Source organism: Lygodium microphyllum, chromosome 2, assembly GCF_053477565.2.
Source record: "Lygodium microphyllum isolate KBCC chromosome 2, Lygodium_microphyllum_v1.1.10, whole genome shotgun sequence".
Lineage (NCBI taxonomy): Eukaryota > Viridiplantae > Streptophyta > Polypodiopsida > Schizaeales > Lygodiaceae > Lygodium > Lygodium microphyllum.
The window spans coordinates 160,125,036-160,269,214 of record NC_141136.1 but is presented as its reverse complement, the minus strand read 5'-3'; the positions used below and the strand labels follow the sequence as shown (position 1 = coordinate 160,269,214).

The following is a 144,179-nucleotide window of genomic DNA, read 5'->3' as shown; positions in this document are numbered from 1 at the left end:
AGTGCGGAGGAAAGCATTGGAGTCTAGCGGGTTTTCGACCTTTGGACTATATTTTGATAGGCGCCACGCCTATATTTTGTTATGTCTATAGAGACATTGATTATTTATTATTATTTTGTATGCGCCTATGCGCCTGGATGTGTTATTTCTATTTGGACATTGAGATTGGGCGTGCCAGACACTATGGGCACCGTCCATTAGCTTTATTTTCCTATTTTTGGTAGAAAGCAAACTCAAAAGCTAAAAGCTTGTCATATTTTTGTAATTGGGCTATTTTTGAGCATAAAGATTGGAAATATACATTAAATACATGCTTTTGTGAAGCGCTTACATAAGGCATGGGGGAGATTGAACCCAATTTGTCTCTTGTCTCATGTCGTGCTTGCTTTTACATGGGTTTTTGTGCTAAAAAGTAGAGTACTTTGTTCTTGGGGACCTTCCGGGATTCACCACGTGAGCTATCTGCGACCGATCTGTGCACCAGGATGATCATCCTCTTGCAAGCACCATCAAGGCAATTGATGCCACTATGGAAGAGATCTTCTTTTGCTCCTCCTACTTCAGATGTCAAGATGTAGTCTAGAAAAATTGCACTTGCATGAAACATGCACTTGTTTTTCATAGTAGTCATCGTAGGTTACATCATCCACCCACAGCATTCCATGCTTGCAATTGTTGCTCCTATCCACTTCTTCATATGCTCTTCCTGCAAAGTTGATGCCTTATTCATGTTTGAGAGATCTTCACGAAGTGGATCGCAATTGAAATTTGAAGTAGCTTTTCCTTTTCACTAATGATTGAATTCAGTACCATGCATCATTATGCCATAGGACTTTCTTGCTAGTATTTACATTTAGTCATTTATTGTTAATATTGATAAATGATATACTGATCTCTCTGGACTTTTGGATGTTGCAAGTGATTGGAGCATGGGTGTAACATGGCATCAAATTTCTATTCCTTGCACCAGAAGGGATTCTTTGTGCTTTCTCATGCTTTTAACAATTAGCAAAGCACCTTCCCTTGTTCCAAGCATCATATGATTTTTTTTTGCGAAGTATTGGTATTGATGACACACTCATTTGTGCTTCCTTTGATTGTTTTGTTGTGCAGGTGCTACTTGTTGCCTTGGATGAGACGTCGTAGTAGCAGATTAGACTAGTACTTCATTGAGATATTGTGTTGGCATGCCACAACCATGTGATAATTTGTTTGTGTATGCTTATTTGTTTTGTTGCACTGATTAAGGACATATAATATTTTATAATTCTACTGTGACCAATGAGCTATGATGTGTATGCTCAATGAAATGATGAATGATTGGTTTATTTTGCTTATGCAATGCTTTTTAATTTTGGAAAATATTTTGTGCATCAAACAGATGTAGGCACTCATAATTACAACGCATAGTTCAATTAGGTAGACTCAAGTTGTTATACTCAACATAGAAAAATGGGTTATTTGGTAGGCTTAAGTTGTTATGCTCAAGGCTATGAAAAATGTATTGTATACACACCCATACAATATAAGTTGTTGCCTCTGAATATAAGTCCAAAAATATATCTCAACCTTGTTTATGCAATCTTGGCATGTCAAGTTGATGCAATTAGTAGATTTTGGAGATTAATTTTGCTTGATAATCACAAATTTATAGGTAAAGGTATATGGATCCATATCCTATAATATTTCTCAAATGATGAAGTTATTGAATGCTAGGAATATCTATAACTACTTTCTCCCTGCCGGGGAATGAAATTCAATGTCTTAAATCATTTGAAAATGATGCACCTCCATAATATAATCATTAATGTCCCCCCCTCTCTTTCATATATGACAATGAATTATTTATGCTATATGTCACCTTGATTTTGATCACATTATAGTTATTTTGTCTTGGTTTGCCAAGCAGTCTGTGAGATCAAGATCTAAACTATACTGGGGGTATAAATACAACCACGAATTGCAATTTTTTGCTACTAATTATTAGGGCACACAAGATTAGTAAAAACTCATCATAGGATTACATGACCTATTAGATATGATGGATATTTTGTTGTACATGGTGGTTTGTTACTCTAGCAATATGTAATTGAAGAGGATTCTTGTGTGCTATGTGGTGAATAATATTGCCATTCATTGCATGTGAGCTTCAATTGTTTTTGTAGGTTTGAAAGTCTAGTTTTATGGTTCTTTGTGGGCAATCATGGATTCTAGTGAGCCTTATTTATTTGGTATTTGGTGCTTCATGAGTTCGTTTATGTTTGGTGCTTCATGAGCTCGTTAATAGTTGTCGCATGCATGAGCTCGTTTATAATTGTTGATCTCTTGTGATACCATTGCAACACATGCTTTGACCACTATGCAAAATTTATTGATTATTGTACCCTCCACATGATAAACATGGATAAAACATTGAAGTTGTCATTCTTAACCACTTCTTTAATGCCAATTTTCTAACTATATAAAACTAGGTTATCACAAGTTCACATTTGACATTGCAATCATTCTATATTTGCAGAGGTGGATGAGTTTAATAATATGCCCTCTTATATTCTTAGCGCACCACTATCACCCAAGAGTGTGGGCCACAACATTAACAATGACATAGTGGCCTATGTCCCCTCTACCTAGTATAATGTACTGCCACCCAACATGTCCTTCACATCCATGCTTCACGCTCCATGGAGCTTTTCAATAGAACGCCCATCACCCCACCCTCCACAGACACTTCACACATATCCAATAATGTCCCTTGTTTATGACCACATCATTTGTCAAAGCATTGGCATGCCCAACACAACGGGCCTTGAAAAGCTTACATATAACCTCTCCATCTTCAGATTCCATGCATGTAGCATCCTTAGGGATGCAACCAACTAAAAAAAGGGGCAATAAGTGGCTAGGTCTGCCAAGTCCAACTATAGATGTTGAGATAAAACCACCACTCCCATCAGCCCCATCATAACATGTTGAGATGTCTTCCTCTTTGCCAAATTGATGACAACGCCAACAAGAAAAAATGCAAATTTTGGGAAGATATAGAGATAGCAATACTATTGAAGCACTACGAGCAGTGTTGGGCACACATCTACAAAGGAAAATTTAGACCAAATGATTGGGATGTTGTAAAATGGACAATGTGAACAAGGAGATAGGTGACACTTTCATGGTGGACCAAGTCAACAACATGCATGCAAAGAGAAGGATACGTTCCAGCCAAGTGAGGGCATGAAGGGACAAAAAGTAAAAGACAATAAGAAGGGTTCATTGACCTCGATCTTGAAGGCATTGGTCGAGGCTTGGGTGGCATGTGAACAAGAATTGAAAGAGCGACGTGAACAACATGACAAAAGGATGCACCAAATGTAATAGGATGAAGAGACAAGGCACATGGAGATGTATATGAAGATGCAATTGGATCTCACAAAGATTGTCGCCAAACAAGAGGTGACATTGTAATATATTGTACACAACTCTGTGTGTGTGTGTGTGTGTGTGTGTGTGTGTGTGTGTGTGTGTGTGTGTGTGTGTGTGTGTGTGTGTGTGTGTGTGTGTGTGTGTGTGTGTGTGTGTGTGTGTGTGTGTGTGTGTGTGTGTGTGTGTGTGTGTGTGTGTGTGTGTGTGTGTGTGTGTGTGTGTGTGTGTGTGTGTGTGTGTGTGTGTGTGTGTGTGTGTGTGTGTGTGTGTGTGTGTGTGTGTGTGTGTGTGTGTGTGAGAATACATTGGTAAGTTATGTGCTTGTTTTTGTATATCTAGGATAAAAAATGTTGCAGCACTGTTACTCTTAGGCTCCATGCTTTACGCATGCAATCAAGGTGTGCATGGTAGAATGAGTTGGGAGGCCACCGTAGACGAGGTAGGTGATGACATCTTATTGATGATGTGCTTTATTTATCATTGGGCCTCATTGTTTGCATTGGTGGAGGATGGTGTCATAAAGTACTCCTTGCTCTTATGTTGATGCTTTCCAAGGTAGGTTTACCTTCTAGAATGCAATCCATTCTCAAATATGGTCCAATGCATGGTTAGAGAATCAACATCAGCATGTGGCCTACTACTGCATGTTGTATGAAGCATTCCATGAGTTGAAAAGTTGGATTCAATCACATTTGCCATGTTCAAAGCAAAAGACCCCTATTAGAGACCCTATAGTAGTGGATCTAGCTTTGGCATGTCTTATGACATCTAGCACATGGATCATCCATGAAGACCATGGCAAAACTATTTGGGATAGCCAATTCAACAAAATTTAGGAAGCATGTGGAGCTAATAGTCAACTATTGTGCAGCCCATCTATGCTTGCTAGGAACTTGATAACCATACCCGACTGGTCAATGCTTGAGGACTATAATGGTGGAGTTTGAGGAGCTGACTTATCTTCTAAACATGTGTGGATCCATTGATAGCACCCCCATTCATCTACAAAGAAAACCCGAGGAAAAACACTTCCCAACACAATATGTTTGTAGGCATGGATTTCACTCATTGTTATTGCAAGGAGTGGTATGTTTTAGAAAGCCACTTTGGAATGTTGTCTGTGCTACCCTTGGCGGGACACACGACTCCACCAACTTCAAGGGCTCAAAAGTGTTTTTGCAAATGAAGTCTTGTGAAGTCATTAGTGAACCAATCATACAAGTGCGAAAACATGAAATCAGACCATACCTTGTGGGAGACTCGGCATATAAGCCCACTTGTTTTTTGTTGAAGGCATTTAAGTCGAAAGTAGGCCACAACCTTAAACAAAAATACAAGTTTGACAAGCAAATTGCTAGGGGTAGTGTGAAGGTTGAATGTGGTTTTGGCATTTTGAAAAATCATTGGAAGATTCTCAAGGAAATGAATGTGTTATTGCCATTCGCTCCAAAGGTGGTTACTATGCTTTGGGTGTTGCACAAGTACGTGTAAATCGGAGGGGAGGCCAAGCCTTTTGAGCAAGAAGATCCACACTTAAATGGAGAGACTACAATAAGGTGGTAGACAATGCATATGCAGAGGGCTATTGGCCTCTGAATGAGGATGGAATTGTATGTATGAGGGAACAATTGTCTTGGCACGCGTGTTTATTTGGCATGTAAATAATATTTGCATTGTAATTGTAACTTTGACAAGCACATGTGGATTAAGATAGGTTTGCTTATTTTGTTGCAGGATGATTGATGCGGAGGGCATGCTATCATAGATATGCACTATCAAAGGTATGTGCTCATAGATTCTTATCTTGCATGGCACATATCTCGGCGCTATAGCAGGAGGTTGGATAGTAGCGAGGTGAGATCGGTGGGTAGCAGGAGCTTGGGAGAGAGGTCGTGGTGACGGCGGGCGGAACTGCAACAAATGTTCTCTCTCTCTCTCTCTCTCTCTCTCTCTCTCTCTCTCTCTCTCTCTCTCTCTCTCTCTCTCTCTCTCTCTCTCTCTCTCTCTCGCTCTTTCTGTCTTTAGCGCTACACTGGTGGACGGGGGCTGGAGTTGGGGCAACGGGAGGTCAGGTAGCAGCGCTGGGAGGTTGGGCAGAGGTGGTGGGAGCTCGGGACGATAGGTATCAATGCCAATGCCTCTCTCTCTCTCTCTCTCTCTCTCTCTCTCAGTAGAGCTATCGTCTTGTCCCGCCAGGCTCCCACTTCTATTGATTGAACTCCCGCTGCCATTGCTCAAGCTCCCGCTTGCTTTGGCAGAGTTGCCTGGTCTGCTGCTCCCAACCTGGGCAAATGCCCTGTTTCGTTCTGATTGGGATCGAAAAGCTACCGGAACCTACTTGACAGAATCAAGGGCATATGACAAACTGAACTCTGACAGACCCTACGTGACGAAATCAAGGGCATATGACAGATTGAACTCTGAAAGGCCCTACTTGATGAGGGGTGAGAGCTGCGGGCACACGTTACATAAATGTCCGTTACATTGCAAAGGGGAAGAAGACAATGATGTGGCAAAATATCAATGGCTGCTAGAGCTTACCTGGAAAAAGATGATGATGTGGCAAAAGACCAATGGCTGCCGGAGCTTGCCCGGTACAGTCTTCTATGTTCTGTCAGACTCCGATTTCTTCTTCGGTTAGCACAAAAGTTATGTTGCAAAGGGGAAGAAGACGATGGTGTGGCAAAAGATCAACGGCTGCTAGAGCTTACTTAGGAAAAAGACTCGAGCTTGCGTGGCAAAAGACTCGAGCTTGCGTGTGACTTGCTTGCCGGTACAATCTCCTCCCTTATGTCCGCAAAGAGAGAGAGAGATTAGGGGAGTTTTGAGGTCTCAAAAATGCTTTTTAGAATGTGGAGAGAGAGTGTTCTAAACCAATAAGAGCAAAGCTTTCGTAACGGAATGTTTATTTTTAAAAAATTAAAAAATTATTTTATAAAAACATATAATATAATAATAATACGAATTTGTATTTTTATTATCTATTTTTAGTCTCTTATATTCGTGATTATGACATCTTTTTAATCTAAGGAATGCTATTACAATTACCTAAAATCTCCACAACATTAAGAAAAAAGTTCGAAGGATTGCCTAAAATCTCCACAACATTAATGAATGCTCACACTAGGAAAAAAGTTCGTTTATAGTACTCATAAGCTCATAATAATATAAAAAATTAAGGAAAATTATCAAAAAAATGCATTGAATGGATGCTTGGGCATTGAGAAGGACGGATGTAAAAAACCATACCTTCTTTGGCGCTTTGTTGGGAAAAATCCGTTTAGAATCAATTTTGTCAATAGCTCTGGTGAAATGCGAATACGTTCTTCACAACCACAGCATGACCACGAAAATGTGCTCCATGACCATAAAAATATGAAACGAATTTGGCCGTTGCTTCCCTTTATTGGGGGATTTTTTTAAAATCGATGATACATGCATTACTTGGCGAAGTGTTAAGTAAAACACGTGCGACGTATTCTCGAAAAAAGGGAGTGCACACGTTTTTTGAGAAATTTGGTACGGTGTGTTAAGTGAGGCACGTGCGCACGTATTTTGAGGTATTTTGTGTGTGCAAAAATATTGAAAATTTCGTCCAAATTTGCGATTGCGTTTATTTTTCCATCATTACGCAAACTTTTTCATTGGAACTATCAACACACATTTGACAATCAATATAAAAGCTTTTCGAAGCCATTCTCTCCGATATTGTCTTTCTTTCTCCCGAAATTTTGTTTCGATTTCCCTTCAAGGTCCTTGCTTCCTGTTTGAAGAGCAGTTCAACAATTTCTAATAGGTAACAAAATTTTGTTATTACAAGTATTTGAACAAAATCTCGTTGATTAGTATAGAAAGAATTTTTAATAACACTTGAAAAATTACAGATGTCTTGTGCTTTGTGTCTTTTAAAAGGAGCATGGTACTTCCATAAAGGATTTTATCATAAATTTATGTGTTTTAATAGAATTAATTTATAGTTCATGTTTCTCTTCTTATTTTGCATCTTTTGACCGGTGAAACGCGAAATAATGTCTCTAGTTAGTGGTATTTTGCTAACTATCGCGTTTCACCGGTGAAATCTTCAAATAACTTTCGTTTTCAAGTAGTGTCTGATGAAACGCGATTTCTTCACCGGCTTTTACCTTGGACACCTTGTTTTCGCATTTCACCGGTCACTTAAAAAATTTTCTCATTTTTTTATTTTTTGTCTTGAAAAATGTAATTTTAGGGCCTCTTTCCATGGTTCCATCTTGTTTTATTGGACATTGTTGCCATTCTGCTTTGTTTTCAAGGATAAATCTTTTGTTGGTCAAGATGACAAAGAGAAAACTATCTCTGGAAGGAATGGATGAGGAGGAGCTAATGGAGACTTCTGATGATAAGCTCTTTGATTTCTTACACATAACTGGAATTTCTTCCAACTTTAGCTATATCAAGGAAATTGTCAATGTTCATTTTGATTTGAAGGAGTTATTGGAGGATCTTGAAGATAAAATTAAGGAGTACATATATTTTTATGATAGACATGTGCAAGGTTTAGAAGTCAATGGATTTGTTCATTATAGTGATGTCATGGGAGCCACCAGTACATCCAGGTCAACTTTGCTAGGCAGGTTCAACCTCATTGATGAGGAATTCAGGAAGAGAGAAACATGTTGCCCTTTCCACAGGTATCAACACCAATGCCTTCTGATCCACAAGGACATTGGATGTATTGTGTATCTTTAGTACATGGAAAACTCTTCTCCAGATATAGACCAACAGGGAAAGCTAGAGGATATTGCAAGTATGGATAAGGAGGTCGAAGAGAAGGAGGAGATATTCCAAGAAGATATTGAGAATCAACTTGTCCAAGGTTTTGATGTAGGTTTGTTCAAGAGTGACAATATCACAATGGTGGAAGAAAAGAAGATCGAGCCAAGTGCACAGGTTGATGAAGAAGGTCCTCTTGCATGTGTTCCAACATTTTCCACTTATCTTATCAACAAGAAGAAATATGTGTTGCTAAATGATATTCAACATCTTTTTGATCTTAGAGAAGATTATTGCTTAGCAATCCTTGTAAGTTGGTGCAAAAACGACATGAATTTTATAGGTTATGAACAAGAACCACTAGCAAGTCTTGATGTTGAGGGAGAGAATTTCCAAGACAGCTCTATAGCCTTACATACATGTATTAATCAAATCGTAGAATACGAAAAGGGGGGGGCTACCTACAGAAGAAGAGTTCTTGCAGGTCCAGAAGAAACTTCATATTGATAATGTAGGGTATGAAGAGAGATTGAAGTCTCCATCAGATGAGAAACCCAAGAGTTCAATAAATCTTTATGATGATAGTCTTCTTGAAGAAGATGAACACCCTAAGGTATGAAATATAATTCAAAGTTACCCATTGAGTTTATGTTAAACTTTATAATGCATTATAGATAATTATATTATATCTTATACTGTTGTGGTTTGTTGTGTAGATTGAGATTGAAGATCTGGACAACTTTCTTGGAAGGGCCAAGGGCTCTAGGCTAATGAAGCTTGGGAAAAATCAAAGCCTTGGCCATTATATTGGAAACTTAAACAATCAAACAATTGTAATATATCATAGTAGATTGTCAAGCTCTCCAAGTCTACCAATGATGGCTTTGAGAGCTATCTCAAAGGTAATTGGATCTCAAGTTTTCAGCAGAGATTTGGACAAGATCATTTTAGTGGAGAAGGAAGAAGCCATAAGGATTTTTGGCTTCATGCCTGGATACATGGATCTAGAGCTGGATATTTTGGAGTTCTTGGCTCCTATTTGCTCTCTTATGTAGGAGATAGTAAGAATTTGAAGCTTCTTCCAGGCTATCGGAAACATGAGTTTTTGAAATACAGAGGTCTTACTGAGTGGGATGAAACAAAAGATTCCTCTAGAGGCCCTATCGAGCTACATGAAACCAAGGACTCCTCTGAAGGCCCTGTTGAGGTACCTGAAACTAAGGACTCCTCTGGAGGCCCTGTCGAGGTGCTGAAACTAAGGACTCTTTTGCAACACAATCAGACTAGAAGATACCAAAGATCAAGGGTTTCTTGAAACCCATCTTTTCCCAACTCTTTGTTTGGTTTGTAACCATTCTGTAAATCTTTGCTTTGCGCAATAATTTAAATATCTATCTTTTTTTCTTTGGATAACAATTTGTATAGTCCTTGCTAAAGATGATGTATTGCTTGATGTGGTTGTATCTTTAAGCTTGAATTTATGCCAGATTTGTCGATAGAACCATTGAAAGACCTCTAATAAACTATTGGCTTTGTGTCTTCCACCTCCATGTCTTGTGTGAAATATTTTGTTCTTGCTTGATAATGTGATTTTTCCATACCTTGGGTTGACCAGATAGATAGAGATCCATATTGTTTAATAAAGTATGGAGCATGGTTGTATAGAATATGCTGCATAGTCAACAAATAAAGAAAGTTATTAAAAAACATTATATGAGTTCGACAATGAAGAAACAAACATATACAAACTTATTACCATATAGTGAGTAAAGTGTTGATCACCCCAAGCTTCTGTCATCGCCTTTTTGAAAAGGTTCAATTGCTTTTTAAAGTTTTTGAGATCATCATCATTACATTCAGTCTTATCACAATAAAAAAACACTTTGTCTAGTGTTTCCCAAACTTTAGCCTTTCTATTCCGAGCTTGTCCATTATCAGTGTGATCCTTAATTGCATTATGTAGGGATTTCCACTGATTAAATTTAATAGTTGAGCCATCATTTCTCGAGTTTATCTTGCCAAGTTTCCCATGAAAGCCTAGAAACCTTCTAGCCTTCACTCCACCAATAGATGGTTTTTTTAGGACACAATTATCATCCTTAGACTTCTGAAGTTCTGGTTCAATAACAACATTGCCACCATGCAAACCAATTGCAGAAAGAACTTTTTCAACCTTTGTTATAGCATTTGTTCTAGTTGATAATGGCTCCAGCTTCCATGCAAATCCTATATAGAGATGAACAAGCTTTTCAATTATCCTGCAAAGTGCATGAAGTGTACAAATATGGGCATTCGCTAAAGGAATGTCCAAGTCTGGTTTAAACTGTGGATCCTTATTGTGCCTAGAGAGGGAGCTCTATTTCAATTACTTGAGTTTAACTCTGCAGTTGGTGACATGCAGTATAAGCAAGGAGATCTTGAGTTGGCTCCCTTTGATACATTATACATACATTTGAGTGTCTTTAGGTCACCAGCTATGTGCCACTCAATCCTGTAGTTCCCAAATCCTTCAACAAATAGCTCTTCTCCTGCTTGTTGCCTTTGAATAACATTAGGTATTGATGTTTGATGAAAAATCCAATATAATATATCAAAATTCTCAGTATCTACCTCAAATGCTCCTAGCCACCAGATGTTATATTCAGATTGAACACTAAATGATGTTGAGTGATTGCAATGACCTGACGAAAGTGCTCTATTCATCAAGGTGATAGAGATTCTCTCCAATTTTTTACATTTCATAATCTCACTTTCATCAAGTTTTATCACAAATCTAGCCACTCCCTGTGCCTTTGCCTACTGACAAGTCATAAAATTTTATCATTAAACATTGTAGGGTGGGCAAGTCAAGGAAAATATTGTTAAATTCATTGAATGTAACCTCCTTTTTCTTGCCCTTGAAGGTAGCCTTGATATGAAAAGGCTCACCTAGAATCCCCATCACTTTGTTATTAACTCTCTGTCTGATAGTCCTAACCACAAATGGCTTCGGAAGTATGCAATTGCGTACTTGTCCTTGCTTCATATTTGATTGTAAAAGCTAGAAAAGTTGCATATAAGCATCTCGACTGATACCAATACTATCTAGTGTCTTCTGTACTAACTCAGAATCCAAAGAATGATCCTTTGCAAATGACTCCAAGCATTGTTTCTTTGCCTTTTTAAAAATTTTCTTCTCCAAAATACCCTTTGAAACTACTAAAGGAAGAAGATGATAATAAAACTGAGCTGCTTTTAAAGAATCTCTTTCACTTGCATTTGGTTGTAGAAGAGATCTAAGCAAAATTAACATCACAAATCAATGCAAGTAATTTAAATAAAGCTATATTTAAGATTTTTCAAGTGAAAAAAAATATACCTTGCTGCTTGGATTATTTTACCACAGCCTCCTCCTCATCGTTTGAGATTCTCAATATTTTTAAGAGCTCTTTGTCGATTTCGAAGGTCTAATAAAGTTGCTTTCGTTGATAAGCTTTGATACGCTTTTTCAATGAATGAAATTTTTATTGACAATCCTCTAGCTTCTGCAACAACTCTATATTGTGTTTCATCAAAAGATGATTCTCTAGTCTAAGGATATCCTTTTCTGCAAACAAGGTTAAGTATATAACCTAAAAATCCATTGTAACCATCACCAATAAACCTCATTATTGATGAGCTATTATAGAAAGGAGGAGTGCTCTTTCTACTAGGATCTTTGGGATATAGCTTTCAATCTAACCAAAGTTCAATATTCTTCTTTCCTTCAAACCCTAGTATATGTTTCATAGACTCTGTAACCATGATAGATTTTGTTTTCTTTCTTATTGGTTCATACTCACTATCCAACTCAATATGAAGATGATAGAGAGGTCTTTTATGAGAGCTACAGAGATCATTGGATGATTGATCCATAGCTGAGTTATAGAGATCATTGGGTGATTGATCCATAGCTAAGGATATGATTAGAAGCAAGAACGAAAACAAAGAAGAGACTACTAAGAAGTGAGAAACGATGGAGGGAGACAATCGAGTATCCACCAAAATTCAAATTGAATATTACTTTTCGCTTTAATGAGGAGAGGTAAGATCTTCATTATGACAACCTTGCCAACTTTATGGCGACCTAGATTTCTAGGTTTGATGTGACCACAAGAATATCACGACAATGACTTATTAATGAATTTTGTTATTTTAACTTACCAAAATATAAGCCTTTTAAAAATTCTATAAAATAATTTTATTTCTTAACTTATTTTCTCTCTCTAGGATCTCTTACAGGGCATTTTCGAGACCTCAAAACTCCCCTAATGGAGAGAGAGAGAGAGAGAGAGGATATTAAGAAAAAAGAAAGAAAGAATCGTGATAATGAAAATAATCATAAAGAAAACAAAAGCGCTTAACACATAGAGAGAGAAGAAAAATAGAAATTTAGAGGGTGAGAGAGAGAAGAAAATTTTAGAAATTTAGAGAGAGAAAAAATTGTAAAAAATGAGAAAATTAAAATAGAGATAGAGAGAGAGAGAGAAGAAGAAGAAATATAGAGAAAAAATAGGAGGAAGAAACTTAAAAATGAAGGGAGAGAGAGCGAGCAAGGAAAATTTGAGTGAGAGAGAGAGAGAGAGAGAGAGAGAGAGAGAGAGGGGACACTACAAGATATAGGTCTCATATCAACGTTCAAAGCGATGAAAATGTTTATTAAAAAATTACATCAATCATCACTAAATGTGTCGGTATTAGCGTCTCTATGAAACCGTTGCAATTTGCGTTGATATTTGTGTTACTATTAGTATTGCAATTTTTGTCGGTTTTGTGATGTTAATAGTGACACAAATATCGATGTAAATTGCAACGGTTTGCAACATGTATTGCGACACTAATAGCGACGTGTGCAGTAAATTTGCGATGCTAATAACGACAGTTACTTTTTTTTTTGTGATAGGATAGTAAGCTGCCCTACCACATATAGCACTATATGTTGTATTTATATTCTACAAATGAATTACATGTTAAGTGTGCAATGGTCGTCAAGATGAGCGCAAAATATACTTGAACCCACAAGATTAATACATATAATAAGTACAAGACCACTGATGAAAACTTATGGAATTATGACAAGATATAAATGATGATAACAATATAGTACATAGAAGATGTTTGCATAAATCACAGGACTAAAAATGAAGAGGATGTGCGCTCCACGAATCCAAGTGCGAGCTATAGATCGCCGCCATTCGAAAGCTTCGTCCCGACATAAAGGAGCATCGAACAGAGTCTACAAAATGAATAACTACACATCAGCCCACCATACATAATGCATTTTAATAAAAATAGTAACTACGAACAAGAAAGACGAGTGACTTACTAGGCCGCCATGTGCATACAGTTTATCGATCAATGCAGTGAGACTATGTCTCTCTACATATCGAGTCTCCAAGCCGGTGGGATTGCAATTTGCAATGGAGTGCTACAAAGAAAATAAAATACAATTGTTAGAAACAAGATTGTAAGTACAAGTGATATTGCAAATAAGAAAGTGAGAAGAACAAAAGAAAAACTTACATAGTCCTCTAGATAATTCATATGGCCGCCCATGATGATGGACTACCCCTGCCTCTAGTCGTGCCCTCGCTACCTCGCTGCTATCACCAAAGTCCTAGAGAATTTGTAGCCTTCTCTTTGAGTCTCTGTCAATCATTTGTGTCTAGCCACTCGGGCTTTGAGGCACCACTCTTGAGTGCCTTGTGTCCATTCGATCGTCTGTGTGACATGTACGCACGCATGCACTCCATCATCCACCTAGTGGAAAACCTCTCTATAGCGATGGATACCAAAAACTCCTCGTGCAAGGATACTAATATGTAGTTCTTGCTCCCCTCGGGTATGTTCTTCCAATGGTCCAAGACGTGCCAAAAAACTTATTGGAATAACTCTCTCATTCGAGACATCACCATCCTTCCATTATCACTTATGATCATGGCTCCTATCCTGTCATTTACAAGGTATCCATACCCCTCTGGGATATATCTAAGGTGTGTCCTCTCCCACCTACGATCGTGCTCCTGGGCATAACCAGGAGAACCCCATACATTTGGTGTATCCATGGGGGTGGTATCTCTCGAAGTAGCACCCATAAGGGTGTCACTTGTGGGACAATTGAGCAAAAGCTGGAGTCATTGGAGTAGATGTCCCCACACGTTGAAAAATCCTGCAAGTGATATGTCTTCACCAGAATGACGAGACGGTGACACTATATCAGTACCTCCACAACGACCACTTGAGTTACCCTCTCTCAAACCTACACAAGAGCGAGGAGTAGCACCTGTATCTTGAGTTGACCACGGGCTTACAACATCCACATCCCCACAGTACCCCTTAGAACCACTTGTGTTTTAGAAATTGAAGCATTAGAGTGTGCCAAAGTAGATCTAACAAAACGGCATGATGATGTCCGAGGCAACTCCTGGTTTGCCATATCTCTAAATTGGGCCATTTGACCTAGAGACCATGATGTGAGTATCTCTTACAATCCTTGTCGCTGATCCCTCGATTCATCATGCTCTCTAAATATCGTCAAAGGTCACTTGTGCAGATAGAAAATGATGTTAGCATAATCAATATAAAGATTTAAGCAAAGCACGGTAATATAACTCTTAAAAAATGATGTTACTAAAAATTTATATTTTAGAGTATCCTTATAAGCGATTCATCAACGAATTGAGTAGGCGGATGCTACAAGTATAATGTAGCCTATGGTTCCATGTCAATCTCCTGACATAACTCCACATACACTAAAAGGTCAATAGACAAGTCACCACAAAAGGATGAGTCCACCTCGTTCTCAAAGAATTCCTAGCCTCTTGTCTTTCTGCCATTGTTACCAATTTTGCCTTCTCTACACGCTCCAAGCTATCTTCGATCTCCACCCCTTGCAATATCGACCTCTCCACCTACATATTCTCCTTATCTACACTGGGAATATTACTTTCATCACACACTCTCACACTCCGAGGAGCTGAAGGCATAACATACCACCATTGAGGTTGTCAGGGATTTGGATAGAAAATTACATGTTCAAAATCACATATAAGAGAGATTCAACATTTGTGACATATTTATGTCGTGTAATTTTTTTTAAAGAAAATGCATGCATCTACTCACAATGGGATGGTAAGACAATGTGTCATGCAAATCCATCCATCTTTTCTTGGAATCTATTTCGAGAAATCCAGATGGGCCTTGTCGAACGCCCTGGCTCCTTCCAATATCACTTTGAATCACTGCACATCGGATATGATCATGGAGAAGCTACGGTAATCCACTGAGATAATACTTTGTAAGTTTCCAAAATACTCAATCTCATCTATAACCGTGTTTGGATCCATGGCTCACCGTCAGCTCTCTTGCTCGAACTTTACCATGATACCACAATCCGTTATGGAGCTCATTTTGTCGATGCACTCGACACGAAAATGTTGCTCGTGCAAGCATGGTGTATTGTATATTTTGTAATGTACATTGAAACAGTTAGGTTAGTTGTCACATATAAAATCTAGATATGCCAGTTTATAAAACATGTGGTTAGCTTTGGACTACATCCCCTTAAGAATTCCCACTCCTCAGTAGAGACCTCCACCCCTCGTGAGAGTCTGCGATCAAAACCGCGACATCTTCTCCATGCCCTTAGGATATCGAATTAGTCAATGGCGCGTGCTGTGTCGAAATTTTTATTGTGCTTCTTCCCGATCTTTCCTGGCTTGCTCGTATCTAGCGAGCCATGTCTCCATGGATGCATGATGCAATATAAAAAAACAATTCACTTTCTCCTCCATTGCAACATCCATAAATTTTTCTACCCCATTTCCAACCACCACATCTCCGATCAGTCTATCATCATGCTTCAGCGACCATAGCAGACAGTTGTTTAAATCCACCATTGGTAGCTACTGCGAAATATGCACTAACGCCTCCGACACTAGCCAAACCTTCAGCCATGCTACCTTTTGGCCGAGCTCGTTATCACACAAAGTCTTTCAGGGTTTTCATGAAGCGCTTCAAGAAGAACATCCATCACATATGGACGGGTCATACAATCTCCACTTTATCTACAAGATACACCAAGAGGTGGGTTTGTATCATGAGGATTGGTGGGCGAATACTTCTCAAAGAGATAGACTGTCTCCATTGCTCTCCACCTTGTAGATTCAATAAAGAATATCTTGATCTTCTTTTGTGAGATCCATTGCACTCATTTTGACAACTTGTAAATCGCCCCGCGTATTTCTAGAGTGAGGCATCCTGCGATCTTGATCAGTAGTACAAACTACCACCAATGAAGGTGTATTATGAACACTGACTAGACACTAAATACCAAAATAGGTAGGTCACTTACAATCAAGGCCAGAAGGTACCTATCATATCTTATACCAATCATGGGATTTTAGCCCTGATAGTTGGTCATCTTTAGAAAACACAGATTTGAGAGAACACATCATACCCATCGGGTGCGGATAGACCTGATAATTTGTTTCATAATGTGTTCTTCTTTAGTGGACAAAAGAACCCAAGGAGTGTGAGATAGTTGCAAGCGACCATCAACACTTGACTGTGTGGCCAAAGTGCCTCCATCTTGCCTATTTCCTTTAAATCTATTTGTGTCCCTGTAGTGCTCTCTTTAAAATATGCATGGGATCCAATAAGTGGTTGATCTATAAGTGGGTAAAATACGACAACTTGTAGAAAACCAAGAATCGTCACATTCCATTTGGATGTGACTCCGTGTGGACCATTTTCAAATCGTACCAGCTCTTTGGGCATTCATTCATGTTGGAGGTCATCCAAGAAAACCTTCCCTCAATTCATGACCCTCCGGTAAGAAAGCAACGTGTCCTTGATATACCATATTCTTGATGGTTTGTAACCTTCTGGAATCTAATTGTGGCCCATATAATGGACATGCATGATAACCTGAGGTAACCAAACTTGTCCCAACACCCCTATTTATTGAACACAAACTTGAACAACCTATGATAGATATTACCAAGAGAACGGAAGCCTACTTACATGAGCACTCCTCGAATCTCGAAAAATTATGCATAGTCCACATGAGAATGGCTCGTATATTGGCGGCCCGTCGACCATTGCGCTTGCTCATATCTTCCACGATGATCCCCTCCTCCCACAAAATCTTAAGCTCATCGACAAAGATAGATGTTCATATTCTTGACTTTATAGTGGCTAGAAATGAGTAAGCTAAGGATCAAGTGTCCTTTCTTCGTAAAAATCCATGGCGAGATGTTGTAGTTAATAAGGACTACATGCCACACATTGTAAGAAATTGAGTGGAGACCAAGTGAGTTCATAGCATCCATAGCAAGACCAAGCCAAAGATTCCCTGGCTCTTGTGCAAAGCCTGGAAAGGTGGAGTCAATGTGGCTACATGTGCGTCAATCCACTAATATTCTTTGGACTCCATCTGTGGATCTATTTACGCATGTCACATTGTGAAGCTCGCTATGCTCGATGTATGAAACATGTGACGTATATGGGGGATAAGTGGAAAGTGTCTTAGAACTTTTCGATGGATTGTTTGCCCTTGCAAGTCTTGTTGTCGATACCTATGAGCACCACACTTTGGACATAACTCTTGTTGTGCATTATCATAGGACTTAGGCAGTATGAAAGGTGAGAAGGATTAAAGCTTGCACGAGAGAGCTATGGCGGGCGTGCAAGAGCAAGAGAGAGAGAGACTCACAATGTGAGAACTCCAATAGTCACAATGTGTGATCAGGCCTTCCTTTATTCAAACTTTCACTAAAAGAATAAAGAATAAAGTGACAGTGACATGCGATCACTACTTGCAGTGTGCAGTGTAGTAATATAGGCGGCTAGTCAGAGGTGCCTTTACCCCCAACAATCTCCCACTTAAAAGCAAATTTTCCCCAATGAGGAGTAAAAAAGAAAAAGAAAAGATAGTACAATATACACATGTACAACAGGATGAGGAAAAATGTCGTCTCATCCAATGCCCATCAATCTTCTAGGAAGGCAAAGCTCTCAGTAGTGAGGCTTTTCGTGAGTAGATCGGCATGATTTTTGTTAATGGAGATCTTGACAAGGTCAACAAATTTTTCCTCCACAACCCATGTATGAAGTGATACCTCACCTAAATGTGTTTCGTCTTCGCAAGGAAGACCAGATTCTTGGCTAGCTAAATAGCACTAATAGAATTTGAATATAGGATAGATATAGAATCAATCCCAAGGCCATGAACCAAACGGCCCAACCATATGGCCTCATTACAAGCCTCATTGGCTATAACATATTCGGCCTCAATGATAGACATAGCCGTATACTTTTGAACCCTGGACATCCAAGAGATAGCACCTCCAGCATAGGTGAATACATAGCCAAAAGTGGACTTTCTACTATTTACATGTCTTGCATAATCGGAGTATGTGTACCCCACAACTCCTGTATCCTGGCTGCCATAGCAAATACACATATCTGATGTGCCTTTCAGGTATCTCATGATACCCTTCACGACATCCCAATGTTTCTTGTCAAGTGTAGCGATATAGCGTGTCACAACACCAAGACAAAGGCAATATCTGGACAAGTGGCTCGCATGGCATACATTAAACTACTCACGACTAATGCATAAGTGATCTTGACCATCTCGGCCCTTTACTCATCTATTTGTGGACAATTGACCTATGAAACCTTCACATAAGAAGGTAATGGATAACCAATAGGCTTCACATCCTGCATGCGAAAATGCTCAAGGACTTTATGAATGTAGTCTCTTTGTGAGAGGTAGAGTAGTCCCTAATGCTTGTCGCGCTTAATGTGCATACCAAGAATGTGAGAGGCCTATCCCAAATCCTTCATCTCAAAAATCTTCTTCAACTGAGATTTAAGAGCATCCAACTCATCGTGAGCTTTTCCTACTATCAGCATATCATCCACATAAAGTACCAAAATAAGCAATGAGCCATCATGGGCTTTCTTCGTGTAAAGTCACGGATCCATAACACTCCTGCTGTAGCCTTGTAACTACATACTTATGATACCACTCCCTAGGTGCCTGCTTCAAGCCATAAAGACTTTTTTTCAATTGGCCACTAGGTGCTCCCTGCCCGGTTCTGCAAAGCGCTGCTCCATGTATATCTCATCATGCAAATCCCCATGCAAGAATGCAGTCTTGATATCCATCTGATACATGTCTAAATCAAGCTACACGACTAAGGCCAAAACCAAGTGTAGGGTGATCATCTTGACCACAATGGAAAAGACTTCATCAAAGTCAACTCCATGCTCTTGTTTAAAATCCTTAGCAACAAGTCTTGCCTTGTAAGCCGACTTAGGGTGCCCAGGGGTACTTTTCAACTTGTACACCCATTTGCATGGCAAAGCCTTCTTGCCGTTAGGTAATGGAACCAAATTCCAAGTCATATTTTTACGTAGGGAGTCCATCTCAAACTGCATAGCCCTAGTCCACTCGTCCTTAAACACATAGTAGAATGCCTTACATCCAAAGACACGTAGATGCGCATAAGATAGAGGTTTCCCAATCCATACCTCCTCTACAACCTAGAAATCCAAACCATTGGAAGGTGTTCTATTGATGACATGCACAGATGTACTAACTGTCTCAGCCCAAAAGCTCTGTGGTAGGCTTGCATGGCTAAGCATACTCTGTACACACTTCTGGATGGTTCTATTCATCCTCTCAATCAAACCATTCTGGGGTGGGTTATAGGGGGCAGTCAACAGACGCTTAATACCCCTCTTTTCACATAACTGCTCAAAGGCACGTGACGCATATTCTCCCCCATTGTCAGTCCTAAGGTATTTCAGCCTATGCCTAGTCTGGTTCTCAACCAATGCAAGCCATCTTTGAAACACATCCAAGACATCTGACTTAAGCTTAATGAGATAAGCGTAGACTTTACGTGAAAAATCATCAATAAATGTCAAAAAATACTTTGATCTCTTCCTATAGAAGAGCACTCTCCACATCAGGCAAGTTCAAAATAGTAGCAGGAGCACATAAGGCAGTGCAGAATACATCCCATGACTCACTCAGAGTCCTAAGAAAAAACAATGGAGTAATCTCATCAGTAAAGGTAATGCCCTACGAAGTCAAGTTCTTGAGAATAGCATGGAACTGGCTCAAGTGAGTAGATATTGCCATATTTTCCTTCATGTGCAGGTCAATAAGCTGCTTCAGCCACCAATACATTTGACTTGATAGACTTTTCTTGTCATAGAGGTTCTTAAATTTATCTCAAAGTTGCCAAGCACTTTGTGCTTCCTCAACCACATAGTAATGCACCTGTTCAGTGAGAGACAAGATGAGGGTGGACTTGCATAACTCATCAAGCTCATCCATTTGTCATCAATCATAGTTTTAGACTGCTCGCCATGCATTCTTAGTGGCTTTATCTGTGATTTCTGCATCAATACCTGCCAAACTTGACTCTTCAGTAGGCATAATTGATACCATCAAACTTAATGATGTTGAAGATAGCATTGTCAGTAGAGGAAGATGCCATACTGCAGTCCAAAACGATGCAGACAGCTCAAAACTACTTGCTTTTTTTAGCCAAAATACCACCAAAACCAAGGCAAAATGACCATGAATTGATAGCTAATGATGTTGTCCACCAAGTATCATCAAAAGTACATAAAATCAAGATATTTCAGCATAAGAATTCTACGTGAGTCCATGCATAATTGATTGTTCTAATAAATTACAGCCAAGTACAATGAGAGCAAATTGTAGGCAAAATGAATGCACTAAGTCAACCACTGACTGCCAAAGCATAACTAGCATCAAGCGGGCATAAATTAGCATTTGACAATCATACGAACATCGAGCAAACACCCAAGCATGTCAAATGAATCCGTCAGTAAGTCGGCACACCGCCATGTAATAGGGCAAAGTGTACACAACACTGGCAAGACCTGACACAAAGAGGTGTATGCTTAGGGAGTGCAAAGCCCAAATCGGTAGCCCAAGTACATTTGTGAGGACCAAGCCATATCAACCATGCAACATCCAAGTGAAGATCTTAGTCTCAAGTATCCGAATTCTCAAGTAGCATATCAAGATACTCCCACTAGCACAAAAGCCATAAATACCAAGCAAAGAAGCTCAATAAGGGCATATGATAGCACCAGTGCCAGAAGATCCAAGATCAAGCATCAATAAGACCTCATGAGTATATAGACCGTGAGCATCCATACATAGCATCCATAGATATCAAATACATCCAAACTGTAACTCTAGCAAGCCGAGAAATAGCCAAAGTAAGCTCCGAGCAATCAAATGTTAAACCAAAGCAAGGTTTAGTAGCATCCAATTCCAAACAATGTAACGGGCATGTAGTAGTGGCATAGGCTAAGCATGTCAAGATCGATCAGACATAAGCAAAGTACATGCCATAAGTACATCAGAGATTAAGATCCCAATGCTATGCGAAGAAAGCTCAAGCTGAACCAATGATTCGAGAGCAAATCCAAGCTCTATGTTGATCTCTGAGAGTCACTACATCAATGTATACATCCAAGACATAGCCCGAATTCAACATGCATATGCAAACATAAGAAAATTAGCTTCAATCTTGAATGTTCCAGCAACAAATAAATGTCCAAAACAGAGCAAAAAATGGCTCAATCTAAGCTCAAAACCATAGACAAACCATAGGCATACTTTCCTATATGTATAGGTACCAACCGGGCATAATCGGACATCAAATGACTCTGTAGGATGAGCATAAAGTGTAATTATAGGGGGCTGCCCTATTTTGTGGATTGTGTAAAATAGTCAATGACTGAGTAAATTCAGCCCCAAAAGCATCTCACATCATAGGCATACATTCCCTTAGCATTTGGGGCGCATTCAGGACCAATGTCAATGCCAACCAAGCATAAACATAAAGTGTTGATGTAACATTTTTTGTGGCTGCCTATGGATTGTGGAAAACAATCTTGGACTGAGGTAAATTAGTCCACAAATCAATGCCAATGATAACCACCAATGTCGAGCATCAAGGGGGTGTCTCCAAGTGCACAATGAAGTGTTTTCAAGCTGCCAATGAGTGCCAAGAGAGGGCTAAAGTAAAAAATGAATTTTTTGCTACGTCTTCAAGCTGACCCAAACTAATCTGGAACATATGGAAGGGTTGGACAAGGTCAAGGCAAGATTGGGGGAGTAGTCAAGGACCCCTAGGAGCTCCCTCTTGAAGGGCAAATTCACTAGTAGAGAGTAGGCATCACAAGAAGCAAGAGGACATGGCTACCCTACTTCACAAAACCTATGGACTGAAGTAAAATAACAAAAGAGAGTTCCAATACCTCTGAAGGAATACCCTAAGGGTACCCAAATGGGCCGGGTAGGTGCTCTTGGGAAGCTGAGAAGTGACAAGAGCTCAGGAAAGTCGGCTATGGTTGCCGAGAAGGAGACCCAACGGTGGAGAGATTCGAATGAATGCTAAAGGAGTCACGGACCAAGCTTGAATGCTCAAGCAACCATACTCTAATACTAGTTGAAAGGTGAGAAGGATCAAAGCTTGCATGGGAGAGCTATGGCGAGAGAGCAAGAGCAAGAGAGAAAGAGACTCACATTGTGGGAACTCCAATAGTCACAATATGTGACTGGGCTTTCCTTTATTCAAACTATCACAAAAAGAATAAAGAATAAAGTGACGGTGACGGGCGCTCATCACTTGTAGTGTGCAATGGCAGGTACTGTTAGTATAGTAATACACAGGCGGCTAGGTAGAGGCGCCTTTACCCCCAACAAGACATGGTATTTTCAAGTGGTAATATACGATACTTTAGCAACTTGAAAAAAAAATCATAAAACACCTTGAAAAAACACAATTGTTTTTTATAGTGGCACTGAGAAAAAATCAACAGAGCATACGTAGAATGTACTTAAACAACTCGGTCACACTCGCATTGCTCCACCTGTATTTTGCTTGCACACTTGGGAGTGCAAGTAGCGTCTTCAGGTGAGATACTCGGCACCCATTATATAATGGTATGGATGCTTCCTCTCTTAGCGGATTAGATGTCTTGGCATCCATGGGCATCAATGCATCAATCATTGCCTCCATCTCAAGCTCCAAGATTGGAGGAAGGTCCGAAAGGCCACTTGCCTCCTCTGATATTGATGGTATAGACTGAGTCATGCCTTCCAAATGGTGGATTGGCTCAGCCATTCCATCCATTGCACGCCCACGAACTCTTCTAATTGGCCACAATAGATGCATTCCTCCTTGGGATAAGATATCACCTCCGTGTATTTTACGGCCACATCTAATGTTTTTGTATATGATATTCAATTAGTTTGCGAATGTAAGGCATGATTGATACACACTTTTCTTACCGTCTGCTCAAAGTCTAAGATCGCATGATCAATGATCCCCAATTAGAAAACTCGCCGAAGCATCGTACGTGTTCTATAGACAAGCAGCGCTTTCGTTTGATTGCCAACTTGCATTGAGAGCAAGGATAGGGGACATGCTAATTAAGATACATCTTGTGATCTTGAACATCACGACCATCATCATTTTCCATTTTTTCTATGTTAGGACAAACAATAGGTTTTTATTCTCATTCTCTTTTTCTTTTTTAATTTGTTTGAGAAGGAATTTCTTCTCTTGTAACTCAATAGAATTAATGTCAACTGAAATGTCTTAGTAGTTTACAGCACATAATGAACTAGTTTAATATACATTATAAAGATTCTATATAAACCTTCTTACATTTTAACATAAATTTTTAGGAGCTATTGAGCTTATACAAGTAGAAGGCAAATAGTCATCTTTTATTTAAGTTTTTCTAATAGCTAAGAGACATTACATCATGATAAGAATCCTATTATAAAGATTTACCCATGGAAATTAGATACATTAATAGTATGGTTAATCCTAGATTCCTTCAAAATAAATATTAAACAGCTTTTAGATTTTCCATCCACTATATCTACTTAAGGTTGGTTCTAATATAGAGAAGATGATCGGCGTTGATAAAGCAATACATGCCATTCCATATCCAACACCTTTCATAATGTAGACAGATCATCATAAAGTCAATCTAAGGTGTGCACAAATTGATCCATTTTCATCCAAATTCTAGAGAGTGCATGGCCTTGCAAATCTAGAGACTATAATCATATCTAGGTGCATATCTATATTTGTAACATGTCTATCCACTAAATCCTAATGGCATAAATTTCTCAAGAGGTAATCAATGTAACTTCCACTCAAAACTCTCTTGTAATAATCAAGCTGCATTACCTCAAACTACTCAAGTCTACCTCGTAAGGAAAGTTCCACCTCAACCCCACAAGGATAAACCTAAAGCAAGTCTAAATTGTGACTATAGTCTCCTACTATGGTTATCTAACATGAGCTTAAGATAACTACTTTGCTCTCATCTCTCAAACTTAAGTAGAACATTGCATTGGTTTAAAGAGAGTGAGAAATGAGGGGGAGTAATATGCATCAACCACTTTATTAATAACGTATGGTCTCAACTCAAGCCCCCTAAAATAACATTGCTTTGGATCTAGGATGACACACTAGGATAATTGACATAAGATCATTCTTAACTTGACCTAATCTAGCATTTCAGATTTTTAATGGAATTTTCTTGGCTAACCAAGACCACTTTGCTGTATAAAAAATCCATGGGCAATTTAAACACCCCCTTCCCTCGAAGAGTAGCTTTAGTTTTCTAACTAACCTAACACAATTTATCCACCTCTCTTTGCACTCTTCTCATGTTCTCTTCCCCTCTCTCTCTCTCTCTCTCTCTCTCTCTCTCTCTCTCTCTCTCTCTCTCTCTCTATGTGTTCCCTCTCTCTTTGTTTCTCTCTGCCCCCTCATGTTTTCTCACTCATTCTCCTCTCCCTCCCTTTCTCTCTCTCTTTCTCTCTTTCTTTGTTATCTTTCATGTTTATTCTCTCTCTCTCTCTCTCTCTCTCTCTCTCTCTCTCTCTCTCTCTCTCTCTCTCTCTCTCTCTCTCTCTCTCTCTCTCTCTCTCTTTTCCTTTCTTCTTCTCGCTCTCTCATTTCCTCTCTTTCACCCTCAATGCACCTCATTCTCAAGAAAAACAAACAAAAGAAAAGAAGAAAGAACAAGAACAAACCAAGAGGAGGCAATGTACTTACCGCAAAGGCCCGAGGATGGATTCTTCGTCTCCTCTTCATCGCGACAGACCCTCTTCTTCCTTCGTGCACTTCCTCCTCTTCTTCGTGAATAGCGGTGGCGGCAGCAGGAGAAGCTCTCCTCTCTCTTTCTCTCTTCCTCTCCCTCTCCCTCCCAAAGACACGATCTCTTTCTCTCTCTCTCAAACTCTTTGAGGCAAAATGTCGTGCTTGGGTTTCGCTTGCTTTTTTTTCTCAGAGTAGAGTCGCTATCTAGATTTAGAACACAAATAGCGGCACTACTAATTTGCATCGAAAACTTCCATCGCGATACCCCTATTTCCTTGTAGTGGGATATTCTATCTCTCTCTCTCTCTCTCTCTCTCTCTCTCTCTCTCTCTCTCTCTCTCTCTCTCTCTCTCTCAAATTAGCATGAGAGTTTCTCTTCACACACACACCCCTCTATCTCATAAAGCAAAATAAGGTAGGCTTATCTAACAGGATATGAAGTCTAGATTAGCAAGTGTGGTGAATAGGCAGGAGAGAGAGAGAGAGAGAGAGAGAGAGAGAGAGAGAGAGAGAGAGAGAAATGAGAGAAGAAGAGGAAAACGAGTGAGGAGAAGAAGAAGAAGAAGGGAATAGACTACATCATAAGGTAGGCTTATCTATAGTGAGATATGAAGTCTAGACTAGCAAGTGTGGTGAATAGAGAGAGAGAGAGAGAGAGAGAGAGAGAGAGAGAGAGAGAGAGAGAGAGAGAGAGAGAGAGAGAGAGAGAGAGAGAGAGAGAGAGAGAGAGAGAGAGAGAAGAGAATAAAGAAAATAAGAGAAAACATAGGAGAGAGAAAAGTTTAAAATGGGGAGAAGAGGAGAAGAAGAAGAAAATGAGAGAAAAATAGGAGAGGGAAAAGAAAAAGAAAAGGGAGAGAGGAAGTGAGGAAATGAGGGGAGAGAGAAAGAGGAGAAAATAAGAGGAAAATAGGAGAAAGAAAAGAAAAACAAAAGGGGAGAGAGAGAGAAGAAAAAGGGAGGAACAAACTCTCTCTCTCTCTCTCTCTCTCTCTCTCTCTCTCTCTCTCTCTCTCTCTCTCTCTCTCTCTCTCTCTCTGATTACCATTAGAGCAACTTATCATAGCAAGACATGGTAGGCTTATCTAGCAAGGTATGAAGGCTTGGTTGGCTTTCACTCTCTTTCTCATAAAGTAGCACATGGTAGACTTATCTAACATGGTACAAAGGCTAGGTTAGCAAGTGCATTGGATAGGCAGGCGGCCATGAAAGGTAGATGGAAACAATGGTAAGAGATGGGGACTAGAGGGGGGAGGGAAAAATGAAAATACAATATATGGGGAGGAAATGAGGGAAGCAAAGTTACCGTGTGATAGCATGACAACTTTGCTTCCATTATAAAAGAGCGTGATGCTATTGAGAAGTGGCCTAGCATTCCTTGTGCACGAATCACAATTTAGTGTGTGAGGAAAAAGTGAGAGAAGTGAAGCTGCCATGCGATAGGGAAGCAAAGTTGCTATGCTATATTGTAGGTTTACCTAGTAAGGATATAAAGCATATATGCTATATAGAGATTGGATGTGGTCAACTTACAATAAGAACCTAACCAAAAATATGTCTTTGACCATTTCTTTAGGCCAATAGATCACAAGTTGAGAAGTAGAATGCAAGGGGGAGGGACTCCAATGGTGGTAAGGTTGAGAAAGGTCATTGTTCCACATAGTAGGCTTCTTTGGATTGGTTATGGACCAAGGGGCCTCTTCTTCATCCTGAGCTTATCCAGCTAAAAGTAGTAGGATGGAAATTGCAAAGTAGTGAAAATGTGGCACTTGTCCTCTCCATTTCTATTTGGTCTAATTTTGTAAGTGGTTCTTGGTTTTCCCTTACGAATGGTTGCCATATTGTAGGTTTATGTAGTAAGGGTCCATAAAGCATACTTATAATGTAGAGGTTGGCTATAGTCAAAGAACCCAACCAAAAATATTTGTCTTTGATATCATTGCTTTAGGCCGATAGATCACGTTGCAAGTGGCATGCAAGGGACTTCAATGGTAATGTTGAGAATGATTGGTGTCCCACATAATAGACTTCTTCGGATTGGTTATGGACATAGGGGCCTCTTCTTCATCTTGAGCTTATCCAATCAAAGAAGTGGGATGGAAATTGCAAATTAGTGAAAATGTGGCACTCGGCCTCTCCATTTCTATTTGGTCTAATTTAGAGAATTAGAAAGATTTGAAGCTTTGACAATTGGACACCACGATTATGATTGATTTCGGAAGAGAAGAGAGGTTGTAAGGGATACACAAGTTTCATGGATGTTCATGATGGATGTTCATGGTAGAGTAGAACACCGTCACCTCCACGACACACTAACACACACACCCAAGTTAACAAGAACCCAACTATGTACCAGCAGCAAATCAAGGTTCACATCAAGGCAGGATCATAGTCACCATCATCATCAATTAAATTCTCAATATCATCACACCGAAACTAAACAAAGCCTTCCTACACCCTTAAGAATATCTTTGGCCCTTGCCTCATTTTTGGTGGATGAGTAACATTGTGCTTTTGTGATATGGTGCCTTGTGCATTGTTGTTGGTGATCAAAGGATGCCTAATAGATAGCATGTGGGACATCCGTATTGATTGGGATCACTAGCAAGGTATGAATAATCACCATTCAAATTAATTGTAGCACATGCTTATTCAAGAGTAATTGATAGGTGCCCTTGGTTAGGTGGATCACATATAAAGAAATAGGCATGCGCTTCATTCCACAACAAATATTGGAGGGTATTGAGCTTATTTTAATGGAGAGGAAAATTTCAACATCCTTCTTGGGCATCTACATCCATTTGCTTATTCATATGTGTAATAGAGCCTCCAATATTTGTTGAAATAGACATGATTTGCAACTCAATATTTTAGTTCAATACGTTTTAATGGGTGTAATAGACCCTCCAATATTTTAGTGGATGTAATAGACCTTATGATTTGCAAATCAAAGTGTACAAAACCATTTGCACATGATTATAATGACCAATGTCAAGATAACAAATGAAGAGCAGGGAAAGATAGAAGGAAATTCTTGCCTTCCATATTGACATGGATTATAGAGTGGGTTCAACAACACAACAAGAGGGAGAACAAGTGACCTAAGAGATGTTTGAGCTAAGCCTTGGATATGATAAGGAGGTCCTCATACTTTTGCTTCAAGGTGAATTCTTTACAATTTAAGGTCTTTAGTATTGTAGAAGCTTATATTCCTTTTGTTTTTTCTATATACGTGTGCTGACATTTCAATATTCAATTCATGCACATGCTAACATATATGCATATGGTCAACATTTTCAAGTACAAGAGTGACCCAATATTTCCATATTGCTGCTGGATCCTTTAAGCAAGAATTTGGTGCACGTGTTAGGGATACAAACCTCTTTGATGACAAGCTTAGTTACATTATTGTTACATGGCGGTCCTAGAATGAATTTATGAGGTCAAGTACCATGTTTTGAAAGAGATGAAGATAAAAAACTTAAAGTAACCATACTCCACAAATTGATTGAGATTTGTTGTTCTATTTGTTGGAGAGCTTCTTGAGATAGGGGTGTAACATAGTGAGTGATAAAGTGGCTTCATAATGCCTTCTAATCAATCAACTTTGCAAGGCATTGGTAGACATGTTTGGTCTAATGGATGGGATCCAATAGATCATGTGATTGATGCTATGGGAAAGAGAGCAATGTAATCATCATCTTACAAGGGGCCAAAGGCATATAACCCATGTACATCAAGATGAAATGGTCCTAGTTCAAAGCAAGGAAGAACTAGATCTTTTTAACCATGGCTTACAATCCTGAGTAAAACCCAAGTGGAAAAGAAGTTAATCACACTCTTTTGTGAAGAAAGTGCTCATGGTTTCCCCCAGTCTTAATTCTTAAACCTTCCATAAGAATATAGTTGCTACGAAGAAAGATAAACTATTTGATTAGATTTTGCATCCAATTAACCTCAATTGAGTTCCATAAAAAGAAGATTTTCTTCATTACACACTCTTATGATCTCAAAGCATTCTTTCAAACCTAGTGAAGTTTCTAACTATGATAGATTGATTGTGTTGAGTTATGGGGTAATATAATATTGTAAGAAATTACTCATTTGTGCCTTACAGTCCTTACTTATTGCATACCATGCTCATACAAATTTGTTGTAACAATCGTGGTTGAAAATTTGTACAAGTACACTATCAAGGGATATGATTGTGATAATATCAAAGCTTTTAAGCATTGATGGCTCCATAATAATATAATTTCTATGCACAATATAACTAATGCAGTCCTTACATATACGAAGTAGCTAATGCAAATCCTCTACATGAAGTCAATTAGATAAAGAGCTCATTGGATGCATAATTTGTGTAAGCTTTCAAAGCATATTGATAATGAATATTTTTTAATTTCACCTATAAGAAGAGAAATCTGACACTTGATGCTTGCAACTACACTTATTTTTTTTAATAGTATGGATTTGCAAAATGATTTTAGAAAAACAACTCATATTGGATGGTTTGTTTGAAACCATTGCCTTTCAAGACTCAATTAGTGTTATAACAAGAGTTTTTGACACATTGGATACGGAATGCAAAAAGGAAAAAATGGACTACATAGGAACATGGAAATATATGCTACCCAAATGTACACTATGTTGCTTACATGTGATGCCCTATCATTTGTTATTGCGTTAAACTCTACATAAAGGGAGGATACTTATTTTGAGGACTAATATATTGTTGGCAACTTATGCACTCCCCTTTTAGACATTGGAATGATAAAGTTAGATACTGAGTGGGGCATGCCTTTGCAAGAACAATATCAATGTAATAAATGTTGCAATTCATTTGGGAGAGATCCAAGACCCACTTTCTACATATAGACATAATGAGCGTTAAGGGCCAAACATGTCAAAATAACATGTTTGTTAATCATTGGATTAAGGAAAGGGCCAGTGAGAGTTTGCCACATGTGTAAGAATCTCATAAGAATATGGTATTATTGTCTCTACTTTGGAGATAGTAGCGCTCATTTTGTAGATTTATCCTCCGTTGTAATCAAAATCTTTGAAATTTGACATCTTTTGATAGTCCTAAAGTTCATAAAGCTGATAAAAGTTGAAAATAGATGTAATAGAAATGTGGTCCAGTTAATAATATATGTTTTGTAGCTTTCTAGAGGCATTTGAATATTCTTTTTGTTGCCCATTATGTTTTCATTAGTCTTGTTGACATTCATTTTGAGTTCATCAACCTTTTCTCTCTAAGTTTCTTTCTTTGCACCTTACATGTGCTCCCATCTTTACATGACATCCATAAGGTGTCTTTCTCATTCGATAAACTATTGCAACAAAAGTGAAAATGGAAAGTGGGAGCCCAAAATATTTAGTATAAATTATTATATTACTATGCTACCATATCTTACAAGGGCTCTCATAAGGTGAAGAAAACAAAATGAGAGAATATTAAATATCATTGGAAGGGATGTATCATTGGTGCAACATGTTTACATGGCGAAGGAGATATACTTGTCTCAAGATAAACAATTTTCTCAACAAAGCCATTGTAAGTTTAGTTTTGAGTTAAATATTGTATGCGAATATTTTTTCTTTTTTGTTAAAGCACATACGAGACAATGAATTATCGGTATTAGATACATGTCAATCAATAATTTTTGAATGGTAGCTTGTGGAGAGCTTTAGTGACATTCTATGCAATTCACAAAGAATTTGCTATCATTATCTATCCTAATCAAACCGTAGGTTTTTTTAGTGAAGGTAGGATTTTTGTATATTATGCATTATATATGGTTTTGTTAAGAGAATGTATATATGGATATTGAGGATTTACAAGCCTTATATCCTTGAATTGGAAGACTCTTGATGAAGTAACGGTAAAGAGCTACAAACTCAAAAGAGTCGAAGTCATTCAAAATGCCATGACTCCTAGAAGGATCTTGAGAAGAATATACTGTAATGATTTGTACAACCCTTATAGATCTTTGTAGCTTGTTTTAAAATAGCAGACTTATAGAAAACAAAGGTTTTATGGCTAAGTAGAAAGTTTTCAGAGGAGGGTTGGACAACATTATAGGACTATCTTGGAAATTTAAGGAATGTGACCACAAGGTCGATTTTATATGATGCAATACATGTCGTCAACAACCTTTTGCTATATTTTACAATATCTCTCAAAGACAATCTCTTGTTATGGGTTTTGATTATAGGGAATACACACTTAGATACGATACTTGGGTTCCTTTAGATTTTGATGTTGATTGTGCTCCATTACAACTGGAGATGCAAGTAATTAGATAAGAAGTAAAGGAGGTTAATGTAACTTCTAATTGGAGTCTAAAGGATGTAAGCGACACCTTAGGGTTTTTAGACAATACAACTCCTAGATATAAGTTCAAGATCAATGGCACTATAATTGAAAGAAGAGCTAAATGCTCTTTCTCTTATATGAGATGTTTTCCTCTTGGGATTTTGAGTTTTGAACTATGAATATATAAACAATTTCAAATTTATTCTTGCTCACAAACATTGTTACCAAATTTATTCTTGCTCACAAACATTGTTACCAAATTTATTCTTCAATAGAAACTCATAAGTATTGCAAAGAATTAACGTGATCAAGATCCAAAAATCTCATTATATTTGGGTTACAAAATTGAAGTACAAATATACAAAGGCAATGTAATTGTAGTATAAATGTACAAAGGGATAAACACATGGCTAGTATTTAGTTTCTAATCTTCACTTTCTCATTCCTTTGAACTTGTCTTGCTCTTTGACATAGTTTCTTCTTCATCCCTTTCATTCATCATCACTACTTTCCTTATAGTAGGCTATTTATTTCATTACTAGAAGAATTTGAATTTCAACGGGCATCTCTTCTCTTGAGGCTTTAGAGGAGATGGATCAAACTTCAAAGGAAAGAGCTTGGGTATAAATCTCTTTGTAGAGGTAATAGATGGCTCGAGAGTAATGCCTCACATTTATTGATGGACTCATCTGACAAGGACATTGGCTTAATTGAATATGCATAGTCAAGATGCAATCTGAGATGCTTGTCAATTATTATAATCTTTGCATGCAAAATATAAATATAAACATTTCTAAAAGAGATCAAAAGAATAGGATCCCATATGTCCTCCTTATTTTTAAATTTTTTTAAATCTATAGATTCTCTTGTTGGGACTCTTTTGGTTGCTCACAAATTATTCCAATCTTTAGACCCTATGCTTTCTATGCAATATATACAAGGGTATTTTGCATTAGCCCCATTGCATATTCCAAACATACATTTGATAGTCTTTAAGTCAATACTAATATGGCATTCTACATTAAAACTACTAGCTCCATTAACTATTAATGTTTCTCCTTCACCTTGAGACTTAATAATATAAGGAATACATGTATGAGAGAACAACTAGTTCAAGGATTGATGAATTTCAAATCATACTTTAGTTGCACCAATCCACGAGATCTCCATCTCAAACTAAATCTTAGGATGCTATTTGTGTCCCTTGCCATTATTGTATTCTAGTGCCCAGTTCATGATATAAATGTTGACTCTTTCCATGTTTTGTCCTTTTTAAATTTGCACTTAGTCTAGATTTAGCAAAAATATTAAAATACCATCACATTCTTGTATAGTAAATTTATACATATGGACCATTGCAATTGGCTATCACTCACAAGGCTATTGTTACACAAAATGTGGCCTAATTGGCCTTATAGGTATCTTCTAAGTTTACATGTGTAGGCCCATTAGTATGTAATGAAATTATATATTCCATTACAATTTACATAATTATCATATCATCACTTCAATATGCCTTTTAAAGTCTCCATCTCTTCCTCCAATGTATGAGAGACGCACCAAGAAAGAGAGGGGTCGAGTATATCAACCTATAGAGAAGTTGCTTAATTAACCCTACAATTAACCATCAATTGCCATTTGATTAGTCTATGCATGCTATGTATGCATGGAAATGACCCACAAGAAATTTAATGTATGAATGATTTGAAGTAGCTATTTGAGGCTTACTAGTACCTCTAGAATGTATATGTCATTCATGTCATAGATATTTTGTAGATTTATATACATTGCATCTCCTTTAATAATTGAAGCCTTTATATAAAAAAATTATTATACTTTACATGAACCTCAATTCTCATGAAAATTGGAATTTATGGTTGCTATGTACATGCAAATTTAGAGTTAATCAAGAAATTTCTCTGCTTGTGAGTCCACCTAAGATATCACTATTCTAGTGGCATAACATCTAGTAATTTGGCCAAAGAAAGATCAATGCTTAAAAATCTTGTATGCACATGGTTTCTCCCCAAATAGGACCCCTATAAACAAAAGTACTTACATTCATTAATACATTTCTATAGAAGTGTTGCATAGCTACAATAATATTTCATTAACCACAAAAGGTCAATCATAGTCCCCCCTTGTTCTTTGTGACAACAGTAATCAAAGCATGCATTGTGACAAAGGCATGTTTTAATGCATGCACCACCAAGATCATACAATAACATGCCATGTGTAGTAAGACTTATTCAACAATGAGCTCAAGTATTGAAACGAAAATAATGGTGTATAGAAAGAAGTTGAAACATAATAGATGCATTAATTCTTTTCTTTGGGGCATGTGAAGCACAAAGTTAATGACATTTGGATAATAGTCTAATGTATACTTCAAGGATGTTATGTAAGCAAGGGGACAGATAGGTAGATATAAGAGCACATACCCACTAATGAGGGCATTGCATACCCTCATACAAAAGCACCAAGTCCCAAAGGTGATGGCCTAGTAGTCAACACTTAGGCTCATAATCATGGATTCTAGTCTCATAAGGTGCACTACAATATATTGTGGGGATACTGACTAGAGTTTTTGACAAAGATGAAAAAAAAAAAATGCTTAGTACAGTGGTTTATGTTAAGATTGTTGGAATAACCATGATATATGCATCAATGATACATAATTGAATATTCCAACACATAATTCGATCAAGATACAGGCACATATTCTAGGCAAAGACTGGCATGCATTACAATGTAAATTCTAACAGAATTACCAACATAATTTGAAAATACCCTATAAGTGAAACTTTCCTTTTCTTTGTACAATTCACACGAATATGCGTATCGAGAGCGAGTGAGAGCAAAAGTGGCAGCAACACTATGGTAAGAACTCATTCCTCCATACTTTTCAAGTTTTTTTTGTCTCTTTGCCTACTTCTCTCCTAAATACCGTCTCTTCTATATTGTCATTGAAAAAATCCATAGCTTTAAGGTAAAGTTTGTTGTTTTTGCATATATGCAAGAAAAACCTACATTTTGAGCTTTCTTGTTGAGACAAATACGAGTGAGTTTAAAATAGAGAAAATGACAATGTACTTTGTTATTGTCAATTATTAGTTACTTAATCATGAATTTGTATGCAAAGCAAGAGATAGAAGAAAAAGAGATAAGATTTATGGTTTGATTGCTTTAGGAAAATAGAGAAAGAGATGAAATATTATAGTTTGGTTGCTTTGGTTGAATTATTTGTTTTCTTTAGGAGAGAAAGAGAGAGATATGGAGTTTAGAGGTAAAAAAAAGTTTAGATAGAGAAATCAAGAGAGATAGAGAGACACTAATAGAGAGAGGTGTGAGGTCTTTTAAACCCAAATATCAATTGTCCTATAAGGCATATACGATTTAAGGCAAGTTTCCTATGAGTAGAGGTAGTTGAAGCAAAATGTATTCACTATCAATGTCCTCATTGAGTATCCATCGAGTATGCTCATTAATATTATTGATATAGAAAATATAATTTAGTACAATTGCTAGTTTGTTATAAAGAACATGACAAGTTAATCTTACTTTCTTTTTATGTTGCATAGATTGGTATCTAATATTAAAAACTCATTTATAATTAGAGATTATGTTTATGTTTTAGAGGTCTTAAGTATGTATAATGTTAAAGTTTCCTAAAGTTCACTTATGGTTTGATTAAAAGTATGGACCAATCATGCTAAAGTACAACCCCATTAGGAGAAATATGGACCAATAAATGACAATTTAGATTAAAAGTTAGCAACTTCCCTAAATGACAATATATTTCAGAAGGAATTAACTTTAGTTAACGTTGTGACATGTGGCCATATGGCCCATCCTCCATAATAGCAACTGGTAGCTTTCTTCTGTAGTAACAAAAGTGACTAATAGCCACACAAGCAAACATTGAACTTAAGATCTCACGATTATGGGCTCTGGTAGTTATCACTAAGGAAATGGCCAATTGTTATAAGCTATCTCAAATTGCGGCTCTTATTCTTAACATAATCAAAACCACTCTCTCTTGAAAGGAAAACCTATATTTTTCTCATCATAGTACTAAGGCTCCATCCTTTTGATTGAGGAAAATGTTTTTTTAAAGCTCTATTCAAAATCTTTATGAGGTGCTTTTTGAGTTTATAATCCACCTAATGGCTTATGTATTAGAGCCAAGTTATTTTTATTACTTTCAAAAAATCAATTACTTAGACTTGGATATATTATCACACGGGTAAAGTTTATATAAAAAAGTCTAGTTGTGGCTAGTCTGGATACACTATTGGGCTATAGTCTTGAACAAATAGAGATATAACACTTGAGCAAGGGAAAGGAAGAGAGTCTTAGGCTAGTCTAAGCAAGGGATAGATAAGATGCTGAGGATTGGAAGAATGAAAGAGGGAGTATAGAAGTAAAGAGACAAAGATGAAAAAAACTAACTATTTTATTTTTTTTGTTTGTATAGGTTATTGCTCCAATTATGAACATGAGGCATCACATGATAGATAAGAAGATACATCGTTTCATGATTGGCATGAACCCTAAGACCACACAACAAATCCTTGACATAGAATGACAATCCTTAGCACAATCAACATTGCGTGCAGAGTCACCACAATCCTTTTCTAGTGTATACAATCAGCACATTTATCCTAATTGCCTCTCAAGTTCTCATAGCTTTAGTGATTCTACCCCTTGTGTGGAGACCACAAGCCAAATTGCCACCAATCTCTCATTCAACCCATTTGTCCATTGGGTTATCAAGGCCTCCTTCACCCATTCTTGCACTAAGGGGAGCAACATTCAACTTGCCTTCAAGGTTTAGCACCTACCACCTTGGATCAAGCTCTTACTCTCCCACCACCATCCAGAACCTTCTTTCATTGATCCTACCCCTCATCAAGACAACCTTGTTGCAAGTGATCAACACTCCCTGTCTTTCATACCTCAAAAGCGCAAGATACCAATGACTCCTCCGAGCTTCTCATACTTGATTGACTACCATGGAGGTTAGCTTCTCATGAATGATGAAGGAGAGTCATTGCCAACAGGCTATACAAGCTTTTTGTGTAGGTGTACAAGCATAGCATAGTAAAGAAATGTAGAGAGATCAAGACCCCAAGAAAATGGGCTATATTTACCAAAGCCCTTTGTCACATATAGATTTTTCAAAACGATTACATGCAAACACATAATGTGAAACACCTCTCCCACCTTTGTTCAAGAGTATGTGATTACTCATAATAATGGGTTAAGAAAGACTAGGTGGCTGAACTAGGTGCAGTGGGAGAAGATAAAGGAAACAAGGGGAGATCCAAATAGGTGGAGACAATAAAAGATGTCACGTGTGCACATTGCAACTGGCTCATCATTGCATCTTAGAAGTGGTGATTGAGCCTCCTTCGAGACAAACTTTGTAAATGTATGTCTCCAACTTATATTTGTTCTACATTTAGATTCTATAGTTTTTTATAAAAAATCTATCAATTTCATCTAATATTTATTGTGTGTATATTGTTTTTCTAGCATAGAAAAACTCGTTGTATGTTGATTACATTAGACAAAGAGTATGCGATATGCCATGAGATCATGGTACTATTGGAGATCTACAAGCATATGGAAGAGAGGTAGTCGATTTTGGAGAGGCTACAAGCACGTGGAGGAAAGGTAATCGATTTTTGTATATGCTTTGCATTTTTATATTCCCTTCAAGATTACATATAATCTATGTCTCTTTCTTGTTGCAACATTTGACAAATGAGAGATTACGTAAGGATGAGATCTTTAATTAGAGATATTATCACTTTTTACTTTATATGCAAATCCCTGACCCCCACAATGTCAAGTCGAGTTGGATGCGTGTTGATACCTCCACTCTTGCCCATGAACCAAGTCCCTCTCGCCCTTTGACTTCCTTGTAATGCTCTTTGTGATTTCGTGTCTACTTCCAATATAAACTCGAAACTCAAGAGGGGCCCTTTGTTTTCGCCCCCTACTCAATTGTTGCATCCTTGTGCCGTGTTGTGTTACGCTTTTGCACGCTTGTGGGATCGTCGAGTGGTGAATAATACCTCATGAGGCGTGTTCGACGAGACATGTCACCCCTACCCCAAGATGGACCATGGCAAGTTACATTCAATTATACCATGAATTAGAATTGGTAGTTCCAATTCATACCTATTCATTTACATTGTTGTATCATTGCTATTTTCAAAATGCTATCCTTGGAGGCTTGGTACTATGTTCATTGCTTTCTATAAAGCCTTAGTACTTCATTTGTTATGATAAGTTTCAGATTTGTTTATATATTTTGATAGGTTTTGTACATGGTTATAGAATATACTATATTTGACAGGATAGTAGACATGAATAGTAGGGATGTGGCCCTCCCTACAATTGTCTTTTTCATTAGTGTCTGCAAATGCTCCGATATAAAAACCTTGCATTTGTTGAAATACATGCTAAAATTTCCTTTGTACACCTCGATAAATTTTGTATTGGCATAATATTCCAATGCGTATCTCAATGGCCATACTTGACATGCTAACATTAATGCTTTTATTTATTGGCGATTAATTATTTCTAGGATAAGGCTTTATGACATTGAAAAAAAAATCATGTGTGTGTTTCGTCGTATCGTGGGTATTTCCCTCATTCCTTGTAGTGAATTAGACCCGCAACAACCAATTGCATATCTATGGGGTTCAACTTGTAGGGTTTTTTTCAAAGGGTTACAGAGCCCTTCTAGAGGCATTTTGACCTTCAAGAGAAGGTAAATATTTTTAAAACCTTATTATCGAAGGGCAAGGAAATAAATTTGCCCTTCCTAAAGAAGGGCATGATTTTACAAACCTTACTATAGAAGGGTAGTTATGGCGTGCATGCTTGGTCATTGTTGCAAGCTCGGTTGATTGTGAGAGAGGTTTCTCCAAAATGAATCATATCAAGTCCAATAATCGCAATAAATTGTCACTCGAGAGCTTGAATCAACTCATGCTCCTTTCATACGATGGTGCGAAGGACCCTACAAATGTTGATTGGGATGCCATCTATGCTATATGGGATGGATTAAAAGCTCATTGCAATGTTAATGTTGTAACAACAAAGTTGACATAAGAAAGTCTTAAGTAATGGTGTGCTTTGATTGTATTGCTATTTCATTTGAGACTATGGATGACTGCAAAGCTATCTTATTGCTTTTCTAGACTATCTTAATCGATTGAGCAATAGCCTCAACATGGCATTGCAATTTTATTTTTGGTGATAACATTATAAATGTTTAATGCTTAAATAATTACTCATATGTTGTACTAAGTTTTAAATATTCCATCATCATATCATGTCGGTATTAGAATTTTGAAAATTAATGGACACGAAAAACCAGCAAAATAGCTTATATTAATGTTAGTTATTATTATTTTTTCTCAAATACTATTCTATAGCTAGAAATGCAAATTTTAGAATACATGTCTATGGAAGGTCAAGATTTTGAAAAAGCCCTTCCGCACTTCATGAGCCTTTCAATGGAAAAAACCTAGGGGACTTTCAAAAATGAACCCAAGTGCGTCACGTATGGTCACCGTTCGTGTAAGTCTGGACTACAGCACTCAGCTCATCGGTCCTCCTTGGTAGGGGGGGCCTCAACGTGATCAAGCTCCATTCTTCGTTCGGCTTGCAAGCCATCCTGTCTGCCCATAAGAAAAATGCCATGTGACTCTTGCTCGCTCTCTCTTGGTGTTCCATTGGTAGTCTTCGTGGAAGAGGATCTGACCTTCTTGGGAGTTGCCTCCCTTTCATTACATGGTTTTTGCCCTTTTCGGTCATTTATGTCTCCTGGTTACATGGATATCTACACCCACAGTTCATCTTCAATGGTACCTTGGAGAACTTGCGACATTTGTGAGAGTAGCAAGGACTAATAAATACACTGACTGGAGAAGGATTCATTTTGTCTGGCATTTTTCCACCCCCTGCGAGAAGACTTTGACAGGGTCTTGGCTCTTGCAAGGGGAAATTTCTTCTATTCTTGTGTTGTCCATCAAAGGAAAGTGTTATGTGTATCACCGATATTTCTTGCCTGGAATGATACCACATAAGTAATGGCTGTATTTGGAGACCACCAAAGATGTGGAAGACCCATACTGTTTTACCAAGGTAGAATAATTATTATGGGCTGATTTATAGATTTCAGATAATTTCTTTTTGGCACTGAGGTTTTTTACACAATTCCAAGTTGGTAGAGATAACTTCTCCAAATTCAGAGAACATTTTATCTACAAAAATACAATTTACAGGTGAATTTGCATTCGTACTTCTGTACAGAAATGATTTGTAAGTACATAAAAAAATGTGTCTGGTCAATGTTACAGTACATTACTTTCAAGAATATAGGGAAGACCTTTACTACAATGCTGTATCATGGATACATAGAGTTTAAAAGCTGCATGCAGATAGCAGATAAGCTATTGAAGCTTCAGAATATCTGATCTTTGAAAGTAGAAGCTACCTCTTTAACTACTCAGCTGAGGAAATGTACAGCATCAAGATCTGCAGATTGTCGTTCTTCATGAATTCGTTGCTTGAAGGGGTGAGGCAAAAACTTTTTGGGCTTTATAAGCCTGGACAGTTATTTTAAACATCGAGTGAGTGTTCCTTCCAGTTCTTTACATTAATGTAGGACACCCTATTTGTTTCTATAGATCTTGTTTGTATTTCTTTAGTTCTACCTTGGATGCAAAGAAATATCAAGACCAAATTTTCCAGAGAGCACCAAAATACAGGGTGAATTTCCAAAGCATCATGCAAGATGAAAGTGCATTCATTGCTGTGTCATCATGTTTAGCATGTTTTCCAAGTTTTTTCTGCAAACCTTGGAAATGAAATCTTCCAAATATCATCAGCAGCTTTAGGAATGTGTTGTCTGAAAATATTTAAAGTTGGTTTAACTTTAGTCTTTGTTGACTGGTTCACACTATGCTTTGAATTCTCATCCTGTGCAAAATATCAATAATAACCCCTGAAGAATAGTTTTACAAACTAGAAACTGACAATAAACCTATAAACAGTCTGATATTATACCTGTGAATCTTTAATATTTGTAGATTTAGGCCCAAGTGGTACTGCACCAGAAAGATGCTGTTCTTGAGAATTATCCAAGTTGACATCCGGATGTTCTTGAGAAACTGCATCTGCTTTTTGGCTCACCATACAGTGTTCAGACGATTCTGCAGCTTTTGAAGGACTTGTAGATTTTGAAGCTGATACAAAATTGATGTTCCTCATGGGAGGTAGCTTTAAGTGCTGAGGTAGTTGAATTAATGAACTTGGAAAACCTTTTTGATGCTTTAGCTTACTAAGTGCAGCAGCTTGTTCTGCATAGCTGAATCCAAACAACTCAGACTAACTATGGGAAATACTGATTATCTTTCAGATATTTAAGAAGTTAGTCAAGAACTCAGCATATTACCATTTTAAGTAAAACCACTGTTCCATATACTTCATTAGTTTATATAATATGAGGCTATCCATGGGAACTTATCTCGATACATGTACAAATTATGATATTATGAGGGGACGTCGGGACGAAAGGAACTTCACTCACACACAGACATAGGGAAATCACTAACTGCCATCAGCTACATCACGAGCAAATCCCAGAGGTGCCTAAATGGCTGAGTGATACTATCTATTTCAAAGTCAGATTATCATACACCAGGAACATGTTTTGCAAATCCAAAAATGTGTGTAAAAGAAAACGCACAAAAGAAACCCCCAAAAAACAAAACAAACAAACAACAAACGAACAAAACAAAGAACCAAAAGATCTCCAAGGAGCGTTTCATCCAAAACTCAAGCAAGATTCAAGGAATGCCTCTCTTGCTCTAGTGTGATAGAGCATTACGATGGACAGTATTGTTCATAATGAATTGATGCACTGCTATAATCTTTGATTGGAAAATTATCAGACTTCACCAAATAAGCACACCCCCCTCCGTATATGCCGTGTATTTTGCCATGAGTGCGTTGCATGATGCAGTATGTGCATACTTTTGAGATAAAAAGAGCAGCTAATTGTAATAGTTAAATTAAAGTAAGAAGCAATTAAGGTGAAGGACAAGACTGCCATGCAAAGAACTTAGAAGATACAAAGGCCTTGCAACAATGTTGGAGCAACAAGTGGGCTATGGAACCTATCTTCTCGAAAGGGCATCCAAAACGACAATGGTGTAGGAACCCTCTCTGTATAATGAAGATGGTGTCATGCAACACTCACAGAAAGCTGGCATATGCATTCAAGGATCAAACCCATCAAAAGAATCTTGCAAGCCTAGGGTTGCTAAGCTTCTACAGATTTTCTTATGTAGGCATATCTTTGCTCACTTGCACTGTAGGTGAACTTCAGAGGGATCTGAGAAATCAATGATCTCCTACCAGCCAGGTTCCCACTCAAGATCATCCAGTGCACAGCATTCACACATCCCAACGTGCCACTCATGCAACTCCTCTCAAAGTTGGAAGGAACAAGCTCCTAGACTTGGCTCTCAGCCTAATCACTCGGATCCTCCTCCAAAGCACTCCTGTGAGCAACTTGCTGTGTGACCTCTCTCAAGACAAAGTCTAGAACATGAGGCTTACGAAACCATCAGTAATGATAGCCCACCAGAGAGAATTGTGAACAGTAAGTTCCTCTAAGCTGCCTCAGGTTCTTGCGAGGTGGCTGCAGCCACTCCCAGAGCATCAATTGTCTTAGACCAGCACACCAGAATCCCCTTGTTCAACCCGATTAAGTGCTTCAGGCCTGATTTTTGGCAAAGCAGTAGAAGTTCCTTTACACTCCACCTGGTCTTGTTGGGCCCAACTTCTACATGCTCATCCCAAGTATAGCACCATTGGAACTTCAGAGATGGACTAAGAACTTTACCTGCAATGATTAGAGACAACCATGCCTAATGCATCTAGCTGAAGTTCAGAGACTTTGCCTATTTGTAGGTGATTATAAAGCAAACAAAGGAACTGTTGCTTGTCACTCTGCTTTTTCTCGACATACTTGTACAAATGAAGATGAATTTGGAAGAAGGCAACAACTATGTACAGTGGGTTTATTTAACCTTGTACTAAATGTGGCTTCAGAATTGTCCAGATGCATGAATCCAATCCAGCAAAAAAGGAGCAGAGTCACTTCAGACTGTGACCGGACAAATACAGAAAGAGTCTACATGTTTTACGAAGTCTCTAATTGGTGAGTTGGTTATAGGGTGAATATTTCTAACCAATGGTGGGATTTCAAATCTTGGCTAGCTCAAAACATGCAACTTTCTTATATGGGTGCACGGGTCATGGTGGTCAAAAGTTTCTTCCTGCGGACAACTTTTTAAGCTTTCAGAGTGTGGCATGCCAGCAACACGACCCTGTCCTGCAGTAGTGTCTGAACCATTCTGAAATCACGCATGTGAATCCCTCCTAAAGTCTGGCTTGAGCAGCCTAGCCACTATTGAGCCCCAGCTGCTTGTCTTGAGCTCAGTGAAGTCTCACATGCAGTTAGATTCTTTGGAATAACAGTACATCAAAATCAAGAGTTCAAAAGTTACCTGAAATAAGAAGGCCCTCTGATTGGAATTGAAGATGAAATTCCCTTGGCAGGCTCACCAGTGAATAGGTTGTAGACCATGTATCCATCAAAGCCTTCACTGCAAAGTTCACAAAGCTAGAACTTGACTTATCTAACTAGAAGAAATCAACACTCAATCATGAAAACAGTAACAGGGTTATTTTGATGGTGTGAAAATGGCATAGTTTGTCTTGACCCACCATGGTGTTCTTCTGGTCTTTGGCTTAGATTCAACAAGAACTTGCAAACCTTGACCCAAATTGGAGTTAATCATTGGGCATCCAAGGTCTGCACCAAGTCTTTTTGGCATTTTTCTTTCCCAACTACAGAATGAAGACAAGCAAATTCAAACTTAAACTGAGAATCACAAACAAAAATGCGAGCAAGTCTCCTCAAAGATAATCATAAAAAGTCTCTTCAAAGGCAACTTGATAAGAAACCCAAGTTATTACTCTTCATCAACCTTTTTTGGTGCATGCACTCACTGGATCTAGAGTACTACATACATGTTGCTAGTATTATAAAGAATCAATGTGACCTACACTATTCTGTTTGAGACACAAAAAATCTGGCCAACAAAAGGCATGTCCCATTTATTGTTGCTCATGTCACTGAACAGAAGACTGATGCAATCTCTTTACATATGGCCTTGGATGGTGTAAAATGGCCTATTCAATTAGATATCTATGTCCCATCAACATTGTGCTTGATGCAAGCATCTCAATGATAGACGCTGTTTGGTTCTTTTATCAAGGCCATGGCCAAATCCATGCAGTTTCTGTTTTGGATCAATTAGGTCATCCACATGGGCAAAACATTACTCAACAAGCCATATTGATTGTTGAACCAGCAATAGTCATATCTGTTATGGCAATACTAGCCTGTTTCAAAAGTTCTGTGGTACACATTGAGAATATGCTACAGGAAAATAAGGCAAATATAGGTTTCATGCAAGAGATTCTTTCTAGATGTAGGCAGAAGATAAAGTTACTCGGGACTTCTTTCACATGATGGGCCACTGGCACTAAAGCATGGTGACATCACAAGGTCAGATGGGTCTCTAGCATAACTACCCCAGGAATTGGGACAGGTGGCCAGAGTGTACGATACTACCTTGTTGGACTTCATGATTAGATCCCCTAGATTTGTGGAGGCTAGGCACACAGTATGATAGAATGCCCAGACGTAATCACACCGATTCACATGTAGCATTGGAGCAGCACTATTGGCATTCTTTTGTGAGCAGATCTTGGGATCACTTGCAGCCCTTCCAGGGGGGAACTGTTCTCAAGAGGATAGACTAGATGCAACATTCATTCAGGCATACTAGGAGACCATGAGAAGAGGAATGTTGAGGGTTCTTCAAAAGGTTTTCCTTTGAAGTACTCCAATGCATCCAAGAGGAGGATTCAAATGAGCAGGATCAAGGTGACTGCACAACATTTGTCCAGAAAGGGCATTTCTTAGCCCTTTCTAACAGAATTTAGCAGAAGAAGACAAGAGCTTTAGGCTGAGAAAAGTTACACTATCTTTAGCTATTGGTGCATTAGGAGTTTAGTAGTAGGGACCTGACTTGATTATGGCAGAGCTCTAGTTGCATGCTTGAGATGTCATGTAAATGAGGAGACTCAGAGAAGAAACTGTTCCAGAGCTTAGGAGGTCCAGAGAAGAACACTCAAATTGGTTTTAGAAGGCACTCAAGAAGAGATGATAGTGACTTAGGGAGCAATACTTGGGTCACATACATGTGCAAATATAAAGACTTCCAAGGGAGCTATATATCACATCAGTAGAAGAGAGCTATACTCAGTTCGTACATTTATTTACAGTGGACTGTAAGATGCTATCATAAATGGATGCTCAATGCTATCATCATTGCCTTAAATCAGTTGGACAAGAAGCTATAGCAAGGCTTTACACCAGCAGTGCACATCCACTTTAAGAGCCGGGCTGCACCCGTGGTTCTAGCGGGGGGAAGGGAGCCCCACAAACCTTGCTTTGCACCGAGAGGGATAAAGGTGAGTGGGGTTTTGCCAGCCCTGCTCCACAAACCCTTGCAAAAAGGGGAGGTTTAGCACAGGGCTAGCAGGGTTAACAGGCCATATCGATTCCCATTAGTTCGGTGGGAGGTAGGTGTCATCGTCTACCAATTGTGTGCTGAAGTCTGACAAAATGTCAGATGCTTTCTCCAAATGACCTTCGCTTTAGTCCTGCAAACCCTGTGGCGCAACCACATTGTTGTGAAATGTGGTAAACACTCCTCCAAGCACTACTAGCCTGGGTGTGTGACCCGGCCCTAAGACTCGCACCAATACCTTCATAGAGCTCATTCATACTCTTAGAGGGAGATGAGATTGGAGAGATTGCAAGAGAATTCTAAGTGTGCGAGGAGGACACTATCGAGCTGTTCACGCAAGGGTTTTTGGGGGGAGGTTTTCCAACACTTTTCATAGAAAAACAAAACTCTAGGCCAAATGGGCGGAGGGTGGGGACCGGGGGGGGAGGTATGTGCGGCATCACGAGGGTGTAGGCCTGGGATGTGCCTATGTTGTACCGTTTCTTTCATTGAGTAATACAAGAGCATCCAATAGTGGAACAGACTAATGAGCTCCCTACCATCGCGTTGTTGCCCGCCATCGTGCCTCCCCCCTCCCTCTTGCTGCCATCACGCCTTCCCCCCCCTCCTATCTGCCATTGCGCCCCCCCTTCCTGGCCGCCATTGCACCTCTCTCCTCCTGCCATTGTGCCTTCCCCCCTTCCCTTCGTCGCGCTGCATGCCATCACCTTCTTGACGTGCTGTCCCTCCCCTTCTCGTCAGCTCCTTCTCATACTCCCCCCCCCCCCCCCCCGGCTGCCCCTGCATCCCTCGCCTTGTGGCCTAGTCCGGCAGGTCCACCCGCGGGATCAGGCCATCCATGGGGTCCAACACCTTCCCCACCATCAGAAAATAGCATCTCCCCCCCCCATTGCTCCCTCTATTTGCAGCAACACTCCCCCCTCCGGCAACGTAGTAGCGTGATTGGTAGGTTCTTGGCAGGGACGTGCAATGGAAACCTCTGGTCTAACGCCGGTGCATTTGGCAAGTCCCCCCCCCCCCCCCCCCCCCCCCCGTCAAACACCTTGTGCGTCATCCTCTCTGAGAGGAACATCTCTTAGCTGTCCGTGTCACAGAGCTGGAGCTAAAAGAAACAACAATCTTTGGTCAGGTAGCAGGACACTCCCATCCAGGGCCCAACTTCGGAATTGGTTTCACTCCATGCTGCGCATTGGCACAGCGCAGATCGTGGAGGCGGCTCTCATGGGCCAAGGGATTTTTATGGTACGACTCACCTCAGTAGACGCAGCCCGTGAGCTACTGGTGGCTAGCTCCCCCTATGCTTCCATGAAGGGGGTCATCTACATGGTTCCCTACTACAGTGAGGCATTCGCGCTCCACAACAGATTCCTTAGACATCCAGTCACCCTTCTCTTCCCCGGACTGACAATAGAGTATCGCCAGTTAGTGGAGGACTTTGGATGGCTCTTCGGCACTGTCCTTTCCACCTCCTTCGTAGACGCAGTGATGGACGTAGGAGTCCCAAATGTACGAGTGGCAGTGAAAGAGACAGAATATACCACAGTTTCTGGAGATTGAGATAGGCGGACACTCCTTCAGGCAGTAGGTTATTGTGACTGGGCAACCATGGCAGTGCCCACATTGCCATGACTTTGGGTATCTGGCAGTAGATTGCACACGCTTTGGAGCCAAGGCGGCTTCACCATAGTTGCCAGGTACAAAAGGTATGATATGGTACTATACGATAAAATATGGTACTAAATGGTACCTTAAGATTTTATAAGGTACAGTACGATCTTTCGTACATAGTACTAGTGCAACTATGGTTGAGAGAGAGAGAGAGAGAGAAGGTTGAGAGAGAGGAGAGGCTTGAGAGAAAAAGAGGGTGTGAGAAGCTTGAGAGAGAGAGAGAGAGAGGCTTGGGGGAGAAATAAGAAAAAAAATAGAAAAAAAAAAGGAGAAAGAAAAAAAGAAAGTTGTAGACTTATAGGAGAGTGGCCAAAAAGTACCTATTTTTTCGTACTAAATCGTACGGATACGTACCGTATGGATCAATCCTTACTACGTATGGAGGCAACCTTGGGCTTCGTCGACAAGCCCACAGGTGGACACAGACGGCTTTACACGGGTCCAAAGAAGACAAAGAGGGAGACGGCAGGGAGGGCCGTAGTGAGCCCCTCAGACACAACCATGACAGCAGGGAGCAAGAGGGTGAGCGTCGCCACCCAGCAGAGCACCACGCGCCCCCCCCCCCCCCCCCCCCTCCTCCTCGTCCCACCCGGCAGGACCTCAAGCCTCCACATCCATCCCCCATGGAGGCGTCACACGCCACCTCACCCGAGGGCCCACATCCCCCACACCCACACCCACACCCTCGCACCCCCCTCCCCAAACACACCAGAGCCACCCCACCATCCCTCGATCATTCCCCTCCCCACTATCCCCTCACCAATTAGACCACCTGATCTCCACCCAATTCAGGTGACTCCACCCCCACACCCCCCTCCCCCCCCCCCCCCTCAGGAGGTGAGGAGCCACATATGCCAACATCCTCCACTCACTAGCAGCCTAGCCCCCCCCCTCCCCACACAACCACCAGGCTCATCCGTCCATGCCACTCGTCACACTTTCCCGAGACAGGCACAACTACTACCACATGAGTTTTTTTGCAGTGGTCTATGGTCTTACCTGAGAGTTGCGGAGCGCAGAGAGTTCCCAATACCTCTGGAGGTGGAAATCTTCATGGTATGCAAGTCAAGGAGCAGCAAGGTCCATCTACTAGCACCAGCGGATGGACCAAACTACGCTTTCTTCCTTCAGACCTCTCACATAGGAGATTGGACGATGACACAGATAGAGAAGGAGGTGAAGAGCGAGGTAGCAGACCACATCTCCCAGTGGATGGGAAAAGGAGGACTAGCACTCCTCCTAGCAGTGGCCTAGTTGCATGATGGACATTAACTCGTGGGCTGGGATCCAGGTCCCACATCTGAGCATTATCTTTCAAGCCCCTCCTCAATGGAGAGCTCTGATGAATGTGATGGAGTGGCCCTTGGCACATACGGCCCGTTTTTACCAGTGTACAGAGTCATGCCTCTCAACCTGGCTAATAAATGCCCAGGTGGTACCACCAGGTGCATCTATCACCCCCATGGTCCGCTTGAGGGCTACCATTGGGGAATGGAGTTCACCATCTTGACCTGCAACAAAGCGTATCCACATGCCTCATAGCTCTTCCAATAGCTTTCACACCAAACACTCAGTCACAGGTTTCCCTATGAGTTTACATCTTGCATCCTGGAATGTGAACAACCTCCACTACAATGGGGCATGTGGTTCTAGGAAGTTGATTGTTCGGCAGGAGCTGCAGCTTGCCCTCACCGGACAGATTGACATCTTACTTTTGTAGTAGCATAAACTTACTCCCGCCCAGGCCCACCAGCGGGTAGGGAAGGTACTCCTATGTAGTTCACACACTTATTGGGAGCACGCCATCAGTGCCCACGGCAGGAGTGGAGGTGTACCACCTCTATTGGCCCGAGCCTCACCACCTGTGTTCGGGACCATACGACGATTGTGACAAGGAGGGTTCTATGGATCAGATTGGATATTGGGGACTCGTGCCTTGGAGTCCTCAATGTCTATACCCCTATTGAGGTTAGGGCACATAGCAGCTTCTGGGCGGAGATCACAACAAGACTCCCAGAGGTGGACTCCTGGATTGTTGGAGGAGACTTCAATAACCTCGAGGCCTTAGAGGACCAACAGGGCAGAGGCAAAAATTACCAGGGCATGGCTAGGGAGGAGTAGGAGGCATGGAAGGTCTTCCTACTAGCAATAGGAGCATGCGATGCTTGGAGAGACCCAGCTTTCCACAGGAGGAAGAGGTCGCTAGACTTCTCTTGGGGATACAAGCGGCTAGGCGGTGTTTTGCGAGAGTGGCTGGATAGGTTTTATGTGGGAGAGTGGGGATGCTCTCGCAGAGACCAGGTAGGGCAGTTGGTTGGCACCACTTTGTCTGATCACTACGCGATTCTCCTGACACTTGATGCCACAGCCTCTACCCTAGACACACAATCCTGTCGGAACCCAAATTCGATCTATAGGAGAGAGGAGGTGAAGAGATAGATTGAGCAGATTTGGACTAGGGAGTGGGGCTGAAGGGACTGGATCACAAAGGAGGTTGCAGAGGTCCTAGCTGAGTCGAGCAGTATCTGCCAAGAGCCAGCCCTACAAGCCAGGCAGTAGAGCTGGGAGGAGGAGAGAGCACTCCAGCAAGACCTAGCAGCCAGGCAGAGACTATACAGGAGGCACTAGGGGATCCCACCCTCCTCACACAGGAGGTGCGCACATAAGCAGCCCTTGCTGGCCTAGAGGACAGGCACTCAGAGTTTTCATTCCACACCTCAGCAACCTTTTGGCAGCAGAAGGGGGACATGATGTGCAAGGAGTTTTTCCAAGTGTATCAGCCCTGCACCTCAAGAGAGCAGATACGCAGCCTTTAGGATCAGTATGGGAGGATTCGCTCTACCCCAGATGAGGTGATGGAGATTTCCAGTGACTACTACAGATGCCTTTTCCAGCAGGAGACAACCTCAGCCACCAAAGGATAGCGATGTAGACAACAGGTCTGTGATCACATCCCGTCCCTCGGAGGAGATGGGATGCTCCCTCCTAGACCCCTTCATAGAGAAGGAACTTGAGGAGGCTTTCCATGCACAGGACAGGCAGACATACCCAAGAGAGGATGGCCTTTCTAAGGCCTTCTTCACTACCTACCGGGAGGTGGTGAAGGACCCCTTACTGCTGGCCTTCCAGGAGAATTTCAGCTCAAGAAGGATGCCAGGGAGTCTATCGGCATGTCTTATGAGTCTCCTCCCCAAAGGGGAAGACCGGTTGGAGCTATCCCAGTGGAGATCAATCACCTTGCTGTCAATGGCCTACAAGGCACTGGCAAAGATAATTGGTAGGCGACTCCGCCTTGTGCTTCCAGACATCATGGCACACAGACAGGCTTTGTCTAGGATAGGAGCATCCTAGACAATGTCTTCACCTTCTTTGAGGCAACAGAGTGGGCCCAACACAGTGGTCAGGGATTGGCAGTACTACTCCTGGATTTCGAGAAAGCCTATGATAGGGTTGACTGGGACTTCTTAGAGGGCACCATGGTGAGGTTGGGCTTCCCGCAGGCATGGATCCGCGGGGTCTCCGCACTTTACAGATCGGCTACCAGCAGGGTTCTCATAGGTGGCAAGCTAGGGGAGGAGTTTCGACTGGAGAGATCGGTCTGGCAAGGCTGCCCTTTGACCATGTATATGTTCCTACTCTTTATAGAGGCGATGACTCACTTCCTCAGGTCACGTGTGAGTGGAGATGGAGTTGTTAGACTCAGAGTATGTAGATGATACAACACTCTACGTAGAGGACGATGAGTTGATGCTAGAGAGAGTGAGACTAGCTCTCAAGGTATTTTGCATTGCAGCAGAAGTGAAAATCAACTGGCGAAAGTCAGTTGGTTTCCTTACAGACCCGGACTCTAGCATGGAGTGGGGCGTCCACTTAGGATTTAGATGGGTGTGCAGAGGGTAGACCGTCCATTACCTAGGGTTCCAGGTGGGACTCAATATCACTCCTGCCCAACAGTTTCTTCCACTCCTCGACTCTATTCGGAGGAAGGTGACCTACTAGAGTACAGCTCGCCTTTCCCTAGAGGGCCAAGCCCTAGTGGTTAACCAGGTCCTCCTAGCGACGGCTTGGTACATCACCTCGTGTTGGTGCTTCTCCTCGTCCTATCTAATTCAGCTTCGCCACATAGTGCGGAACTTTCTCTGGGCCGGGTCAACCGGTTCCAAGGACTCCTGGGCCAAGGTGGCGTGGGCGACCATCATCCGGCATTGGTCAGAGGGAGGGCTTGGGATCATAGACCTAGAGTATCAGGGTCTGGCCCTTTTGGGCAAGCTAGTAGTCTGCCGTCTCACACTAGGAGGGCAAACATGGAAGGTCCTATTGCAGGAGGGTCTCCAGGAGTGTAGATCGAGGCTTGGCAGTGATTGGAGGCCGTCCATGAGATGGATCTTCACGATGGCCTAGATCACATCCCCCAGGTCCTCCTTCCTGCACAACTCACTTCGTGTGTGGCAAGGCCTTCGTACGGCCCTAATTCAGAGCCCCCCAGTCTGCCAGGAGGAGATAGGTCGCCAGCCCATGATCTAGAACCCCCAGGTCAGAGATCGGGATGGGATACAGATTGGCGAGCGCCTCCACATCCAGTGGGCTGGTTGGGAGGCCGCCCGGCTTGCACCAATAGGACATGGTGGGAGGTGTACAGGATGGTGGACCACGAGGTGTTGCAGCAGGCATCAAGTTGCCAGAGAGAACTTGAGTTCAAAATAAGGGAGATTAATGCAGCAATACCTTAGGAGTGGCTTGACCCCCTGATATGAGAGCTAGTAGAGCCTGGTGAGGTATAGGCCACTAGGTTTTCACTAACAAGCATCCCCCTACAAGTGGTAGGTAGAGTGGGCGGCGCTCCACATGGGAATTTCTTTACCATGCAGGAGGGGGGGTGTCTGGTCCTTAACAGAGGGTAGCAGGAAGAGGGGTTATTTGCCCTTTCGTGGAGGAGGATTCGAGTGGTTGGCCTTCAAGGAAAGACATGGCGTTTGGACCCTTATGTGTTTTGGGAGGAGCTCCGGGAGTGGCGCCTCTAGATATGGGAGGGCAGGCCACTTGATGAACTGGAGTGGGACCCTCAAGAGTGGCTATGGTCGGCCACTGCAGTTGCCAAGAAGCCACCGAGGTGCCTGAAGTACACAGCCAGGATTGGCAGACACGTACTGATGTAGGAGGACATGGACTGGGCACCTTCGCGTAGCAGGTGTTGGGCGGTGCACAACATCATGAATGCTTTTTGGTGGACTTTCTAGTGCCGCCTATGGGAGCTCGAGGAGGGTTTCGTATTTCTTATGGTTGTTGGCACATGGAGGCCTAGCGGTGGGGAGTTGGTTAAACCAAATGCAAAAGGATCGAGATTGTAAAAGCTGCACACGGCGGTTTCTAGAAACTCCAAAGCATTGCCTTTGGTCGTGTGAGGCAACGCAACTCGTCTGGAGAGGAGCATGCCGCATTCTCCATCGTATAGCACCCAACCTGGGATGTATCTCATGGGAGCTTTTTGTTGGTAGGCACTTAGCTAGGTCCACGTCACCTTTTGTATGAGGCCAGGATGCAGGACACGATTTTCATCATTGAGGCTGGGTCTTGCGCAGTGGTCGGCTTGGAGGCTCTATCCATCCGCCAAGTACTGGAGCCCACAGCAGACTGCTCTAAGGTATGGGAGATTGTAGGGAGTCTTACTGGATGGCACATCTGGAAGGTGCAGTGTCAAGAGGTTTTTGGCAGGGAGAGACTTTCAGTACACGCGAATTTCGCAGTACTTTGGACCTCCATCTGACATCATCCACTCCCTCCGCGGCCGATGGGACCAGGTGCAAGGCGAGTCTCGAGCTCGTCAGGAGCTCCGTTTTCATTTCATGCGCACTTGGGGCGGCTAGGACCTAATTTTCATGATGTCGGCGCCAGCCCTAAATTGCTCTTGCTCAGAGTGGAGTGATCAACACGGAAGCAGGAGAGGAGGTCCAGTGCACCAAAGAAATCATGTCGAGACGTAGCTTCCCACAACAACATGAAGGATGACAAAGAGAATGCACCCATCCTAACAGTTAAAGAAAGGAAAAAAAGCCGAGGTCAAGAATGAAGAGTAGCTCAAGAGGAGAAAATAGCCGGTCTAGAGAGGCAGTTGGAGGGCATGTCAAGCATGTTGGACTCAATTGGGCATGTCAGGCATGTTGGACTCAATCTGGAGGAACATGCAAATGGAGAAGAAGAGGAAAGGAGAAGAAAACTAGAAGTGGAGTAGGGTTATAGAGAGTGGGTGATACAGCAACAGGAAGAGGAGAAAAGACACAAATTGCAAGAGAGATGGATAGGTTGGTAGATAGGTTAGGTGGAGAGAAGACTTCTAGGAGAGCTCCGAATACAAGGAAAGACAAGGAGAAGGTAGTTAAAGCAAGGAGCAAGAAGAAGGACAAAAAGAAAGACAAAAGACAAAACTATAGGGAAGAGGGGGAGAGTGACAGTTCATAAGACGACTATGGCAAGTTCAAAATGCCCCAACCCACCAAGTACAAAGGAGAGAGAGACAGGAATTCCATCTAAAATTATCCATTGGGATGTAGAAAGTTGGTTGCCTCGCATATATTTTTGGAATATTAGGTCAAATATCAAATTTTCCATCGGTGTTTTGGAGTAGGTTCTCATAGAATGCTTGGGTGGTGACCAAGGAGAAGATGTACATGGCTTAGCCACCAAGGTTTGAGGCCCCCCATTCTAAGAACAAAATTTTTTAAGATGAATAAGGCATTGTATAGGCTGAAAGGCCACCTCTTGTGAGTGGCTATTAAAAGTATTATGCAAAAAGTACCCATTTTAATAGTTGGAGCAAGGGATTCTTGTAAAGCAAACACTTCTACCTATAAAATCCATGTGAGTAATTTGGCTTTGTACCTTTCTAAGGTCCCATAAGCCTTGTGCTTTACCCCCACTTGTGCCAATGATATTCCTCTTGGCTAACCAATCCACAAGCTCCCAAGTATTATTCTTCATTATGCTATCATACTTAGCTTGCACAACTAATTTCTGTGCAAGATTTTCAAGTGTTTCTACGTTAGCTAGCTTCATTACTTCTTGCATAATCTCAACCATCAAGGCCATGTTAACTATGCAAGTAAAAGCCTTCCATTTCTCCTATATTCTTTGAAACCTTACTAGTTCACTTTCTTTTTTCTTAAGGGATATAGCCATATAGAATGAGTGCATGCAAGAAGTGAGCTTTTGAGTGAGCTTTTTTTTGGCAACCTCCAATTTTATTCCACATAGTCCAAATAGTCCTCTTCTTCTTGTGGACATATATCAAGTACCACTGCTTCTCCTCCACTAGCGCCACCATCCCAACACCACTCCCACCTCCATCGCCCCTACCTCTACCACCATCACCACCACATCTTACTCTCCCCCTCCTCATCAAGACAAATACTTGAAGTATGCCAGGATCACTGAAGATAGGAAGGGAGAAGTGACAGTCATCTACTTAGAGGAAGATGCAGCTAATTGGTACCTACTGGAATAGAAGCAAGGACACACTATTTTTTCATGGGAAGAACTCCAAGAGGAACTCAAAGACTACTTCATCCCAAAGATGGAGAAATATTCAAAGTTAGAGATGAATGGAGAAATCTCAAGCAAACATAATGAAAGATGAAGGAGTATGTTAGCAAATATAAGCATCTGATGCTACAGCTACCCAATGTGGACACCAACACTAAGTTACATGGATTCCTATCTGGCATGCAAGAATGGGCCAGAAGAGATGTGGAAAGATAAGAGCCAACCAATTTAGCTAAGGCCATGAGGATGCTTGAAAGACTAGTTGACCTAGAAGGGAGAAGGATAGCCCAAGGGAGCCAGACCAGATTCAATATCAACCTTGCCAACAACTTTTGGACCTCAAGACCCAATACCCCTAGAGGCCCCTTCCTAGAGGTGCAGGGTCAAGTCTTAGGCATAACCCTAGCCACGTCACAATCCACCTTGGTGCCAAGAGGAGTTGTTGGCTGATGGGAAAACAACCACTACAAACCAACTCCGAGTGCCTTGTATGGGTTTGCTGGATCAAATACATCATGGTGGAGACCCCAAGGCTCAACCACAAGGATTAGATGTTTCAAGTGCGGGGGACTCCACTATCAAAACAGATGCCCCATGGACGACACAGCCTCCTCAAGTGGGTCTAGAGTAGCAGTCACTAGTGTATATGGAGGAGAGGAGCCACAACCCCCAGGTATCCAAGAAATCCCTAGGGGACTCCGACTATTTGTAGATTATAGGGCCCTTAATAAAATCACCATCAAGAACAAGTATTCCATGCCCTTAGTTAAAGACCTCTTAGATGGAGCCAAATAATTCAGTCGTATAGACCCTTAGGTCAGGGTACCATCAAATTCGTATAGCAAAAGAAGGCATTCCCAAAACAACCTTTCATACCTGATATGGAAGCTTTGAATGGCTCGTCCTAGGTTTTGGATTGAATAATGGGTCAGGCACCTTTTGTCACCTAATGGATGGAGTCTTCCGGCCTGAAATAGATGTCTTTATCATTAACTACATAGATGATCTCCTAGTGTATAGTAAAACTCTAAAGGAACATAAAAGACACTTATGCCTAGTTTTTGAGAAGCTAAGACAACACGAATTGTATGCCAAGCTTGAAAAATGTGAGTTTCCAGTGAAGGAGTTAGAAATCCTAGGTTTCATCGCGAGACCGACATCAAAGTAGACCCCAAGAAAGTAGAAGCAGTAAAGAATTGACTTGTGTTAAAGACCATGAGGGAAGTTCGGGAATTCCTAGGATTCACGGTGTTTTATAGAAGATTCATAAAGGATTATAGCCTAGTAACCACACCTACACCAAAGGAGATGGCGATTTCACATGGGGAAGCAAGCAACATGCCGCTTTTGAGCTGATGAAGAAATGTACGAGTCAAACCCCTGTACCCAAAGTGCCCAACTTTACAAAGCCCTTCGAAATCTCCACAAATGCATTAGATTATGGTATTGGGGGAGTGTTAGTACAAGATGACCACCCCATAGCTTATGAATCCAAGAAGTTCACTGATGCAGAAACCAGATGGAGCACATATGAGAAGGAGATGCTAGCAGTGATTGAGTGCCTTCGAAAATGGAAGCACTATGTTCAAGACAAACACGCAGTGGTCTTCATAGACAACATATCACTCAAATACTTCCAATCCCAACCAAAGTTGTTTGCCAAACAAGCCCGATGGCTCAACTTTCTAGCAGAGTTCAACTTGGAGATCAAACACAAGCCAGGCTCCACCAACAAGACAACAGATGCTCTAAGTCGCAAGGCCGATTTGAAAGCTATCAGTGTGGTCAGTAGCAACTTCCTCCATTTAGTAAAGGAGGCTTTGGAACATGACCAAGAAATGCACAAGATTATAGAAGAGGTGAAAGTTGACAAAGCACCACATGTCATCTATACCCTAGAGGAGGGAATTCTGTTTATAGGCAAGAGATTGTATACTCCCAACAGTGTGGAGTTGAAGAAGGTTATATTATATGAAGTGTATGATGGAAAGTTGGGTGGCCATAAGGGACAAAGTAAGACACTTGAACCACTCAGAAAGTAGTTCTTTTGGTCAAACATGAAGGAAGACTATATCAAGACGTGTCCTACTTGCCAACTCGTGAAGGCACCACACTCTAAGCCAGTAGGATTATTTCAACCAATGTCAATACCTAGCCGGCCATGGAATGTCACTAGCATGGGTTTTATTGTGGAGCTCCCAGAATCCCATGGTTATACCATCATCTTTTTAGTGGTGGACTATTTCTCTAAGCAATCTCACTTCATGCTTGCTAAACCACCATTGAATGCCGAGGTAGCCCGCCTCTTCTTCACGCACGTGTTCAAGCTACATGGCTTACCCTTAGCCATCGTCTCAGATCAAGATGGTAGATTCATGAGTGACATGTGGAAGGAACTCTTTAAGACTTTGAAAACACAGTTGAGATTCTCATCCTCCTTCCACCCCGAGACAAATGGGCAAGCAAACAGAGAGAGTGAACCAAGGCATTGAAAACTATCTCAGGAGCTACGCTTAGTTGGACCAAAAAGATTGAGCCTTGTACCTTGATGGGCTTGAGTTTCACTATAACAGCTCAATCCACTTCACCACAGGCCACACACCCTTTGAGTTAGCAATGGGAAAATAAGTCATCACACCCCCTGCCTTAGCCTCAGGAGTTGCCAAAGCTGAAGATCAGGATGCAAAAGAATTCTTGAAGAAATGGAGAGACCACAACAAAGCACTGGCCAGCTTATTAGAAGAAGTTGTATTAAGACACCGGATAAGTCAATAAACTCTACCCGTAGATTGTTGAGGGGTGAGGACAGCAATCTAGTAAGTGGGGGTGAGTGTAAGGGCTTTGTAGCTATACCATGGTGTTGCCACCAGAAACACCTATATAGGGAGTAGTAGTGACTCTAAGCCCTAGGTTTCCACTCTACATGTGATTCCCTATACCTAGTGGTGAACCCTCATATGTGCGATGCCACGAGGGTGTAGTCCTGGGATGTGCCTATGTTGTATCGTTTCTTTCATTGAATAATACAAGATTATACCTTGCTCTCACATATTGTGTTACCTTTCTATGCCATGTTGAGTGAGTGAACGAGTGTAGGTGCATCATTTGGGCGCGGGGGGGGGGGGGGGGGGGAGGTGGGGGGATGGTGGTTGGTTTTCTCCCAAAACTGGGGATTCCCTCAAAAACCCACCCTGCATGGTGACCCTCCAAAAAACCCCTGCTACCCTTAGGAAACACCATGTGGAAAGAGAGTCCAAGGTCAAGAATAGGTGATGCCTAGGGGAAAAAGCAAGCAGAATTCTTTTTTTTTTGGTTTAATAGCAAGGGGGGGTTTTCAAAACCCTCGTGTGACCTTAGAAAGGTTTTGAAAACCACTTTGCTGATCTGCAAACTGTTTCATATGGTTTTCATATTGCAGGAGAATTCTAAGTGCAGGGAGAATCCTAGCACCTTCTCATGGGATGCTAGGGGAGGTCCATACGGTCAGTTTTAGATAGTGTATTGGTAATCTTCAAGATTATGATAATATTAAGAATCTACGTATTTACATAGTGTATTGGTAATCTTAAGATCATGATAATATTGAGAATACAAGTATCTAAGCATGCAGTCTCTCTATGCCATGAACATAAAAGCTACTTCACCATTCGTAGCTTGATTGGTTATGAAACACCTGGGCTCATCTAAGGTCTGAATACTCTTAAGTTTCTTTGTTACTTGTGAAGGGTACAAATTTACTATACATTTTGATAGATCGCCTATGGCTGATTGCTGGTCTAATGCAGAAAATAGGGTTTAGCAAAGACACAGGAAAAGGTGGCAAATGAGCTGTAGATTATCCACCCAGCCTTGGCATGATATGCTTAATGGTTAATCTAATAAATCCTTAGTAAATTTAATGCATGCCTGCCACCTCATCAAGTGGGCTTTGACCCTTGTTCACACATTGAATGGCCTTGGCCTGTTTTGGCTTTAGCCCATGTTCACACATGTTAAACCACCCAAAATTACAACTTTTTGCTGGCAATTAACTGCCATTTGTGGTAGTACCCGAGTCCACTATGCCTATGAGTGATCTGGAGTGAGAACCCTGCTCAGATGCTGTCCAATGATGAGAAAAGAGTAGCTCCCTTAAACATACTCATAGCCATATGCTGGGCCTCTGTCTGTGACCCATGCTACAGCCCCCCAAGCAGCCACCATGGTCTTTGCTGTGTCATGAAATACTATCCTGAGGGCTCTCCTCCAAAGCTCATGGGCTCTGGGGGCAGTCCCATAGGCAATGTCTCTGTGTCTCCGTTGGGTTGCCACATCTTGCATATGCTATTGGGTCCCTGCGGTATCCAAACCACGTGCCAATTGCTAAGCTCGTGTGAGCTACAAGCCATAGGAAGAGAGAGATCTTCCTATGCCTGAAGCTATCATGTAGCCTCCTCCAAAAGTCACATAGGAACTCTGTGATTCCCTCTCTGTTCCAATGAGGGGAGGCTGCTGGCTGTGCTCTGCTGATCCTGCTCATCTGTATTTTCTTCCCCAGCCTAGTAATGTAGCCAAAGAAGAGCACATCACAAGGTCTATCAAGGAATGGATCCCTCCAAACCCACTCTCCTGGATTCCACTGTAATATGCCCTTTGTCCAAGAGTATGGATGGATTCTAATCTCAAAAGGTGATTGAAGAGAAGAAGCTGCCTTCTCTTTTCTTCGGCTGTGTGGTCCTGATCTCCTGAAAATCCAGGGGATGCTTCAGCATTTTATGCCTACTAAAACAATCCCAAAAAGCATTGAAGCAATTAAAACGAGACTCCAGAATATACAGTAGAACAACTGGCTCAGCATGTTCCAGAAAAGGGGACTCTATGTTCACTCCACTATCAACACTTTATCCCTTTGGCCCCACTTTGCTTCACCAGCTCTGCAATGTCTCCCTGCTAGCTCATATGCTGTTGCCAGATTCTCTTTCCTCTCACATCCTCATTGTGATCATCTCTCATGATCTGCTGTTGATCAGACTGCTGCCCTACACCATTGAAGAGATGTTGCCTGCATCTCCTGCCCCTCTCTTATAGCTTCCCTTTTGCTCTCAATCCCTGCACATTGCTGCATTTCAATTACCAACTGCTGCTCACACAGCCAGAGGCTATCACCAGGCTGCATATACCTGCATTTCATCTTCCCAGAATTCAGTATTGCTATGTCCATCACTCCATCCTGCTGCTGTGCTATCTTCAGGATTCTGTCATCATCTACCCTCTCTAGACCTGCTGCATGGGACAATCCTCGTATCTACATTGCTGCCAAAGAGGTCTACATGGCACTCAGCACTGACAACCTTGATATTCGCTAGTGCATTGAGTAAAAATCAATCCTTTGATAATGGGCATTCTGCTAACAGAATCTGCAACTATATTAAATTTCCCTTTTCTATATCATAATTTAAAGGCAAACTCTTGAAGAAGTTTGTCCCATCTTGACTTATAATCCTTGAAGTCTGTTTAACAAGCCAATTCATGCAAAAAAAAGGTGTGCCTAATTATACTACTCAAAAGAAGAATATAAGGAAGTACAAGTGCTCAACAATCTAGTTGGAGTTGAATACAAGTCAAATCATATATGTATATGGCCTCTTGAGGCAATTTGGTGGTGGGTGGGAGAAAGAAGCCCTAGTGAAGGAGTGTAATACCATCAGGTATTGCCATCCTGTAGGGTGAAAATCAAGCCATGGCAACCACAACTGTGAAGGAATTGTTGCCAAAGCTCTTGCCGATGTTGAGCGCCCTCCTAAAGCTGTTTGTATTAGCCTTTGAGGGAGTGAATGATGGATGATTAGAGCTCTGCCAAGGTGGTATATATCAAACAGCTCTCACTATTGAAGATCAGTTGAAAGAGCCTTCCAAAAGTGCCACCCTGTAAGACTACCAATAATCTCTCCACTTCCAATAGTGACATAGTAGAATCTAGTACCTCGCAGTTGGGCAAAGCCTCTAGGCCCACAAGTGCAAACGAGCCAACCTCAATGATGAAGATCGTATCATGCATCTCCATCTCATAGAGTAGCTAACATCGCTAACTGATTCTACAAGCAAAAGCAACCCAAGTGACACACCCAAGGTTGGGCTCTATCAATGAGTATCCTACAAGCTCCTCTTCAAACCAGCTCGACAACCTCACAGACCATGGGTAGTGCTTCAGGGCCTCCAAGCTGCTCTATGCAATGTTGGCAGACCTTGTCTTGCTGCATCTGAACCAACCAGCTGCCAACTGCTAGAACCGCATGTGCTACTAGCCAAAGGAAGTATAAGATCCTCTTCAATCATCAACTATCTCATAGGCATCTCCAGAAAGTACGTCTAAAAAGGTCCTTGATGCTTTGCTCTGCTCAGTGTTTGCTTCACAACAAGGCCCAACTAATATTGTTTTACATCAAAATGTGCCTAGCAATCCATATTGTGTAGGGGAAGAAGCTCATTGTCTTTTGGGATAGTGACTGGTTGACCAGCTCCACTCTCTTGGATCCCAATCCAACTCATGCAAGGCTCAGCCTTCCCAAATCCATAGTCTCAACTCTTGGATATTTGAACAACCAATGTATAGGTCAAATCTCCATAACTTCTTTGTGAGTGATAAGACTCGGATCCTCCTCCAAGGGAGGTCAGGGAAATAAGCCATGCTGCCCTTTGCCCAAATCTAAACAACCACCCTCTTGCACAGTGAAGAAAGTGTTGGGCACATGCCCCTAGGGAGCAGAGCAGAGTGCCCTGGGGGCACGTTTCGTCTGTGTGGTGTGTGTGTCGGGTGGGGTGTGTGGGTGGTGGAGTTTCTCTCACTTTTCTTGCTATTAACATGGGGATGCCCAATTGTGAGAATAGATTGCCCAACCATGAATGCTGCATCAATATTCAGCCAAGAAGCCTGTGCATCCCTCTTGCAACCCACCACCTAATAAAGGATCTCCAAGTCTACCTCCCTATACATATCTCTCCAAACCCTGACAAAGTGGGTAGGTCCAGCCTTCCAAACAGTCCACTGAATGTGTGTGCACTCCCAAGCTGGAACCTGTCTCAATCCTAGACCTGTGGGTCCCAGAGATTGGCTGTTTATCAATCTCCTTCCAGTAACATGGGAGCCTTTGCTCTAAAACCTTGTACAAACTCTGCCACAAACTTGTATCAGCCTGCAAAAGAATAGGGAGAGTAGGTCGCACCTTGGTAAAGATAAACCTCAAAAATGGTCTCTAACCTCCTCCGAGATGGGATGGAGGCTTATCTTCATACCCACAAGAGTCACACTTTGTTTATCTCATTGGCCTTCTACTCAACACCTCCTCAGTTTATAGAACTAGGGAGAAGTCATGTTCCTTGGTTCCTTGCTATTAATATGCTCCTTGATATGGAATCCTGTACTTTGTGGTTTTCCTTGGTGGCAATCCTCACTGAGGTTTGTGGGTGGGGGGGTGGAAAGAGAAGGAAACATCAAGGGATTCTTTGAGGTCCACTAATAATTTAGCAAAGGAATCTTTGCTTGAGATATACCTGTCTAAATTTCTTAAAAGTTTTGTGAATTTGTGGTACCTGCAAAAAGAAAACAACACGAGTTACATTCTTATTCATACTTTGACACTCAAACATTATACATGATTTATCTCATACCAAGGCATCATTTAACTCTGCATTCAGAAGGTTTTAGTGTTTTCACATGCCTCAGCTACATGAGTATAGACTGGACCTTTTGCATATTTGTCAAAAAACAGCTTTTAGCAATAACACGTTTTACTTGCTTCACACTTTTTTTCTGCATAATTGTTCTCTATTTGTTTGTTACTCTTACAATGAGAAAACGTTTGCATAATGGTCACTTTGGTAAACATCATTCACTACTAAATTCCATATAAAATAACAGTTTATACCTAGCATTTCCAGCATGCTTCTTGTCAACAAACAAAAGCATCTCATTCAGTTCGTCATTAGAGAGCTGCACCCCAAATTGCTCTAAGCTTTTTTGAAAGTCATTGTAAGTAATCTGGCACAAAAAGGAAATCAATTTTCTGGTAAGTAGATTGCTTTGTGCGTTCACTTTCAATCAATCTAAAAGCATAGAATAATCTGACTTAATTCCACCTCTATCACGATCACAATGGGTACAGTATCTTCAAGTTTGGGTTCTTCCCAAATCACAGTGTAAAAGTACATGCAAAAGCTAGCATTTCTGAAAGTTCAGTTGAAGCTATAAAGAATCAAAAAGATTCCTAGAAATCATCCTAGTGAAGATTATTCTTCTAGTTGGGTAAACCTAAAGAGTTATATTCTTTATGCTCATGATGTCCCATGAATAAATGAAACTTGAAATCTGACACTAATCTATTCTTAGAACCTAATTTAGAAATAGAAAGGAAAATGAAATTGAGCAGCAAATTGAAGAAATGATTTTTGACAAATTTGGCTTATAATAACAAGATACATGGTACAAAGCATCTACGTTGAACTCCTATCATGTGGAAGGTTTACGACGACTAAAAAGTACACTATTTAGACTGTAGAGGCTATGACTGCGAAAATATCAATGATGATTCAAGTACTAAAAGGTTTAGCAAGTGCGCCCATTTTACGACCAACTAATTGTAATAACAGTTTCCATGTATTTGGTGCAGCCTAGATGGATTTCCCATTCCTGTTACCTTTGCTAAAAGACAGATCATCTGGGGCAAAAAAATTGTACCATCATGGAAAGGGAAGGTTTACATATGGTTTGGACCTTTTAGAATTGAACATTGTTTCCCGCCAAAAGATTTGTCTTTATCATTGATCACTAGGCCCTTTACTATCTGATCAAGAGACATCATGCAATGTGATGGTAGGAAGAACCTGTGTTACCACAACCCAAGACATCACCCTGTGATGTCTAATCCTGGTGGAGATGGAATTAGAAGTTATAATTCAGAAGGGCAAGAGGAATGTTTTGGCTGGCCACACATTTAGGATTCTTGACTGTGAATAGGACAGTCCTCTATTGACCGTTGGGTTAGTGCACAATGGAGGAAATCTCAAACTTTCTGATGTATTATCACTAGGTGGAATCACGAAGACATTAAACTTACAATACCCAATGACTTGACCTTTATAGGCCAAGTATACAAGGCAAGCATGATATCCTATGATGATGTGTGAGGAAATTTGAAGTTACCAATGTATCAGAACAAAGCAACACTGCAGAAGGACATTTCACAAGAGATCTTAGCAAGATCCTACAGCATATCTTGTGGACGGCACCTATCTTTTTGGATGCAATTCTATACACAAAAAATGTGACGTCTGCTCTCAGCTTGGGATTGGCCTAGGGGTAACAAGGTGTTGACTTTGAATGAGCAACAAGGAACTCAGGTACCAGGAATCAAATGGTCTCCTTGATGATGTGGGTTTCTCTAACACGTGTCCATTCCAATCTAAGTCCAAATTTTAATTCCCTATTCTCGCTACGAGATCTCAGCAATGTCTACTCAAGTTGACCATTTCCTAGACATAGTAGGGTGCAACTTCTTATGGATAACAAAGAACTAACCTACTAGAAAATCCAATAGCATCAAGGCTGACGTGGGTTACTATGTCACTTGGTTAGTTCAATGGAAGTCCAGACTACATATGATGTTCATATAGAACTTTTTTGCAATCTTTGCATCATAATTTTTTGTTATTGCCTCAGCCCACTTTTGTGAAAAAGTCAAATAGTGTAGCAGACTTGAGTATATCTAGCCTCCATGTTTGATCAGTTCCCCACATTCCTGGATTCTTTAGGTTGAAAATGCTAGAATCAAGGGCATAGTGTCCACTCTGTGCAGTACATGTTCTAGAGTAGTGGTGTTGGTTAGATATGAGTTGCAACCATTATTTCAGATAATGAACCATCAGACACATCGATTACTATACACCTCCCAAACATCAGCTTAAAAGGCTGAAATATGGTCAAAAGCAAAAAGCTATAATTCATAATGCCTTACATGTATAAATTTTTTATATGTCCCATGCCATCACTCATATCTCTCGCATGTTGAAGAAGAAAAGTGGATGCAAATGTTACATCCTCTCAATGCATGTGATATTTATTTAATGAATGAAACTTGAATGTGAGTGATTGTGTAACCTCCTGGCCTTGTAAATGTATCAATAAGCATGGCAAGAAGTGGATAGCCAAAGTAGGCAGGCATCTCAAGTACTCCAAGGTGCATAATGAGAAGAAAGAGGAAGTAGCAGCTATCTATCTGGACGAGGATGCAACCAACAGGTGTATGCTAGAAAAGGCGAGGAGCCAAATAATATCAAAGGAGTACTTCATCCTGAAGATGGAAAGATTCAAAGTTAAGGAGGGTGCAAGAATCTCAAAGAAGCCCAAGGAAAGATGGATTGTGTTAGCAAATGCATCAGCTGATGCTCCACCTCCCAGATATGAATGAAAACACCAAACTACAAGTTTTCCTGTTCCGCTTTTAAGAGTGGCCCAAAAGAGACAGAGAGAGACAAGAACCTGAGCACTTGGATGAAGCCATGAGAGTAGCTAAGAGACTCATGGACTTAGAAGGGAAAAGATCCTCACAAGGGAGTCATGCACAATATGGAACCAACCCCATTGCCTGCACTTGGATGCCAAGGCCAACCTCTCCAAGAGGACCCACATCAAAAGTTAGAGTTGGAACTACAAGAGGGATTCCAACTGCAAGTTAGTCAGCCTTGATGCCAAGAAAAGCAATTGGAAGATGGGGGAACAATCGTTACGAGTCAACTCCAAGTTCATCTTATGGGTCATCAAGATCTACCTCATCATGGTGGAAACCACCAGCCTCATCAAAAAGGCAGACATGCTTCAAGTGTGGTGGCCCTAATAGTCAAGCCACCCAACTGACAATACTGCATCAAGCAGCTTGAGGTTGGCAGCCACAAGTGCGCATGGTGAAAGGGCCCCAACCCCGATGAATCATGGAGATATCCTATGGAGGTGAAAAGTATCAGGAGCACCTTAGAGTGCCACAGTGACTGCACCCCCTTAGTATATGGCTGGATGGGTGGCCACCGTGCACTACCTACACTTGCAAGGGAAAGTAGACAAGAGGGAGCCAGCTGTCATGATAGAGACATGTGCCACACACTTTCATCACTCCAGAGTGTGCTGCAAACAATAGATAAAAGCTAACTAAGGCATCTAAAGGATTGATGGTGACCTTTGCACAAGGAGAGGCTAAAGAAGTCAAGCAAGAATTTTCAATGCTAGTGGAAGCAAAGCAATGGAAGGCAAAGTTAAACTTTTTGGTGGTACCAAAGGATGACCTAAAATTAGCTCAAGAGTTCTTTGGCAAGTATATACTAGCAATGTTTGGGAAGGAAGTGAACAAGATGATCCTAGATATGCAAGGGGATGGAGTCTGGGTCCCTTGCAGCATATTACAACTCCCAACTAGACCACCAGTGAAGTACATAAAGGGAGAAAAGCACAAGGATATGGAAGACGCAAGTAAGTATGAAGGAGCCACTTGCCATGCTGCCAAGACGAGACCAAGTAACCCAAAGGCTCCTCTGATCTAAAGGTCAACAAGATCCATAACAATTGCTGCCACCACCAGTATAAGACCCAGGATCATGGTGTGCAGTACCCAAGAAGTTGAGTAGTTAGTTAAGTAGGAGGGACATGGTGTACTTGTTCATGATGACACCACTTGAAGAGGAAACATGCAGAACCAAAGTGGGGAATAAGGAAGTAAAATACTTGCCACAAGAGTATGCTAATGTTATGTCTGCAGAATTCCCCAGAGGATAAATGCCCAAGTGAAATGTGGACCATAAGATTGAACTTACCATGGGGTTAGCACCAACAATAAAGGCCCCATACTGCAAGAGACACACAAAATTGATGGATATGAAGAAGCAATTGCACGAGCTACGGGAGCAAGGTTTCATCCATCCAAGTAAATCCCCTTTAAGAGCCCTGGGGTTGTTTGTGAAGGAGGACAAAGGACTTAGGTTGTGCATAGACTATAGGGCACTTAACAAAATCACCATCAAGAACAAGCATCCCATGCCCTTGTTGGAGGACCTATTGGACAGACTACATGGAACCAAGAACCTTAGCCACTAGATCTTAATCCACATTGCAAAGACAGCCTTTCACACTACATATGGAAGTTATGTGTGGCTAGACTTGGGCTTTGGACTTAGCAACATACCCAGTACATTGTGCAATTTGATATCTTATACCCTCGGTGGAGGACCTATTGCAGAGACTACATGGAACCACGTACCTTAGCCACTAGATCTTAACAGCCTTTCACACTACATATGAAAGTTATGAGTGGCAAGACTTGGGCTTTGGACTTAGCAACATACACAATACATTGTGCAAGTTCATAGACAAAGTCTTCAAGGAGGACATAGATATCTTAGATATCTTTGTCATCATCTACATAGATGACTTGCTAGTTTATAGTAAGACCTTGGAAGATGGTCTTTGAGAAGTTGAGGCATAAGTTGTGCATAAAATGTAAACTTATTGTGAAGAAGTAAGAGTTTTTGGGACACATAGTAGGAGAAAAGGTAATGAAAACGGAGCCAAGAAGATAGAGGTAGTTACAAATTGGCCAATTCTCAAACTTGTGAGAGAAGTTAGAGAATTCCTAGGCTTCATTGTATTCTATAGGAGATTCTGAAGAATCACAACATGGTAACATCCCCATTATCACGACACCCAATGCAATAATCTAAAGTATAAGGTGCAAGTACAAAGTACAACTCTTAAACCTTAGGGTTATAAGAGGGTGTTCACACCCGAAGAGTGTAAAACGTGATAAGTGCCCAAACTGTGTGACATAGGCACATAAAATAAAAGAAATAAATCTGGGGGGAAAAACCTCTCATACGGAGAGTAAAAAGTGCCCCGGTGTCCTACTGAAGATCACCAATACTCTTTTGTGAGCATAGGCGTGAGTCAAACCCAACAAGTCCCCCCTGGAGTGAAGAGCGATTAAGATACAAGGGTCATCCACCAAAGGAGGTCAAATTAAAAGCATTGCAAAACACTTCAAATTTGTCACAAGGAAGAGCTTTGGTGAAGATGTCTACCACATTACTGGTGGTAGGAAAGTAGACAAGGCTGATATCACCTGCATGTAGCCTCTCTCTGAAAAAGTGATAGTGGATCTCAATGTGTTTCATGCGTACATGAAACACTCCGTTCCATGCCACTACAATGGCACTCTGACTGTTAGTGAACCAAGGAGTAGGCTCCATGACATATACATCATTGGCAGCCTGATATGTCTCAAAACTAGTAAGGGATAATTTTGATTTTTCATTGAAAACCACATCCCTAATGATAAATACCTTCTTAGAGACAAGAGCATATAATCTATATCCTTTGCTTTCATTGTTGTACCCCACAAAAATGCATTTAATAGCCTTGTTATTCAACTTTTTCCTGAGTACCTTGGGAATATGTACATATGCAAGACACCCAAAAGTACGAAAATGTCCAACAGAAGGTTTCTGGATATTCCAAGCCTCGAAAGGCATTGCATTCTTTAATGCCTTGATGGGGCACCTCTTCAAGACATGGCAATCACACATAATTGCTTCCATCCAAAAACTGTGTGGCAAGCTCTTTGCTTTCAACATACATCTGGCCATCTCCATAAGTGACTGATTCTTCCTTTCTGCAACCCCATTTTGTTGTGGAGTATAAGCAGTAGTATACTGATGAACAATGCCTTTCTGCTTCAAAAAAGAATCCAGCATAGAAGACATGTATTCCGCCCCTCGGTCCGAACTGAGAGTCTTTACCTTGCAACCACATTGACTTTTAGCAAGTGCTACAAAAGCCAAAAAATGCATCATACACTTCTGAAATTTTCACCAAAAAGTAGACCCAGCAAAAACGAGTAAAGTCATCAATGAAAGTGACAAAATAGTAACAGTCGCCCAATGACTTTGTCTGCATAGGGCCACATACATCTGAGTGTACAATTTGTGATCTAGCAATTGCTCTAAAAGAAGCATCACGAGGAAATAAAAAACAATGCATTTTTCCCAAAATACATCTCTTGTATATATGCTCAAGAGGTCTCTCCAAGAGAGGTAAACCATCAAGCATTTGTGTACGCTACATAAGCATCAAGCTACCATAGTTTACATGCCTCATGCGAGCATCCCATAACTCCGCCTCGACATAGCAGAAGTGAGAGTAGACGCTAGATAGACCGACTGATCAACTGAAATAGCATCTAGCTCATATAACCCATGACATGTGTTCCTTATCTCTGACCATACATCTATCATCATCAAAGGTGACCTGCGAACCACACCTTGCCAAAGAACAAATAAATAACAAATTCTTCTTTATGCTTGGCACAAGTAAGGCATCCTCCAAGCGGAGAATAGAGCCATCAATGGCTATCAACACAATCTCCCCAATGCCCCTAACAAGGTATGATGCATTGTTGGCACATTGTACAGACTTGCCAACTGAGGTTGCAATAACAGAAGAAGACAAATCTCTGCGAGATGTGATATGCCTAGAAACACCACTATAAAAAAACCATGCACTCGTATTCTCAGTAGAGCTAAATGCTCTATCAGCCCAAGAAGAGTCATAACTGCATGTGTAAAAACAATAGTCCCTATCTGCAACAAAGGATGTGGACTCGGTAGTAGCAGATGAAGGTGCATCAGAAACAAACATCCCTAACCCCTGTTGGGTTTGACTCACACCTACGCTCACAAAGGAGTGTCGGTGATCTTCAATAAGACACTGAGGCACTTTTTACTCTCCATACGAGAGGCTTTTTCCCCCAAATTTATTCATTTTATTTTATGTGCCTATGCTACATAGTTTTAGGCATTTATCATGTTTCACACACTTCAGGTGTGAACACCCTCCTACAACCCTAAGGTTTAAGGGGGGTTGTACTTTGTATTTGCAATTTACACTTCAGATTATTGCATTGGGTTTTGTGCTCTCACACTCTACATTGTCTACTCCACTCTCAGCTAAGCTTCTATCTCTTCTCTCACATTTGGTATCAGAGCTAGCCATCAGCTCACAGCTCAGACTATGGCCAGCTAATCCCCTTGGCATTTAGCCCCACGTTAGCACGCAACTTCAATAGCCTGCACCAGAATTCTCCTCTAGAAGGATGTGAACAACAGGTGACTCAGTCTCTTCATCTTGCTCCAGCTCAACCACTTTCCTAGATATCAACAATACAAAAGGCATGGGATACACGGGATGCACAGACTTTGTCATTGACTGCATTAGCAGTTTAGTGGTCTATCATCCCTCACATTCTATCTGCAACTTCTTCACGAGAAGCATGGCTGACCTTAGAGCAAATATTATGTGGAAAGAATGAGACACCTAGCTCTTTCTTGAAGAGAGAGCTTGAGACTGTGAAGATGGATGAGGGTGATTCTATGCAGGATCATCTAAATAAAATTCAGGACTTATGCGAGCTCTATGAATGTAGATGAGTATTACTCAGATGCAAGGATGATATCTACCAGCTTGAATTCATTGCCGCCCTCGTACTTGGCCTTTCATATGGCCTTGAACCTCACCATGAGGATTGCCCCACAACCACTTACTTTCCTTTAGTTGGTCAGTTTGCTCTTAGAGGAAGAGCAAACACGAAAGAACGGTGGTGTGGATGTTATAGCCTCTAAGCAAGCTTTTATGGCACGGCAGAAGTGCAAGGGAAGCCAAGCAAAGAATACTCCGCAAAGCTCTCAGACTATAGGCACTTCACAGGGCAATAAGAAACAAGGGAGCACGCAAGCCAAGAAGGGAAAGTTCCACTATTGCAAGAAGCCAGACCACTATTGCATAGCCAAGGAGAAGAATAAGGAGTCAAGGATGTCTATTTCTTATGCACCATCCAATGCTATTGAGTCAGCATCCTTTATTGAAGATAGGGACTGTTGTTTTTACACATGTAGTTATGACTCTTCTTGGGTTGATAGAGCATTTAGCTCTATTGAGGATGCATGCACATGCTTTTTTAACAGTGGTGCTTCTAGGCACATCACATCTCGCATAGATTTGTTTGCTTCTGTCATTGTAGCCCCAGTTAGCAAGTCTGTATAGTGTGCAATGCATCATATCCTATTAGAGGTATTTGAGAGATTGTGTTGATAGCCATTGATGGCTCTATTCTTTGCTTGCAAGATGCCTAGTTTGTGCCCTGAAGAGTGCCTCCGTAACTATAGGTGTTGCCCCTAGCTCTGCTCTAACAATGGGATGTGGAGTGGAGGGCTTACTCCTAATCATGCGTGCTATCATCATGATCAATGGCCTTTCCACGCTATCCCAACCATCATAATAATCCCTCTCTATTCCAATTTGATCAGTGAATGGGCTAAGACGCTTGTGGTACAAGCTGCAACCCCATACCTCTGCTCCATATAGTAATGTAGGTGTGACTAGGGTGTCAAACAACCAAAGTTTGGTCCGGGGCTCCTGGAACTATATGTGAGCACATTGACTCTCGAGTGCCCCTAGTGCTGCATATCCACGTGCCAAACATGCCTCTGATGCTCCTCTCAACGAAAAACGTGGGCCAGAGAAGGTGACTCCCAAATAGACATATTCCCTCACATGCTCCAGTATATCTCCCCCAAATGTGAACTGGTACATAGATCTAGTCACCCATGCTACTGAGGTACTGAAAACCATGGTTTTGGTCTTCCCAAGGTTCACTGTGATGTCTTTATCTCTACAAAAGATGTGCAAAGTATCTAGATGGCACTGCAATCCCTCCGGTGAATCTGAAATGAGAACAATATCATCTGCATAAAGTAATATCGGTATCAGCACCCCTGCCAGATTGGCTCCAACTCCTCCTCGGTCTATGTAATCAGACACTTCATCTATGTATAGACCAAACAATGTGGGTGAAAGTGGGCATCCTTGTTTCACTCCTATGGCACTATCAATCCTCTCTGATAGCCCCCCAAGTGCTCGTACATGACCTATCACTGCCTCATATAATGCATAGACACCCCATCGTATACCCTCTGGTACTCCAATGTCCTACAATCTCTGCATGATGCATGTACCAGACACTGTATCAAAAGCTTTGCGGAAGTCTACAAAGCAACAATAAATCCTCTTGTCTCGGGTTCGACCCTCCTCAATAATGGCTCTAAGCGTGAGAATATGGTCCAGCGTAGTATATCCTCGTCTGAAACCTGCATGTCCTTGTGCTCTCTTGCCTTGCATTTCAGCCCATTCACTGAGTTCATGCTCCAATATAGATCCATATATCTTGGCCAAAGTATGACCGATCATAATAGTCCTGTAGTCGCTAGGAATCAGGGGATCACCATTTTTAAATAGCGGGATTATAGTATTGTCTGACCAACTCATAGGGAAACGTTCACATACTGCTCTATTGAACATATGTGCTAATATGGGTGCTAATATGTCACAAGCATGTGAGAAATGTTCAGCTACTAGTCCATCTTCATCCTGTACCCTCCCATTTTGTAATCTATAAATTGCATCCCTAACCATTTTCCATGTGAAGAATGACCATTGTGTTGGCCTAGAAGCTTGTGGGGGCTCAATAGGTGGCTGTCCTGGCAGGTTATACAACTGTCTCCCATGGTCAAGCCACACATCTGGTGATGTAATCTGTATGGGGGGCTATCTTTCATGGAACATCTTCCATGCGCTTTTGCTATCCCGCCCCAAAAATAGTTGATATATCTCTGCTTCTGCTTTCGCTAAGTAGTCTCGTTTCTTCTTCCGCACAAGGTGTTTGAAGAACGCCTTTGCTTGGCGATGTGTCTGAGTGCCTAGCTCCACTTCCCTCTGTAGGCAAGCTCGTGTGACTCTACACTCATCATCATACCAGCTATTTTGGGGAGCAGTAGATTATGTGGGTCTACATCGGGGCAAGGTGTGTGGGAATGCATACATGGCTGATCCATGTATGGCCTCTGCTAAATCCCTTGTACATTCTTCCAACGGTCTACTCAAGTCCAATGTATGTAAACTGGTCTGCAGAGAACCATTGTAGATGTGTGAGGTGTCTTCTGTAAAGTAGTACTTGGGATGTTTAGGGAGGCATGGTGTTTCATGTTTCATATGTATACAAGAGAGCATGAGTGTCAAAATAGCATGATCTGCTCCAATGCCAATTGGTCTCTTAGATATCTTAAAGTTTTGGATGTCTGGTATCAATGCCAGTGAGCCTATCAAGTAGTCCACGGTACTTGCCCCTCCTTTGTGATTCCAACATGTCAAATTGTCAGATCCTGGCCATTGTTGTAGACCATTGAAGATGGCTAGTCTATGTGCACTTCCCAAAGTCAATAGGTGTGTTCCATAGGTACTCACTTCTTTATCTTGGGCTCTCCTACGTGGGCCTATTTCATCTATGTCGATCTCTTTGAACATGGCATTATCATGCATATAAAAGTCACTCTATCTATCTCCGGTGCATGCATTGAAATCTCCTACTAATAATATGTCCCCAATGCTAGCATATCTCATGACATTCTCATAAAGTACATCAAAGGGTGATCCATCTCGTGTAGCATAGGTAGAATTTGCAGGAGGAAAGTAGCATATTGCGATGAATATATCCCGTGGTCTTCCTGCATGTATCCTAATCCATAAATATCGTGCATCATTATCTCTTTTCATTACTTGCACTATCTCTTTGAGGTCTTCCCGGTATAGTATGGCCACACCTCCAGAACCCCTAGTGCTTCCTGGTTTTCTAGCTACTGGACGAAATGCGCTTTCCCACCTGTATCCCCCGCACGTCTGGTAGTCGGCTGCCTTTACATTGGTGTGTTTCTGTGTACATTGCTATATCTATGTTTCGGAAGCTATCTTCAAAGTAACCAGCATCCAAGCGTAGGGCTCCATTACAATTCCATATTGATATCCGAAGTGTCTCATAGGCCTTACACTGTCATGAAGTCGTTTTGTCAGTGATGATGACTCGTCCATCTCTATAGACAGTCCACTTTTCCTCTTTGCGAGCCTCCAATACCTTGGGCATGTGTTCTCTGCAATGCGCTATTTGTGTTGGGGTAAGGTTCTCATCCAAATAAATCTTCTCACCCTTGAGGGCTCTCCTCTTGGAGAGGAAGGCCTTTTTTTTCTCTATGTCTCCAAAGCGAAGAATTAGAGCCTTGGACTTAGAGCCCTCTTTCCCCACTCTCCAAGCACTGATGATAGGTACGTCAGAAGCCCCAATTTTGTCAGCAAGTGTCTTAGCATCTTCCTGTGGGCTGCTCTTCTCCTCCCATCCTACTACCCGTACATGTAAAACCCTAGCATGTCTCCTAGCCTCTTCTTCCAAGGTAGCATTCATTACTTTGGTTTTGTTCATTGACGTTCCCTTATTCTTTTTTACTACCTCAATCCATGGGCTAGCTTCTTCTATCTGCTTCTCTGTTGTCTTTGCCACTTCTTCCCATGAGTAAACCTCCCTTTCACATGCCTTCAAAGCCTCTTTCTCTTTTTGTAATTCTTCTTGCACCTTCATTTCTTTTTTCTTAAATGTATTCAGTTCTTCCCTCAGTTCTAAGATTTCAGATTTGTAGGCATCTACAACATTCAGCATTTCAGTTTTCAGTGTGTGCATCTCGGACAGCATTTGTGCATGTAAGTCATTCTTAATCTTTATGTGCATGTCTTGCATTTCTGCCCTCTGATCTACCATCAGTTCGGCTTTGATCTGCTCTCGTATTTCTTTCTCCAATTCTTGTCTCATAGTTCGTAGTTCAGAGCGAATCATGAGGTGAATTTTTTCATATTTCTTTTCATTCATAGTGCGTGAGGTCTTTCCATGCCTATCAGATGCTGGGGAGACGGTCCAATCACGTACCCTACGGCCATACGTCTTGTACGGTGTGTTCTTAGAAGGGGTGTTGAACATTGCTTCCATGGACGGTTGTGTTAGTTCTTGATCAGATTCGTCTCCCAGATATTCATTTTCCACGGTTTGATGCTTGCATTTGTCTACATTATCCATCTCTCACCGACTGTGTGCAAAGCCACTCAACTTGTATTTTGTATTGTCAAATCAAAGCAATTTCTGTGATTCTTGCCAATTTTCAGGGTTTCCCGAGCCCCTCACTAAATTTTTGTAACCCAGTAATCTTTTACAAGCCCAAATGCTTTCACACTGTTTACAGTCACTACAGAAATACAGATTGTAGCCCCAGTCAGTGTATTACTGCATACTCCAAGATATGATCAAAATCAAAGTCAATGCATCATTGCCTGGTCCACAAGCCAGTGCATCAATACATTCACCTAGGTCTGCATTCATGTCATTCTGAGTACATTCGTGTCATATCAATCTAATTACGTCTGCAACGTCAGTACATTGGCATCTGGGTCTGTGGTAGTACCTTGCTGTCAGTACATTATTGCATACAGTACGCCTGCGTCAATGCATTCAGTACATCTCTGCAACACTATATTGCTAACAACAGGTCTGCCTCACGCCAGGTACATACTTGCATCATTCGTCAGAGAGAGGGAGTCCGTCATTCATCAGGCGTCAGAGAGGCGTCCTCCGTCAAGCGTCAGAGAGCTCCCGTCATGTCACAGCATCTCGTCACACGTCACGTCACAGCATCCCGTCACAGCGTCATGTCACGAGAGGCGTCACGTCACAGCATCCCGTCACAACATCCCGTCAAGCATCCCGTCACGTCACGAGAGGCGTCATGTCACAGCATCCCGTCAGACGTCACAGCATCCCGTCAAGCATCCCATCACGTCACGAGATGCGTCACAGCATCCCGTCACGAGAGGCGTCACAGCATCCCGTCACGAGAGAGAGTGAACACAGAGAGAGAGAGAGAGAGAGAGAGAGAGAGAACACAAAGAGAGAGAGAGAGAGAGAGAGAGAGAAACGTCTCGTCGTCGTCCGTGGCCTGCTTCCCCCCACGTACAGCCGGCATAGGCCGTCGCCCGCCCGTATCGTCCCTGCCGTCGCCAGCCTGCGGAGTCCCTGCCGTCGCTCGCCTGTCTCGTCCGTGTTCGTGTCACACGACTGGCTCCGCAGCGCCGTCCTGGTCCTTCCCGAGTTCCCTTGCGCCGTGTTCCTGACCACTCCCGCTGCCACGCCGGCCGACGCCCGTCATCTTTCGCCTACGCTGCTGTCCGCAGGTACGCCTGCTTGTTCGCTTCCCTTCTGCAGAGCCGCCCGGCGGCGGTCAACCCTAAGCCCCACAGTCGTCAGCAAGGCAGCGTCTCGACCTGACTGCTTGCTGATCTGCATGGCGAGCCAGAGAGAGAGAGAGAGAGCGAGAGAGAGACGTGCCACCCCATCTGCAGCCGCCCTGTCTCCCTGCCGTCGCCTGTCACCGCCCTCGTGTCGTCACCCACAGGCTCCTCGCCTGCATCTGGCAGCCTGTCAGTTGCGCCTCCAGCCCTGCTGTCGCCCTTGTGCACTGCGGGCTCTGCGCCTGGTTCACGCCCGTCCGCCTTGTGCGTCCGGCCTTTTGCCCGCGCCTGATTTCTGCCCACGCCTGAGGTCCGCCCTCGCCTGTCGGTCACCCCCCTCGCCTGTGCGTCAGTCCTCCTTTGAGATCATCTCGTCATCCAAGATGGCTGGATTGGATCTGGATTTCATAGACCAAACGGTGGCAGCACTTGGCCCGGATTCTGATGCTGAGGAACCGGAGGATATGGTTCCGTGCACTGAAGAGATGCCCCCGGGTCCTGACATCCAGCCTACGGGTAAACGTACCAAGCATACCTCAGCAGAGATAGGTATTATTCAGGATCGTTCCTATGCGCAGGTTGCTTCGGATTCTGTGGACTCTCAGGATGTGGACTGGGAACATCTGCTGGAATTTGCCAACACTCTGCTTGGCGAATATGTTCAACATAACCAGGAAGCCTTTTCTGACTCTGCACCTGACGATGTTCTGGAAGCTACTGTTGACCCAAAAACTGTCCTACGATCTTTTTCGGTGTTTTATGAACGCGCTGTGATCCTCTTCTTCACTGGTCGAATCCCGTTGCTTTCCCGTATTCGCCAATGGCTGCAGAGTCTGCTACAAGGAGAATGTGTTGAAGAGATTTTTGTTGGGTCCCGGGGTTTTTTTTAGGTCCTCTTGAAAACTGAGACGCACCGTGCTGCTCTCCTGTCTAAACTGCCTTTGTTTTTGGATCGTCGGTTGGTTCATGTGGTTCCATGGCGCCCGATGGCAGATTTTCAGCGCCTGCTGCAACGTGAATGCCCTGTGTGGGTAGAAGTGGAAAATTGTCCGGCTGTTTATTGGCCGCTATTGAAGGATGCTATGGCCGCTGTGGGCACGGTTTTGGTCCCTCCCAGTCTCAGGGCTGTGAATCGCAACCACTTGTGCATGTTATGGGATACTACAAGGAAAAGGCCTGCTTGGTTACACCTCAATTGCTCTGGCATGCATCCGTTACACTTTCGTTTGAAATGGGGCAATTTTGCAGGCCATTGCTTTTCCTGTGGACAGTTGGGGCATTTTATGGCAGAATGCCCCGAGCAGCAACACATTTCAGATGCGGGCCATGTTGCTCCGCCCATGGAAGATATGGTGTGTGATGCTCCGTCGCTGGATACTATCCATCCGCCCCAAGTTCTGGCTAAAGGTAAACAACAGGTTTCGGGTCTGGATTCCCGTGCCACTGATTGGGTTGAAGTACGTGCAAAAAAAGGCAACAGGATTGTTGCCGGCATGGAGAGTACTGTGCCTACTACCTCACAAGATTCCATGCGTACATATATGCGCAGGAAGGAAATGTTGTCTTCCGAGCGCTCTGCTCCTGCTATGGTTTCCTCGGCCCCCCGTCCTCAGCCCGCCAGGAAAATGTATTCGGATCGTCTAAAGGGTCAACCTGCAAAGCTGGCTTTTGATACCGGAGGCAACGTCATCACCCCATGGGACCGTCGGTATCCACGTTCCAACCCCAAACAAGCAGATATGCCGTCTACTTCCAAATCTGGTCCTCAGAACTCTTTTGCGGTGTTGGCGGATTTCTTCGATGAGGGAGTCCTGGACATTCTCGCCGACAAAGTCAAATCGAGGCAAGCTGTGCCTCGTACCTGATTTTATTTGGCATACACATGAAAATAGCCACGTGGAATGTGCGAGAAATTTGTTCTTGACACAAGCAACATGCCATGTGGACTGCCTTGTATGAGAATCAGTGGAATGTCCTGTGCGCTATTGAGCACAAGAGTCACGGTGACGTCGGAAAAGTTGTGGATTGCCATGGCTTTCGTTTGTTCTATGCAGGAACACAGGCCATGCATTATTCGGGTGTGCTCATGATTGTACATGCCAAATATCAGCCTGTTCTTATTAAAAATGATGTTCATGGCCGCTTTTTGGTGGTTGAAATTTTATTCGAAGGGGAAATCTTATGGTTACTTGGCCTCTATGCTCCGAATGATTCCTTATCTCGCCGAGAGCTTTGGCAAACGTTGCAGACTTCCTTGTCACTTGGCAGACGGGGCTTCTTCATGGGGGATTTCAATATGTGTGTTGATTCTTCCCAGTCCACATCGGAGCACTCGGTCATGGATGCGCCGGAAAGTCGTATGTGGCATGAGTTGGCTCTTGCTGTTCTTAAGCAAGATCTCTGGTCTTGGCTACACCCGTCTTCTACCGGGTTTACTTTCCATTCGGCCCAGTATGCAACAACATGGTCGCGGTTGGACCGTATATATATCATGCAGAATGATGATTTTCTTCCTGAGATGCTCGAAATAAAAGTGTTGCAGCAATATGCCTTGTCGGATCATTTCCCTCTGCAGTTCGAGTTGCTTGCCCAACCCATTGCACCTTTCAAGCGATTTCTGGAGAGACTCCCTTTGCGTTTCAACTCGTCCTACTTGAAGCATGCAATTTTTCAGGGCTATATGCAGCAATTGCTTGACAGATTCTTCTTGGACTTCTCCTCTCAGGGCACTGCGTCATTTGACATATTGCTCTCTAATGTGCAGCGGGTTGCTCGGCAGTATGGGATCTATCATGCCTCTCTTTGTCGGCGCCGTCGACAGGCAGCGGAGGACCTACTGGTTTTGGTTCGCTCTCTGCTGGTGGACACTCCGGATGATGCATTTCTGCTTGCACTGACCATGCGGGTGGCCGATCTTATTAAAGAATTCCAGTTAAAATCGTATCAGCAGGCCAAATTGCAACATCTGACAGAGACTTTGCAAGATAGTGCATGTCAGACCCATAAGTTCTTTCGAGCTCTCCATGCCTCTCCTGCTCACGAGAATATGACCAGACTCGAGGATGCAGAAGGCCACCTTATCCTGGATCCACAGTCTATTGTGCATATGTGCAGGAATTATTTCTGTGACCTTCTCGGTTCTGCTTCTCCACCTTCAGCCCAAATCACTCAGGCCCGTTCGGTTTTTTATGACCTGGTCCGCAATCAGCTTCCGCAGGACATCCAAGCTACTATGGAGTCAGATATTGGTGAGGCAGAGGTTATGGACGTCTTGTTACACCTGCCCAAAGATAAAAGTCCGGGTTGGGATGGTCTCACCAATGAGTTCTTTGAAGCTTTCGCTACTCAACTGGCCAAACCATTGCAGGCTTTATTCCAACAGGCGTGGGAAACGGGGATCATGCCTCCCTCATGGAAACAAGGACTTATTAAACTACTTCCAAAAGTTCCTTCACCATCTAAGTTGACACAGTGGTGCCCAATTTCTTTGATGGGTTCAATGTACAAAATCTTTTCCAAAGTAATGGCAAATCGGCTCCATAAGCATCTCCTTGCCCTTGTGCACCCTCTCCAATATGGTTTCATTAAGGGCCGAAATATTCTGCACAATGTTTTGAATGCCCAATTGGCCATTGATTATGCCAGGCATTCTAATCAGGAGGTAGTATTGGTTCAACTGGACCTGGAAAAGGCTTTTGACTATCTGGACTGGTCTTTCGTTGGCTGAACTTATGTCTGCTATGGGCTTTGGTGCTCGGATGTCTCATCTAATCTACACCATTAGTGCTGCGGCGTCTTCGAGAGTCATGCTGAACGGTGGTGTTACTGAGCCATTTGTCCTTGCCCGTTCCGTCTGACAGGGGTGCCCTTTGAGCCCTCTATTTTTTGCCCTGGCGACACATCCAGTTCTTTCCATGTTATCTCATATGGCCGCCTCCGCTCAGTTGGCTGGACTGTCGCTTCCTACAGGACAGCACTTCATTAGCCAATCTCTGGCGGATGACACCTTTATGATTTTGCGTGCGGACAAGGATAACCTTCGAAAAGCATTGGATGTTTGGGGTCTCTTTGGTTAGGCGTCAGGCCTTTGTATCAATGCGCTCAAATCAGCCATTCTAAGCTGCACGGAGTCGAATTTGCAGTCCTTGGACTGGCAGGGTCTGGTCATTCCTCGTGGCTCCATTGTCAGACATCTTGGATACCCTTTGGGTGTTGATGTTCCCCCAAAGCAGCTTCTGCAATGGATCTCTCAGAAAATGGTGACTAAGTTTATGTATTGGAAGTCTCAGGCCTGGCCCTTCCATGTTTGCCTCAAAGTAGCCCAGATCATTATGTTGCCAATGCTCACCTATTTCTTGCCATTGTTGCCCTGGACTACTACGACTCTGAATGCTCTTACTCAGTCTATTCGCTTCATGCTATGGAAGGACTCATTGCATGCAAGTATTTCCTGGATCTCGTGGTCGCATGCATGCACCCCCAAAAGCATGGGTGGCGGAGCTATTTTAGATGCTCAAACTCACATGCAGGCACTCCGTTGGTCTCTTTTCCGCGCCATGTGTTCGGATCATCATCCATGGGTCGATATAGCCCGTTATTTTCTTGAGGCCCATGGGCTTCTGCATGGCAATACCCAAATCCGAAGTTCTTGGTGGCATGTTCTTAATGCTGATTCGCGGTTCTCCACTTCTTCTTCATCGCTGCTTACTCATTTGGTATGTTCTTGGAAACAAGTCCTTCAAAAGGCTCAGTGGCATCCAACGGAGGATCGCTTGGCTACTAACTCTTTTCAATTGGAATTACTGGCAGTCTCGCGTTTACTTTCGTGGGAAGGTAAACATGAGCTTAGACCACAATTCAACAGGATGGCACGTTTGGGCTTGTCTTCGGTTGCGGATGCCACCCTTGCCAGTCGCAATGTGCTTATATCGTTTCGTACAGCTAGGAGGCTTTTCAGGATCCCTCGTGGATATAGGTCTTTATGGGATCAGCTTTTGACGGCGCTCCAGAGCAGACAACCCTTTCCTGCCCTTGCTTCGGATCGTCCCTGGCAGGATTGGGACCTACAAGGCCGGCTGAATTTGAGCAAAGCTTCTGCTAACCAAGTGTATCATCTTCTGATTACAGATCATCAATGGCTAGTTCCTAAAGCGAATGCTTTATGGGGATTGTGTAAATCCTGGTCATGGTGGAGGGCAACTGTGATGGAGGGCTGGTTGAACAAGACACCCTTTAAATATAAAGTCTTTCTTTGGCGAGTGATGATTGGGGGTCTTCCGCTTGCTTCGGCTCTTTCCAAGCGACGAATCTCCAATGGCACCTGTTTCTTTTGCACCACTACTATGGAATCCGCCCGCCACCGATTTATTTCTTGCCCCGTCGCTAAGAAAGTCTGGTTATTTTTGCCGGCTGTTTGGTGAGGGGTGGTTGGTATCACCCTGCGTCCCTTTCATTGGGTTTTTGGCCAGCCCAAATACCCTACTCCCGCACAGCCCCATATGAAGCTCATGTATCACTTTCTTCGATACTGGGGCTGTTGGCATAACTGGACCATTCGGAATGCTTTTCTGTTTGACTCCGCCTACAATGTTCAGCGGCATATTGTGAGGCTTAAGGGCCTCTTGTATTGGCAGTTAGCTCTTCTCCATCGTTCTGATTTGCTCTCTACGGAGGACCTCCGTCCCTGGCATATGGCAATTTCCTCCGCATCCTTGCCATGACATTGTAACTTGTAGTACTTAGAACCTCTTCACATGATGGCTTGGATTGTCGTCATGTATCTTGTAATCCAGTAATCTTGTATTTTATTCGTAATTAATACAATTACCTTTTACGAAAAAAAAAAGAGAGAACAAGTCGTTTAACCCAAGGGGAGGAGTGAGCTATATCATACCACACATACCCCCCCCCCCCCCCCGGCCCGGCCCAATAGTTAAAGGTTCAGCCTCTACACTACCAAAGATTTAATCTACCTCTATGTTGAACGTGAGAGAGAGAGAGAGAGAGAGAGAGAGAGAGAGAGAGAGAGAGAGAGAGGAAAGGGGGTGAGGGGGTCAAAGGCAAGAAAATCTTCAAGTATTGGAAGAGAACTAAGCACCCTTCTCACATTCCACCCATCATCCCCTTAATCAAATTGCCATCCCCTACCTAATTGGCTACCCATCCTTTGCCTCCCAAGAATTTTATCCATCTTCACTATCATTGCATTTCATATTCAAATCCTCTACCTTCAATCACCTCATGGTATATCAAGCTTTTGCCTTTCAAAATCTATAGAAAATCACATACTAGTCTTTCCTATCAATCTAATACACCTTCAAAGGGCTATTCTTTGTCCCCTAGTCAAGATATCCCCCTTGTCGTGCCAAAACTCTACATAATCCTTCTCCTAGCCAAGCACCACATCCTTGTCTTGTTCTTCTTTCCTTGCCGTGCCCCAATTCCAAGAACATACAAAATTTAGAAGTTCGATGAAGACCCAAGGGGGAGCAAAACAATGCACTAGGAGAGTTCGCATGTCATGATGGCCCCAAATTGACTGAGCGCAGGGCTGGATAAGAGGTGGTGCATGCAAGAGATGTTCCTATCACACCAAATCAAAGCTCAAATGCCTTCCCCTATGCTTAAGAGTACTTTTGATACAATGAATACTAATCAGTATTATTTTTGAAATATTAATCATATCATGTGACACAACTATTGGAGTTTGAGCATCTTTAAAATGTTTCGCGACTTAAGTAGAAACTGACATTAAATTAATCACCTAGGAGGGAATTTCTGAAAGGAGCATCCCCTCTCGTGATGGGACTAGTCCATATGTAGCATGTTTTTTTACATTAGTTAGAATAAGTTTCATACTTATGATGATAAAATGTAGATTGAATAAAGGGCATCTTATAGTCTAAGTTCTACAATAAATTATTAGCATTTCGCTCTTTCAATTACACTCAATAAAACACTAGGTTAAACTTTGCTAGGGTTTCTCTAAAAGAAGTTAGATTCAAGGGGACACTAGGTTAATATTGTAGCCCTCCTCAAAAGTAGAAATGATAAGTTATACCTAAGATAGTCTAAGCGAGTGAAGGAAGATGGCTAATCTTGACAAAACTAAATAACCTTGAGTGTCATGTAAGAAACCATTTCGTTAAAGTCTTGCCATAGAAAAGATTAAATAAAGGAAGTAGGCACATCATAATGAAAGAATGTTGTTTCCTTGTACTAGTAAGGTGTCACTTTCACTACGAAGCTCAAAAGAATAAACAAGATAGATTAGTCTGATAAAAGCTTAGGGAAATATACATATCTAAAGGATTTCCTTCAAAAATCATTTGTGAAGGAAACTTTCCGCAACATTAACAAGTCCTATAGCTAAACTTCTATATCCACAAGAGAGGACTACGGTTCGAAAGAGACCATAAAGGTCCTTATAACTTACCACTTAAAATGTAGGAGAATCAAAGACTCCCAAAGGAGGATCTACATTCAATTTAGGATAACAAAGTAACCCAAAGGTTGAATTATCTTCAAAAGACTAGACTAATGTTTTGTTGGGTATCTCACACGCCTTACTTACGCCTACGCTCATATGGGAGTGTGCGGGTGATCACTAGGACACTGGGGCACTTTTTACTCTCGGTAGGAGAGGTTTTTCCCCCAGATTATGTGTACTATTTTGTATGTGCTTGTGGTGCACACTTACGGGCACTTACTGTGTTCGGGTGTGAACAGCCCCTTATAACTCTAAGGTATAAGGGTTATCATTTGTACTTTCAGCTAACACTCTATTCAGTACTATTGCATTGGGTGTCGTGCTCAACTCTCTCTCTCACTCTCACACTGTCTACTGCACTTCAGCTGCACCTCGATCCTCTCCCATCTGACATTTGGTATCAGAACTCAGCTCAGAGCAGTCTTCAGTCTGCAGTCTGCAGCCCACTCCAGTTCAGCCAGCCCCCGCCAGTTCTGCCCCAGCCGCCTGTACCTGTGCGCGCCCTGCCCAGCGTGCTATCTGTCCTGCACAGCGCGCCCTGCCCAGCGTGCCACCTGTCCTGCACAGCGTGCTATCTGTCCTGCACAGCGCGCCCTGCCCAGTGTGCCACCTGTCCTGCACAACGTGCCGCCAGTTCTGCACAGCGCGCCATCTGCCCAGCACGTACCAGTCCTGCCCAGGGCGCCACTGGCATGCACTAGACTTCTGTCCGAAGGTGCTGCTTCCTGAACCGGCAGCTGTCCACCACCAAGTTCGACAGTCTGTTCCTGTGCGCAGACGTTGCCTCAGGATCCGTGCACGTCGTTAGTCAGCTGCAATCATTCTGCAGAGGTAACATTTCTGCATTTTTTATTTCCACACAGGGATTCGTGCAGCAGCAGCAGGTTCAGTTTTCAGCATTGGGAAACGTGCTGTGTCTGTCTGTGACACATTGAATGCACATTCTGGGGCTTTCGTAACAGACATTTGTGACAGAAATTTTGGGCAGAAAATTTTGGGGCTTTTGATGTTTTAGTGCTGCTGAGCACTAATTGCACCTTGGGAAGCGTGCATCAGTGACAGTTTTTTTTTTGACAGAGTACCCTTTGCACATTAATTGCAGACTTGTGTTTGCTGCAATTTCTGGAAATTTGCAGATTTCCAACCCGTATTGCATTGACATTGCTCTATTGCCTTTTGGGAAATAATGGCAAATCAGGGAGGAGATGTATTCACCTATGTGTCCAAGGAAGACCGATTGGATGGGAACAATTATTCCCTTTGGTCTTTCATGATGAAGAATGTATTAGTGGCCAAGAATTTGTGGGATTATGTCAGTGGAGAGGAAGCACGACCGGGAGTTGTGGCTCCCGCTACTCCTCCTCCAGGAGGACGTGCAAGAGGGCAACCTCAGCCCCCTCCACCTCAGCCCGCTCAGCCACTTCCCCCAAGAACTGCAGCTCAGAAAACTTGGGATACACGGGATGCACAGGCTATGTCGCTGATTGCATTGGCAGTTCAGCGTTCTATCATTCCTCATATTCGTTCAGCAGCTTCTTCACAAGAAGCTTGGTTGATATTGGAGCAGATGTTTGCAGGAAAGAATGAGACTCGCATCTCTTTCTTGAAGAAAGAGCTAGAGACTCTAAAGATGAATGAGGGTGATTCTATGCAGGATCATCTCAACAAAATTCAGGACTTGCAGGAGCAACTCATGAATGTGGATGAGTACTACTCAGATGCGCAGCTGATTTCTACGACATTGAATTCACTGCCTCCCTCTTACTTGGCTTTTCATACTGCCTTGAACCTCACTATGAGGATTTCGAAAGAGCCCATCACTTTCATTCAGCTTGTCAGTTTGCTTCTAGAGGAGGAGCAAACTAGACGGAACAGTGGTGTGGATGGTATAGCCTCTAAGCAGGCTTTTATGTCAAGGCAGAAGGGTAAAAACAGCCAAGGGAAAAATGCTTCGCAGAGTTCTGGTAGTAGTAACACTTCACAGACAAGTCAGAAACAGGGGGGCACGCAAGCCAAGAAAGGAAAATGCCATTACTGCAAGAAGCCTGGCCACTACATCACTGAGTGCAGGAAGCGCATCGCCAAAGAGAAGAAGAAGGAGTCAGGGATGTCTGTTTCTGCAGCTCCTTCCACTGCTAGTGAGTCCGCGTCCTTTGTTGCAGACAGGGACTATTGTTTTTACACTTGCAGTTATGATGTCTCTTGGGCTGATAGAGCATTTAGCTCTACAGAAGATGCTGACACTTGGTTCTTTGACAGTGGTGCTTCACGGCATATCACATCTCGTAGAGATTTGTTTGCTTCTCTTGGTGCACCTCCCGTTGGGAAGTCTGTTCAGTGTGCTAATAATGCATCATACCCTGTTCGTGGTATTGGGGAGATTCAGCTTACAGCCATTGATGGCTCTATTCTCCGCCTACAGGATGCTTTGTATGTGCCTGGCATTAAGAAGAATCTGCTTTCCATTTCTTCTATGGCACGTTGTGGTTTGCAGGTCACCTTTGATGATGACCGTTGCATGGTCCGTGACAAGGAACACATGACATTGGTCTTGACAGGTTCTCTGTGTCATGGGTTATATGAGTTGGATGCTCTTTCGGTAGATCAGTCTGCATATTTGACATCCACTCTTACTCCTGCTATGTTAGAGGCAGAGTTATGGCATGCTCGTTTGGGGCATGTAAACTATGGCAGCTTGATGCTATTACAGCGTACTCAGATGTTGGATGGATTACCTCTCTTGGAGAGACCTCCTGAGCATTTATGCGAGGGTTGCATTTTGGGGAAAATGCATCGTTTCTCTTTTCCCCGTGATGTTGCTTTTAGAGCAACAGCCAGATTGCAGCTTGTGCATTCGGATGTTTGTGGGCCCATGCAGACACAGTCATTGGGTGGTTGTTACTATTTTGTAACATTTATTGATGACTTTACACGTTTGTGCTAGGTCTACTGCTTGAAAAAGAAGTCAGAAGTGTATGATGCATTTTTGGCTTTCAGTGCACTTGTGGAAACTCAGTCTGGTTGCAAGATTAAGACTCTCCGTTCGGACCGAGGGGGGGAATACATGTCCTCTATGCTGAATTCTTATTTGCAGCAGAAGGGCATTATCCATCAGTACACTACTGCATATACTCCACAGCAGAATGGGGTAGCAGAGAGGAAAAATCGGTCACTCATGGAGATGGCCAGATGTATGCTGAAGGCAAAGAGTTTGCCTCATAGTTTTTGGATGGAAGCCGTCATGTGCGCTTGCCACATTTTGAACAGATGCCCTACCAAGGCCTTGAAAACCGTCACACCTTTTGAGGCTTGGCACAGCCGCAAACCTTCTGTTGGCCACTTCCGTACTTTTGGGTGTCTTGCATATGCCCATATTCCACAGGTACTTCGAAAGAAGTTGGACAACAAGGCTGTAAAATGCATCTTTATGGGATATAGCAGCGAAAGCAAAGGCTACAGACTCTATGATCCCGTGACCAAGAAGGTTTTTGTCAGCAGGGATGTTGTATTTGATGAAAAATCAGAATTATCCTTGGCTGGTTTTGATACATATCAGGCTGCCCGTGATGTCTTTGAAGGGCTGCTGCCCATCACATTTGGTGATTCAGCTGGTACTTCAGCAAATGAACCTAATGTTCAGCCAGCTGCTCCTATGGAACATGCAGTAAATCAGCACATTGCTGAAACTGAAATTCAGCAGGAACTTGTACACAGTCAGGAAGCAAGACAGGTGCCTAGATGGTACACGCAGACTATGAGAGATAGTCATTTGGAAACACCCTTGGCTGGCCGTACTCGAAGGCAAACTCGACTGCATGATTCAGCACATTCCATGGAGTTTGTTATGGCAGCATGTACTCATGATAATGAGGAGCCTGAATGTTTTGAGGATGCATGACATAGTGTGCATTGGATGGCAGCCATGCAAGCTGAATTGGATTCTATTCATAAGAATCATACTTGGGATTTGGTGTCTTTGCCAGTTGGCAAGCGTGCCATTGGTACGAAATGGGTCTACAAATTGAAAAGGAATGCAGATGGATCCATAGATAATTATGTACAAGGCACGGCTGGTAGCTAAAGGCTACGCACAGAAAAAGGGCATTGACTATGAGGAGACCTTTGCTCCTACCTCCCGTATGACGACCATTCGGTCTATGATTGCCTTGGCTGCACATTTTGGTTGGAAAGTGCATCAGCTAGATATAAAGACTGCATTCTTACATGGGGAACTTCAGGAAGAAGTGTATGTACAGCAGCCCATTGGTTTTGCAGTTGAAGGCTCAGAAAATTTAGTATGCAAGCTGAAAAAAGCTCTATATGGTTTGAAACAAGCTCCACGAGCTTGGTACGCAAAGATAGATGCCTTCTTGCTTAGTCAGGGGTTTGTAAACAGCCCATCTGAGTCTACCCTTTATGTACATAAAGAGGGGGGATCCATGCTGATTTTGTGTCTATATGTAGACGACCTTTTGCTCACTGGAACACGTGCTGATCAGATTTCAGCATTCAAAAATAATTTACAGCAAACTTTTGACATGTCTGACTTGGGTATTTTGCACTATTACTTGGGCATCCAGTTTGTACATGATGCTAGAGGCATTGGATTATGTCAGTCAAGGTACATTGGGCAACTTCTTGAGAAGTTTGGCTTACAGGATTGCAAGCCAGTTTGTACACCCATGGAACCTGGGCTCAAACTGTCATTACATGATGACAGTGATTTGTTTGATATCCATACTTATGCTCCAGCAGTGGGATGTCTCATCTATCTATGCCACACTCGGCCAGACATACAGTTTGCCGTTTCAATTTTGAGCAGGTACATGCATCAGCCTCGTATGTCGCATTGGCAAGCTGTGAAGCGTGTGTTTCGTTACTTGCAGGGTACTAGAGCTCTTGGATTGCTTTATGCCAAGGGGGGACCACTGCAGTTACATGCTTACAGTGACTCTGATTGGGCTGGTGATTTTGATACTCGTCACTCCACTAGTGGCAATTGTTTCTTTCTTGGCTCGTCATGCATTTCTTGGCTTAGCAAGAAACAATCCGCTGTTGCCACGTCGTCATGTGAAGCTGAGTACAAGGCAGCCTTCACTACTGCAGTTGAGTGCGTATGGCTTAGACGCTTACTTGCTGATTTGGATGTATCTGTTACGGAGCCTACTCCTTTATATACTGACAGTCAGAGTGCCATTGCAGTGGCACGGAACCCTGTGTTTCATGCTCGCACGAAACACATAGAGATTCACTACCACTTTGTCAGAGAGAGGCTACATGCAGGTGATATCAGCCTTGTCTACTGTCCTACCACCAGCAATGTGGCAGACATCTTCACCAAAGCTCTTCCACGAGACAAATTTGAAGCATTTCGCGATGCTTTGAATTTGACGCCCTTTGGTGGCGGATGATCCTTGTACACTTGATCACTCTTCACTCCAGGGGGGTTTGTTGGGTATCTCACACGCCTTACTTACGCCTACGCTCATATGGGAGTGTGCGGGTGATCACTAGGACACTGGGGCACTTTTTACTCTCGGTAGGAGAGGTTTTTCCCCCAGATTATGTGTACTATTTTGTATGTGCTTGTGGTGCACACTTACGGGCACTTACTGTGTTCGGGTGTGAACAGCCCCTTATAACTCTAAGGTATAAGGGTTATCATTTGTACTTTCAGCTAACACTCTATTCAGTACTATTGCATTGGGTGTCGTGCTCAACTCTGTCTCTCACTCTCACACTGTCTACTGCACTTCAGCTGCACCTCGATCCTCTCCCATCTGACATGTTTTCCCTATATTCATGACAACTTAAACAAGTCAAGCGGAACCTCAAGTCAGAGGGAACAACACCTAGAAGCATAGTCGAATTCAGACATGTATGATTCAGCATACCAAACATCTGTAAACGTCTGGTATGCAAACATATCAAAAGCCAATTCATATCTGTCCATTTTTTGGGTTTTTTAAAAATGGCTCCCAACTTGTCAAAACTGCTACTTTTTCCTTGGCGACATTTTTTCCTGCAGTCTCAATATTTTCCAATGTAGATTACTTGCATGTGCAGGAACCTAATTCACTTGTGTAACAGTTGTCTACTCATTGTCCATGTCAACATGAATCTAGCCTTCATCTTCCATCTACCATAGCTCTTGCAATGCTCTAGATCCGTGCTTTTAACATGCTATTAGAGCTCAACTGAGTATGCATAACTCCCTTCTCTGCTCTCTCAATCCCTCTTAACCTCAGGTCAGCTCAAATCCAGCTCATGGTTCCATTTCTCACTTCCATCTCCACTTGACCTTCTAGTAGCCACAGCCAAAACAGCACCTACTTGACTTTGTGCTTTTGGATCTCTCAAAACAAAGCATATCTCAACTTGCTTCCTTCTAGGGATTTGTTCCCTCACTCACAGCGCTACTTTGTATCATATAAGAGCTTGACATTGGCCACTCCAAAGCTCACCATTGTCAAAATTCAAGTTCGTTGTTCATAATTGCGTTGTTTACTGTCCGTACGACGATTTGTCCTCTGCGTTGCATGATTTGCCCTACAACCATAGGGTTTTCAAAAATCCGTACCTAAGCTATCTCCCACTAAAAGGGTTTCTCAAAAGATCCACTGTACAAGCCACGCCAACCAAAGAATCAGATCCCTATTTTGAAAACCCTGATCTGCCAGAGCCAAGTACTCTTCAAGCTCCTTTCCACTTCATATTTCCTATTGTTTTAGTCAACTGCAGCCTCCTTTTCTCAGATCTAAAGTTTCCAGCAAGTAAAAACCTTCAAGAAGAAGATCTGGAGCAACCCACCTGAATGCAAGCAGTCCACCTGAAGTTCAAGAAGACCACTTGAAATCAGACAAACATCAAGCCTAAAATCAAGCTAGTATCTCTTGATACTAACCTAGTGCTTCTTGGCACCTGTGTTTCTTGACACATCCAAGAACAATTTATTTGTTGTTTTTACTTCAATTCTTGCAATGACAAACATGAAGATTTTTAATGTGGAATGTCCAACTGATTAAATCTCTTGTAAGCTTCAATCTCATTGTAAAAGGATAAACACTCCCTAAGTATACTCATGGTAAGACCTCCTTCAAAATGCCTAAAATTGAGCAAATGGCCAAGTTCAATGGAGAAGGCTTTCATGCCTGGAAGGAGAAGACCATGTATCACCTTATGCAGAAGGACTTGTGGAACCTATTTGAGGATGATGCAGATGGCAAGAAGGAAGATGATGGAGACGGGTTTGTTGAAGAAAACCAGCTCAAGACAAAGGAGTGGAATAAAATGAACAACAAGGCTCTAGGCATCATTGCCTGGGGACTATCTGATGATGTATTACACCATATCTCTTGCAACAGAGATGCTAAGAAGGCTTGGGATGAACTTGACAAAATCTTTGGAAATCAAGCCAAAAATTCTAAGGTCAAGTTGTTAATGCAATTCTATAAGCTTGACATAAAAAACAACACTTCAATGACTATGCATATTAACAAATTCAAAAGTCTAAAAACTCAACTTGCCACTCTAAAGAAAACAATAGATGAAGATCCCATTGTTGTACTCCTTGCTAGTGTAAACCAGGAGCTTTATGAAAATATTGTCTCTACTCTCAACAATGTACCTACTTTGTCACAGAAAGATATTGAGCACTCTCTTCTTGATGAAGAGAATAAACAAAAGAATAAGAATGCAAAGGATAGTGTTCCATCATCTAAGAAAAATCTCTTATACACCAAAGGAGCTACTGGAGCAAAAGGCCGAGGCCAAGGATTCAACTCGGATAACAAAGATCGGATGACATGTCATTATTGTGGTAAGACTAGTCATATAGCCACTGAATGTTTCCACCATAAAAGAGCACAACAAGTGTAGAATGGTAACCATCATCAAAATCAGTTCATGAATGAAGAAGACGAAGAATATGCTTCCGCCATTAACAACAACTCTGATAGATTGTTTTGAAGAAATTATTTTTCCCTTAGTGGATCTTATGTTTTCCCATAGTGGATTTTTATTTCCCTTAGTGGATTTGCTTTGTAAAACAAAACCCTAAGATGTAAAGTTTCAAGTTTTAACTTGACTAGGTTGCCTATGAGCTAGTCTCCTGGGTCATGTCATCATGTAGGGGGGGCAAAAGCCAGCAAGTGTAGGAACTCATCATTTTCGGGGGGGGGGGGGGGTTTTTTTTTAGAAATAAAAAATGATGTATGCTCCAGGAAGAGATGTCATGAATCCCATATGCATAGTGAGGAGAGTGGAACAACCCAACTACTATAAAGCATTGTACTTTCACAATGAGTAATGCAATATCACGATGCTTTCCTCTTTCAGTTTGTGTCATTGTCATTGTCATTACACAAGATTGTGTTTATGAGTCCAAGCTTCCATCTTGGAACCTAATTCTCTTGTGTAACAATTGTCTACTCATTGTCTATGTCAACATGAATCTAGCCTTCATCTTCCATCCACCATAGCTCCTACCATGCTCTAGATCCGTGCTTTTAACACAGCCTATGTGCTTCAACCCGTTCTTGTGCAACCAACAAGATCAATCATCAGCTTGTGCACTATGCAAAACCAGGGCTATGCAGAAATTCAGATTTAGGGCAGTGTGCTTAGCAGGTCCAAAATTAGGGTAGCATGTGCCCAACCCATGCATATTGTAGAGTACTCATTATTGAGTGCTCAGCCTCATCCTCTCCCTCTGTAGTTCTAAGTGCTCTACCGCCTACACTCTCTCAAAATTCATACAGTTCCCTTGTCAAATTTCATTGACTTTTATGCTTGTTTTTTAGAGTGTAAGCTTTGTTGAAGTGTTTACAATTCCTACCAAGGTTCAACTTATCATTCTTACATATTTCTAGTTTTTAAAGCAAAAAATTAGGGCAATGTATGATTCAGCCTGCGGGTTTCAATCATACTTTCATACCCATACACATATGGAAGTATGAAACATATGTTATCAACTTTTCCTAGAAGAGATTCTACAAATTATTCAAGGATAGTTTGGTGCATTAGGAAAGATTGCTTGGATGATTATGCATTCTAATTTAAGTTTGTACCAACACAAGCCAAGCTTTGGATACACACTAGACCTCCCCCAAGGCTGGTCACGAAGCTCTCCACCAAGGGGCTATTTTCTCCCCTCCAAAAGCTAGGACCCGCATTGGAAGTGAGAGGTCTCTCCATAGGGATTAGGTGTTAGCTAGCACGCGCCAAGGAGCCAAGGGGGCTTTGGCTATAATTCCTTAGGAGCATTAGGATTAATCTAACCTCCTATAAGCTTGGGGTGATTCTCCCAAAAGGCCCCGATACTAGCAAAGAGAAAATTGGTGGTTCTTGCCTTCGGACGGAGTCCTTTATATTGCATGTTAACTTGATGTATAAGACAATGACTACCTAGCTTGGAAATAAAAATTATGGTTTTTTGAAGGGATTGTTTTCGTGTTCGTGATTAGTTTACATGAACAAACCCAGCTTTTAATAGACTAATTAAGGAAACTATCTTTATGCATATTAATATGTTAAAAACTAGGTTCGCTCATGTAAATTAATCACGAACACAAAAACGTAAAGAATTCCAAGCTAGGTAATCATTGCCTTATTACATCAATTTAACAATCCATATATAAGACTCCGTCCGAAGGCAAGAACCACCAATCCACCCTTAGCTAGCACAAAGGCCTTCCAAGAGAACCATCCCAGGTTCGTCTAATCCTAGCGCGCCTAAGAAATTAGGCTTTCCTTTCTTTGGCACCTGCTAGCTAACACCTAATCCCTACGAATAGACCTCTTGCTTCCAGTGCCAGTTCTAGCGTCCAAAGCAAATAAAATAGCTCCTTAGTGAAGAGCCCCACGACTAGCCATGGGGGAGGTCTAGCGCATATCCAAAGCTTAACCTGTGTTGGTACAAACTTAAACTAGAATGCACAATTATCCAAGAAATATTTCCTAATGCACCAAACAATCCTTGAGATACAATCTATGCATTGCAATCCATCTTAGGTGGCATTCCCTCCAACTTGAGGTATTGCTTGATCTGTCCAAGTTGTCATGAACTCCAGGAAAGTATCACTCTAATCTTTTGAAGAGAATTCAACCTTTGGGTTGCTCTGACATCCTAAATTGAATGTAGATCCTCCCTTGGGAATCTTTGATTGAGGAATCTTTGATTCTCCTAAATTTTAAACAGTTAAGTTACTAGTCCATAGGCATTTTGCCAAGAGGATGGGCTTTGGCTCTTCTTCCATGCTGAGATTGTATTCTTGGACAGGATCTTGAAATGCTTCGGATGGGAACTCTTTACCTTTGTCTCAAGCTATTTCCTCTAGCATTTCTAGGTCATAGACAAGTCTTTCATCTATATTGAAGGTGCCTTGCTTTTTCTCCTTCCAAGCTAGGGGTGGATTTTTGTTTAATTCTTCTTCTTCATGCACTCTCTTCTTTAAACGTTAGTTTGGGATGGGTTGTTTAGTATTGACATTCGATTTTCTTTCCCTTGGGTGAGGGGGGTTCTCCCAACCGTTGTTGTAGCTCTTGTCTCATGGAATAGTTGAGGTGAAGTAGCTCACCGAGGGACATCTCTATTGGATGTTCCAAAATTCCTTGGAGTTGTGGTTTCCTTGAGGAAGGATGGGGCAAATTAGGGTAGATATAAGTGAACTAGTAGAGACAAGGATAAGGCTAAGCTCCATAGGTGATTTGTAGCTTGGGAAAAGGCTTAATCTATCACTCTTGTAATTTGGGAAGAAGGCTCTTCATGGGGGATGGCCAAGGGGATTTGGGAGGCAGTTGCTTTGGCTTGTGCTCTGGTAAGTACTACTACCAAAGGGAAATTCTCTAATATTATGGTAGTCAAACTAATGAGATTAGACAAAGCCTTCATGGCCTTAGAGCAATCTTTGATATAATGATCACCATGAGCCTCCAGACATTGTTGAGAAGGGGGTGCTCCTTCCAAAAGTTGCACCTGCTTTGGTAGTGACCATACCCACTGCATCAGGTTGATAATTGGGCAATGGGAAGTTGTACTTGGAGTTGTGTTGGAGCAGGGTGTTGCAGAGCTGCAACATACATTAAGGGCATAGTTAACGGTGGAATCATCAAATAATTAGGAGGAGCAGCTAAGATAGGGGGGTTCCCAAACTTCTAGGGAGACCCCATTACAATGGCTCCTCTTGGGTCTACCAAAGAAGGGCTTTGGGTGCAGGTAGAGGTAGAGGCATCATAGGAATGGCTTAGAAGGTTTCCTTGCTGGAGCTTCTAAAACCATTTGAGGTAATAACCTTCCAGGTCTGTGTGACCTGCTATTTGACACAAGTTGCAAAACTTTTTGTGGGGGCAATCTAGGTGGAAATGGCCAGGGTTGTCGCCAGAGGTACACCATAGCTACATGGACTACTCCTTTCCTTTCTTCAGTTCTTCAATTTGCTTTCTTAACTAAAAGCAAGATAGATTCTTCCTCTTTCTTGCTTCCCAGCTTAAGGATTCTAGCTCCTTCCTCAATTCATTTATCACATCAAGTTTTGAGGAGCCAAGACTCGGACCCCATAGCTTTGCTTCAAATGGTCTACAAGCATTCTCCAATTCTACTGCCAATTGCTGTAACTTTTCTAGGTTGGCAGTGAGCTCCAGGGCCTCCCATCAAGTCTCCTAGATATATGGGCAACCTTGTGACCAAAACTTTGACTCTGGTCATGAGCTTTGGCACTGTCTCCCCTTCTTTGCAACTCAATCTGTTGAGCTCTTCTACGATGTCATCTTCTCTATTTCTGCGAAGGAGGGCCTCAACAAATGGGCGTGCGTTTGAGGCTTGGCTAATCAGCCAAATGATCATCCAAGTATCGCCTATGCCATTTGTCAGTTGACCCTTGAACCCTTCCAAGGTACAGGGAAAGAGAGCCAAAAATGCATCCTCTCTATCCATTCCATGACTTAGGCACGTACTCCTGAGCTGGCGCTTATGGTCTTTTTGGTCTTCAAAGGCTATTCTGTGAATGTTGACAATTCGATAACCCTTCCCAAGGCTTTATGTACGCGCTCCAGCTATGCCGGGGAATTGGGTTTGGAATAACTTCACCTTCTGCATTACTTCTTGGCCCATTTCCTCCCCCACAGCTATCTGTGGCATTGCTAGTCATTCCTTGAAGATAAGGGAAAGGAGAGGGAAAGGGCCTAAGACATCAAGGGCAGAGATGCCTTCGCACAAAGAACCTAAGGCTCTTACTCCAGGTGCACTGAAGGTGACTAGATTGGTAGTAGACTTACCCAAGCAAGCAGTTGGCATGTAGTGACAAGACTAGGCCATGGCAAGAAGCTAGTGCACCTTGGCAAGATTGCCAAAAATTTGATCTGTAATAAGGCCAGGTGTGTGCCATAGTTGCCCTCCGTATGATACTGTACGGTACAATTTCGTACGTTAAAACAAGCCTGTTTCGGCCACCTGGCCTGCGCATCCTTATTCCGCGTTTTCCTACACCCCGTGTCCCGTGTTTCCCGTGTTTCCTACACTTGCACGTTTTCAATTTTGGGGGGGTGTGAAGCCTTGGATACCTCACCCCACCCCCTTTTCCAAAATCTAACCATGCAAAAGGTGCTCCTCTTTGGATTCCTTCCAGCTTGCAGCCCTCTCTTTGGATTCCTTCTCTCTTTGACTGTTTGAACTTTAAAGTTTGACCCTTCTCTCTTCTACGAAAGATGCTCCTCTCCTCCATGCTTCCACACCAATTCAGCAACCACTTACAAGTTACCATTCTCATCTTCCTCTTTCCCGCACCCTATCAAAGCATTTGCCATTCTCAAATCTCATCTCCCATCCCCTCTATCCCGCACCCTATCAAAGCATTTGCCATTCTCATCACCCATTCCCTCTCTCTCACTCTTGCTCTTTCAACTTTATCCCAACCCTTGGGCCTCTCGAGTCTCCCTCCCTTTCAACTTTCAAGACTCAAGTTTCAAGAGTCGAGACTCAAGCATCTCTCTCTCTCTCTCTCTCTCTCTCTCTCTCTCTCTCTCTCTCGGGCCTCTTTTATTCGTCATCGGCACCATGACTTGTGAGAAGCACAAGGCCTTTAATTTGCATGCAATCCATGTGGAGAGGGACACAAAGAAGTCCAACTCCCACCATTGGACATGCAAGAATTGCAGGAAGCGCTATACAAGCGGTGCAACTCGACTTCTCCAACATCTTTCCAAGACGAGGGGCAAGTTGCTCCATGCAAGGAAATCCCTCAAAACATTGCGGAGGAGATTCTCGCCAAGATGAGAGGGGGATCCACAAGAGGAGGAGGAAGTGGCTTATCGGCAACAACTCCTATGCCTACTAACGAGGAAGCATCCAATGTGCGCGTATCTTCAACCAATGCGGGAGAGGCCTCTACCATTGGTGGTGGGGGCTCCACATCCGCATCCGGCTCCAATAAAAGACAAAGAGTGGAGGCTCATGCGGTACCGGAGAGACAATCATCTCTCTCTCAAGCTCCCGGTCATACGACTTGCGGACATTGAAATTGCACGCACAGTGATTGAGTGCAATCTTGCATTCAATGTCCTAAAGCAAGAGCAATGGAAAAAGATGGTAAAAGCCATTGCCAATGTGGGTCCATGTGAAGGATGGACCGGTGTCACATACAACGACATGAGGACAAGAAAGATTGATGAAGAGAAGGAGAGGATTGATAGAGCCCTTGATCCTATTCGGGTCGCATGGATAAAATATGGTTGCTCCATTCTCACCGACGGATGGAGTGATCGTAAGAAACGGGGCATGATCAACATACTCGTCTCATGTCCACTCAGCACTTACTTTTTGCAGGCCGTAGATACCGGCAAGAGGGAGAGAAAAACGACAGGCGCATTCATCTACCGCCACATTCGACAAGCTATCATTGAGGTATACATTGCAATTTTCGTTTTAAATTTGTTTCACTTTCTTTCATTATGATAATATCATGATTCATAATTGAAATTTATTATTTGATTTATACATAACTTGTAATTTGTAAATTGTGGTTGTGGGTGGGCCCCTCAAATGCAGTGCAAGTTGTTACCAACATTGCATTGAATTGTCGGCGCATAGGCCGTTTGCTTGAGAGCGAGTTCCCTATGATTGTGTGGACTCCATATGCAAGTCATTGTTTGGGCTTGCTCATGGAGGACATTGGGAAGCTCAAGTGGGTGAAGAGGGTGGTCCGCAAAGCTACATCAATTGTCACATTCTTCACGGTAAAGGTAAAGGTGCTTGCGATGTATTGTGAGCATAGCACCCTGGAGTTGAAGAAGCCTTCTTCAACTCGCTTTGCTTACATGTGGTTATTGCTGGAGCGCCTTTATGAGGTGCGGTCCGACTTGTGCTAGACAGTGGTGTCCACTCTATGGAATGAGTGGGATAAGCATGAGATAGAGGAGACCAAAGCCATGCAGAGCTTGTGCCTTAATGAGTAGTTTTGGCAAAAAGTCCGTACCGTCATCATTGTCGTGACTCCCTTTTATAGGGTGTTACGTATGAGTGATTGTGAGGGGTCCACCATGGGCCTTCTCATTCAATTCTTTAGAGCGGCATTGGCAAAGACACGTGCTTGTACAGTGATCACAAAGACACAACGTGCACATGTTTTAGAGATAGCAAAGAGGAGATGGGCGTGGAAGCCCATCCATGGTTTTGCAGCATTGGTACATCCAGCCTACAAGTCACCGGCGGTCATGGATGATAGAGAGTTTTGTTCAAACCAGCTTGCTTATTTGACTCGTGTGGTCCCTGTTGATGACTACAATGCAGTGCTAGAGGAGCTAAGATGCTATGCAGATCAGGGAGGGCATGTGGCTTTTGCTTCTCCCACTTGTTGGAGGAGAGAGTCACTTGTGAAGCCTTTATTTTGGTGGCAAAACTTTGGATACACATTGGAGACCCTTCAGCCCTTAGCCATGAGGGTCCTTGCCCAGGATTGCTCTTCAAGTGCATGTGAGAGAAACTAGAGTGCCTATTCTCTCATTCACACAAAGATTCGCAATCGGCTTAGCATACGACAGTTAGAGTGGCTAGTCTATTGCCGCACTCACTTACACATTATGAGAGCTATGATGAGCATGGGTAGTCTGAAGCAGGTAAAGTTTAAACACTTAGCCATAACATTTAAAATTTGTTGTTTTAACTTTTAAACTTTGAACTTTGAAGTTTAAACTTTATACTTTACAGTTTAGACTTTAGCATTTACAATGAACAATCTTACATGCATCACTGCATTGTGTAGGTGAATGTTGATACATTCAAGTTGACAGGCGACACTCTTCCGAGTGTGCATAAGAAGGTGGACGAGGAAAAGAAGGCATAACTAGAGAAAGATTGAGGCAAGTTTACAATACATCCGTTTGTAGAAGTGAGTGTTGTTGTCAAGAAAGTAATTGGACAATTTCAGCTCCCTACCAACGCACCGCTCCCCTCGCCCCCGTGCCCCGTCGAACTGCCCTCCCCCTCTGACAGTACAGCAATGTGTTTGGTAGATTCTCAATAGGGAAGCGCAATGGAAACCTCTGGTCAGATGCCGGTGCATTCTGCAAGTGCCCCCCAGTCAAAGACCTTGCACGTTGTCCTCTCTCAAGAATAGCTCTTGGCCGTCTGCACCACTAAGCTGGAGCTTAAAGAAACAACGATTTTCGGTCAGGTAGTAGGACACACTCCAGCCAAGGCCCAGCTTCGAGATTGGCTCCACTCCATGCTACGCATCGGCACAGCACAGATCGTGGAGGCAATCCTCATGAACCGTGGAATCTTCATGGTTCGTCTCACCTCCGCGGACGCAGCTCGGGAGTTAGTGGAGAGCTCGCTCTGTGCCTTCACAAAGGGGGTCATTCACATTGTACCCTGGTACAATGGCTTCACAGTGAAGTCATTTGAGCTCCACAACATTTTTCTCAGACACCCAGTCACTTTACTTTTTCCCGGACTGGCAATAGAGTAAGGCAAATTAGTGGAGAACTTTGGTCGGCTCTTCGGCACAGTCCTCCCTGCCTCCTTCGCACATGCTATGACAGCTGCAGGAGTCCCCAAGGTATGAGTGGCTGTGAAAAACACAGAGTATACCCAAGTTCCTGGAGATAGAGACTGGAGATCACTCCTTTAGGCAGCAGGTCACGATGACCGGGCAACCACTGTAGTGCCTGCGCTGCCATGACTTTGGGCATCAGGCAGCAGACTGTATGCGCTTCGGAGCCAAGGCGGCTCCATCGACAGGCCCATATGTGGATGTTGACGGCTTCACACGGGTCCAAAAACGACACAGAGAGAGAGACGATAACGGGGGCCGCAGCCAACTCCACAAACACAGCCTCGACAACAGGGAGCACGAGGACGAGCAACGCCCCCTCTGCAGAGCACTCCGCAACCCCCCTTGCCCGCCCCACCCGGCAAGGCAGCAGCCCCCCACGTCCACCACCCGCGCCACAGACTACCTCATCTGAGAGCCCACACCCCCCACTCCCATGCCCCCCCACTGACCCGAGCTCATGGCCCCCCCTTCCAGAGCCACCAAACCCCCCCACCCGCCATGTACCTCCGACCATCCCACCATCCCTCGATCTTCTTCCCCCCCACTGTTGGGTATCTCACACGCCTTACTTACGCCTACGCTCATATGGGAGTGTGCGGGTGATCACTAGGACACTAGGGCACTTTTTACTCTCGGTAGGAGAGGTTTTTTCCCCCAGATTATGTGTACTATTTTGTATGTGCTTGTGGTGCACACTTACGGGCACTTACTGTGTTCGGGTGTGAACAGCCCCTTATAACTCTAAGGTATAAGGGTTATCATTTGTACTTTCAGCTTACACTCTATTCAGTACTATTGCATTGGGTGTCGTGCTCAACTCTGTCTCTCACTCTCACACTGTCTACTGCACTTCAGCTGCACCTCGATCCTCTCCCATCTGACATTTGGTATCAGAGCTCAGCTCAGAGCAGTCTTCAGTCTGCAGTCTGCAGCCCCCGCCAGTTCTGCCCCAGCCGCCTGTTCCTGCCCAGTCCTGCCTGCGCCTGTCACTCCGTCAGCGCGCAGCACCAGACGACTCCTCTGCCCAGCGTGCAGCTCCAACAATCAGAGCGCCACCTGTACCTGCGTGCTGCCACCTCTGCCCAGCGCGCCTCCTGTACCTGCGTGCTGCCACCCCTGCCCAGCGAGTCCTCTGCCCTGTGTCTGCCCAGAGTGCCCCTTCGCCTGTCAGTCTGCCTGCGCAGCCTCCCTGCGCTGAGCTAGCCTGTGCCGTCAGCTCCAGCTGCCAGCGCGCCACCTGTCTCCACCAGCCAGTCCTGGGTGCCGTCTCCTCTGCCCAGCGCGCGCCCAGTCCTGCCTGCGCGTGTCACTGGACCTGCACGCCTGTACCTGTGCGTCAGTCCGACTGTACCCAGCAGTCATTACCTCGGGAATTGTGCCCGTCGTCAACACGCAGAGGTAACATTCTGCACTTTTCTTTTACACAGGAGTTCGTGCAACAGGTTCAGGTTCAGCATTGGGAAACGTGCTGAACAGCAGGTTCAGTTTTCAGCATTGGGAAACGTGCTGTGTCTGTCTGTGACACATTGAATGCACATTCTGGGGCTTTTGTAACAGACATTTGTGACAGAAATTTTGGGCAGACAATTTTGGGGCTTTCGATGTTTTAGTGCTGCTGAGCACTAATTGCACCTTGGGAAGCGTGCATCAGTGACAGTTTTTTGAAAGAGTACCCTTTGCACATTAATTGCAGACTTGTGTTTGCTGCAATTTCTGGAAATTTGCAGATTTCCAGCCCGTACTGCATTGACATTGCTCTATTGCCTTTTGGGAAATAATGGCAAATCAGGGAGGAGATGTATTCACCTATGTGTCCAAGGAAGACCGATTGGATGGGAACAATTATTCCCTTTGGTCTTTCATGATGAAGAATGTATTAGTGGCCAAAAATTTGTGGGATTATGTCAGTGGAGAGGAAGCACGACCGGGAGTTGTGGCTCCCGCTACTCCTCCTCCAGGAGGACGTGCAAGAGGGCAACCTCAGCCCCCTCCACCTCACCCCGCTCAGCCACTTCCCCCAAGAACTGCAGCTCAGAAAACTTGGGATACACGGGATGCACAGGCTATGTCGCTGATTGCATTGGCAGTTCAGCGTTCTATCATTCCTCATATTCGTTCAGCAGCTTCTTCACAAGAAGCTTGGTTGATATTGGAGCAGATGTTTGCGGGAAAGAATGAGACTCGCATCTCTTTCTTGAAGAAAGAGCTAGAGACTCTAAAGATGAATGAGGGTGATTCTATGCAGGATCATCTCAACAAAATTCAGGACTTGCGGGAGCAACTCATGAATGTGGATGAGTACTACTCAGATGCGCAGCTGATTTCTACAACATTGAATTCACTGCCTCCCTCTTACTTGGCTTTTCATACTGCCTTGAACCTCACTATGAGGATTTCGAAAGAGCCCATCACTTTCATTCAGCTTGTCAGTTTGCTTCTAGAGGAGGAACAAACTAGACGGAACAGTGGTGTGGATGGTATAGCCTCTGAGCAGGCTTTTATGTCAAGGCAGAAGGGTAAAAACAGCCAAGGGAAAAATTCTTCGCAGAGTTCTGGTAGTAGTAACACTTCACAGACAAGTCAGAAACAGGGGGGCACGCAAGCCAAGAAAGGAAAATGCCATTACTGCAAGAAGCCTGGCCACTACATCACTGAGTGCAGGAAGCGCATCGCCAAAGAGAAGAAGAAGGAGTCAGGGATGTCTGTTTCTGCAGCTCCTTCCACTGCTAGTGAGTCCGCGTCCTTTGTTGCAGACAGGGACTATTGTTTTTACACTTGCAGTTATGATGTCTCTTGGGCTGATAGAGCATTTAGCTCTACAGAAGATGCTGACACTTGGTTCTTTGACAGTGGTGCTTCACGGCATATCACATCTCGTAGAGATTTGTTTGCTTCTCTTGGTGCACCTCCCGTTGGGAAGTCTGTTCAGTGTGCTAATAATGCATCATACCCTGTTCGTGGTATTGGGGAGATTCAGCTTACAGCCATTGATGGCTCTATTCTCCGCCTACAGGATGCTTTGTATGTGCCTGGCATTAAGAAGAATCTGCTTTCCATTTCTTCTATGGCACGTTGTGGTTTGCAGGTCACCTTTGATGATGACCGTTGCATGGTCCGTGACAAGGAACACATGACATTGGTCTTGACAGGTTCTCTGTGTCATGGGTTATATGAGTTGGATGCTCTTTCGGTAGATCAGTCTGCATATTTGACATCCACTCTTACTCCTGCTATGTTAGAGGCAGAGTTATGGCATGCTCGTTTGGGGCATGTAAACTATGGCAGCTTGATGCTATTACAGCGTACTCAGATGTTGGATGGATTACCTCTCTTGGAGAGACCTCCTGAGCATTTATGCGAGGGTTGCATTTTGGGGAAAATGCATCGTTTCTCTTTTCCCCGTGATGTTGCTTTTAGAGCAACAGCCAGATTGCAGCTTGTGCATTCGGATGTTTGTGGGCCCATGCAGACACAGTCATTGGGTGGTTGTTACTATTTTGTAACATTTATTGATGACTTTACACGTTTGTGCTGGGTCTACTGCTTGAAAAAGAAGTCAGAAGTGTATGATGCATTTTTGGCTTTCAGTGCACTTGTGGAAACTCAGTCTGGTTGCAAGATTAAGACTCTCCGTTCGGACCGAGGGGGGGAATACATGTCCTCTATGCTGAATTCTTATTTGCAGCAGAAGGGCATTATCCATCAGTACACTACTGCATATACTCCACAGCAGAATGGGGTAGCAGAGAGGAAAAATCGGTCACTCATGGAGATGGCCAGATGTATGCTGAAGGCAAAGAGTTTGCCTCATAGTTTTTGGATGGAAGCCGTCATGTGCGCTTGCCACATTTTGAACAGATGCCCTACCAAGGCCTTGAAAACCGTCACACCTTTTGAGGCTTGGCACAGCCGCAAACCTTCTGTTGGCCACTTCCGTACTTTTGGGTGTCTTGCATATGCCCATATTCCACAGGTACTTCGAAAGAAGTTGGACAACAAGGCTGTAAAATGCATCTTTATGGGATATAGCAGCGAAAGCAAAGGCTACAGACTCTATGATCCCGTGACCAAGAAGGTTTTTGTCAGCAGGGATGTTGTATTTGATGAAAAATCAGAATTATCCTTGGCTGGTTTTGATACATATCAGGCTGCCCGTGATGTCTTTGAAGGGCTGCTGCCCATCACATTTGGTGATTCAGCTGGTACTTCAGCAAATGAACCTAATGTTCAGCCAGCTGCTCCTATGGAACATGCAGTAAATCAGCACATTGCTGAAACTGAAATTCAGCAGGAACTTGTACACAGTCAGGAAGCAAGACAGGTGCCTAGATGGTACACGCTGACTATGAGAGATAGTCATTTGGAAACACCCTTGGCTGGCCGTACTCGAAGGCAAACTCGACTGCATGATTCAGCACATTCCATGGAGTTTGTTATGGCAGCATGTACTCATGATAATGAGGAGCCTGAATGTTTTGAGGATGCACGACATAGTGTGCATTGGATGGCAGCCATGCAAGCTGAATTGGATTCTATTCATAAGAATCATACTTGGGATTTGGTGTCTTTGCCAGTTGGCAAGCGTGCCATTGGTACGAAATGGGTCTACAAATTGAAAAGGAATGCAGATGGATCCATAGATAATTATGTACAAGGCACGGCTGGTAGCTAAAGGCTACGCACAGAAAAAGGGCATTGACTATGAGGAGACCTTTGCTCCTACCTCCCGTATGACGACCATTCGGTCTATGATTGCCTTGGCTGCACATTTTGGTTGGAAAGTGCATCAGCTAGATATAAAGACTGCATTCTTACATGGGGAACTTCAGGAAGAAGTGTATGTACAGCAGCCCATTGGTTTTGCAGTTGAAGGCTCAGAAAATTTAGTATGCAAGCTGAAAAAAGCTCTATATGGTTTGAAACAAGCTCCACGAGCTTGGTACGCAAAGATAGATGCCTTCTTGCTTAGTCAGGGGTTTGTAAACAGCCCATCTGAGTCTACCCTTTATGTACATAAAGAGGGGGGATCCATGCTGATTTTGTGTCTATATGTAGACGACCTTTTGCTCACTGGAACACGTGCTGATCAGATTTCAGCATTCAAAAATAATTTACAGCAAACTTTTGACATGTCTGACTTGGGTATTTTGCACTATTACTTGGGCATCCAGTTTGTACATGATGCTAGAGGCATTGGATTATGTCAGTCAAGGTACATTGGGCAACTTCTTGAGAAGTTTGGCTTACAGGATTGCAAGCCAGTTTGTACACCCATGGAACCTGGGCTCAAACTGTCATTACATGATGACAGTGATTTGTTTGATATCCATACTTATGCTCCAGCAGTGGGATGTCTCATCTATCTATGCCACACTCGGCCAGACATACAGTTTGCCGTTTCAATTTTGAGCAGGTACATGCATCAGCCTCGTATGTCGCATTGGCAAGCTGTGAAGCGTGTGTTTCGTTACTTGCAGGGTACTAGAGCTCTTGGATTGCTTTATGCCAAGGGGGGACCACTGCAGTTACATGCTTACAGTGACTCTGATTGGGCTGGTGATTTTGATACTCGTCACTCCACTAGTGGCAATTGTTTCTTTCTTGGCTCGTCATGCATTTCTTGGCTTAGCAAGAAACAATCCGCTGTTGCCACGTCGTCATGTGAAGCTGAGTACAAGGCAGCCTTCACTACTGCAGTTGAGTGCGTATGGCTTAGACGCTTACTTGCTGATTTGGATGTATCTGTTACGGAGCCTACTCCTTTATATACTGACAGTCAGAGTGCCATTGCAGTGGCACGGAACCCTGTGTTTCATGCTCGCACGAAACACATAGAGATTCACTACCACTTTGTCAGAGAGAGGCTACATGCAGGTGATATCAGCCTTGTCTACTGTCCTACCACCAGCAATGTGGCAGACATCTTCACCAAAGCTCTTCCACGAGACAAATTTGAAGCATTTCGCGATGCTTTGAATTTGACGCCCTTTGGTGGCGGATGATCCTTGTACACTTGATCACTCTTCACTCCAGGGGGGTTTGTTGGGTATCTCACACGCCTTACTTACGCCTACGCTCATATGGGAGTGTGCGGGTGATCACTAGGACACTGGGGCACTTTTAACTCTCGGTAGGAGAGGTTTTTTCCCCCAGATTATGTGTACTATTTTGTATGTGCTTGTGATGCACACTTACGGGCACTTACTGTGTTCGGGTGTGAACAGCCCCTTATAACTCTAAGGTATAAGGGTTATCATTTGTACTTTCAGCTTACACTCTATTCAGTACTATTGCATTGGGTGTCGTGCTCAACTCTGTCTCTCACTCTCACACTGTCTACTGCACTTCAGCTGCACCTCGATCCTCTCCCATCTGACACCCACCACCTCCCTGTCGAGCACACCCCCCCCCCCGATCCGCCCCTGGTTCACGTGATCCCCCCCAAAACCACCCCCCTCCTCCCACAAGAGGTCATGAGCCACACATGCCTACATCCTCCTCGCATCAGCAGTTCTCCTCCTCCCACACAACCACCAGCTCATCTGCCCCTACCGCCCGTCACACTTTCCCAAGACAGACACAGCTGTTGCCACAAGAGTTCTTCCGCAATGGCCCATGGTCCTACCTGAGAGTTGTGGAGCGCGAAGAGTTCTCACTACCTCTGGAGGTGGGGATCTTCATGGTTCGCAAGTCAAGGAGGGGCAAGGTCCATCTACTAGCACCACCGAATGGACCAAACTACGGCTTCTTCTTTCAAACCTCCCAATCAAGGGTTTGGACGACGACAAAGATAGAGGAGGAGTTGAAGAGTCAGGTGGAGGACCACACCTCCCAGTGGATGGGAGATGAAGGACTAGCACTGTTCGCGCAGCACTGGCCTAGCTGCATGATGGACATTAACTGGTGGGCTGGTGCTAAGGTCCCGCACTTGAGCATGATCTTTCGAGCCCCTCCACAGTGGAAAGCTCCGCAGCCCCTGGCACAGGAGGCCCGTTTCTACCAATGTACAGAGTCACAACTCTCACCATGGCTATTAGATGCATTGATAGTACCACCTAGAGCATCTACCACCCCTATGGTCCATCTGAGGGCCACCATGGGGGATTGAAGTTCACCATCCAGACCTTGGCAAAGCGCACTTACATGCCTCATAGTTTCTTCTCCTCATCAGCAACTTCCACACCGAATAGATGCCTATTCAGTTAGTCACAGGTTTCCAAATGAGCTTACACCTTGCATCATGGAATGTAAACAATCTCCACTACAATGGGACACGTGGTTCTAGAAAGTTGATTGTTCGGCAGGAGCTGCATCCTACCCTTGCCGGATGGATCGACATCCTACTTCTACAGGGGCACAAGCTCACATCCACCCAAGCCTAGCGGGTGAAAAGGTACTCCCGGGCAGCTCCCGCACTTACTGGGAGCATGCCATAGATACCCATGGCAGGAGTGGAGGCATATGCACCTCTATCGGCTCGAGTCTCACCGCCTGTGTACGAGACCACGAGACGATAGTGGCAGGAAGGGTTTTATGGATCAAACTCGACATTGGGGACTATTGCCTGGGAGTCCTCAATGTCTATGCCCCTACAGAGGTTAGGACACGCAGCAAGTTCTGGGTGGAGATCGCGAAGGGACTCCCAGAGGTGGACTCCTGGATCGTTGGAGGAGACTTCAACAACCTGGAGGTGTTGGAGGACCAACAGGGCAGAGGCAAAAACTACAGGACGTGGCCGGGGAGGAGCAAGAGGCATGGGAGGTATTTCTACTCGCAGTAGGTGCACGCGATGCCTAGAGACACCCTGCCTTCCACAGGAGGGAGAGGTCGCCAGACTTCTCTTGGGGATACAAGCCGCTAGGTGGAGTCCTGCTGGAGCAGTTGGACAGATTTTATATGGGAGAGTGGGGAGGCTCTCGTGGAGGCCAGATCGCGCAGTTGGCGGGCACCACGTTGTCCGATCATTGCCCGGTTCTCCTGACACTAGACCCCCCAGCATCTACCCTAGACACACAATCCTATCGAATCCCTAACTCGATCTATAGGAGGGAGGAGGTGACGAGACAGATAGAGTAGCTTTGGACTAGGAAATGGGGCAGGAGAGACTGGATCCCAGAGAAGGTTGCAGAGGCCCTAGCCGAATCGAGCAGAATCTGTCAAGAGGCAGCCATACAAGCCAGGCAACAGAGCTGGGAAGAGGAGAGAGCACTCTGGCAGGACCTTGCAGCCATGCAGAGATTACTATAGGAGGCACCAGGGGATCCCACTCTCCACGCACAAGAGGTGTGAGCGCGAGCAGCCATTGCGGGCCTAGAGGACAAGCGCTCAAAGTTCTCTTTCCGCACCTCAGCAGCTTTCTAAGCAAGGAAGGGGGATACGATGTGTAGGGAGTTTTTCCAAGTGCACCAGCCTCGCACCTCAGGAGAGTAGTTACGCAGACTCCGAGATTAGTATGGAAGGACTTGCTCTAGCCCAGACGACGTGATGGAGATTGCAACTGACTACTATAGTCGCCTTTTCCAGTAGGAGACAACCTCAGCTAGAGGATAGTGATGTAGGCAGCAGGTCCGGGATCACATCCCTCCCTTGTCCAGAGGAGATGGGATGCTCTCTCCTAGCCCCCTCACAAAGAAGGAACTAGAAGAGGCTTTCCATACACAAGATGGGCAAAAATGCCCGGGAGAGGATGGCCTCTCCAAGGCCTTCTTTACTACCTACTGGGAAGTGGTGAAGGACCCCCTACTGATGGCCTTCCAGGAGATTTTCACTTCAGGACAAATGCGAGGAAGCCTTTTGGCAGGCCTTATCAGTCTTCTCCCCAAAGGGGGAGATTGATTGGAGCTTTCCCAATGGAGACCGATCATCTTATTGTCAGTGGCCTATAAGGCACGGCAAAGATGATTGATAGGCGACTATGCCGCGTGCTGCCAGACATCATCCATGACACACAAACAGGCTTTGTCCACGATAGGAGTATCCTGGACAATGTATTTACCTCCTTTGAGGCGACAGAGTGGGCTTAGCACAGTGGGCAAAGACGAGCGGTACTTCTCTTGGATTTCGAGAAAGCTTATGACAGGGTGGTATGGGATTTCCTAGAGGGCACCATGGCGAGGTTGGCTTTCCCACAGGCTTGGATTCGCGGAGTCTCCGCACTTTACAGATCAGCCACCAGCAGTGTTCTCATAGCTGGTAGGCGTGGGGAGGAGTTTTGGCTAGAGAGATTAGTCCGGCAGGGCTGCCCCCTGGCCCCGTACCTGTTCCTACTCTTTGCAAAGGCAATGTCTCACTTCCTCAAGTACCGTGTGAGCGGTTTACACGGCCTCCAACTTCCAATGAGAGAGGAGACCGAGTTGCTAGACTCAAAGTATGCAGACAATACAGCACTCTACATAGAGGACAATGAGTTAATGTTGAAGAGAGTGAGACTGGCTCTTGAGGTGTTCTGTTCAGCAGCGGGAGCGAAAATCAACTGGCGAAAGCCGGTTGGTTTCCTCACAGACCCGGACTCTAGCACAGAGTGGGATGTCCACCTTGGATTTAGATGGGTGAGCAGAGGGCAGACCGTCCAATACCTAGGATTCCAGGAGAGAATCGACATCACTCCCGCCCAACAATTTCTTCCAGTCCTTGATTCTATTCGGAGGAAGCTGACCTACTGGAGCACGGCTCGTCTCTCACTAGCCGGCCGAGCCCTGCTGGTTAACCAGGTCCTAGCGACGGCCTGGTACATCGCTTCGTGTTGGTGCTTCTCCTCGTCTTGCGTAGTGCAGCTTCACCGCGCCTAGTGCGGAACTTCTTTTAGTCTGGGTCTAACAGCTCCAAGAATTCATGAGCCAAGGTGGCGTGGGCGACCATCATACGGCATCGGTCAGAGGGAGGGCTCGGAATCATAGACCCAGAGTTTCAAAGTATGGCCCTCTTGGGCAAGCTAGTTGTACGCGGCCTCACACCGAGGGCAGACCTGGAAGGTCCTACTGCAAGAGGGTCTTCAAGATTATAGACCGAGGCTTGGCGGTGAGTGGAGGCCGTCCCTGAGATGAATCTTCACGTCATCCCAGATCACCACCCCCAGATTACTTTTCCTACGTAGCTTACTCCACGTGTGGTAGGGCCTCCATAAGGCCCTAATCCAGAGCCCCCCCAGGCTACCAAGAGGAGATAGACCATCAGCTAGTGATCTGGAACCCCAGGTCAAAGAACGGGAAGGGACACAGATTGGCAAGCGCCCCCACATCAAGTGGGCTGGTTGGGAGGCCGGCCCGGCTTGTACCATCAAGACATGGCGGGAGGTGTACAAGATGGCGGACGAGGAGGTGCTGCAGCGAGTATCAAGCTGCCAGAGAGAAGTGGAGTTGAGGCAAAGGGAGATAGACGGAGCAATACCTCTGGAGTGGCTTGTTCCCTCGATACAAGTGCCGATAGAGCCCGAGGAGCTATGGGCCGCTAGGTTCTCACCAGCAGGCATCCCCTTACAGGTGGCAGGTAGAGTGAGCGGCGCCCCGCAGGGGACTTTCTTCATTGTTCAGGAGGGGGGCGTCTTGTCCTTGACAAAGGGTAGCACGATGAGGAGTTAGTTGCCCTTTCGTGGAGGAGGATTCGGATGGTGGGCCTTCAGGGGAAGACATGGCGGCTAGACCCCTATGTTTTCTAGAAGCTCAGGGAGTGGCGCCTTTGGATTTGGGAGAGCAGATCACTTGATGAGTTGGAGTAGGATCCAGAAGAGTGGCTATAGCCGGCCACAGCAGTCACCAAGAAGCCATTGAGGTTCTTGGAATACACATAGTTGTCAGGTATGAAAAGTACAGTATGGTACGGTACGATAAAATACGGTACTAAATGGTATCTTAAGATTTTATAAGGTACGATACGATATTAGTACGAAAAACAATTTTAACTTCATTATTTTGAACTATAGATAATAGAACAAATGTTTAAAGTCTAAATAGCAATGCTATTGGAGTATATAAGATGAATACTTGAGTGTAACGTGCCAAAACCTATATGGCATATGCCGCATGTGCAACATGCGCTACAACTTACAAGTACATACATAGGAGTGGATACATCATACATGAATGATCATACAAATAAGAGACACGTATGCTTGAGAGAGAGAAGGTTGAGAGAGAGGGAGAGGCGAGAGAGAGAGAGAGAGAGAAAGAGAGAGATGAAATGGCATGAGATTCTTTATTAATGTCTACAAGAGGCCAAAATGACCTATGAGACCAACAGTTACCAAACAAACCACCAAAGGTTTTGGTAAAAGATTTATGAATTTTGTTATGGTTTTGTTTAGCATTGCTAAGGCTAAAGTAGCTATTGATGGTACATTCACTAATTCATGTACTCTCAAAAGGTACATTAGGCCAAGCTATCCTCTGGCCTAGTTTTATTAGCAATGTGTACTAATGCTTTGGGTTGGGTGGTGCAAAATGAGTTGTGAACAAAGGTAAAATCAATAGGATTAAGGTACTTGATGATCCTCAAATGATGCTGAATTTATTTATTGATGACACTAACATATTGTGAAAAATGATGGAACATCAATTAGAAACATTTGGAACTGCTTGAATACCTTATGTATGGCCTTTGTCTCTAGGATAAAATCATAACAAAACATGTATGAGGAGTCTAATCAAGCTTCCACCCCCTTTCTTGGTTGGTTGATCGAGGCTACAAAATCACCACCACCACCACAACAACAACAATCAACAACCCAAACCACCAACAACAACAACAACCACGCCCAAAAAAAAAAACCCCAAAAAAAATGCTTGTTTTTTTGTACGAATTCGTACGGTACGGTACGGTGCGGTACGAACCAGTTCGTACTATGTACAAGTGCAACTAAGGGAATATACTGCCAGGATTGGTAGACACATACTAATGCAAGAGGACATGGATTGGGCGCCATCACATAGCAGGCACTGGGCAGAGCACAGCATCACGGAGCCGTTCCAACGGACCTTCTGGCGCCGCCTATGGGATAGCTGGAGGCCGAGGAGGGTATCGTACTTCTTATGGCTGGTGGCACATGGAGGCTTGGCAGTGGGAAGTTGGCTTGTCCAGATGCAGCAGGAGGGAGGTTGTAAGCGTTGTACACAGCAGTCTCTGGAAACCCCAAAGCACTGTCTTTGGTCATGTGAGGAGGCACAACTCGTGTGGAGAGGAGCATGCCGCATCCTTCGCCGTATAGCACCCAGCCTTGGATATATCTCATGGGGAGCTTTCTCTTGGCAGGCCGTCACCTCTGTATGAGGCCGGGATGCAGGACACGATATTCATCATCGAGGCAAGGTCATGCGCGGTGGTCGGCTTGGAGGCTCTACCCATCCGTCAAGTACTAGAGCCAACAGCAGATCGCTCTGAGGTATGAGAGATTATAAGGAGTCTTACTGGATGGCATATCTAGAAGGCACAGTGTCAGGAGTCTTTTGACGGAGAGAGACTTTCAGCACAGGCGACCTTAGCAGAGCTTTGGACCTCCATCATCCACTCTCTGCGCAGCCGTTGAGATCACGTGCAGGGCGAGTCCAAGGCTCGTCACGTACTCCGTAGTCATTTCATGCATACCTGGGGTGGCCAGGACCTGTTTTTCATGATGCAGGCAGGTAGCCCCAGATGGCGATACACCCCCTCCATGGCCTCTTGCCCCCATCCCCCCCAGACCACCTTGAGAGGCTTGTATTCATGATGTATTTGTGACTTTGCATCAGCTCTAGCTAGTCTATTGAGCATGAGCTCTCCGTTGTAATCAGTTTTTTTTTAGTAATATAATCAGCCACATTTTATCGGAAAAAAAGAAGAAGTGAGTGTTGAATGCAAGGAGTGGTCAAGACCATGAGAAAGAGAGTCAAAATGAAAGAGAAGGGAGCAAGACAGAGAGACAAAGTGCTAGAGAGAGAAAGAGAGACCATAGATAGAGTAATTCACTCAGTTAAGTGTCAGCACAAAAAGTGCATAGAGCAGTGGGAAGTGCAAGAGGGTGGGGATGGAGAAGGAGGAAAGAGGAAAGAGGAAAGACAAGGTTAGCAAGACACGAAGATAACGCTAGCTCTACATCACACCAAGAAACTTATATTATTGAAAAGGAAAGATACAATCGTTGCCAAAGCAAGTCTCTAGCAAAACCTTTGCAAATATAATGCTACTCAATCTCACAAAGGAAAGATACAATCATTGCCAAAGCAAGTCTCTAGCAAAACCTTTGCAAATATAATGCCACTCAATCTCACATATGGACACTCCAAGTGACTCTATGGAAATATTACGTACATATCATGATCCTATAAAGCCTATAGGTAGGTGGCTGAGTATTGTGGCCAGAGTAACTGCCTCTACTAAAGCTTAAGTAACACATTTTTCCAAAGGTACAAAAGTGGTTGTTTGCAACTGTTAAGACCAAAGTAACCACTTTCAGCAAAGTTGCAGAAGTGGCCATCTCCAAAAAGATATTCTCAGGACGAAGATGGAGCTGAAAAAGTGTCACACAAGGGGTGCCCTTTGGGAGGTGCATATACTTTGAGGGCATAGGGAGCAATGGTTGATGACAACAAGCTATGGTGGATATCACCTAGCTTGCCGCAATAGGTGCACCCAATGGTAAGCATCGGGACTTGCATATACTTTGAGGGCATAGGGAGCAATGGTTGATGACAACAAGCTATGGTGGATATCACCTAGCTTGCCGCAATAGGTGCACCCAATGGTAAGCATTGCAAACGGGGGGGGGGGGGGGGGGGGGGGGTGCGGCTGGTGATGGAGGCACAAGATAGAGTTCTCCTCCTAAATGTTGTAGTGGAATGGAGTGTAGGAACTTGAAATGTCAGTGGTCTTGGCATTCCCTACAAGGCCCTATGCTCTTTATGAAGAATGAGGACCTATGGCTCAAGTGCACCTCTACTCTCCTGCTATGTAAAGAAACAGCAGAGTTTGCAATGGAGACAAAGTATGTATGATAAACACTAGCAATGAATGAACTCAGAAACTTGAAGTATGAATAGAGTACTAAAATGAATAAGATAGTCATGATGCAATGAACTCGTGCCTCTGTGTCTCTAGGACGGCGGGCAGAGGACAGCCTAGTAGTTGATGACAATGGGTGGCTCAAGATGACTGCAGTGTCCTGGATAATGAAGGGCAGCGATGGAAAGAGCCAAACATAATCCTCTAAGCCGCAAAAGGAATGAGATAAGCAGTAGCAGAGGCAGTGAAACACAGTTCTCTTGGCAGAGATGCTGACAATCATTCTGCGCACCAAAAGGCTAGGTCTGCTGGCTGGAACACAGCCTCACAAACAGCAGAAGAGCTGGATGATAATGACGTTAGCTGACAATCCTCTGATATGGCAAAACGCAGGCTTCACTGCTTTGAATCTGACAGCAACAACAAGGCAGCAGCTGTCAATGATCCTCCAGGGCAGCACCACCTGACAGCATATAGGGTATTTTGCACATTTGCCCTATAAAATAGAATAATGCTTTCTTTATAAATAGATCTTTTTAGGGCTATTTTTGTGGAGTAAAATTAGGCCAAATACATGATATTTTTGTGTTCATGTTGGCCTTTAATTTTGGTGGCTCAGCAACCCTCTCCCAACCATTGACAAGCCATCTTGCAAGCTTTATCTTTACACCATGCAAGACACCCACGAACCCACGGAGACGACTCACCTGTCTTCATCACTGTCAGATCTAAGCCATCATCACTCACCACAAGAGGCATCCACCTAGACACTTTAGCTCAGATGACCAGGAGCAATGGAGGCAACACTCCATGACAAACCTACTTTACACTATAGTGACATCATCATAGTAGCACTTCTAGGAGTAGACTTAGATTTACTTGTCATACTTGGTTTAAACTCCGTAGGACACTTCATCTAACATGATGCTTTTTGTTTGGTTTTTGTACAACACTCCATGACAAACCTACTTTACACTATAGTGACATCATCATAGTAGCACTCTAGGAGTAGACTTAGATTTACTTGTCATACTTGGTTTAATCTCCGTAGGACACTTCATCTAACATGATGCTTTTTGTTTGATTTTTGTACAATGTGGTGTTTATTAAAGCATAGTGATTAAGATTATTTTATTTAGTTATTGCATTCATTTTGTACTTCACGATGAGACATCATTTGACATGCACTACACATTTACATCTCATAGGTCACTTTGGCCTTTTGTATACCTTAACATAACTTTATTTCTTTCTTTCTAGGTTTCATTGCAAAGGGAGGGAACCTAAACATTTACAATAAGAGACTACAGCAATAAAAAACTTCCTTTTTTGGGGGAAAGAGGACAGAAAGGAGAGATTATCATTCATATGCTATATTATATAAAAACAGATGTTTATTTTGCAGATATAATGAGGAATGTTTAGTTAGCAGAGCTAGGCAGTAAATACTTTGTCCAAAATCTTTTCTAAAGGGCTCCTATAGTTCACATGAGGTGGCAAACCCTGTTTCTTCATCCAATTATGTTCTGTACAACAATATCATGATTCTTTAGCAACAACAAATAGACTTGATGCCTCTACTCAGATTGCCACTTTTTCAGAGTGCAGTTAAAAGGATTCCAAAAATTCTCTCTTTCTAGGTGCAGATAAAAAGCACATCTATGCATTTACAACTATATCAAACTGATGTTTTCTGGTCCATGTAAACAACTTGAAAAGCCAAAGAAAACACTCTTACTTCTACATGAATCTTCACATTCATTTGGATATACAGGATCCAAAGGGTTAGAAACAACAGTTCTTCGGAAACCAAATTGTCTTTTCCCAATATCAATGTCAAACAGTTCCAATCCTTGTCCATATGTTGTCCTGGTTCGGCTGCAGTAAAATGCACATATGATAGATCCTAGATGAGAGCAAAGTATATAACTTAAAAGTGAATGACCAGAGTTGACAATCAAAGAGCAAGAAGAGAGAAGACTTACACATGTGTTCTTTTGGTAGGGTGAAATCCTGCATCATCAATATAGCAACTTGGCACAGAGGTTCTTAGTGGTCTTTTGCATATTGATCCTGGTTTACTACCAGGAATATCACTTGTGTCCATCAGATCAGTAACCCTTTTTGAAAATGGGACCTGTAATATGTATCAAAACCTTTTTTTGCTAACTTGATAGTGACAGAAACAAAAAGTAATCCCAACAATGATTCTTTAATAATGAATCCTAAAGGTTATATGAGGTTCCACCTGTTCACCAGCAGGAAGTAAGCATCTGCCAGATGCAAGCTTATACATTGGATCAAGGGGATTAACAACCCGCTGTGTTTCAAGATTTCTGTATTTCAATGGTGGCCTTTTAGGAAGCCAATTTTTTGGAAACACCTTATCACCAACCTATAAATATCAAAAACAGAACCAACCCATCAAACTCAGTCTGCTTTTCAACAAGAAACCACAAATCTCTCCATTCACCAATTCCAAGCTGAAAACATTTGATTACCTCTAGAGGAATGTTTCATTTGAGCAACATACCAGCTTTTGTCTGCTTAAATTACTATGATAAGGGATGACGTGACTTTCATCGTTTGAGTTCCAGCATGTGGCTCAGGGTGGTTTCATACATTTAGTATGATACATTCAATACGTGAATATGTACAGTATGGAACATACACAAAAATTGAGAATATAATACATTGTTTCGTATGTTCATTTAAAAAATACATATAAAACTTCATATAAAATCAGCCTACACATACAAAATGTGCAACTTAAAGATAGATCATGAAGGGGCCTAGGCATTGTGGAAAGAATGAGAAGAAAGGAGGAGAGGGAGAGAAAGAGGGATTTGGGAAAAGGAGAGGGTGTAATATGTATGAAAGAAACTTGAAAGTGAGAGAGAGGGAGAGGGAGAGGGAGAGGGAGAGGAAGAGAAGGTGAGAAAGGGGGAGGGACAGGGACAAGGAGGGACAGGGGCAAGGATAGGGATAGGAGGAAGAGAAGGTGAGAGAAAGGGAGAGGAAGAGGGTAAGGAAGAGGGAGAGTAGGGTGATTGAAGATAGTGGCTTGAAAGTTGAGCTCAAGAGAGGGAGATTGATGAAGATGGAGGCTGATTCATGTGGTGAGATGGGGGAAGGGGACTGCCCTTTTATAAGGCTTGAGGTGAGGGAGAAGAGAAGAGGAAGGAGTATGAAAGAGGCAAGAGTGTGAAAGAAGAGAAGTTTGAATGTGTAACAGGCCAAAAAATAGACAAATTTTTTTCAGTTCTTTGCATCTACAAGCTGTTGTGGCAGGGTAGCAGCTGCATTGGACTGATTTTCAGTCATTCTTCGTGATAAAACTCTGAATTTTCTCTCTCTACAGCTTTCCCTCTCATCTCCCAATCATTTCACAGCCTTACTCCAAAGATCTCAACATTTGGACCCTTGGACACTGAGAAATTGCAAATTTCTCTACTATAAACCCTAATTTACAGCAAAAATTAGGGTTTAGCAACAGCCTTGGAAAGCATGCCAAAAATTGGAAGCTCGAAGACTTGGATTCAACAAGGCTGAAGATGAATTTCAACTGAATTCAGGTGGAGGACTAGCTAGCCATTGAATTTGGGGCATTTCCATCATCTATGAAGTGGGTAAAGGCCAACTGAGTGCCCGAATCAAGAGGCAAAATAGATTGAAGATTTGTCAGTCACTTTGGACAGCAAGGGGAGTTGAAATACCGAAAGGGATTGGGAGAATCCCATTGTAAATCAGCTTTTTCTTCAGAAAAGCTAAAGAAATACAGAAAGGGGCGCCAATTTTGGGGCCAATAGGGTGTGCATTGTCCCAGATCAGTAGATAAATTTGTTTTTTCAAATTTGCATTTATTGTTTGCTATTGTAACTAAGTTGTAATTAGGGATTTACCACCCTATCCGAGGAGGAAGGCTGGTTTCACGGTTCCATTGTTGGGATACCACTCAATCCCTTGATTTGGTAGGCCCAAGGCATCTGATTGCAAGCCAAAGCTATGTGCTAGTGCTGATTTTCACTCTCAGCTGAGAAATTACAGTATTTAGTCTTCATACAGTGAGATAGACTCAAGCAATGATGATGCCTCTCAATATGAATGTTCACATGGGAATGAAAAAATCCAATGTCTGACCTTGGACAAGGCTCTGGCGATGGACAACAAGCTAAAAATGTTGCTGTTGGGCAAGATGCACGGTCTTTCGGGTATAAAGAGACTGATGACCAGCAAAGTGAAGAGGAATTTGATAACCAGTTCAAGAATCGGATAAGGACAGCAATAAATCTCTTTGCTGAATTGGCAAAGAATCGTCAATTTACCCGATTTTTGAATGCTTCAAAGAAGAATAGTCTGCAAAGGCAAGAAGAAGAAGACCTCTTCTACACCTTCGGGACAGCTAGATGCACCGAAGATAATGCCAAACCCTTCATTTGAAGCTCCCAAATATGCTAATGAAATAAAACAGTTGGAACCTACGGGGCAAGGAACGCAAATGCAAGGCCATCACGAAAGTGCCAATCCAATGGATTTTGGACAGCCAGGCGTGCATGCTATGATGAGGTAGCCAGGATATTTTGGTGGAAGCACGATTTTTCATGCTATGGTTAGACAAGGACCGCATATGGGAATGTATGGCACAAATTCCTATGGTATGCAACAACCAATGCATGGAGTGCGAGGCCCAATGTATTCGGGTATGGCTAGAAATATGCAAAACCCAACGTATGGCAACATTGACTTGATGCCTGGGACACAAAGTAGCATGTTTGGTACTGCATCTGCACCCCCGAATGCTTATGGGGCTCAAGGAATGAATGTTGGTCATGCAAATGCTCCATTTGGCGTTGGTTTTGATGTAAATTCGGCAAATGCGCCTTTTTTACAGTAGCCAGTGTATGACAACTTGACACCCAAAGGGGCAGCAAAAGACTATGATAAGGGTGGAAAAGGAGTGAAGTTTGAATCCTTCGGCAGTGCACAAGATAGGCTGAAAGCTTTGACTTTCATTTAATGGTTTGATGCAATCTATTCAGGGGGGAACTTCAAGGAGTTCTCAAAGATTCGAAAGGCAGCCACTTTCTTGAAAGGGAATGCATTGCAGTGGTGGTCCACTCTTTTGATGCAAGGTAGAGCACCGTCAACGTGGGTACAATTCAAGCAAATGTTTGCATTGAAATTGGTTGACACGTACCTTTGAGGTGGACATCATGACAGCTTGGAATAAGCTGGATACTAAGGAATGTAAGAATTTGGAGCAATATAATAAAAAGTTTTGGGATGCATTGCTGCCTATTACTTCTTATCGCCCCGTACCCCTTCATGAGCAAGTGGAAAAATATGTCTGTGGGCTGCCCAAAGGAATCAGGGATTTTGGCATTAAATCCACCGTGTCTAACATGTCTCAACTTATAGAGACTGTTGCTACAGCCGATGCTTGGCTGCGTGGGAAGGATTCAGACTTCTTAGAGAGTGGGGAGAAGCTGAACAAAAAGTTGTTTAAGGCTGAGTAAAGGGGCAGATCTGAAAATCAGCCTGAAAAGAGGCCAAAACAACAAAGAAAGGGCTTAAAAACATTGGCACAACGTAGGGAGTTGATGGCTGCAAATAAATGTTTTATTTGTGAACAGGAGGGTCACATTGCAAGGGATTGTCCCAATAGGCACAACAAGCTAGAAAATTAGACAATCAGGGAGATTCTAAAGGAAAGAAGCCCAAAACATCATTGGGATTGGTGTCCGATGTTGTTAGTGATCAGCCCAATGATGATGCTACTAAGTTGTTCAGAGCATGGGGGATAATTAGGAATTGGCATGCATTGATTTTCTTTGATAATGATGCACGAGCCAACTTCATCTCTGTTGACAGGGCTGCCCGTCTAGGCATCAGAGAGGATGAGATGGGACCCATGGGGAAAGTTGAAATGGCATGTAAAGGCCATGCAGAGCCTGTCACACAGTTCATTGGAAAGCTTCGATTGCGCATACAAGGATATGTGGACAGCGAAGAGTTCTTCATTGCTCCACTTGAGGGTTGTGATGTATTGCTTGGTATGCCATGGTGTCACCGTATGCATGCAATGATTGATTCTCGTGCAAAAAAGATCACTATTCAGCATAAGGAAAAGGTACTCACACTTGATGTAAAGTTGAAAGGTGAATCTATCCCTGTTGTATCTGCAGCTGCCATTTCTCAAGTAATGAAAAATCATCTTTCAGCGTACTTGGTTTTTACTAAGGATAAAGCTGATAGTGAGAATGTTGGGAACATGTCTAAGTTAGAGAAGGATCGCATGTCATTTCTAAAAATGTATGCTGATTGCTTCTCTAAGTCACTTCCGTGCAGCTACCGCCTAAAAGGCTAGAAGATCATGGCATAGATCTTATTCCTGGAAGTAGCCCACCTAATAAGCCACCCTACAGAGTCAGTGCAGCCCAGCAAGAGGAGATTATGACTCAAGTAAATGAGTTATTAGAAAAAGGATTGATTCAGCCTAGCTCACCTCCTTTTTGTTCTCCAGTGCTTTTGGTGCAGAAAAAGAATGGTTCATGGCGTATGTGCATTGATTATTGTGCTCTAAAGAAGATCACAATAAAGAATTGCTTTCCGATTCCTCGAATTGATGATGTTATGGATAGATTGCAAGGGGCAACCATATTTAGCCGTATAGATTTGAAAAGTAGGTATCATCAAATACGCATTAGTCTAGAAGATGTGCCTAAGACAGCTTTTAGGACATCTTTTCGATTGCATGAGTTTCCTGTTATGCCTTTTGGACTTACGAATGCTCCTACCACTTTTAATCAAATGATGGATCGTATCTTCCGGCCACATAGAGGATTTGTGGGCATTTTCTTTGATGACATGATTGTCTATTCAAAGAACAAGGCAGAGCATAGAAAACACTTGGATATTGTGTTCAATGAACTGCGTGACCATAACCTGGTTATCAATGACAAGAAAAGTGAATTCTTCTTGCATGAAATCCACTTTTTGGGGTATATTGTATCGGCTAATGGTATTCACATGAACCCTGCAAAGATTGAAGCAATATGATCATGGCCACCTTTTAGGAATGTACATGAGATCCGCAGCTTCTTGGGTTTATGTTCTTACTACAGGAAGTATGTACACGGGTTTGTTACTGAAAACGCAAGCTAGCTGATCCTGGAGATAATGGACAGTAAGGTGAATAGCAGTCTGGGACAGTCTGGTGCAGTCACCAGCAGCTAAGAGCTGTCGCCTACAGCAATGGACAGGCTGAAGATAATGTAGTTGCAGTCGATGATGGCTGGACAGCAGATGAAGGTGGGCTGCAGGCTGAAAACTGGGTGCCAACAGTAGCAAAGGGTGTGTGGGCTGGTATAACCTGCAAACAAGGATGATAGCTGAATGGGGACAGCCTGTCTATTTATAGATGTGGAAGGGTGCCTCAAAAATTAGGGTTTTCACTAAACTCTCTCGAACCACTACCCGTTTTAGGGTTTCCACTGAGCTCTCTCCAACCGCTCCCCGTTTTAGGATTTTACTCTAAAAGAGCATTTTTTGTGTGTTTTGGGGATGTTTAAGAGACTAATTAGCAAGTAATGCATATTTTAGCTCAGCAACACGTCAACAAGCTTATCTTGTGTCTAGACTACAATGTGTTGCAATTAACCCTACAACTTTTGTGACACCATCCCCATAGATGTGTCTAGAATAGAATCTGTATCTGAAGTGCTACCTCCACACCTACTGCAGACATTGCATCGGCCATGGCATTAGCAGTGTCACATATTGCACATAGACAGAGCACACTTGATGCTAGTTGGGATCCCAAGAAGAAGGAAGAGGTGGATACATTAGTGTCATGTTTTTTCTATCATGACCACATTTGGTTTCGTACAGTCAAATCAGAGTATTTTAAATTGATGTGCAAGAAGATTAGTGAGTATGGCCCTTTGTATATACCTCCACCATCATCAGAGACCTTACACACCACTTTGCTCGACAAGGAAAAGTGTCATGTTGAGCAAGCAGTAGTGACCCTATGGACTCGAAAAACCCTACGGGCTAAAAATGAAGTTTAATTGATTATTAATGATTGGAGTGATACATGCAAGCAATCCATTCATGGCATAGTTACTTATTCTCGTGGGAAAACGTATTTCATATCTTCACATGATATATCAGGAATAGGAAAGGCGGAAAATATACTTGCACCAGAGTGGGTTACAGATATTGAGCTTATTGGCCCAAAGCATGTTGTAGGATTTGTTGCAAATGGAGAGCCCACAAATAGGGCAGCAGGTGCTATCATCCAGGGATATTATCCGCATATCACAATTTCATATTGTATGGCTCATTGCTTGAATAGCCTACTAAAGAATATTGGTAACCTATCATGGATTGCACCTGCCATAGAGCAAGGAGCTCAAATGATTAGCTTTGTTTTGAATCACCAATTTCTTCACCCCATCAGTTCTCTTGGCGGTCAAAGAAGACACTTTTAAAATACTCTAATACCAAGTTTGCCTTTAACTTCTTGATGCCAGGTAGATTAAGAGAATGCAACGGTGCCTTGAGGCAGTTGTATCTTAGTGATGAGTTCACTTCATTAGCTTTGGCAAACACTCCTACATGTATCTTATGCTTGGAGAAAGTAAATAACTCCACTTTCTGGGATGATGTAAATCAGATAGATGCTATGGCATCACCTATTGTACATTTATTGAGGATTATGGATGCTATGCAACCTTGCATTGGCAAGGTATATGAGGCTATGGATAGGCTGAATGAAAAGTTGTAAAAGTTGCAACCAAATGATGAGTCATATGAAGAGAAATGCCATTTACTTGTGATGAGGTGGAACTCCTATAGCTCAGCCATGCATACAGCTGCATTTGTTGTGGATCCTAAGTTCGAAGGCAAGGATCAAGAAAATGACACTGAAATTATGGATGTATGGAGACTTATATTATCTCATCTAGTGCCTAATCATGGTACTAGACGAAAGATCAGAGACCAACTTTCATATTAAAGGATCTTTCAAGGTTCTTTTGGTTGTGGGGATGCACAAGAGAATCATTGCAAGATTGGGGCAGCTTTGTGGTGGGAGGACTATGGCTTGGATGGTCCTAAGTTACAACAACTAGCCATCTATATTTTGAGTCAGTCAATTAGCTTCTCTTGTTTGGAGCAATTGTGGAGTACATATGCTCACATTGCTTCAAAGAGGAGGAGCTCTCTTGGAGAGGGCAAATAATCTAGTATTTGTTAGTGCTAATTTGAGGATGTTATGTAACAATATAATAATAAAGCCCAATCCACTCACAGAGTGGGAGTTGCAACAAGAAGAGAAGACACATGCTAATAATGAGGGAGATCCAACAATTCATGGTACACATGATGATGAGGTTGGCACTTCAAGAGTAGCTAGAGTGATCTCAAATCATGATGATGATCTTTAATTTAGTTTTCTTATCATGAGTCTCATGACACATGTATATGATCATTGATGACAATGTGACACTAGGGCTATTGTGCCATGCCAACATTATATTTGTACTTGCAGTTGCCCTTTGGGCTATTTTGGCATGCCACATTTTGCTTTAGTTTAGAGATTAGACTTCATATTTGTAGTCTTTTTTGGCAATGGACATGTTCTTTTAGTTTAGACTTTGAATTTTGGTTCATTATTCATTGTTTTATGACATATGTATTATGTATTTTACAATTAACTAGCTTGACTCTTGAGCCTTGTGAATTGTAATTCAATTTATAATGACTAGTTTTAGAATGATGCATAATATCTTTAACGTTAAAACTTAAAATGATTTGTCCTTGTGGATTATATACCTTGGTTTTAATACTCTACATGGATTATGAGTGAAATATTAATTTTTTTTCATGAATTTTATTTTTTTAAATGTTGTTCTCGTTCCCATGTCACTATTCCCTATGTTTGACATACCCATCACCGTTTCTATCTCCATTCCCCATTTCATGTTTCTATGGTGGGGTCTCCATTGGAGATAATGTATCTACCATATGATAACTCTAAAGGGTCATCAAACTCCCAAAACTCATATGTCCATAGCGGGCATGCCATAGCTCTGCATTCTGCATTGCAAGCAAAAGAGTAATAACTATCAGAGCATCATGAGACTGTCTATCATAGATACCCAACAAAAAGAGACCACACACTTCCCAGCAAGTATTCAGACACTTGCTAGAAGTGATATGCTTTGATGTCCCACTGTCAAAATATCACCTATGCAAAGAAATGTGCATTTCAAGCTTTCAGCCCACACATGCACATTATACAAGTATTTCATGATCATGCCATCTTGTTGATTGTAACTATCTGTTCTGGTGGATCTAGCCCACACTTCAAGGCATCAATCCTTTCTGTGTGCGAGTCTAACCCTGATATGCGTGAGTTCTAGTCACAGGCGCCCAATCGGGCCATATAGGTGAAAGTGTGAACTATCTTTTCTCTAACCCACCGCATGGGTCCACCATAACCTGTGACCACTCATCAATGGCCAGCTCCAATGCACTTTTCTTTATATCTAATTAGTGCAAAGGAAATAAATTTAATAAATCATTATATAGACAAATTAATGAAAAAGAATACAAATTCTGTTTCTATAGAGTTGTGACAGAAAATGGCAATTATTCCACACATTTGGTCTTGTATGGCCTCAAAATTTACTTGCGATGTACTTGAGTGCATGTTTGCAGCACAAAATGAGACTAGGATATTCTATCTCCATAGAGAGTTGGCGCTAATGTGAGTGAATGAGGGTGATAGCATGACAGATTACCTTACATACATATAGGATTTGTGTGAGTAGCTGCTCAATGTTGATGAGGTCATTCAGGATGTTGAATTGGTAAACATCGCACTGAACTCTCTTTTTGAGTCATATCTTGGTTTTCACACATCTTTGATGGTCTTTGAAGGAGGGGGGAGGTAATAGCCCCTTACATTTGTGAAGTTGGAAGGCCTTTTGCTGCAAGAGGAACCTACTTAGAAGAATATTGCATTGCGTTCAAGTGATGTGGCTATGCTTTCCAAGTACAAAAGCAAGGGAAAAGTTAGGCAAAAAATCAGCAAAAGGCCAACCATCAAATAAGGCTACCCAAGATAGAGAAAAGTCCAAGAAGAAGGGGAAATGTCATTATTGAAAGAAGCCCGGTCACTATATTGATGAATGTTGGAAGAGATTGGACAAAGAGAAGGACTCCAATTTGGCTGTCCAAGAGACATTAGTAAGAAAATCTACTGATGGTGATGCTTTAGCCAACTTCGTGGAGGAGGACTATGCATTTCTCACATGCATTTTTTTATTCTTTGATGGCTGATTTAGCATGCAATGCTGCTGAAAGGCAGTACAAAAAAATCACCCAATTGACATAGATAGGGATACACGCCCTATTTCTAAACCACCTTATAAGCTAAGTGAAACAAAGCACCAAGAAGTTGAAAGACAAATTAAGGATTACCTTGATAAAGGGTTTATACAACCCAGCAATTCACCTTGGGCTTCGCCAATTTTATTGGTGAAGAAAAAAGATGGTTCTATGTGACTTTGTGTTGATTATAGAGCACTTAATAAGATAACTGTGAAGAATAAATTTCCTATGCCCAGAATGGAGGATCTTTTTTATCAATTACAAGGGGCAAAATTCTTCACAAAAATAGACTTAAGATCAGGCTATCACCAAGTAAGAATTAAGACACAGGATGTTCCTAAGACAGCATTTCGTACTAGATATGGGCATTATGATTTTTTGGTGATACCTTTTGGCCTCACTAATGCACCAGCTACTTTTATGAAGTTAATGAATAGTGTGTTACGGCCCTATCTAGGACACTTTGTAGTAGTCTTCTTGGATGATATCTTAATCTTTAGTAAATCAAGAGAAGAACATTTGGAACACTTACGATTAGATTCCAATTGTTAAGAACACATTCCCTTTATGCGAAGAAAACTAAATGTGAATTCTTTACACGAGGACAAATATTTGGGGCATATTATCTCGAAAGAGGGAATCAAGATGAATCCAAAAAAAGTAAGGGCAATTATTGAATGGCCATCTCCAAGGAACCTGGAAGAGCTGTAGATCTTCCTAGGTTTATCTGGATTTTATCGTAGATTAATTCGAGATTATGCCAAGATAGTTGTTCCAATGACGGACCAACTTAAAGGGAAAGGAAAGAGCTTTAATTAGGGAACAGACCAAAATGAAAGTTTTCAAAAACTTAAGGTAGCTATTGCTACAGCTCCAGTACTATTAATTGTGGATCCCAATAAACCATTCGTGGTTGAAACTAATGCCAGTGATAAGGCAGTAGGCGCGGTCTTATTACAAGAAGGTCGACCAGTTGCTTTTGAAAGCAAGAGACTAGACCGTGCAAAACGGAATTATTATGTTTATGAGAGGGAGCTATATGCAATAGTACATGCAATGAAGAAATGGAGGCCCTATCTATACGGTGCCACACTTTTAATCTTGTCGGATCATGAAAGCATTAAGTGGCTTAATGACCAACCGGATCTACAAGGGCGTAAAGCCAGATAGGCCAAACTTCTTCAAGAGTTCAACTACAAAATAAGGTATAGAAAGGCAAAGTACAATATAGTGGCTGATGCACTCAGCAGAATGCCCATCATAAATTAATTGAGTTTTACTCAGTTCACTTCCAATTTACTTGAATCCTTAAAAGGGAAATGTCAGGTTGATCCGGTATATTCCAACATATGGGAAGCAATAGAAAATGGAAATCCAAATGGAAGGGCCTCCACTGAGGAAGGAATATCTGAGGATGTTCAACAAGGAAATGGAGTATCAGGGGTTGCTCAAATGGGATTCAAGTGGAAGAATTTTACCATTGATAATGGTTATTTACTCTACAAGGGTAGGATATGTGTCCCGAAAGATGAAGAAATAAGGCGCCAGATACTCTTTGAGTGTCATGATACCCCTAGTGCGGGACATCCAAGAGTTAATAAGACTATAAGTCTTATTAAAAGGCAGTTCTATTGGCCTCGAATGAATAAGGACGTCCTTGACTATGTGGTCAAATGTAATAAATGCCACATTAATAAAGCTAAAAGATTGAAAATGGGAGGACTTCTCCATCCATTAGAGATTCCTTCGGGAAAATGAGAGAGTATCTCCATGGACTTTATTGTCGCGTTACCCAGAACACAGAGGAGGCACGACTCTATGTGGGTGATTGTGGATAGGTCAACCAAAATGGCTAGGTTTATTCCAACTTCAACTGATGTTAAAACACCAGAATTGGCTAGATTGTTCATCGAGAACATATACCGATTGTATGGCCTTCCGGCAAATATAGTTTTTGATCGAGATAGAAAATTTGATAGTCAATTTTAGCGGGCTGTATTTAGGAAGTTGAATACTAGACTTAGCATGAGTATGGCGGAGCACCCGCAAACTGATAGGCAAACTGAAAGGGTTAACCAAATCCTTGAAGATATGCTCAAGGCATATGTAAGTAAAAGGAAAACTAATTGGGAAGAGTATCTACCGATAGCAAAGTTTGCATATAATAGTGCCAAGCACTCTTCCACTGGATATAGTCCATTTATGCTAATGTATGGGTTTCAGCCCAGAGCTCCTCATGCAGTAGGATTGCATAAGAAAAAGATTCAGGCAGCCAAGGATTTTTTGGAGGATATGAATAATATGTTAAAATTTGCTTAAGAAAATATTAAGAAAGCTCAAAATCGAGCTAGAGCTTATGCAGAATCTCACTGAAGAGACATCTCCTTTGAAGAAGGGAAATTGGTCTATCTTAAAGTGCCTGAACAAACTAAAACCATGAAAACGGGACGATGTCCAAAGCTTTCACCCAAGTATTGTGGTCCTTTCATAATACTTAAAAGGGTGGGAGAACAGGCTTACAAGCTCCAACTACTTGCTCGTAGTAAAACACATCTAGTTTTTCATATAAGTAAGCTAAGAAAGAAGCTGGGTGATATGGATAATCTAATCTTAAATGATAACATTGAGCAGCTATTAGATGACCAATCTAATCCACATGAACCAGAAAGAATATTAAATGTTCGTAACAGACAAACAAGGAATACTATTTATCAAGAATATCTGGTCAACTGGAAAGATTGTTCTGAAGAAAGTTCAACATGGGAGCGAGTAAGTACTTTAAGAAAAAGGTTTCCCAATTTACAGATGGACCTTCCAAGTATCGTTTTCGAGGACGAAACCGATTCTTAAGGGGAAGAAAATGTTACATTAATAAATGTAACTTATGGAGAGACAAGCACGAGGAATGACCATCCCGGGGCCTTCGGCATCCGAACGGGGTCAAGGGGAGCTAGAGAGTAAGTGAGTCTAAAGATAGTATGACTCACCTGAAGCTGACGGCTAGCAGTCGGATCAGGATGAGAAAGCCAACAGCCTTCTATGCGAGGTTGGGTAGTGAATCAAACAAGATCTCTCGTGCTGTTGGGATTGTCGACAAAAGAGGGGGCACTTAGCTGAATCTCCGATTAACACAGGCGATCACCTAACAACAACACTTGGGATCCATCTTCAGTGGACATCACTTTCCAACACTACATTGCTCTGCCCTTGGGCATTCTGTACACTCTTACATTCATTTACAGTATTCATTCACTTCAGAGTTTATTCTCTCTATGTTTGAGTTTTAAGTTTTTGCATTTTACGTTTTACATTTAGGGTTTGAGTTTTGCTTGTCTCTATCTGAATCTTTGTGTTTCCATCTTGGTCATACATATTGTGTTTCCTCACTGCAAAACCTAGCATATCTTCACACTCTTGTAGGTGATTCTTTGTCATTGACTAACCCTCCCCCATCCTCAATTCATCTTCTCCCTTACACGTTGCCTCTTAGCACCCCTTCGACCTTTGGCTCCTCCCCCTCCTACCTCTTCTCCCTCTACCCCAGCTTCCCTACCACATTTGACGATTGCGATTACTTCTTCGCCCAGTATTTCAACCCCTTCAACCTCCCCTCCGAAATCTTCTAGGGCTACTCAATCGTTAGAGGGAGAGCCTTCTTCAAATAAGGAGGATTTACCTTTCCTTGGTGAGGGGAAGTCACTTACAGAGAGAGGTACATTGAGTACTGGAGCCTACTCAATCTCCCTTACAGCAGGATAAGCCTATTTAGATTTCTCATTGGTACTAACAGTTCATGCAAGATTCAAGTGTTTCTCACTTTCATGCCTCTTCTACACGTCCAAATAGATCAACTCGCTTACAGGCCCAACGGAATAGTTCACTCTATGTAAACTATGCTCTTGTGTCACAAATTCTTCATGACAATAAGCCTACTATAGTTGAGAAGGTCCTTGCACAAGATATTTGGCATCAGGCCATGCAAGAGGAGCTCGATTCTATCGAGTGAAATCAAACTTGGAAGTTGATTCCACGTCCCCCAAAGCGAAATGTGATAGCTGTGAAGTGGGTCTATACAACCAAATACCTTGCAAATGGTTCCTTGGACAAGCACAAAGCTAGGCTTGTTGACCAAGGTTTTGCTCAAAGAGCAAGTTTGGACTATTTTGAGACTTTTGCACCTACGGCTTGGATATGTACTGTTCGGACTATCTTGGCTCTTGCAACCCACCAACACTAGCTTGTTTATTAGATGGATGCAAAGTCTTCTTAAATGGAGTCCTTGAGAAGGGGATTTAATCATTTATGTTTCACAACCTCCAAGTTTTCTTGTGTGCAAAGAAAGGAGGACCGTGTCTACAGATTGTGGAAGGGCCTCTATGGCCTAAAGCAAAATCCTAAAGCTTGATACTGAAGGATTAATCAATTCTTTCTAAAAAGTGGCTTCCATCGATCAACTCATGATCCCAACCCATACTTCAAGTTTGAGGGTGACATGTGTATTTTGCTCATCTTGTCTATGGATGATCTTATCATCACAGGAAGCTATACTCACGAGGTTGATTGGACTCGAGATTTTGAACAAGAATTTAACATGACAAATCTTGGGATCCTACACTTCAAATGGCACATGGCATCTTTATTTCCCAGCATAGGTATATTACCGAGCTTTTCTTGAGTTTGGTATGGTCAATTATCAGCCTATTTCCTGCCCCATGGACCCAAAGTCCAAGCTTTTGGTAGTCAAAGCTCTCCTTATAGATACCGCTTGCTACAAGCATCTTGTTGGCTCCCTCATCTAGCTTATTCACACTAAGCCAGATATTTCTTTTGTTGTGGCTTTGTTGTCTTCTTTCATAAAGACTCCCACTCGAGCATTGAAGAGTGGTCTTGCATGTTCTTTGTTATTTACACGAGACTTGATCCTACATGATCATGTATGGAGAGGGGGTTACTCTCTTTGGTTGAAGCGATACTGACTGGGCAAGTGATATCACTTGCTACAAGTATCTTGTTGGCTCCCTCATCTAGATTATTCACACTTACATGAATATTTTTTTTGTCGTGGCTTTATTGTCTTCTTTCATGTGAAGACACCATTCAACTGCATTGGAGAGCGGTCTTGCACATTCTTTGTTATTTACACAAGACTTAATCCTATGGGATCATGTATGGAGAGGGGATTACTCTCTTTGGTTGAAGTGATCCTGACTAGGCAAGTGATGTGGATCCGAGACCATTCACTATAGGTTATGCCATCTCCCCTAGATCACAAGCTCTCACATGTAGTAAAAAGCAGCCTATTGTGGCCCTTTCTTCTACAAAGGCAGAGTATCATGCATTGTGTTCTACAACTATGGAGGTGATTCGGCTTCTCTACATGTTGGTGGAGATTGGCTTTCCCCAACCTGGACCTGTGGAGCTGCATGTGGACAACCAAAGTGCTATTGCTTTGGTGAAGAACCCTGTGTTTCATGCTTGCATGAAGCACATAGAGGTTTAGTATCACTATGTTTGAGAGCAAATCGTGGATTTTGAGTTGGCGGTGGCCTACTGTCCAAAGGTGGACAATGCAGCGCAATTTCTACTTTCAACAGTCTGCCTCTACCTGCCTGACATTGTCATTGTCATCTTGGATTTTTTTGGGGCCTTCCCTATTTTTTCTGGCATTTCCTATAGTGCGACCAGCATTTAATGTCAGTCAGCTAGCTTTTTGGCACCTACTAGTTCATGGTTGGCCAGAGTTTGGGTTTCTTGGCTATTTATAGCCTAACCCCCCACTTGGCAAACACACACACTCTTCATTCTTCAATCTACCATTTGCAAGCGCACACTCCAACACTTCGACTGTCCGTGCTTGGTGCTACCATCGTCATCAATCTAATTCGGTGCCCTCACTGGTGCTGTGGGCTGCATGCAGGGACTAATCAGTCCATCCCCATTGTATCAACATCCTTGTTCAATCAATGCAATATTGTTCCTTTATCCTCTTCTTCCTCTCTTTCTCTCTCTTTGCTTCTCTCTATGTTTGTGTTTCTCTTCCGTTGTTGCATACTCTCACAAGGCTTTGAGAAGCCCGGGTACATTAATGTTGCTGAATTTTCAACAAGTTATTTGATTTTCTGAAAACTTGTTTGGCATTCGATTCCAAAAAAATATAGTCTTTCTGGAGAAATTCATGGAGTGGTTAATTTTGTGAGAGAGGACAGGATCAAAGCTCAGCACAGAAAACTAGTAGACTGTAGAGAGTGAAGCATGACACACAATGCAATAGACTGAACGAGTGTAAACTAAAAGTACAAGGTACAACCCTTAAACCTTAGGGTTGTAGGGGGGCGTTCACACCCAAACACAGTAAGTGCCCGTAAGTGTGTGTCATAAGCACATACGAAATAATACCATAAGTCTGGGAGAAAAAACCTCTCCTACCGAGAGTAAAAAGTGCCCCAGTGTCCTACTGATCACCGACACTCCTATGTGAGTGTAGGCGTAAGTGAGGCGTGAGTGAAATACCCAACAAACCCCCCTGGAGTGAAGAGTGATCAAGAGTACAAGGATCATCCGCCACCAAAGAAGATCAGATTTAAAGCATGGCGAAATGCTTCAAATTTTTCACGTGGAAGAGCTTTGGTGAAGATGTCTGCCACATTACTGGTGGTAGGACAATAGACAAGGCTGATATCACCTCCATGTAGCCTCTCTCTGACAAAGTGATAATGTATCTCAATATGTTTCGTACGTGCATGAAACACTTGGTTCCATGCCACTCCAATGGCACTCTGACTATCAGTGAACAAAGAAGTAGGCTCTGTAACAGATACATCTAGATCAGCAAGCAAGCGTCTAATCCATACGCATTCAACTATGGTAGTGAAAGCTGCCTTGTATTCAGCTTCACATGACGATGTAGCAACAGTGGATTGTTTCTTACTAAGCCAAGATATGCAAGACGAGCCAAGAAAGAAACAATTTCCACTAGTGGAGTGACGTGAATCATAATCACCAGCCCAATCAAGATCACTGTAAGCATGTAACTGCAGTGGTCCCCCCTTAGCATAAAGCAATTTAAGAGATCTTGTACCCTGCAAGTAACAGAAGACACGCTTAGCAGCTTGCCAATGTGACATGCGTGACTGATGCATATATCTACTCAGGGATGAGACTGCAAACTATATGTTTGGCCTAGTGTTGCATAAGTAAATAAGACATCCAACTGCTGGAGCATGTGTGTATATCAAACAAATCACTGTCATCATGTAATGACAGTTTAAGTCCAGGTTCCATTGGTGTACAAACTGGCTTGCAATCCTATAAGCCAAACTTCTCAAGAAGTTTACCAATGTATCCTGACTGTGATAACCCAATACCTCTAGCATCATGTATGAACTGAATGTCCAAGTAATAATGCAAAGACCGCAAGTTTGACATGTCAAATGTTTGCTACAAATTTTGTTTGAATGCTGAAATCTGCTCAGCATGTGTCCCTGTAAACAATGCTGAAATCTGCTCAACATGTGTCCCTGTAAGCAAGAGATCATCAACATAAAGACAAATGATCACCATGGATCCCCCCTCTTTACATACGTAAAGAGTAGACTCAGATGAGCTGTTTATGAACCCTTGGCTAAGCAAGAAAGCATCTATCTTTGCATACCAAGCTCTAGGAGCTTGTTTCAAACCATACAAAGCTTTTTTCAGCTTGCACACCAAGTGTTCCAAGCCCTCAACTGCAAAACCAATGGACTGCTATACATATACTTTCTCATGAAATTCCCCATGTAAAAATGTGGTTTTAATATCCAACTGATGCACAATCCATCCATAATGAGCCAAAGCAACCATAGACCTGATGGTCGTCATACGGGAAGTAGGAGCAAAAGTCTCCTCATAGTCAATGCCTTTTTTTTGTGCATAGCCTTTAGCTACAAGCCTTGCCTTGTATTTGTCAATGGATCCATCTGCATTCCATTTCAGCTTGTAGACCCATTTTGCCCCAATGGCTTTCTTCCCAAATGGCAAAGACACCAAATCCCATGTTTGATTCTTAGTGATAGAATCCAATTCAACTTTCATTGTTGCCATCCAATGCACACTCTGTTGTGCATTTTCAAAACATTCAAGCTCCTCTTCATCAAGGATGCTTGCTGCCATAACAAACTCCATGGTATGTCCAGTATCATGCATACGAGCTTGCCTTCTAGTACAACCAGTCATGGGTGCATCCAGATGACTATCTTTCATAGTCTGTAACTACCATCTAAGCATTTGTCTTGCCGCCTGACTGTGCATAAGCTCTTGCTGAATTTCAGTTTCAGCACTTTGCTGAATATTCAGATCAGCCAATGGCTGATTTTCTGCATTTTCCAAAGGAGTAGCTGGCTGAACATTGAGTTCACTTGCTGAAACTCCAGCTGAATCACCAAATGTAATGGGCAGCAGCCCTTCAAATACATCACGGGTAGCCTGATATGTGTCTAAACCAGTCAGGGACAATTCTAATTTTTCATCAAATAGTACATCCCTACTGACAAACACCTTTTTAGAAACACGATCATAGAGTCTATAGCCTTTGCTCTCACTGCTATATCCCATAAAAATGCATTTAACAACCTTGTTATCCAACTTTTTCCTGAGTACCTTTGGAATATGTGCATATGCAAGGCACCCAAAGGTACGAAAGTGTCCAACAGAAGGTTTCCAGCTGTTTCAAGCCTCAAAAGGTGTAATTTTCTTCAAAGCTTTGGTGGGGCATCTATTCAAAACATGGCAAGCACACATGACGGCTTCCATCCAAAAACTGTGAGACAATCACTTTGCCTTCAACATGCATCTGGCCATCTCCATGAGTGACCGAATCTTTCTCTTTGCAACCCCATTCTGCAATGGAGTGTAAGCAGTAGTGTACTGATGGACAATGCCCTTCTGCTTCAAAAAGGAATTCAACATAGAGGACATGTATTCCCCCCCTCGGTCCGAACGGAGGGTCTTAATTTTACAACCAGACTGGTTTTCAACTAGTGCAATAAAAGCCAAGAATGCATCATACACTTCTAATTTTTTGACCAAAGAGTAGACCCAGCAAAATCGAGTAAAGTCATCAATAAAAGTCACAAAATAGTAACATCCTCCCAGTGACTTTGTCTACATAGGTCCACATACATCCGAATGCACTAACTACAACCTGGTTGTTACTCTAAAAGCAACATCACGGGAAAATGAAAAACGATGCATTTTTCCCAAAATACATCCTTCGCACAAGTGCTCAGGAGGTCTCTCCAATAGAGGTAATCCATCTAACATCTGCATACGTTGTAAGAGCATCAAGCTGCCAAAGTTCACATACCCCATCCTAGCATGCCATAACTCTATCTATATCATAGCAGGAGTAAGAGTGGATGTCAAATACGTTGACTGATCGACTGAAAGAGCATCCAACTCGTATAACCCATGACATAAAGTGCCTGCCAAGAGCAAAGTCGTGTTCTTTGTCTCTCACCATGCATCTGTCATCATCAAATGTGACCTGCAATCCACAATGTACCAAAGAAGAGATAGAGAGCAAATTCTTCTTTATGCCTGGCACAAATAAAGCATCCTGTAGGTGGAGAATAGAGTCATCAATGGTTGTGAGCACAATCTCCTCAATACCTCTAACACGGTATAATGCATTGTTGGCACACTGTACAGACTTGCCAACTGGAGCTGCATGAACAGATACAAATAAATCTCTGCGAGATGTAATATGCCTAGAAGCACTACTGTCAAAAAACCAAGTGTCTGCATCCTCAGTAGAGCTGAATGCTCGATCTGCCCAAGAGGTGTCATGTGTAAAAACAATAGTCCCTATCTGCAACAAAGGACGTGGACTCAGTAGCAATGGAAGGAGCATCAAAAACAGACATTCCTGACTCCTTTTTCTTCTTTTTGGCAATGCACTTTCTGCACTCAGCAATGTAGTGGCCTGGCTTCTTGCAATAATGGCATTTGCCCTTTTTGGCTTGCGTGCCTCCTTGTTTTTTGTTTGCCTGTGATGTGCCAGAAGTCCCAGAACTCTGCGAAGCATTCTCACTTGGCTGCCTTTGCCCTTCTGTCTAGCCATAAAAGCCTGCTCAGAGGCTATAGCACCCACACCACTATTTCTCCGTGTTTGCTCCTCCTCTAGAAGCAAACTGACTAATTGAAGAAAAGTGATTGGCTATGCGGCAATCCTCATGATGAGGTTTAAGACCGTATGAAAAGCCAAGTACAGAGGAGGTAATGAATTCAAAGTGGTAGATATCATCTGTGCATCCGAATTATACTCATCAACATTCATGAGTTGCTCTCGCAAGTCCTAAATTTTGTTCAAGTGATCCTGAAAAGAATCATCTTCATCCATTTTCAATGTCTCTAGCTCTTTCTTTAAGAAAGAGATACGAGTTTCATTCTTGCCTGCAAACATCTGCTCCAAAGTTAGCCAAGCTTGTCGTGAAGAAGTTGCTGAACAAATATGGGGAATGATTGATCGTTGAACTACCAATGCAATCAGCGACGACAAAGCCTGTGCATCCCATGTATCCCATGCTTTTTGAGCTACTGTTCTTTGGGGAAGTGGCTGAAGTGCAGAAGGCTGAGGTGCCCGTGGTGCACATCCTCCTGGAGGAGGAATAGCTGGAGCCACAACTCCAAGTCGAGCTTCTTTTCCACTGACATAATCCCAAAGATTTTTTGCCACAAGTACATTCTTCATCATGAAGGACCAAAGTGAATAGTTATTTCCATCCAATCTATCCTCCTTGGATACATAGGTAAAAACATTTCCTCCCTAATTTGCCATGATTTTCAATTACCAAAAAATGTAAAAGAGCAATGTCGAAGCAGGACTACACTGGAAATCTAAAAATTTCCAAAAATTGCAGGAAATAACTTTCTGCAATTAGTGTACAGAGGTGCACTCTGTCAAAACTGTCTATTATACATGCAGTCCAATGTGCAATCAGTGTTCAGCATCACTATACCAGCAAAATCCCCAAAATTTCTTGCCTCGGGTTTGTCAAAACAGTCTGTCAGTGACTGTATCTGCAGTGCATATGCCAATGTTCCCAGAAAACATAAAAGCCCCTAAAAAAATTTATGAATGTGTCCAGAAATTGCAGTTAATGTGTCCCAAACATGTTTCCTGAATTCTGTGTGTGTGGCATGAAAACCCCTGCTTCCAGAAATTGCAGATGGAATTTAAAAAAAAATTAAAAAACGTATACCACAAAAATCACATGTTGTCGGGTGGCAGATGTCAAGCGGGCTGACTTGTGCTTCAAACGACTGTGTTAGGCAAGTGATGTGGGGACCGTCGGGCGAGCTAACGTCGGAGGCTGGAGCTGGTGGCGCTTCAGACGGGGGCTATCGCGTTCCTCACAGCACAGTCGGCAAGTCAAGCGAGTGGCGAGCTGCGGGTCAGAGACTGCGGGAGGGCACAGACGGCTGCAGGCGAGCATGACGACTGGTGACAAACATTTGGCGGGTTCATGCAGTAGCAGGTGGGCGACATGGCTGCTGCAGACTGACGTGGCAAAGGGAGTGTCACAGCAGGACTGGTGGCGAGGCACTTCAAGTGACAGGTAAGATGGCTAGAGGGTAGGCGGAGCAATGGCGTTGGGCGGCGAGAAGCTCCCAGGCAGACTGGCGAGCTGCAAGACGGTGGCGCAATTGTGCTTCCTAGCAAGCAATGTTGTACCTGAGTACAGCTGAGTTGAGCAGAGTAGAGCCAATGCTCTAATACCAAATGTAAGAGATGATAGAATCGAAGCTCAGCATAGAAAACCAGTAGACAGTAGAGAGTGAAGCACGACACACAATGCAATAGACTGAAAGAGTGTAAACTGAAAGTACAAGGTACAACTCTTAAACCTTAGGGTTGTAGGGGGGTGTTCACACCCGAACACAGTAAGTGCCCATAAGTGTGTGTCATAAGCACATACGAAACAATACCATAAGTCTAGGGGAAAAACCTCTCCTACCGAGAGTAAAAAGTGTCCTAGTGTCCTACTGATCACCGACACTCCTATGTGAGCATAGGCGTAAGTGAGGCGTGAGTGAAATACCCAACAAATTTACCTTTGCAAAATTGGGTACAAACTTCAATGAAAAGTTAACCATGCCTAAAGAGTTTTGAAGTTTTTTCTGAGTCTGTGATACAGGAAAAGCATTAATGATAGCTTCTTTGAAAGGGTCTACTCCCATATCTGACTCTGAAATTAATGAAACCAAAGAACTTTAACTGAGTTGTGCCCCACTTGCATTTGTGTAGTTGGGAGTTTGTAAGTCATAGTTTTCTATTCAATGTAGTGCTTCGTGCAGCATGGTCAGATGTTCCCATGTTCAGGTATGTATTAGAATGTCATCAAGGTAGGCTACAAAAACCTTTTGTCCATCTTTAAAAGCTTTGATTGTTGTCCTTTGGAAGTGTTGCCTGCATCGGACAATCCAAATGGCATACCTGTGAACCAATACAGCCCTATTGGAGTTCTGAATGCTATTTTGCATGCGTCCTTGGGATGCAGTGGTATCTGCCCAAAGCTGGTTGCCAAATCTAGTGAAGCATAGTACTTGGGACTGGCCCAACTGGTCCAGTTAGTAAATTCTCACAAAGGATGGTTTGCTTTGTAAACTATCACCATTCCTGGATATCAAGGCGGGTATTTGTAGAGCCTGCAGTGCAGAAAGAAGCTCTGACATGGAAAGTATGTTGTAGAAGACTCAGTCTTGTCTTCCAGGAAGGAACCTGGTCATCTAATCCACCGCTTCTGATTTGTGGTATTACCAGGAAGACAAATTCGGTGTTCTGGTGACCACATGTGAAGATTCACAGTCTTCTGCTCATCACATGTGAAGGTTTGTGAGTCTCTTGGTAGTCTAGCCATATTGCCTATGTGATGGCCTTTAGTTTCCTCATAGGATCAAAAATTGATGCTCGTGGATTACATGTGCATGTACTCTCCATAGGTTTTGAAATTGAGACTCTTAAATTAACATCTAGCACATTTGTAGAAGTCCTTCTATAGCAGGGTGTGCTGCTCCTAGTCTTGTAAGTAGCCATTGAATTGAGCTGGCCTAATCTTTCTAGTGAAAATCCTTATAACTGCCTTAGTTTTCAAGCAATGACAGTCTGCCAAGCTGCACACAATCAAATATGGGCAAATCAAACCATAAGATCAATCAGAGGATAAGCCTACCAAAAATATCACGAGTGACAAACCATAGCAATGCAGTTACTGACCACCAAGGCTTTCTGCTTGTGCCTAACAAACGAACTGTTTTAAAAAAGAATCAAGCTGCTCAACCTAGTTGTGCATGGAGCAATAGAAGAGACGTGCCCCACTCTGACCATAGCATATTTCCCGGATTGCAAAAATCGTCTACCCTGCTCGGCCATAATTTGCATGACAGTGCTGAAACATGAATGGCTATCTCTGTCAGCACTTTAGTTTAATCCTCAATCAACCTTTTAAGCAGTTTTACTTCATCCAACCTCCAACAACCTTATCAATGTATTTAACTACAGTACATATGTTCTTGTTATGCTGACCATAGATAGCTATATCACAAAGCAGCACTAAAAATCCACTGTGCATGATGAAGGAATATAAAGAGCACACAACATGTGCCTAATCCTTTTCTTCATCAGCAAGATGGATCCCACCTTTTTTTCATCCCATGAGGTTAATGCAACATTGTATTAAAGACTGAGAGACATAATACTCCCGACTAAAAAAATGCCTGGGCGTGCCTATCGTCCAATAGGCTGAATTACAGACAGAGAAAATCATTTCCTTTGGGATGCAAAGATGGGAAAACCAATAAGAGTTATTAAACTTCCTCAATTGTACGAGAGGAAGAAAAGAGCAGAAAATTTACTTTGCTACTGGAAAATGGTACCTTATTTTCAGGCAACAGACGAAAGAACCGAGGCAGAGCACTCACTTCTCCATGGAGGTATTGCCTGGTGGCAGGTGCGGGCTTTGCGCCAGGGATGTCATCTGTGGTGAGGCAATAAGTCATCCCCAGAGGCGGCAACATGCGGAATTCATCACCATCGCTCGCGAATGGAGCCCAGTCTACTGGCTCTGTCATGATGAAAGCTCAAGGGGTCTCCAGTTCCAGCAATTGTTGCAGGAGAACAAGCGTTCTCTGCCCTGCTCCCGGGGCAGCTCAAGGCTCATAGCGCACATGTCCGGGCATCCTTTTTGGTAGCCTAGAGGACATGCTGATCTCTCTCTCTCTCTCTCTCTCTCTCTCTCCACACAGTGATATCAGAGGTTCTCGAGTGATGACGATCAGGCGCACGCGCACAGCGAGAGAGAGATAGGGAGAGGGAGAGGGAGAGGGAGAGAATGGAAGGGTTTTTTCTTTTTCTTTTCCTCGCTTTTTTTTAAAATTTAGTGGGGCCTTTTTTTTGCGTGCGAGATGCGGGGAGAAGTGACGGTGTCGAGTCCATCGCTTGAGCCTTGCATTCGAAAAGTCGTTTCAGCTGAATGTTCGTTAAAGAATCATCTTTATTACGATATTGATTGATTGATTCATAGAAAGCATTATAAAACTAACAATATAAAAACATTCTTTTAAAAATATAATAACAAGGTGATGTAGGAATAACAGCCCATGCCAATGGGGTAGTGATCGAGTGTGGGTAGAATATTATGAGTATATGAGTTCAATCCCTTGGTTGTGGCATCACCAATCTATTTACATCCAAGAACAAAAGCCCATGTCACTGTGTTAGAGAGTTGTCGTATGCTAGTTTTCCTTCTCTTGTGTGAATTTTGAAAGATGATAAGGAAAACAAATCAAGCCCTTACAAAATAGGAAGAACCCCAAAAAGATTAAAAAACTTAGTGTTGGTTAAGTAGGGGTAATTTATCCTCAAGAATGGGCTAAATCCCCTCAACTATTATTATAGCATGCCCTTACGAACAATAATAATAAAGGCTAAGTTCAAAGGCTTCATGAAAATGAAAGTAGTGAGCAAAATTTCAATGAACCCACCAGAAAATTGTAATCGCACGAGTCAAGATAGTAACAATAATTTGTCTTGCTTCTTTATTGGATTTTCCTATTGTCAATACAAGAAAAGATGATAATGGAATAAAGTCGGCGTTAACAATTTGATGTTATGTTAAGAGATATCAACCTTATTTATTATGATCACTAGCATTTATTATCACTTGATGGCATGGCTTCCTAACCCATGAATGCAAAGTAGCATGGATGGAAAGTGCCTCCCCGATTACACATGAGTGTGTGCAAGAAGCGAGCTTTTTTAGGCAACCTCCAATTCTTATTCCACATAGTCCACTTATTCCTCCTTTTCTCTTGGGCATATATCAAGCACCAATGTTACTCCTCCACTGCCTCCACCACCATCACTACCACCACCATCTCCATCACCACCACCACATCTTACTCGCCCTCCTCACATCAGTACCACAACCAACGATTCCACCAACACTTGGTCTCTTCCTCCGATCTCTTTCTTCCCCCATGTTAATTACATCGAGTACCAATTCTACTCTCTCTCTCTCTCTCTCTCTCTCTCTCTCTCTCTCTCTCTCTCTCTCTCTCTCTCACATTGGGGACCCATGGCATGCATGTCCCTCTCCTCTCCCTCAACAGCATTTTCTCTCTCACTCTTTCTCTTTTTCACCCCAAACTCTCTCTCTCTCTCTCTCTCTCTCTCTCTCTCTCTCTCTCTCTCTCTCTCTCTCATTGGGGACCCATGGCATGCATGTCCCTCTCCTCTCCCTCAACAGCATTTTCTCTCTCACTCTTTCTCTTTTTCACCCCAAACTCTCTCTCTCTCTCTCTCTCTCTCTCTCTCTCTCTCTCTCTCTCTCTCTCTCTCTCTCTCTCTCTCTCTCTCTCTCTCTCTCTCTCTCTCTCTCTCTCTCTCTCTCTCTCTCTCTCTCTCTCTCTCTCTCTCTCTCTCTCTCTCTCATTTGATTAGACTTACGTATAGATTAAAGTTATGCATCCGTTTATAATATCCCTTATAATTTTCCAAGGGTTTAGGACTGGAAAGAGATCCACTATTTTCAAATTTTTTTAATAGTTAATATTTGGACAATAATATTATCACATTGTTACTCATCCAACTGTACACATATACATTCACATTTCCCTCATCTCTCAAATCTTTGCGTGTTTTGCAATTACATTCTAATGTAGTACTTCAATTGTGCACACATAAGCAAAACCACAACACAAATAGTTTCACTTACACATTCCTATCTCTCTTTCTCTTGCTCTCTCATACTCATTTGATTAGGCTTACAATAACCCTTGCAATTGCTTCATAGTCTCTGTAAAATAGTTTCACTTACACATCCCTCTCCCTCTTTCTCTTGCTCTCTCATACTCATTTGATTAGGCTTACAATAACCCTTGCGATTGCTTCATAGTCTCTATAAAATGCAGCTTTGCACTGCCTTGTTACATGTTTCAGTTATTCCTTGCAAGACTATACCATTCAACACTCAAATAATTTGATGCACTAGTACATTTTGCATTGTACTACATGAGCTTACTATGAAAAGATATGAGATCTATTGTTTTCAAATTGTTTTAATATTTAATATTTGGACAATAATATCACATTGTTACTCATTCAATTGTGCACACACACATTCACATGCATGTACACATTCACATGCATATATACATTCACATTTCCCCCCCCCTCTCTCAATTCTTTGCATATACTTTATTAACACATACTAACGTAATTGCAAATGTGCACACATGAATGAAACTATATACACAAATAGCTTCGCTTACACATTCCTTTCCCTCTTTCTCTTACCCTCTCTCATCCTCATTTGATTAGGCTTGCAATAACCCTTGCAATTACTTTACAATCTCTATAAAATGTAGCTCTATATTGTCTCGTTATATGTTTCAGTAATTCCTTCCAATACTATATCATTCAATACTCGAAACTTTCAATAATCAAATGATTTGATACACTAATACATTTTGCATTATAGTGCTTGAACTTACTACGAAAATGTATACTAAGTTCACAATTACATTTGCAAGATGATGAACCATTGTGCACCAAGCAAATATACATATTCATTGCATACATCAAACCTCTATTGAGATCCATTACTAGAGGGTGGAATAGGTAATCCCTAACAAACTCTCAGCCTCCCCCATGAAAATATGCTAGCTCAATCAAATAGGAAAGCATGTGTTCCAAGAGCATGGTATCCATAGGATTTTCCTCAAATGAGAGTGGACATATAAAGGAGGTGGATGGGTTCCTTTGCATCTTGTTCACACTATCATCCACAAGCTGCGTCATTGTTGGGCTTAAGTGTGGCCAATCAATATCATTAAAACATTTCAAAAAATGTGACTTTGCATGACTCCTTCTAGAAGAAATGGTTAGACGTACTATTTTGCACCTCCTTTGACCATATTGAAATATAAATTATGGTGGTTGCTTTTGTTTTTTTTTACACAATTATTTCTAAACAATTGGAGTAGCTCACTCAAGTTTTCCTCCTTCATTGAGCTCCAAATGGCAAAGTCAAACAAGGTAAATCTTTCCTTTAGAAACTTAGCAAGGCCTAGCTGCAAAATCACCCGATATCTACCTACTTCCATGGGCTTCACTGGTAATGATCTCTTTTTATTTGGATGCCTATGCAAGAGTACCCCATTCACATCAAACACAATAAGCTTTTGGGTTGTGGGAGGGAGTTGTGCATGAATAGTAGAAAATGTGAGCATATGTATATATGGGTATGACCAAAAGGGAGCTAATTACAATCAAATATTATAGGCATTTATGTAAACATGATACCTTCAATCTTAATCATCTCCCCTCTTTGACAAAGTGGTACAAGCATACAAGCTATCTTTGAGAATTTAGAGCTACTGATACAAGGTCACCACACCCCACATTGCAATCTAATATGGTGTCCCCTTCTTTTGTATATGTTTGTAAAAATGAACTCCCAAAAGCCCTACCATGTTGCATGCCATCTGCGGTAGGCGATATTCATACTAAGGGATTAGGAATCTCCTAAAAACCTAGAGAACAACTCTCCTATAATTCAACAACAATAGATCTCATATTGACCTCTCATTGGGACTCTTGTTGTATCTCACACCCATTGATCCACATAGTAATGTTGTTTGTTGTGAATTTTGAAGGGATAATTGTCCTATAATTAATATTTGAGCACATGTATACTAGATTATGTATCACATGTAACTACATTTAAAGAAAAAGTACTAATTTTAGCTATCACATTTGGTAAATTGAGCCACCAAGTTTGATACTTGAGTAGAAACCAACATGATCATATTGTGACTTTAAACCTCTCACCTCTTTGCCTCCAATGACACAAACAAAAGTCTTGCTATGAACAATTTGTATTATGTGCAAGGGCCAATATCTATGCCTTGACTCTATTCGTAGATGCTCGTCCTCCACAACTTGCTCAATGAGCTCCATCATGGACTGCGTTGTGGCAATGAAAATTAACATCCCTATGCCCTTGAGTACGTGATGAGCCAAATACATAGTATCGATTGACTCTACCTTAGTATGGGAGTTCCAAGATGGTATTTGATCCCACAATCCATACATTGCACTATCACTAGGGAGATGAACCACCATGATATCATGTGCAATATTTGTGGTTTCTTCATTGGCCTTAACCATTTTGTGTTGATTGACATCCTCCAATGCTTCTGCCAATCACTAGAAAGCCTCACTTGGTTGACCACTTTGTAAAGAATTTCCTGTCTCAATCGAGTCACAAAGAAGAGTATGCCACTCCACCTTTACCATCGTAGAGCTATGGGAGACAATGTCTTATGAGGGGGCTTCCATGTGATTGTTTGTATGACCCTCTACAAATAGAGCTAACTATTAGCTATTTATTTTCCTTTTTGAACATTGCCACATATACTATTCACAAGTTGCGTTTGTTTACTTGTATGTAAGTTGCACATCCTCCTCTACCATTGTAGGTTCACACTCTTGAATTGTTTCCTCTCCTACATAAGACAAAGGCGTTGCAAGTTCATGTTCTTGTATTCTTTCCTCCTAGCACAAGATGAAGCACTGCTATTGATATTGTATAGAGGAAAAAGGTCCAAAATCTTTCACATTATATGATCAGGATACGTAAAATTCACAAGTTATGTTTATTTACCTATATGTGTAGGTGCTACATCCACATTGGAATTACAAGCTCATGCTCTAGAGTTCACTCATCCTCTGGAAGGTAAGTCTCTCCAATGCAAGATTTGAAGAAGAATCTCATCTATCATATGTTCCGTGCCAATGATATGAACCTCCTCAATGGTTGTTTCCATTGCAATACAAGCCTATTAAAAACATGTAGTACTTGTCGCAAATTGGATGAATATGCAACATAGAGCAAACTTACAATTTG

General features: G+C 42.6%; 2 protein-coding genes across 9 annotated transcripts; both read right to left on the bottom strand.

Annotated features, from left to right (window-relative positions):
• Window positions 1-39,186: 39,186 nt before the first annotated feature.
• On the bottom strand, window positions 39,187-139,070 carry LOC148040543 (uncharacterized). 8 transcript variants are annotated; one of them, XM_087700678.1, is made up of 13 exons: window positions 138,691-139,070; window positions 115,580-115,726; window positions 115,317-115,468; window positions 115,070-115,209; window positions 114,781-114,857; window positions 62,507-62,619; window positions 62,133-62,171; window positions 43,522-43,644; window positions 43,302-43,400; window positions 40,792-41,092; window positions 40,583-40,704; window positions 40,220-40,331; window positions 39,187-39,986 (listed from the first exon to the last, which is right to left on the bottom strand). In XM_087700678.1, the coding sequence occupies exons 1-12, from the start codon at window positions 138,838-138,840 to the stop codon at window positions 40,232-40,234; spliced, it is 1,563 nt and encodes a 520-aa protein (XP_087556804.1). In that variant the 5' UTR covers window positions 138,841-139,070; the 3' UTR covers window positions 39,187-39,986; window positions 40,220-40,231. The 8 variants fall into 8 exon arrangements, 6 of the variants coding, with proteins under 6 accessions (XP_087556804.1, XP_087556795.1, XP_087556838.1 ...); XR_015694956.1 differs by lacking the exon at window positions 40,583-40,704; XR_015694955.1 differs by lacking the exon at window positions 39,187-39,986 and having other exon boundaries at window positions 40,007-40,331; window positions 40,440-40,704.
• LOC148040544 (uncharacterized) lies at window positions 73,553-74,533 on the bottom strand. The gene has a single exon (XM_087690070.1). The coding sequence runs from the start codon at window positions 74,531-74,533 to the stop codon at window positions 73,553-73,555; it is 981 nt and encodes a 326-aa protein (XP_087546196.1).
• Window positions 139,071-144,179: the final 5,109 nt, after the last annotated feature.

Coding starts and splice junctions, on each gene's coding strand:
- LOC148040543 (XM_087700678.1), bottom strand. CDS start 138,840: ATGACAGAGCCAGTAGACTGGGCTCCATTCGCGAGCGATGGTGATGAA. Junction 41,093..43,301: donor AGAGGGCCTTCTTATTTCAG/GTAACTTTTGAA, acceptor GTTTGGATTCAG/CTATGCAGAACAAGCTGCTG. Junction 40,705..40,791: donor CAAATATTAAAGATTCACAG/GTATAATATCAG, acceptor TATTTTGCACAG/GATGAGAATTCAAAGCATAG.
- LOC148040544 (XM_087690070.1), bottom strand. CDS start 74,533: ATGGAAGCAATGTTCAACACCCCTTCTAAGAACACACCGTACAAGACG.